At 41.0% G+C, this 129590-nt stretch overlaps 1 protein-coding gene across 1 annotated transcript; it reads right to left on the bottom strand.

Moving 5' to 3' along the window:
* Positions 1-20238: 20238 nt before the first annotated feature.
* Positions 20239-68716, bottom strand: LOC135238183 (complement C1q-like protein 4). Its single transcript, XM_064305898.1, has 2 exons — positions 68094-68716; positions 20239-25043 (listed from the first exon to the last, which is right to left on the bottom strand). The coding sequence occupies exons 1-2, from the start codon at positions 68637-68639 to the stop codon at positions 24864-24866; spliced, it is 726 nt and encodes a 241-aa protein (XP_064161968.1). The 5' UTR covers positions 68640-68716; the 3' UTR covers positions 20239-24863.
* Positions 68717-129590: the final 60874 nt, after the last annotated feature.

The raw sequence follows: 129590 nt of genomic DNA, 5'->3' as shown, positions 1-129590 counted from the left end.
ATGTTGGTCCTCAATGACAAATGCCAATAACAGACTCCAAAGGCAGTCAAAAGCCTAGAATCAAGACTAGATACTAAATGCTTTCTTATACCTGAACTAAGGAACCTATTGAACACAACTGACTAATTATAAACACTTGTGAAGACATTTGTCCCAAATATTATGGTGCCCTGAAATTGGGGGGGGGGGGGGGGCTATGTATAAAAAGTCCTGTAAGTTATACATGGTGAAAGCAAAATGTATAAAAATACCCTTTAATAAAAGCTATGAATCTTTACTTTAACCACATGTGAGTTGTGTGATTGCAAATATAAGATTGTGGAGCATAGAGCCAAATCAAGAAAAAATATGACTTTGTCCTAAACATTATGGAGCTCACTGTACCATGTGCCATTGGAGTTTTGAATAAATGTATTCCACATTAAACTGACTCGTATAATAAAACACTTAACCATATCATTAACCATATGATGAATAAAGAAATGTTCAGTTAGCAGGAGCGGCACAGTTACTATGGTTCTTAATCCTGGCCTGGACCCTTCTGTGTGGTGTTTGCATGTTTGTGGGTTTCCTCTGGGTACTCTGGTTTCTTCCCACAGTCCAAAGACATACAGGCTAATTGGAGAGTCTAAATGCCCCTAGGTATGTTTGTGTGTAAGTGAATGGGGTGTGTGCGATAGACTGGCAACCTGTCCAGGGTATGTTCCTGCCTTTCGCCCAGTGCATGCTGGGATAGGCTCCAGCACCCCTGACCAGGAATAAACAGGTAAGATGATGGATGCATGTTTAGTCGGCTCGTAATGTCTTCTGAAGTAATTACTTCCAAGTCCTAAAATAAATTACATGAAATATTAAAATAAAGTATGAAAATCGCTGTGACAAATGCAATTCATTATCATTTGACAAGTGTTTTATTCAATAGTACTACTCAACAAGGATTTGTTTTGCTTATGCTAAAAACTGAATTTTGTTTTTTTCTATCAACGTGTAATTTTCATCATATTTGGTATTGTAAATTTTGAAACATCAAGAAGGAACATAACATCTTGGAAGGTACATTTCGGAACGTACTATGAAATGCATTAGACTAATTCTGTTATTCTGTTACATGGATTGGAATTAACATAGTTACATAAAACTACATGGTTGTATTTGTATTTTTTGTTTCCATAGCAAAGCTGTTTTTACACACCTTGAACACTAGGAGGCATTATTGTATAGTAAATGTTCATAATCAAATAATTTTCAGACTTAAGTGGAATACAGTTCTCATATCTGGCTGAGTATTTGGGGGTCGCTGGGGTGTGCCAGGAGTGGAATTTGGAACACCAGCATTTACTGTATATTTAGCTGTTATTATGACACGGTTAACCACAGATTGTCTTTACTAACCAGATGACATCTACACCGAATACAGTACCCTACAAAATTATTCACACCCTTGATAAAGATGTGCAAGATGTCCATACAAAATAAACAATACGGAAGTTGAGCTATATTGTGAGCTCAAATAAATAGGAAATTACAAAAATCCAATTGCTCAGATAAAAATACATAAGAAGTAGTGTTTGATTTTCCAGAAGGATATTCATTTACATCCTTTACATGCATAAATTAGAGTTAGGAATACCTGTATACCTGCCATATGTGGATGTGCCCCCTTGTAACCATGCCTACCATGACTGCCATCTTTCTATATAGAAAGTTCCCTGCTTTGCTGTGATTTCAGCCCAGCTCTGCCCATATACCTGAACACACGAGGCCACCTGCTTTGACCTTAGCAGGGGTTTTATCCTTACAGTCAGACCTCTGTTAAAACTGGAATAGCTGTTCCTGTTCTCAAAGATTAGAACAGCCATCTCAGTTCAATGATTGTCTGTAAAGGTCATTGCAATTAGTCCACAATGCATACAATTCTTCAATAATTTGCCACAATTTGTGAACACCAGGTTCTATAAATATATTCTGTCATACAAGAATGTTTCTAATCACAGGTTAAATGTTATGGTTGAATGAAGAAAAACAAAATGCTAGCTAACATATATAAATAAATTTCAGATGCCCTTTACAACAAGCCTGAAGGAATGACTTTATTTTGCTGTCTACAAGCACAATTAATTAAAAACTAATTTAATTTCTTTTACATAATTTTTTTAATTCATTAAAGGTTTTTGACCAAGCAGTGCCTTCAGTGATTAATATCATAATTTTGTAAAAATGCTCACAATATCCCACATGACATTTTTTTTCATCAAATGCCTTTTCATTGGGTTGTATTTATGATCCGCAGCTAAATATTAATGCCACACTATTGCTATTATGGCCAGAAATTAGATCATCACATCATATACATTTAAAAAAAAAAAAATCTATCCATTTAATTAATTACAGCTTTACATGATGGTTAAATACTATTTATAAGGACTTCTGAGTGCTGGATGCTTTATTACTGGTCTATGGTGTAGTGATTCCCAAACCGGATTGAAACGTGTCAGAGCAAAGTGTGCCCCACAGCCAGGGTCTGGCACTGTTATTACCCAGGTATGGCACTGTAATTACCCAGGTATGGCACTGTTATTACCCAGGTATGGCACTGTTATAACCCTGGTCTGACACTGTTATTACCCTGGTCTGGTACTGTTATAACCCAGGTCTGGCACTGTTATAACCCTGGTCTGGCACTGCTATTACCCTGGTCTGGTACTGTTATAACCCAGGTCTGGCACTGCTATTACCCTGGTCTGGTACTGTTATAACCCTGGTCTGGCACTGTTATTACCCAGGTCTGGCACTGTTATTACCCAGGTCTGGCACTGTAATTACCCAGGTCTGGCACTGTTATTACCCTGGTCTGGCACTGTTATTACCCTGGTCTGGCACTGTTATTACCCAGGTCTGGCACTGTTATAACACAGGTCTGACACTGTTATTAGCCTGGTCTGGTGCTGTGATTCCAGTCAAATTTTTTAAACATTTGCACACTTGGGTTGAAGTTACTATAACAGCAATGGATTGGAGGTAATGTTCATAATTTGAAATTTTTGCATTTGTAACTGTAAAAAATATCTTTGTTCTATTGTGTCATAATGGCATGATTAGCTCACTTAATAATAGAAGCAATGTGATGTTCATCAGGTTATATTTTATTAGAGGGTAATTTAAGAAATGTTTTTTTTTTTTTTTTAACTATTACTGTATTATTTTCCTTGCTGCAATGGCAAAAATACAGACATTTTATTGGCCTTTTCAAAATGCCCCCCTTTTTTTTGTTCAAATCCAGCCTGAGATTCAGCGTAAAGAAAACACAAACTAGAAAAGTAAAATAGTAGAAATTACTCAGTCCGTGAGGCGTGACAGAGGTCTAGCCAGCTAGTAACTTGCATCGAAACTGCAAATTGTTACATACAATCTACAAGGTCTAATGCAGACAGAAGACCCACCTCTTCTTGGATTCAAGAATTTATCTTGGAACTACATCTCCCTGTTCCCATTTCTCAGCTTCTTGGCACCGTGCTTACATACGAAACTGGAAATGGAAATTATGGAAATTCTCCTGTTTCTAAACGAGCTCTGAAAGCTGTAGAAATACTTTGTGCGTTCTTCTCAACCGTATGCTTTTAATAAACGTGATTCCGGTGAACCAACCTCAGAAACAGTGAGTGAAGACTTTTCTTCCATACTTGAGTAGCTAATTCAGGATTGCTAAACTATGCTTCATGGGTTAATCTATCTTAAATGATGCTTGTTACCTATACAACTCCATGATTTGTTTTATGTATAATCACGTTTTGGATTTGTATTGCATTTTGTGTTGTTATTTTTATGAGTCCAAGCAGTGAAGCCGCTGGAACTGTTGTTTATGTTCTGATTCTCCCCAATTTGCACGCAGACTCTATAAATCATTGGATATTGAACATTGTCCAGCGTCCACCTCTACTGTGTTACTCTCGTTACATGCGGTGCTGCAGCTGTCTCCCTTATGCTACACTACTTCAACGCTAAAACCACACTAAGGTTTTTCACCTCAGTTAAGTTTTTGAGTTGGGTGAGGCTAAAGATATAACTAAATTGATCCAGCAATCATAAGCATTTATTTTTCATAAAATGCTTGAAATCCAATTCCTTCATTTTTGGGTATGCTAACCTAAAGGTTGAAGACATCATTCTTGTTTGTAGAAGGACCATGCAGCCGGATATGGAATCAGAAGTGTGCAGGAACCTCAAAGAGTGGCAGGCAACATGTGGACGATGGCGTTTCATTGTACTCCAGCAGCTCCGGCTAGTTAACTGGGCCGCCCACTGGTTCACACTGCTGAGCTGCTCATGAAGAGTCTTCCTCCACCACATGTCTGTGCGAGCGTGATTCACACTGCTGAGCTGCTCATGAAGAGTCTTCCTCCTCCACATGTCAGTGCGAGCGTGATTCACACTGCTGAGCTGCTCATGAAGAGTCTTCCTCCACCACATGTCTGTGCGAGCGTGATTTACACTGCTGAGCTGCTCATGGAGAGTCTTCCTCCACCACATGTCTGTGAAAGCGTGATTCACACTGCTGAGCTGCTCATGAAGAGTCTTCCTCCTCCACATGTCTGTGCGAGCGTGATTCACACTGCTGAGCTGCTCATGAAGAGTCTTCCTCCACCACATGTCTGTGCGAGCGTGATTTACACTGCTGAGCTGCTCATGGAGAGTCTTCCTCCACCACATGTCTGTGCAAGCGTGATTTATGAACCATGGCATGATAGGAATAGGTGACTGACAGCATATGCCTCAGAGGAAAGCACATGCTTGTCTGTACTCTCCCAAATCTATACTTGAGGTTACAACAGTGAGAGCTGATAAATGCTTTTCCAAAATTTGGTGAAAAAATAAATAAATAAAAAATAACTGCCCCATCAACTTTTGTTTTACAGTATTATAATAAAACAATATCGCTATAATTTAATCTACTTTGACAATATATTTTGTAATCCAATCTAACTTAAAATCATAGAAGGGATCGTTGTGATTAACAATGGTAATGTTAAACAATCTATGTAAGCTACAATCATTAGTGGCCACAGAGAATAGGACTATTTCTATAATCCCCAAAGGATATGATACAAGAGTTTTAAATTTGAAGAACTGTCATTTATCCTTTGTGGCATATCTGCTCAGATTGGTGTGTGTCTGTGTGTCTGTGTGTGCCTTTGGGGCATGTCTGCTCAGATTGGTGTGTGTGTGTGTGTGTGTGTGTGTGTGTTTGTGCCTTTGTGGCATGTCTGCTCAGATTGGTGTGTGTGTGTGTGTGTGTACTTGTGTGAATGTGTTCAAATTGGGGTGTATATGCACTGTTTACTTGAATGCATGTGTGTGGAAGGGTTGGTATGATTGTGTGCATTGCCTGAACATTACTAAAGAAAATCCCATGCTCTGTGTGCCAGGACTAGCATTCAATATCACTCTGACCTTTAACTTACCCTTCTCTGTAGTCACTCAGAATTATTTGACCTCATTAGGCACTGGAGCCATATATGTATGTGTTTGTGTGTGTGTGTGTGTGTGTAGGTGTGTGTGTGTTAGTGTGTTTGTGTGTGTGTCTGCACGTGTGTGTGTGTGTGTATGTACGTATGTGTATGTTCTGTGTGTGTGTTTGTGTGTGTACTCTGTGTGTGTGCGTGTTTTGTGTGTGTGTGTGTGCATGTGAATGTATGTATGTGTTTGTATGTGTGTGTTTCTGTGTGTGTGTGTGTGCTTGTGTGTGTATGTGTGTGTGTGTGTATGAGTGCATGTGCAGGCGTATGTGTTTTTGTGTGTGTACTATGTGTGTATGTGTGTAAGTGGTTGTGTATGTCTGTGTGTGTGTGCAAGTGTGTGTGCAGGCATGTGTGTGCTTGTGTGTGTACTGTGTGTGTGTGTGTGTGTGGGTGTTTTGTGTGTGTGTGTGTGTGTGTGCGTGTGCGCACCTGTGTGTGTGTGTGTGTGTGCATGGGTGGGTGGGTGTTGTGTGTGTGTGTGTGTGCGTGCCTGTATGTGTGTGTGTGTGTGGGTGTTTTGTGTGTGTGTGTGCGTGTACGTGTCTGTGCATGCGTGTGTGCGCGCGTGTGCACGCCTGTGTGTGTGTATGTGTGTGTGTGTGTGTGTGCACGCCTGTGTGTGTGTGTGTGTGCGCATGTGCACGCCTGTGTGTGTGTATGTGTGTGTGCATGCCTGTGTGTGTGTGTATGTGTGTGTGTGGGTGTTTTGTGTGTGTGTGCATGTGCATGCTTGTGTATGTACGTATGTGTATGTTCTGTGTGTGTGTTTGTGTGTGTACTCTGTGTGTGTGCGTGTTTTGTGTGTGTGTGTGTGCATGTGAATGTATGTATGTGTTTGTATGTGTGTGTTTCTGTGTGTGTGTGTGTGTATGTGTGTGTGTGTGTATGAGTGCATGTGCAGGCGTATGTGTTTTTGTGTGTGTACTATGTGTGTATGTGTGTAAGTGGTTGTGTATGTCTGTGTGTGTGTGCAAGTGTGTGTGCAGGCATGTGTGTGCTTGTGTGTGTACTGTGTGTGTGTGTGTGTGTGGGTGTTTTGTGTGTGTGTGTGTGTGTGCGTGTGCGCACCTGTGTGTGTGTGTGTGTGTGCATGGGTGGGTGGGTGTTGTGTGTGTGTGTGTGTGCGTGCCTGTATGTGTGTGTGTGTGTGGGTGTTTTGTGTGTGTGTGTGCGTGTACGTGTCTGTGCATGTGTGTGTGCGCGCGTGTGCACGCCTGTGTGTGTGTGTATGTGTGTGTGTGTGTGTGTGCACGCCTGTGTGTGTGTGTGTGTGCGCATGTGCACGCCTGTGTGTGTGCATGCCTGTGTGTGTGTGTATGTGTGTGTGTGGGTGTTTTGTGTGTGTGTGCATGTGCATGCTTGTGTGTGTGTGTGGGTGGGTGTTTTGTTTGTGTGTGTGTGTGTGCGCATGTGCACGCCTGTGTGTGTGTGTGTGTGTGTGCATGCCTGTGTGTGTGTGTATGTGTGTGTGGGTGTTTTGTGTGTGTGTGCATGTGCATGCTTGTGTGTGTGTGTGTGGGTGTTTTGTGTGTGTGCGCATGTGCACGCCTGTGTGTGTGTGTTTGTGTGTGCATGCCTGTGTGTGTGTGTATGTGTGTGTGTGGGTGTTTTGTGTGTGTGTGCATGTGCATGCTTGTGTGTGTGTGTGTGGGTGTTTTGTGTGTGTGTGCGTGTGCATGCCTGTGTGTGTGTGTGTTTTCAGCAGTAAGTGAAGCCTATTGATTATTTTAATCTGCCTATTTGTGAGTCTGTGATCCTTGTGGCTCAGTGTTCGACGGGGAATCACTAATGGGCCTCAACGGTTCCTGCCTCAGACCCTGCCTCTCCCTGTCCAATTAGCTTTCAGCTGGAATCTGCCAGGAGAGAGCCGGGGTGGGGAGTGAAAATGGAGAGGGGGTGGGGGTGGGGGGGGAGAGGGGGTTTATGTGGAGACCTCCCACTATCTCCCACAGGCAACAAATTCAGCAAAGCTTGTAAGGCCAGAATGCCATTAACTTTCACTCTAATTAAAAATTTGTCTTTTTTTCTAATGACTCTGATATTATTCAGCCCACCCTTCAAAATCTGAGACTGTTTTGGCATGCGTGGGGGCTGGTCAGTCTTCCTGATGTATGCAATTGCAAAACATACTTATGCAGTGAGAATTAACAACCACGTTCATACCTAAACTAAGTCACGTCATTGAAAAATCGGTTACCTTTGTGTCCATTAGAATGAGTAGTGGATCTGATGACATCATTTGGATGTTTTTAGTCAAACTAATCACCTGTACACTATACAAATTAATGAATCTTTTTCCTCCAACAATGTGTTTTTTACGTAAATAGTTTTGATATATATTTGGTTCGTTGCCATACTGAAGTGGTTTACCTTTGTCATGGCACAGGTGCATCATTTGATGGTATTTCAGTACAAAGACCGTGGCAATGCAGACTCACTCACAAAGTGACTGTGCCTAGCAACAAGAGGGGGTATATGGCATATTGGCGGTGTGATTTCAGGCTCCTGAGATGTTCTTGTATGCTGATTTAGCTTGAAAAAAAAATTCCTGGGAAACTCTCGTTTAGATCTCTGCAGGGCATTCATGTTGCAGACAGCCGTTTGGGCTGAGAATTAGCATGACCGTTATTGCTGTTCCAGTGATAGAGGACAGATGAGTGATTGGATTACTACTGCTGGACCATCATGAATGGTCTTGAAAAGTGTAAAGACACGCACTTTGTAACAATTATTGCTATTTATCCTGGCTTGCTTTATCTAGTAAGTTAACTTTGATTGTAAATACAGTCATGTCTACAACGCAGTGTGACAGACGGCAGGGAGTGTCAGTACTCCCTCATGGACTTTGTGTTTTTGTCTCCCCCTATCTGTCAGTGTGTATTGTCACATGTGGTTTGGTTTGTTTTCTTCCATGTGCTCTGGACTCCGCCCCCCACCTGTTACCCCTTATCCCACTCACCTGTTCCTTGTTCCCTCATTACCCTCTGCCTATTTAAGACTGCATGCCTCACTTTAGTTTGTCAGTTTGTCTCAGACTGCTCCTGTGTGTTTTCCCAGCCTGTTTGTATGATAGTGTTTTTCGTGTATGACTCCTGCCTGATTGTTCTGACCTTGTTTTTGCCTTACGGACTTTTGGATTGTTTGCCGGCCTGATTTGTCTTTACCCGTGCTTGATCTCTGCCTGTCCCTGGATTTTGTCTTTGCCTGCTGTTTTGGAACTGCACCTGAATAAACTGTTTGGAACAGTATTCTGCCTTGGTCTGCTATTGAGTCCCTACCCGTATCGTGACAGGGAGAGGTGAGGGGAGTGGTAATTGAGGCCAGATATGTTGCAGCCCACTGGCTCCACCCCCAAGCCTTATATGGACTTCTGTCCCAACGAGGCAAGCCTGGGCTTCATTAAGCCATTAAGTGCATGGGGATAAAAGGGGAAGCGGTTTGCACCAACAGTGCAAAGTACCGAGAGGGAAACGCATGTTGGTGAGAGTGAGAGTGAGAGTGAGAGTGAGAGTGAGAGTGAGAGTGAGAGTGAGAGTGAGAGTGAGAGTGAGAGAGAGCGCTGAGAAATATCTGTGTGATTACCTGTTGTGACCTGGACTGTTTGACTAACTCCGCTGTGTACCGAACTGTTCTGGCTGAGGACCTGGTTTTTTTTTTTTATTACCCCTGGAATATGGAGAAAGGACAACGAGAACAGATTGTGGACTGTGAATTGGTTGCTGAATTTACCCCTTTCCCTCCGTTTGTAAATTTCCCTAATAAATCCCCCAATTGCACTCTAGATGTGTTTCGTGTGCGTGTTTAGTTATTGAATTGGTGACGTGGAAACCCCACGCCCGTGAGCCTGCCACAGCAGGAATTCCAGGAGGTGACCGTCTGAACTGCCTTTTGCAGAGGGAAACCTTGTGCAGTTACAGACTGAAGGTTCAGTTGAATTAAATTGTATTTGTATAGCACTTTTTACAAAGAGCATTGTCACAAGGTAGCTTTACAGAGATCTGTGCATGAACCCCTACCCCACCCACCCCAAGAGCGCGCTTAAGGGGATGTCAGGGATTTTACCCTATTTTTGTAAAGTGCTATAAAGGATACCAGCTTGTCCAGGTCAGGGCTGTCCAACCCTGTCTCTTAAGATCTACCCTCCTGTAAGTTTTCATTACAACCCTAATTTGGCAAACCTAATTCTACTAATTAGCAGCTCAATGAGATATCTAACTGTTGAATGAGGGTGTTAGGGTTGGAGTGAAAACATACAAGACAGTATATCTCCAGGAACAGGGTTGGGCAGCCCTGCTCTAGCTGTTGAATGAGATGTGCTTTGTTAGGGTTGGAGTGAAACCTACAGGATGGTAGATCTCTAGTTGTGGAATGAAACCTACAGGATGGTTGATCTCTAGCTGTTGAATGAGGTGTTTTTTTTTAGGGTTGGAGTGAAACCTACAGGATGGTAGATCTCCAGGAACAGGGGTGGGCAGCCCTGCTCTAGCTGTTGAATGGGGTGTTCTTTGTTAGGGTTGTAAAGTAAACCTGCTGGATGGTAGATCTCCAGGAGCAGGGTTGGGCAGCCCTGCTCTTACTGTTGAATGGGGTGTGCTTTGTTAGGTTTGGAGTGAAAGCCTGCAGGACGGTAGTTCTCCAGGAGTAGGGTTGGGCAGTCCTACTCTTGATGTTGAATGGGGTGTTCTTTGTTAGGATTGGAGTGAAACCTGCAGGATGGTAGATTTCCAGGAGCAGGGGTTTTGGCAGTCCAGTTTTAAAGCATTGTTCCCAACCTCGGTCCTGGGCCCCCCTGTGTATGCTGGTTTTAGTTTTGGTGCTTTTCACATTAGAGGGATTATTTACTCTCGTAAACTGCATGTTAGAAATGGGTATGCATGTCATGAAGAATAAAAGCCCTGCAGTATGTTCACATTGTGTTTATTGGTGCTATTGCACACGATTGCATAAAGACAGGTAACAGGTTATTGACTGATAAAATCAGTCATCCCTCAATAAAAGGTCGACAGAACCTCCTTGTCAGTCAGTTCACATAGCCCCTCCCCCTAGGACTGATAGTGATGTCCCCCCAGTGTCACGTGCTGCTTTTAGTGCATAGAACCCCAGACATGCTCCATACAGTTTCATACTGCTGGGCAATAAAAAAAAAATTCTAAGCAATGGGAAGTAGACATTAAAAAATGTCTACTTCCCATTGCCTTCATGCACAAAAAAGTTTAAATTGTTAAATAAGACTAAACTTAATAATGAATAGCAATAAATAGTCTACAGTGGTGTTGGCCTAAAGGTTTTACCGTCTGTGAAATATTTGTGGCAAGTTTCTTGTCTCTGTCACAGAACTGCTAGTCAGAGCCTTGTTTGTATGCCAATAATGTGTAATCAATTATTTCACAAGTCTGGTACAGAGATCCTGGGATCCAACAGTAGTGCTGTCTAGTTACACAGTCCAACCTTGCTCTGGTGCACTCCTTAGCAACACTGTGCAGAGCCACGTTCAGCTTTGACTTCTGCATGAAAAGCCTTCTAGCTACTCCCATGGACTGGTAGCATTGTCACATGACAAGGCAACGTTACATGTTAATTAAACTGCATTTGGCATCCAGCCTTTGAGGTTTTCTCTGTATGATTTCAACATGCAACTTGCATTTTCAGAGACAAATACTGTTAAATTGTAATACTCAACCTCAAAGTTCAATAGGCACCAGTAGATGCTATCTGCGAATGAGCTATAACTTACGGCATCAAGGTACACAGCATCAGCAAGAAATCAATTTAAATCTGATGTCATCGATGTGCAGAACTTAATTAAGTCATCTGTTGAGTAATCTGTGACTTGAGAGTCAGCGTTCTGTAGCACATACTTTGCTGTTTCTGGGAATATCCCCACCACAGAGACACGTTTCATTGCAAATCAGCCCAGGGTTTAAAAGTGTGGTTCTTTTCACAGTAGGCCTCTGAGACCAGGAGTGAGTAAGTGGATTCCATCCATCCATTATCTATACCTGCTTATTCCAGGTCAGGGTCGCGGGATGCGCTGGAGCCTATCCCAGCATGCATTGGGTGAGAGGCAGGAATACACCCTGGACACCATTCACACGCTCATACCTAGGGGCAATTTAGACTCTCCACTTAACTTGCTTGTCTTTGAACTGTGGGAGGAAACTGGAGAACCCAGTGCTACCCACTGCACCACCATCCCGCCCATGTAGTAATACATTTGAAATTTAATTTATAGTTTCTTTCTCAATGAAGGAACGTTGACAGTAAGATGAAGTGTTTTGTGATTCCTGTAGCAGGAATATTAAAGGGGCCTCCTTTTCAAAGTGCCACCCAAAGCCACATGCAGCCGCAGTAGGCTAATGATCCTCCTGGAGATGGTGATAACATGGCGTAGACTTCACACATACAGCAGGGATAGGAAAGCCTGACCCCGGAATGCCAGAGATGCACATTTTTCTAATTTATTTGAATTAATAGTTGAATTGGTGTTGGAGGTTTTCTGCATTCCACCACTCAGACATAATAACTGATCAAACTCTGCAATCAAGCTCAGACTGAACAATCTTTACAACTATGTTTTCACTTTGGAGATCCAAATATTGGACATACAGTAGCACAATTTTAAGTGAGCTGAAAAAGTTCAGGATGTTTACCAAGCTGCTAATTACTCACTCTAAGAGTCTCCAACTGTTTCTGATAGGCCGGCACAGACTTGGTAATCATCCCGGGGGGCCTAGTGACAGGGACACTGATAATCAGTGTTCTGGGATTATGTAAGAATTTCTGGAACAAATTTCTAATGGAAGACAGGTATTCCCAAAAGTTTCAGCGTCGTCTCAAACACCTGCGAGCGTTTTGGCTCAGAACATCTGCTGATGTTCAGACTCCCAAGCACTTCAAGAGCCTTCACCCAGCCGCACAGTTTAAAGAGCCTTCACCCAGACGCACAGTTTAAAGAGGCTTCACCCAGCCGCACAGTTTAAAGAGCCTTCACCCAGGCGCACAGTTTAAAGAGGCTTCACCCAGGCGCACAGTTTAAAGAGGCTTCACCCAGCCGCACAGTTTAAAGAGGCTTCACCCAGACGCACAGTTTAAAGAGGCTTCACCCAGCCGCACAGTTTAAAGAGGCTTCACCCAGACGCACAGTTTAAACAGGTGCAGGCGCTTTAAGGCTACCCAGGCGCACAGTTTAAAGAGGCTTCACCCAGCCGCACAGTTTAAAGAGGCTTCACCCAGCGCACAGTTTAAAGAGGCTTCACCCAGGCGCACAGTAAGAGCTTCACCGCGCCCATTTCAAAAGGCTTCACCCAGCACACAGTTTAGAGCTTCACCCAGAGCCAGTTTAAAGGTGTTCACCAGAGCACGTTAAAGACTTTCCAGCCGCACAGTTAAAGAGGCTTCACCCCGAGCACGTTAAAGTAGTTACCGGACAGTTGATAGAGGCTTACAGCCGACGTTTAAGAGGTTCACCCAGCGCACAGTTAAGAGTTCACCAGACGCATCAGTTTAAGGACTTCATAGCCGCCGTTTAAAGAGTCTTCAACCAGCCGCACAGTTTAAGAGCTTCACTCAGAGACAGTTTTAAAGAGGCTTCACCAGACCTAGTTTAAGAGGCTTCCCAGCCGACAGTTTACAGAGGCTTCACCAGCGCACAGTTAAGATGCATGTACACAGACGCACAGTTTTAAGAGGTTTCACCAGACGCACAGTTTAAGGGGCTTCACAGGGCACGCTTTAAGATGGCTTCACCCACCACAGCTTCTATAGAGGTTTACCCAGGCACAGTTTAAACGGCTTCATCCCAGGGACAGTTAAAAGGAGCTCACCCAGAGCACAGTTAAAGAGTTCACACTCACAGTTAAAGAGGCTTCAACACAGGCTGCAGTTAAAGAGGCTTGCACCGACGCACAGTTTAAAGAGCCTCACCAGCCAGCCAGTTTAAAGAGGCTTTCGGCGCACAGTTTAAGAGGCTTCACCAGGCACAGTTCAAAGGCTTCACCAGCGCAAGTTAAGCAGGCTTCACCAGACGCACAGTTAAGAGGCTTCACCCAGACGCACAGTTAAAGAGGCTTCACCAGGCCCAGTTTAAGGAGGCTTACCAGCGCACAGTTTAGCAGCCTTCACCCAATGCACGTTAAAGGGCTTCACCAGCCCAAGTTAAAGCCTCACCCAGGCGCACAGTTAAGAGGCTTCACCCAGCGCACAGTTTAAGAGGCTTCACCCAGCCGCACAGTTTAAAGAGGCTTCACCCAGACGCACAGTTTAAAGAGGCTTCACCCAGCCGCACAGTTTAAAGAGGCTTCACCCAGACGCACAGTTTAAACAGGCTTCGCCCAGGCGCACAGTTTAAAGAGCCTTCACCCAGGCGCACAGTTTAAAGAGGCTTCACCCAGCCGCACAGTTTAAAGAGGCTTCACCCAGCCGCACAGTTTAAAGAGGCTTCACCCAGACGCACAGTTTAAAGAGGCTTCACCCAGACGCACAGTTTAAAGAGGCTTCACCCAGGCACACAGTTTAAAGAGGCTTCACCCAGACGCACAGTTTAAAGAGGCTTCACCCAGACGCACAGTTTAAAGAGGCTTCACCCAGCCGCACAGTTTAAAGAGGCTTCACCCAGACGACAGTTTAAAGAGGCTTCACCCAGACGCACAGTTTAAAGAGGCTTCACCCAGCCGCACAGTTTAAAGAGGCTTCACCCAGCCGCACAGTTTAAAGAGGCTTCACCCAGACGCACAGTTTAAAGAGGCTTCACCCAGCCGCACAGTTTAAAGAGGCTTCACCCAGACGCACAGTTTAAAGAGGCTTCACCCAGCCGCACAGTTTAAAGAGGCTTCACCCAGACGCACAGTTTAAAGAGGCTTCACCCAGACGCACAGTTTAAAGAGGCTTCACCCAGACGCACAGTTTAAAGAGGCTTCACCCAGCCGCACAGTTTAAAGAGGCTTCACCCAGCCGCACAGTTTAAAGAGCCTTCACCCAGACGCACAGTTTAAAGAGGCTTCACCCAGACGCACAGTTTAAAGAGGCTTCACCCAGGCGCACAGTTTAAAGAGGCTTCACCCAGACGCACAGTTTAAAGAGGCTTCACCCAGACGCACAGTTTAAAGAGGCTTCACCCAGGCGCACAGTTTAAAGAGGCTTCACCCAGACGCACAGTTTAAAGAGGCTTCACCCAGCCGCACAGTTTAAAGAGGCTTCACCCAGGCGCACAGTTTAAAGAGGCTTCACCCAGACGCACAGTTTAAAGAGCCTTCACCCAGCCGCACAGTTTAAAGAGGCTTCACCCAGGCGCACAGTTTAAAGAGGCTTCACCCAGACGCACAGTTTAAAGAGCCTTCACCCAGACGCACAGTTTAAAGAGGCTTCACCCAGACGCACAGTTTAAAGAGGCTTCACCCAGACGCACAGTTTAAAGAGGCTTCACCCAGACGCACAGTTTAAAGAGGCTTCACCCAGGCGCACAGTTTAAAGAGGCTTCACCCAGCCGCACAGTTTAAAGAGCCTTCACCCAGACGCACAGTTTAAAGAGGCTTCACCCAGACGCACAGTTTAAAGAGGCTTCACCCAGGCGCACAGTTTAAAGAGGCTTCACCCAGCCGCACAGTTTAAAGAGCCTTCACCCAGACGCACAGTTTAAAGAGGCTTCACCCAGACGCACAGTTTAAAGAGGCTTCACCCAGGCGCACAGTTTAAAGAGGCTTCACCCAGGCGCACAGTTTAAAGAGGCTTCACCCAGCCGCACAGTTTAAAGAGCCTTCACCCAGACGCACAGTTTAAAGAGGCTTCACCCAGACGCACAGTTTAAAGAGCCTTCACCCAGACGCACAGTTTAAAGAGGCTTCACCCAGACGCACAGTTTAAAGAGGCTTCACCCAGGCGCACAGTTTAAAGAGCCTTCACCCAGACGCACAGTTTAAAGAGGCTTCACCCAGACGCACAGTTTAAAGAGCCTTCACCCAGGCGCACAGTGGAGAACATTGCTCCTGCTTGCCCTTTGCATAATGGATTCAAACAACATTTGTCTTTAGCTGTGGCGTATAAATAAATGGTGTGTTGAAGATGCATCCTGAAAACCTTCTTTGCATCCACGTAGAATACCATCATCCAGATGCAGCGTTAGCTTAGTATCGTTACGTTGGATAACTTGCCAGCTGTCTGGTGTTCCCAGGCTCTATGATTACCATTCACTAATGCATTCAGTGTGCACTGTGGCATATCCCCTGTTCTGTTCTTAACACCTGACACAGACTTATTCAGGAGAGTTTTGAACATAAACTTTAATTACTCGTTAGTTTGCTTGCTTGTCCTCACCTCATGGTGTTCATCGTTCCACCGTGCTTCCTTATGAATGCATGTACAAATTACTTGTCATTAGTCATTGTCTAAGTTTGTTGTCACAGCACCCACATGATTGGGTGCATGTGATTGCCTGCTTCTTGATTTATCTACCCTCCCTACCTTCCTTTCCACGTGTTAATTCCAGTGACAAATGTTACAACCCGGCTCAGTGGCAGGAATAAGAAGGGAGACCCCAGAAACGAAAAGATTCAAATCTCAAGAAAATATTCTTGATAAAAAAAGATTGTCAGTAAATGAGGTGGTGCAGTGGGTAGCACTGTCGCCTCACAGCACGAAGGTCCTAGGTTTGAATCCGTCTTTGTGGAGTCGTGTGGGCTTCCTCTGGGTACTCCGGTTTCCCACTCAGTCCAAAGACATGCAGGCTAACTGGAGACTCTAAATTACCCGTGTGGGTGAGGGAATGGTGAGTGAACAGTGTATGTGCCCTACTTGTGGTAGCCTGTCCAGGGTGTATTGCTGCCTCTTGCCCAATGCACGCTGGGCTCCAGCTCCAATGCCCCTGCGACCCTGCCCTAGCGACTATCCCACAATTCATTGGGAGAGAGTCTACCAACATAACAGACAAAACAGGGAGAAAACCACTCAGACACCCCGCAGGCGGAGACAGGGAACATCACACAAAGGGTTACCTACCTATTGCGGGTTTGTTGTGACCTTTGTATTCCCATTAACTGCTACTTGGATGTTGGAGATTTATAGAATTTAAGAATCTAGGTCTTTTCCTTGTGCACTATTTTAAAGTCATTCTGGATAAGAGCTTGTGCTAAATGCCTAAAATATAAATGTAATGTACAATGCAATCTTATGCTTAAAAACATATTCAGAGGGTGCAGAGTAAAATGTCTAGTGCTAATTCCACTCTTAATAGTAATGTTAGCAAAGTAATCGGTTAACAGTTGAATTAAGACTGTTAGAGTTGAGGTAAAATGGGCCATTTTACTGTGTACTGAACAGACAGATCCTCATTTGCTTGACTTTTTTCCCTATATAACACTCACTCTTTCATAATTCTGGGAGTTAAATGTGGTTTACGTTCATTTCCTGATTGTGAATGATATGCGCTATTCTCTGTATGGACATACAGGACCCATTATTGTTTTATTAAACTGCATCATTATTGCACACAATTTTCTGTGCTTGTTGCGGCTTTTAGTGAAGTTTTTGTTTTCTCTCTTGGACAATGACAATGTATTTTTTAAAGCGATTGTTTGTTTAAAATGCCTCCAAGTATTTGCAGGGCTTTATTCACTAACTTGTAGAACCTTACACAAGTGTTAAGTATTTGCTATGCAAATGATATACATTATATATTCAGAGATACGAGATATTCAGAGTGCAATATGGCATGTGACATGACAAAAATCAGATGAACCTTGACCATGTCTTTGTGACACTTTTTCAGTAGGCCTACTTCTTGGATAGATCAAAAGAATGAGTATAGCAAGACTGTATGTACTGGAGACAAATATGTATTGAAACTAATTATTTCCAACATTATTTTATTGAACTGATTTATCCATTTCAACCAAACCTTAGACCTGAGCAACACAGTTGTCACAACAACTGCCATTACCTGGGATGTAAACGACTGAAAATAAATTAAGTCTTAAACAACTCAAAAGTTAATTTTCCATAGTGTCATCAGGAATCAGTGCAATTTACCAGGAAGTCACTGAATCTGAGAAATTAGTGCTGTTGAAGAGGAGAATTCAATTCAATGAAAATACTTTATCAATTAATAAATTAAAAAGTAGGTATATCACAGTATAAGTAAAATAAAATAAAAACACAACATGACAACATATTGTGGACACATCATATGCATAAGTAAAAAAGGTGAATGCAAATGTTGACTTAGTGCCACAGTGCTGTATTTCAGTCATATGACTGCATTTCTGCTTCAGAGGTCAGTTCCAGGGTGATGTGATTTACCCAAGTAGGACATGGTCCTGGATTAGCACCCCATGTTGCTCCTGGAACAGCATTTCTATTAATCAATCACTGCCCTATGATGTCATCAGTACTGTAGCAAACAACCTCCCACTCCTGTGCCATTTCAAAATACCCTCCAAAACATAGAGGTAAGCTATTTTGTGTACCATAGCTCTGAATTTCATTCTGGGGATGTGCAAGTCAGTGCATTTGTAGTGCCGGTCCCAATCCGGTTAAATGAGGGGGTTGCGTCAGGAAGGGCATCCTCGTTAGATTCTCCAGCATTGATCTAGGATGATCATGGCATTGTTGATAATGTTATCACAGACGGAACTGCACTAGCTCAGCCAGCAAGCCAGCTAAAATGACTGAAAGTGCAGCGAAAATATTTTCAGTAAATCAAGGATTTTGATCTTCATGTTATGAATTGGAATGGAGAGCTACACAACAGCTTATATCTCTGGAAGGCAGGGTATTCAGGTGAATTTTGAAATGGCTTGGGGGAGGCTGTTTGGCACATGCTGATGACATCAGAGGGCAATGATTGGTTAATAGGAATGTTGTTCCAGAAGCAGCAATAGTGATGTTGATGCAGGAGCACAGCTACTTACCATAATTCACATCATGCATCAGTTGCACCAGCTGTGTGAAGAGTCAAACATGGCCTATTTATAACACAAGCGTTTACTAAATTCAGTTTACACGAGTGAATCAGACCTGGGATTGAGTGACTTTTTCCCCCATTTCCTCTCACTTTACCTGCTCAGGACTACCTAATAAATTCTGATTGGTCAACATCTGCAGCATCTCTCCAATGACTAGACGTATCTCTGCCTCAGTAATGATTTACTGATTGATTATTTAAGAAAAAAAGGTTTAAGTCATAGTTTTCTGTGAATGTGAAATTGCACATTGTAATTTAATATGGATTTGTTTAACTGGACTATCTATAATCACAATGTATCTTATGTACACACTGTGTATGGATCAACTATGTGGTTATGTCCCTGCGGCAGCCTAATTGATTGATTTACTGTTACTGTTTAATGTTGGCAATGTATTTCTTTGTTTTGCAACCACAGACTTACAGTTATAATGTTGTGTGACAACGATCTCCACCTGCATGCATTATTTTCCAGTTGGAATTTCAAGGGTTTCATCATCCAGATGAAAGACAAAGGTGCCTGCTCACTTCAGCAGTTGAAGGTTTTTTTTGTGCGTTGGGGCTAGGTGGATCAGCTTTCAATTCTCATTTTTAAGCAAAGGCACATAAACTGGGTAGCTGCAGTGTTGGAGTCACATCCATTTTACTTCTGTTAATTTAGGAGATGAAATGAAATTGAATTCATTGAAAAGAATCCCCATGGAAAATAGTGGGGATTCATGAATTACATTTGAGCTCCTTTCCTGTACTGACTGAATTTAAAAGGAACAGACCCCAACTGTGGGCAGCAGCTCATACTGTTTGCTGTTCAGAACTTTCAAAATAAATAATGATTGTCAAAAGTCGACAGCTGCAGATTCTGACAGTCCTGACATTAGTTTGGTTGTAAAGTTAATATGAAGGAATGATTCTGTAATCTTTGCAGACACATATTTAATTGATTCACAATTCATTCCTCCTATGTTACCACCAGAAGATACCGGTTGTTGTCAAGTGGAGCTGCATTTTTTGATCCACATTTTACATTGAAGCGTGAGCAGAAAAGAAAATATACAGGCTGAGAAACAGTGGTAGATATATGTACATGAAAGAGAGAGAGATAAAGGTCCTGGATCATCTTGTTTGTGAGAAAATGAAAGTCAGGCTTGCAGTTATTCCTGAGACACGGGGACTTGCATGTGTGCAGTTTAATGACTGGACATTCTTCAGGAAGGGAGCAGAGCTTTTCAGGCGTTTTATTCATTTTATTTTATCTGCTAAGATAGATACAACCTATCGTACATGGCACAGGGACAACAATCATATCCATATTAATAATATACATCACCTCTAAATAGTCACTGAACACCTTTAGTGCTGATAAAGACATTTGTATGTAATGTGCTACACAGGTGACAAGTCACATATGCACACAGACATAATAGTGAATATTATATCATTATTATTATGTAACTGGAAGAAAAAGAGGTTACCTGTAAAATACACTCAAATGTTTACAGTTATCAGGGCATTTGTGTTTTAGGTAGTGTTTACTTGTGCCTGCCAGGTTATGGTCTGTACTGAAGTAGACTGAAAAGGCCATGTCAACTGCACGAGCATGAATATACGAATAATAAAGCTCAGTAATGCTAGTGTGTGTGATAATGAGTTATTCTTATGTGTCTGTAAATATTGGTAAATATTGTGGTGAACTACAACTAAATACACAACCAAAACTACCTGTTGTGCATTCTCAACTAGGTATGAAATTGTAGGAATATGTGAATATGTTTTCCTGCAGAAAAGTTATTTTTCCCCACAAATAAAGAGAATTTAGAAATATTACTTGGATGAGTTAGCAGTATATATGCATAATTGGTACAGTTAGTTACAGCATTTTCCACAGTAATGTTTACACTGATGTGGAAATGATAATTGTTGCATCACATTTTATGAATGTATATGCTGTTCCTTATCTTCAGTGTAGTAGGAAGTAGTGAGGCATTACATTTTCAAGTGGACAATAAATAAGCTGATATTGTTTTCTGGCCCCCTAATCAACCCTAATCTCCTACAAACCCCACAATGCACTGGGTGCTTATTGTGCACACTGGGGTGGTGGGGCCAGGGAGATACAGAGAGTCGCAGATTAAATGCTTGCTGTCTGTTACACTGATGTACTCTTTTCCCCTGCTCCATAGCAGAGATATTATCAGTATACATGTAAACAACATGTATGCATTTCATATGAATTTTCACAAAGTAAAAATGCTGGTAAAAAAAAGAGCATGCGGCTTATTTAGTGCAGGACAGCCACCGTTCCCTTGTTCTTTATATTGAGAATGTAAAGACTTTTCTAATTCACCAGCAGGGCAATGTAGTTCGGTCATCCGGTCCTGTGATCATGTGAAAATTGAGAAATGGGAAGGTGAGGTCTCTGCCAAAGAGATGGATTTCACGTGAATCCTACATTAATTGTAAGATTTAGTTTTGCTTTAAATTTGAATTGGCAATAATTTCCAGTAGAATTCAAGTCCAAACGCATTAGGAGCTCAATATGCTTTGCCTTTAGTTAAAAAAACCAAGCCATGTTTCCCCTTCTGATTCCTTCAGTATTATGCTTTCAGTGATCACAGGGATTAACATAAACTGCACCCAGAAAATACAAGATATTGTTAGTTTTGTTATGTCATGGAAAAATAATGCAGTGCATGCTTAAGAGGTTAAATGTGAGCCTCAGTGATGGAGCTGCATTACTGCTGTTCTCAGGGTTAATGGCTTGCCTTCACATAAATTGAGCTATTCCCTGTGATGCATGTAAATCAGCCATTACACCAATTCCAGTGACCTCACATATCACCTGTGGCATTAATCAACAAAGCAGTCAGCATCAGTGTGCCGTATGACATGGTTATTCAGCTACTGGCCCTAACTGTCAAATGTAGCCCATTATAGAAATACAGTGCTCATGGCCCCTTGGTCATGGGGAAAAATAACTCCAAAGATAACTATCCTGATGCACTAAAAGACGTGACCGTCCTGGTCTGCTTCTCCAGTGTCAGTATAGCAACAGAATAATAAGTAATAGCTGTGCATGTTATACTTTGTTCATGAACAATAAATCTTATCCATACATTGTTCTCTGAATAGTAGCTTATGTAGATAATATCTGGCCTGTAGGCACTGTTTTAAGGAAATGAAGCCCCAGGAATAACCTGTTGGAGCGGACATCTTCAGCACATCTGGTCTGGTTGGTTAAAACCTGTACTCTGTAGCACGAGTGATGCTGCTGTCTTCGTTTTCTGCTCTAGTTATAAAGTTACGTTGTGCTTCTCATGGCATTCGCTTGGAAAATTTTACACAGAGCCTTAACAAGACCTTCTACCTTAAAATCAGAGAGACTGATCGTCCTTCAACTGTTCCTGCTGTGCTCTGATGTGATGTACATAGATGAAAAAAGTACTGAATTATTTTAATAACTTGTATATTGCTGAAGCATGTGTGTGCTACTGCTGACATCGGTGGCATGGATGACATGTGCCCAGTAATACTGCTGGCAGATACAGTACTCGACCCCCAGCTGAGCCTGATAAAGGTCAGGGCTGGACAACTCTAATTAGATAAAGGTCCTCCTTCATGGTCACCCTGTGGTCTAAGATACTATGATTACAAGAGGGATTAACAGTTTGCATCTGAATTACTTTTCTTAGCCATAAGCAGTTTAACATATGCTAATGAGAATTAAAACCCTGGCACTTTTTGCTTTAAGTTCCTTGTGTAATTACAGTCTGTCTCATCTGCCACCAATTAAGGACTACTCTGATATCATTTCATAAAGGACTGCTCTGATATCATTTCATTAAGGACGACTCTGATATCATTTCATCAAGGACTACTCTGATATCGCTTCATTAAGGACTACTCTGATATTGTTTCATTGAGGACTACTCTTATATCAGTTCATTGAGGACTACTCTGATATCATTTCATTAAGGACTAGTCTGATATCGTTTCATTGAGGACTACTCTTATATCATTTCATTAAGGACTACTCTGATAATGTTTCATTGAAAACTCTCTACTGACACACAGTCCCTGTTCAGACTTGGGCACATATTAAATTAGACCAACAGTTCAATTTGCCAAAGGAATTAAATTCTACATGGGTAGATGAAAACTAAAATTAGCATATGTGACAGATGTCTTCACCATGTCTTAAGCTCTGTATCTCTATAACCACAACATGTAGATATTTTAAATCCTAATTTTGCATATTGCATGCACTGGAATTCACACACACAGACATACAGACAGACACACACACACACACACACATACATGTGCTCACACACATACAGAGATGCACACACACATAAATTAGTTCACACATTCATATAAACATATTGCATAATCCTCTACACACTGACATTTTTGAACAAATATCTACTGCACTGTACAAAATTAACAAGACAGTAGTTTGTGGGGGATTGCAGCACAATTTTTGAATTGTTGTACAACTTTTCAGTCAGGGATGAAACTGAACACTCACAGCGCGCAGGCATACACTGTACAATAGCAAGTACATTGGCTTATCTTAAATTCCCACAGCAATGGTAATGATTTTAAACAAACCCCAATTAAGACATTCTTAAGCAGACTCATGATGTCAAATGCCCTCTATAAAGAAGACTGGACTGAATGCTGAAAAATGGATTGTCATTAAATTTGAGCAATGGAATGATTTGCTAGAAGTCATTAGTGTATGACAGTAAAGTATGCCTTTATGTGGTCAGATTAAAGCAGCACAGCCCAGGTGGGGCACTGTGCATTGCTGTAGCTCAATGTGCTAATTAGCTGAACATGGCAACGCCAGTTCAGGGGTTACACAACAGCAAAATGGCATTGTCGTCTGCCGTCCATGAGCTGATTAAGAAATGAAACATGCATAACAGATTATGTAAATCATTTGACTGCTTAAATGAACAGAAACTGGCATGTAATTTGGAACGAGAGCCAGCCAATCCGCTGATGACGAATCTCGATGAATGTTTCTCCATGTGAATAGTCAACCCTTTTGCCTTAAACACATCTGCTACGTCGTTCATATGACCAAAACATCAGATGTTTCAGATTTTTAAAAAACTTAGAAAAAAAGAAGAAAAAAGGAAATTCAGATTGGTTGTAACTGCAGTGTGTTATCCTCTCAGATGGATATGTTTTCAGACACACTTGTGAGGTGGCTGTGGCATGTTGGAAATCCATGGTGGTTGGAGCATTGAGGCAGAAAGGCATTGTGGGTATCATGGCTTTCAATCACACCGCAACTGCCTCCCCCAACCATACCACATTCTTAGACCTGTGAAAAGGTGAGCTGCTTCAGTGTGTGGGGGAGGGGGGGTTAAATTAATTTAAATTTCCTTCCTGTAGTGGTCCAGTGATGCAGTTCCATACATTTTAAAACATTTTTTCCATCTCGAGATTCCATCTTGCATTATTCCTGTCCATTGCTTCCAACATCCAGTGAACACTGACATAAATAAGCAAGCAAATTCTTGAGTACTACTGCACTACATGAGTCATCGGTATATAGCATTTAAGCAGCAAGTCTTGTACACACTTCAACTGGGTTTATGAAATTAATGGGTTTTGGTGACTATAATAACATGCCACACCGGTGACAGGCTCAAGGGCTAACCAGGCCCTTTGTGTTCTTGGCATGAGTCCCCTGTAACGTGTCTTTTCACAACAGCAGCAGTATTTTTTAAAACAGTTTTTTTAGTGATTTTTGTTGATGTATGCAGTGGTGCGAGGCTGGTCAGAGAAGCTCCAGTGTCTGAGCAATGACAGTTGTGGGACATGGGGAGGTGGGGGAGTGTGAGGGGGGGGGGGGTGTCTTGGTTGGTGAACAAGCTGAAGAAAGTGCTGTATTTATGGTGGTGTTAGCCTGCAGGCCAAAGACAGACTGATAGACAGAGAGAGAGAGAGAGAGAGTGCATGCATGTGCATATGTGTGTTAGCATGAGCATGTGTGTGTGTATGTATATATGTGTATATGTCTTTGCATGTGCATGTGTCAGTGTGCCTGTATGCACGTCTGTGCCTGTGTGCCTGTATGTGCGTGTATCTGTGTCTGTGCGTGTGTGTGTCTGTACGTGCATGTGCGTGTGTCTGTACGGGTGTGTGTCTGTACGTGCGTGTGTCTGTACATGCGTGTGCATGTGTGTCTGTACGTGCGTGTGTCTGTACGTATATGTGCGTGTGTGTCTGTACCAGCGTGTGTGCGTGTGTGTGTGTTTGTACATGCGTGTGTGTGTGTCTGTACGTGCATGTGCGTGAGTGAGAAGGTGGCCAGGATCAGTCTGGGTAGATGAGGAAGCCGGAGAAGGTTGTGTGCATGAGTGAGAAGGTGGCCAGGATCAGTCCGGGTAGATGAGGAAGCCGGAGAAGGTGCTGTATTTGTTGGTGTTGCCCCCGTGCACTTTCCCCCCGTCCAGCTGCACACACACCTCATCCCCCACATCCAGGTGCAAGATCACACTGTTGGAGGCGTAGTCATAGTTCTGATCAGCATCCTGCGCGATGGCACTGGCCCTCACCTGAGACAGAGAGAGAGAGAGAGATGGGGGTGTTGGGAAAGAGACAGAGGGGAGGAGAGGAAGAGAGTGAAACGGGGGATAGGAAAGAGACAGAGGGGAGGAGAGGAAGATGGGTAGATGAAAAGGGTGGGAGTCAGAGACATTGGTTGCACAGCTCAGCTGGTCAAAAGAAAACACACACCTTTCTAGAGAGGTATGCAGGTGTGAGGGGTCAACGAGACATTTCCTTTATCAACCAGAATGTCACAGTAAATCTACAGGTACGTTATTTCTATGTAAAGACCATTACACCATAAGACAAGTAAATACAACAAGCCTAGTTTAGCCAGACTCTGAGTTCTACCAGGGGGAACTATCTCTCACAGAAACTTTTGGCCCATAAATGCATTATGGTTTTCCATGTATTTCTTTGCCCTTTGCAGCCTTCTTTTCTTGCAGATACCGGAAGCAAATTCCTCCCCATTGAGTCAATTAGACTTAGAGCTAAATTGGGTGATCAGTTCTGTCAAATATAACTTTTCTAAAATAAGAACTCATGGCCCCAAATGTAGCTTCAGTTATGCCAAATGTCTGTGCTTGCCCTGATTTAAACACAGCTTGTATTGGTCCACACACCTGTGACCAGCAGATCGAATGTTTTCACCGTACTCATTTTTATTTTTTACTGAGCCCCCTCACATTTTCAATCACATGGAGCCTCATTTATAAAGATTTGCAAAGGTTCTACATGAAAAGGTTATGTACACACAAAAAAAGAATAATATCCTGAAAATAATATCCAAAAATATCTGGATTTATGAAACCATCTGCACGCAACTTAAAATTTTGCAGCTGTTGATCTGCAAAGCATGGTCAAAATAACCCTTTCCACACCTTGTGAAAAATTCCTAAATTCTAACTTGCTGGCTGAAATTAGCTTGTAATTTGCTGTAATTCATTTCACGGTATGTTCAATAACAATTACAATACTGAAATTATTACTGTAATAATGGGTTTCACAGTGTACTTTCTGTAAATACAATTGCAGTACCTATTATTACAGTAATAATGTCAGAACTGCAATTGTTAAAATAAACATACTGTGAAATGTATGCAACTCACAGGTGACATTTTTCACAATAAGATACAATAATATTTTATAGTCTGACTACAGAGAAAGTTTTCTTGCATCTTAAAGCAGCACAATTCCACATAGTTACAAGCATGAAAGACAGATATATTCATACAAAATTCATTACATCCACAGAAATAAATCCTTGATTAAACCCCTCAACAATAAATTGAAATCACATTATTGATCTCGTGTTCAGCATTCAAATGTATTCTGGGATGGAAGAGCACTTCACTCTCAGAACAACACATACTGTAACATCATTTTTTACACACCTCCATGACTAGGTGAGGACAACATATTTTGAGTTACTTTCAACACAGTCTGTTTGAAAAAGTGTTGTTTGTGACATGTAAATTGTATATTTGTAACACAAAACTAGTAAATGAGACATAAATCTTGTTGGATATTAACACATCCTTCTTGAGTCTGTTGAATCGCATGCATTTGTACAGTAGTGCTCTAATCTGCCTCCCCAATGGCATGATATGAAACTGTGACTGTAACACACGGAGGTGACACCGGCAAAATAATTGTTTTCCGGTCAGTCTGGATGCTTAAATATGTACTTTCAGAACCCTAAAAAGACAGAAACTACTCAGGCCTGGATGCTCCTCTGACATGGGACATGGTGATTAGACGGCTGTGGGACGGCTGTGTACTTTCATATGAAGTGAGAGGAATCGAGTGAACCGGGCCGGCGGGACATTGACCTGCATTTCACTACTTGGCCATCAGAGTCGCCACTTCCCACGGTCTCCAGAATATCTTAACGCACGGGTCGTAGTTTGTGTAAATGTCCATGTTTTGATGTCAAGTTTGTTTTTATAAATCTCAAATCTGTGGGGAAAGTGGCATACACATCTTTTTTGAGTGTATTCACCTTTTATAAATGAAGCCCCAGTTAGCTACTTTTCAACTAGACTAAAATGACATCCTTTCACACAACTGAAGAGAGGCTAGTTCTCCTGAGGGAACAAAACCCATATCATCCAAATGATTTTCTAATGAGAACAACTGAATGAACACCATTCAAGAGATACCGGAAAAGATTGGGACTACTGGTAGGCTAAGTGTATGAAGCCAGCACTGCTACTTGTAACCGTGTTTTGGTTTGTAATTGGAATAACGTTGGCTAGCTAGCTGAAAATGTGTGCAACGTAATAAGACTTTAAAAGGTGTGAAACAGAAGGATGTTGGCTTCACAGCTGAAAGATGTAGCAAATTGTATATGGCAACGTTTACTCCACTTGTTTAACATTAACTTGATTCCTAGCATAATATCAGTAATGTAGATACATATTTTTGCCTGGACTATAGCTTTTTCGGAGGCATTTGGTGTTTTGTTTTCAAATTTTCCTTTTTGATTTTCAGGGCAGTTGATCTTGCACACAATAAGAGTAGTCTTCTTGTATTTAATGGCAGTCCGCACAGCAGTTCACTCCACCACCTACTGGTCTGGAGTGTACTAACCAGGCATTCGCGTTTCCACAATAGGGACTTACTCAGTCAGTCAGTCACTCACTCACTCAAAGTCCATTAAATAAATAAATATAAATACTAATAAATAAAATAGCATTGTATACACATAAATGGCACAAATAAAGGGCATAATGTTTTCTAAAAAGCTGAACATAAATACTAAAACCCGAAATGCATATTCCTATAGTACAGCCATACAGCAGAGTACAAACAAGACTGTGTCAATCAGACACCATTTGGTGTATGAGCAGCACAATGGCTTTGTCAGGTGAAAGTAGTTCAAACTCCTTGGTTTGATTTAAAGTTTGTTGTGAGGGTGTCATTCTTTGAAAGCTCTACTGTGTTTTTGGAAAGTCGATGCTTAACTGCTTTTTCTCGTCTCCACCCCAGCCCACCCCCACCGTCTCTCGATCAGTCTCTATAAAACTGACATTTCTCATGTCTCATGAATCATCAATCACACAGCAAACCGGTTAGCTAGATTAAACTAGATTATGGTCAATTAAATGTTAATTGCAGGGGTGGGAGGGGGGAGGTAGGGAGTGAAAAGGTTTATGGCGTATTTGTGTGACATTTCACAACTTTGCTAGCAGCGACTAGGCCACCTTCCTCTGTCCCTCACACACTGTCCTGTGATCTGACTGCATACTGTAAATTACTGCCCTAATAGCCTCTTTTCTTTTGATCTGATCAAATCACCATGGAAGGTCATTTTGACCCTGAAAAACATGGGTGGTGAGTCTCAAACACCACTATGACTACACCCTGCTTTCATTTCTGTTCATTTGGATCAATGGAGACCGATCGCCAATCAATCATCTGCCTCTCCACTCCATCGTTTGTGTTGATGAACCACATCACTGGCACCGGAATTGGGTTTGGGGGGTAGATAAGACATTTATTTTATGATCTTATAAACCTTAATGTAACAGAATGCCCAGACAAGATTTGCATTTTACAGTTTTTTACGATTGCTTTGACTCATTTTGCACAGCAGAATTTCAGTGTACAAAATTCAAAATGCAAAGTGCCAAACTGACTTTCAAAATTCATACTCTAAGACACTACATCCTATGCTGACATACAAAGTGTGAAACTGTTAACGCAAACAACAACAGGTGTTTGTATTCATGTCTCAGTACTTCCAACAACCTTGCCCAGGTGAGTAGCATTGCAACACAATTGATAATCTCTTCACCACTACATAAAAGGCTGCTTAGAAACCTGAATGGCAGTTTCTGACAGCATGGAGCAGGTCGATGAGGTTGAGGTTGGTAACGAAGGACCAGGTCGTGGACGGGGTCGTGGTCGTAGACTGGGTCGCGGTTGTGGCCAAGGAGGCAGAAGAGCAGTTGTGTCCACCTTACTCCCCCTTTCTGAACTCCACCTCGGCATGGAGGTGGAAGGTATACGATAGGCAGCCATATGAGCAGGCAACGCTCCTTCAGGCCATGGATGAGGCATGCGATGACATTACAGCCCAGCAGTGTCAGGGGTGGATAAGGCACTCTAAAAGATTTTACCAGCGCTGTCTTGACAACGATGACATCAGATGCAACGTCGAGGCAAAATGTTGCTTTAGCACCGAAAAGCAGCTTTTTTTACTTTACAGTAAAGTTTGTTGTTACTGTAACTGTTTTTGCTTTAACTGTTGTTTTTGTTTTTACTGTACAATGCAGTTGAGTTTACAGTACTGCATTACTGTATGATTTTTCTTTAATGATTAAACTTCATATAATCTAATCTAATATTTTGTTTGTCTTTCATGAAAACACAAGCGCTATACTGCAGTCTATCACAGGGGATGCTTGCTGTACATAATTTCAAGTACTTATGAGGAAATTACCATTGCATAGTCTTTTTTGCTAACAAGTATTTTGTGTTTTACTGCATTATTTGATAATGACCATTGTATTTGAAAATGCACCAATAATTAAACTTCAGCAATGAACATGTCCACTGTTCTGACACTATGATAAACTTTTGCATGAAATACAATCTAATTTGGTTCAGTTGCTTCTATTGTGCATGCTATATAGGATTTTGAGCCCAAGATTAGGAGTATAGCATTTTGCGTTATGACCAAAGAACACTTTCAAACTCTTTTTTGATCAGAAGGATTTTGTGTTTGGCAGCATTATTTGATGATGACTGCTGCATATTGAAAATGCAGCAATGATTTAACTTCATTGTTTGAAATATCTAATGTTCTGGGCCCAGGAGTTCAAAACTTTTTTATCTCAATCAGATCCGATCAGATTTTTAAATCCCATATTTTGTGATCCAGGATCAGGCAGCTCTGCCAGATTTTGTCCTGGTATTTCAAAGCAATTCAGGATAGGATCACGCTGATCCAGACTCAGACTGTTCAAGATTACTAGATCCTGATTATCAATGCTTTAAAGCACTGGAACATTACTGAGAAAGATTACGATTTTCTAACCTTCAAATTATATATTATATTCGGGGGGCTTTCAAGGTTTGTTTGTAAACATTAAAGCAAAACAGGCTTGTATTTTGATAAACTTATTATTTGGTTGAATGCACTGCTCTGAGAGGTAGGCTAGAGGCCCCAGTAAATGTGACAGAAAAAAGTAAATAAAAATGTTGCAACCATTGAGCCTACAAACAATGTTTAATTTACAAACTCTACCATCTTTTTTAAATTGAAATGTATTTTGAATTAATTGTATACTATATTTTTTTCTGGTAATCCACTCTAAATTCACCCTTCTACTGGGATCAAGGTAATCCAGATTTTTTGGATCAAAATGATTCCAATCCTATGTTAAAGTTTTGAACTACGCATTTTGAAGATTTGATCCAGATTAAAGCTAGGATTCGATTACCTGATCTAATCGGATTCCAAAGTGATCCCAATCCTGTTTTTTGGTTTTGAACTACCCATGGATTTAATCAATTTAATTGATAGTCAAAATCTGATCAGATCACTTTTGAACTCCTGGGCCCTGGTGCTGTGATAAACGTTTGCATATAATATTCTCTGATTTGACACTGGTATTTTTATTTTGCATGCTATATTACATTTAGCATTCTGTGTTAAGAGTTTTGCACATTGAAACTCTGTTGTGCAAAATGAGTCAAAGCAATCGTAAAAAAACTGTAATCCAGCCAAAGACAGGTACAGTGCCCTTCCAAAGCATGGTAACAGTAGAGTGAAATGAGTTATTTTCTCTATACGTTTAAGGCATTTGGATTTGAGATCAAAAGATGAATATGGTTTGTTAGGAGGAGACTGATAATGTATGCTAATTATTTTAGCAGTGACAGTTAATTGTGTTGGGCTAATATTTTTGTGACCTATTTTCACACCATGCAACCTAAAGCCCATGAAGTTGGTTGTTTCCCAATCTAAAATTTCCCCAGTTTCAGTATGAACAAATAAAGGAAAAGAATGCAAGACATGATCACTAATTTAACTGGAATGTGGAGCATGTCCTGATTGTCCAGTGCATGATCACAACTTCCATGTGTTGTTGCATAATTGAAATACCGAAATCTAACAGGACAAAGACACTAGCGCTCACACTAGTATGGCATCATGGAATGTTGTACATAGGAAGCAAAATTCATGACATTTTCATGCTGCAATCTATATTTCTGGCCTGGTTGAAATGATTTAGCGATCTTTTGAACTCTGCCCCTTTTGCAGTTAATTACATGCTGTGGATTGAATCACTGCTTTCCTCTGCAAGGGTGGCTGTAGCAAGGACTTCCATTTGAATGGGAAAATTTTAAACGGCCGCAGGAGATGAGGCGAAATGCTCTTCACTTTCTCCGCCCTCCCTCCTCCCTCCTTTTCCTCTCTTTCTCTGTGGCACGTGTGCAGCCTTGATGATTTGCTCTCCCCACTCTGGGGCCGTGGCTTAATGTCATCGGTATTGAAGATGGCCTGTCTGACAGGCCCCCCCCCCCGGCATTGTGGGAAATGGATGAGCCGGGTGCGGACCTCCCTGACCCGGGCCTCCATTGAGAAGGCATCCCCACTCGCCTGTATTGACCACAGGGGAGCTGGCCAATGTTCTACAGCCCCAACCTGTGGAACGAGCTTGGGTGGGGGGTGGATGGGAGCCAAACATGTGCAAGGAATTGTGACACATTGGCATGTGCGTGTGTGTGTGTGCACGTATCTGTGTGTGTGTGAGTGTGTGTGTGCATGCACGTATCTGTGTGTGTGAGTGGGGGGGGAGTGATTGTATCTGTGTGCGTGTGTGTGTGTGTGGAGGAGGTGTGCATCTGTGTGTGTGTATGCGCGTATCTGTGTGTATGTGCGTATCTGTGTGTGTGCGTGTGCATGCGTATCTGTGTGTGTGCGCATCAGAGTGTGCGTGTACGCCTATCTGTGTGTGTGTGTTATGTGTGTGTGTGTGTGTGGGGGGGGTGCGTATCTGTGTGTGTGTGTGCAAGTGTGTGTGTCTACATGTTGTATGTCTGTGCATGTGCGTGTGTGTGCATATGTCTCTTTGTGTGTGTGTGTGTGTGTGTGTCTGGGTGTAGTGCTGTAGAAGGAGTGTGGACATTGGTATCGACCTGTTGCATATATTCCTGAGGAGAAAATCATTAGCATAATATTGACTGACTGGCTCTGCTCTAGTGAGAGAGAGTGGTCACATCTACGTGCTGTGTATGAGTTGCACTGTATTGACCTGTAACTGCAGATCTGTGTTTGATTATTTGTACAGTGTATCATATTATTTCTGTAGTGCTGCACTTACACACAGGTTCAGTATTGTGCTAAGTGATAGCACTGACATAGTGCTTTAATGCACACTGGTTCAGTATTGTGCTAAGTCATTGCACTGATTTAATGCCTTCATATTGTTTCTTTTACATATGCTACTACAATTACTGCAACTGTTACTGTAACTTCAGCAACTCTCACTATGAAGATCTGTGCTCAAATAGCAAATAACAAAGTCCCTTTTGGCATGGCATGATCTGACTACTGTTGCTTTAATAAAGCAATTCTACTGTATAGCTTTAGTGAGAGAGACCGGTCACATCTATGCACTGCACATGACTTGCACTGTACTGACCTCTAACTATTTTAACTATTTAAATTATATTTCTCAGAACACCAACATGAAAGCGCACCAAACCTAAAGCCATAGTTAACTTTCAAAAATATTTAGTTTTAAGCATTAAAAAACACTGTGCCAGTGGCATCACAGAGTGCAAAGCTGAATATGGGTGCAATAAATCCTATCTCATTCCTCTAAACAACTGGGCATTCTACTATAATTACTATATCTGCGTGTATGTCTTCAGCTGCCTCTACAATACCTAGTCCTACTGCTGTGAGTGGCAATGTAAGTACATGCACTTCTGTCATAGGCTGCTCTTGCTGTGGCTATGGCAAACACAAGCAGGAATGACATTTTAACACAAATACAAATAAACTATGTTAAGTATTTAAATTATTTTCCTCAAAACTCTTAATGCCTAACCAAACACAATTATCTCTGGCATGAAAGCACAACAAACTCTAAGGTTTGAGCCAAACCTTGTGACATTTGTGGCAACCTAAAGTTCACTGTGAAAAATATTTGATTTTAAGCATAAACCCTTGACATTTTAAAAAAGCAAACACCATGTAAACTTCTCATTTTTAAATTATGATTTTAACATAATGAGGAAGACAAAATTATAAATAGTGATTTTGATAACACATTTACCAAAATATACAGTATAACTGAATCCTGTCTTTAATTAATAAAATAAAAAATGACTATTGTATAATGTTTAAAATAGAACTTATGGGCCATCTGGGTAGTGTAGAGGTAAAGGCACTCGCCTACCACCGCAGAGACCCAGATTCAATCCCCGGCAGCGGTACTTCTGGCTTGGTCAGACATTCCTATGAACACAGTTGGCAGTGTGAGTATGAGTCCTGATCGTTGGCGCATTAGCGACTCCTACTGGTTGGTTGGGGCACCTGTCCAGCAGGGAGGGGATCTGGGGGAGACAGCGTGAACCTCAGTGCGCATTACGCTCTCCCAGTGAAACTCCTCACTTTCAGGTGAAACAGAAGCAGCTTGCGACTCCACATGTATCGGAGGAGGCATGTGGTAGTCTATACCCTCCCCAGACCAACAGAAGGATAGTGCATTGACCAGGACCGTGATACACATGAGGAATTGGTATAACGACTAAATTGGGGAGGAAATGGGAGCAAAATGGCTTAAAAAAAAAAAAAAAATAGAACTTATACCTGTTCTTCCAGTTCTAAATACATTGAACGGAATGCAAAGAGAAGACCGAATGATCAAAAAGCAGGGCCACTTTTACCGCCTTTGCTATCTTTACCGTTACCATTACCAGCAATAACCAAAACAGCACCGGATGCATGTGATCATAAATATTGCGATACATGGAGTGCCTAAAATGGACAGACAATGTACTTTGGAAAACAGACAGACAGACTGTCTCCTCATTCACTGCGTAACCACGGCAGCGTCACTCAGTCACTGTCACTGGTCCCAGACGTACCAGCCCAGCTTCAGCTAACCCCACCAAACGTGAGCTGCAGCTAAACCTAATAGCTGAACTAAATAAGCCACTGCCCGTTTATTATATTTCCCGCTCCTGAAAATACTGTGCTCTTTACGTATTTTTGACATGGGTCTAAAGTTTATTTTAAAATTTTTATACAGTCCATTCTCTGTACATATCCTATATCCTCCGCCGCACGCAACCAACATCTCACAAATCTCGCGGTGCGAATATCCGTCTCTGTTTCCCTCTACACAACCCCCCTACATTCCCCACACCCCTTCCCTCCCCTCCCAGTCTGGACCTATCTATCCATCTTGCCTGAAATGAGATGCGGGTCACGAATGTTTCTTGGCTGTGAAGCGTGTCGGGGAGCTGCAGTTAAGCGTGTCCCTGTCCAGTTTAAATGGGATTGATTAACAGCCGCGAGGTGGCCCGTCTCCGGGGACTCCCAGTTTCCCCACTGCTCCAGCAACAGGGTTCGGTAATTGCTAACCGCACAGCCAGAGCTGCAAACCTAATAGCTCGTGGCTTTTTTTATAACAATACAATTGCGATAAATGGGGGCGGCAAGAAATTTTGTGGTCAAACAATGGACAGTTGAACTGGGAAACAAATAACAGTATAGGCCAGCACAGTGGATGATCACCACAACACTCCTAAAATATATCCAAGCTGCCTTCATTTTTAGTAAAACACTGATATAGTATGAATATGTTTAATTAAAATCACTGACTAAAGAAATTGGTGGCTAACTAACTGCCTTGGTACATTATTTATTTCTGAGCAGGTTAAGGCAATTTCATGAGAGAGGAGCACAACACCATTGTGCCACCAAGGTGAAGATGACAGAATTATGTGGATAACTATGAAAAAGTGTGTGTGTGTGTGTGTGTGTGTGTGTGTGACATGCAGTGGCTATATAGTATCAACTTTTGTACATAAAATGCCATAAGATGTGAGCAGCCTACAACACAGATCATGAAAATGACAGTAAGGTGTTGTAGAATTCTTAACGGTGCACTTGTTATAAAATCTGGTTCAGTTATACGAAAAATGTTTTAACTATAACAGAAGAAAATGCTGATGCTTGGTCTTATCACAAACTGTGTGTTGTATCGGTCCAAACCCATGTTTGGCTCAAAGGAGACAGTGAAAAAACTGCAGAAACTATTACAGACAAAACAGCCAACGTGTTGACACACTCAGTATGCAGTCAGAATGCTTCATCAGGACGAATGCCACAATTCAGTTCTTATTTAGTGTAGCTAGCATGCCTGTGAAACATGCCAAGAATCGTTCTTCCTCTTCCCTTTTTTACCTTTTTCTGTAAACGCATGTAGTCCAACGCATGTAGTTTTTATACTACCCATTCAAAATGCAGACAAATGCATACCATGATTTCATATGTGTAGCATAAAAACTGTAATAACTAGAAATACCGCCTTGCGGTTGTATGCCTCTGCCAACCAGTAGCCAGTGCTCTGTTTTTCACTGTGATGTGCTGGGGTGCCTATGAATTCTTGAGTTATGGCCAAAAACATGTTTTGTGAGATCACAGTGACCTTGACCTTTGACCACCAAAATCTAATCAGTTCATCCTTGAGTCCAAGTGGACGTTTGTGCCAAATGTGAAGAAATTCCCTCAAGGCGTTCCTGAGATATCATGTTCACAAGAGAATGGGATGGACGTGAGGTCACAGTGACCTTGACCTTTGACCACCAAAATGTAATCAGGTCATCCTTGAGTCCAAGTGGACGTTTGTGCCAAATTTGAAGAAATTCCCTCAAGGCGTTCCTGAGTTATCGCGTTCACGAGAATCAGGACGGACGGACGGAAGGACGGACAGACAACCCGAAAACATAATGCCTCCGGCCATGGCTGTGCCGTCGCGGAGGCATACAAATATTATTTCAGTTACATGTATGGTGACACACAACTAGCTAGACTTGTAGCCGCCTTCAAACAAATACCCCATCCGATCTATCAATCTAACCAAAGCGCAAAATCTCTGGTCCAACATTTGGAAATGCGCTAAGCTACAATTTACAGTTAGCACTCACAAAGTGAGTACTTTGACTTAAACCAATGTAATGTTAGCTTTATCACACGTCCAGTCAGCTAGTGTGGATGCAAGACAGAGATAACCAGACAGGCAATACAATATTATTCAGTTATATAAAATTACTAACAGGATGTTGGTGGTAGTTGTTCCATTTTCAGCCTCTGTTTAATCCTTACTATACATGGGTCTAACAAATATATTATTGTATGCCAACTATTAATTCTTATTCTTCTGTATCATTAATATTATTTTAATTAGTGCTATATCATAACAACATTTAAGTTGGAGCCCTGCGATAGATTGGCGGCCTGTCCAGGGTGTATTCCTGCCTCTCACACAATGCACACTGGGATAGGCTCCAGCACCTTCCGTGACCCTGCGGGTATAAATAATGGATAGATTGATGGATTTAAGTTGGAACCTGAAAAGTGTTTTATTAATTTATTGTACAATTATAATTCTAATTACAATTATTACATAACATATCATAATGAAAAAACAGGCCATTCAGCTCAACAATGCTCACCATTTTCCTGAAGAACATGATGAAAAATAATCATAAATCAAAAAATATGTAAAAATAACAGAACATTAATAATACCATAAATACTACTACTACTACCAATAATAATAATAAGAATAAGAATAAAAATAATGATTAAATAATGATAAACCTTTCTATGATTTATGCTACTTACTCATGATATAGCTTGCCAACTAAATTAACCCATGCAGTACTTACAGATCACCATGGTCATCATAGTGACCTGTAAGCCGTTTGTTGTTCAGCAGGGAAGGCCTGTTCTGTGCCTTTTCATACAGTACCACACCTATGACAATGCGCACACATACATCTCATTACACAGTGAAAAGTGCAATCACATGCAAACTGAACTTCTTCTGAAACTTCAAATCTAGTTATACCTGTCCTTCAGTTATTACTTTATCACATTACACTGCCTGTATTTCTACAAACATTGACTGATGTGTGGGTGCTGTAAATTTTGATATTATAGCTCTTAGTATGATATTAAAGCTCTTTTCATTATGTGACATGCAGATTTGTGATCCAGTTCTCCTAGTTTATATATTGCATAAGGAATACTATGGGGCTGCTCCACTAGGTGATATATAACTTCTGTCATACACACAGGTCTGAGCTTAGCTGACTATTTGTGCCTAATATGGAGGAATGGTCAGCTTATTACTGTTATGAACATAAATATAAAATACACAAGCATTAATCTAATGTGATTACATGATTCTCATGTGAATTGTAAATGATCATTTCAAATACTGGACACAATGGTATGATAAACAAACCATTCAGACATGTTCTATGAGGGTAGATTTCATGATATTACCCTTTCAGTTGTTCAATTTTTATCAGTGGCATTGGATTGGTAATCATTTCTTACAGTAGAATATGCCTTATATACTGTTCACCAATACAGATTCATGATTCCACTTTTAATCCTGCCCCACCTCTCAGGCTCATAATTGTACAGTACTGTAAATATGACCAGACTGACACGCTGATGTGAGATAAATCTGCCCAATTCTTGGGAGTGTGTTTTGCTAATAAACCAATGGTCAGTTACGGTACTTCTGACAAAGAATGACCATATGCAGACAGGGCCAGAGCAGCGATTAAACCCAACTCAACCAATCACCAAGAATGTAACATGTTATAGCCAATCAGATTGCAGGAAACTAATATTAAGACTTCTCAGATGCTCTGCAAACATTGTGTCCGAATTCAAGACTATTGTTAAACTGATTACTGGTTTTGACCTGTTTTGCTTTATTTTGATTGATGAACAAGAGTGGCATTACTTTTTCACATTACATTATATAATATAAATTATAAAAGATTGAATTTAGTTAAATCAATGGCAAAGACTACTCATGTTCCTATAACTTAAATTCTTTTAAACCTATATTTCACAAAAGTTGGGGTGCAATAAAGCCTGGCTGACAAACTTTAAGTCATTGAACATTTTGATCCTTTTTCATGAGAATTTAAACTGCTGATATGCATAAATGTATTTTTACTTGATCAGTATTACTTGTATTTGGACATGGAGAACAAAACAAAGTGTATTTACCCACAGGTTTAAATAATCACTATAGTGTAACAGATATAGCCTAATTGTACAATGATATGGTGTAATAGAAAACAATTATCACAAAATAGAGTTGGGAATATCCATCTACAGTATATTGATTGATTCATTGCTTGATTTATTGCCAACAGTGTGGGTTGCCATTTGACTTGACGCCATTACACTTGCACCATTACTCCCATGTACAGCATGTGTGTTTGTCACTGAAATTTATCTCTTTAACAGATCTCCTTTAGGTCATCATGCCCTCCTAAAAGGGCACAGGTCACTCCTAAATAGCCAGTTACAGAGCTTACAACCACATGAGTGACATCACAGATCATTTCCTATTGGTCAAAATCTACTAAGGCAGACTTAACCTCAAGGCCCATATAGGGATGTGTTCTGCTGTCATTTAGCACAATACACTAAATGTAAACCTTTCGTGAGTAACAAGATGCTTCATATTGACGTGCCATTGGTAGGCAAGGGTCCCTCTGGACATGCCCACTCCAGGCATCCATAGGCTACCAGAAGTCATGGATTAACTGTGTTAGTTCTCCTGTAGTACCATGAGGGCTGAAGAGTGTATAAGTAAGCAATATACTGATATACTATATATATATATATATATATATATATATATATTGCTCTACTCAAACCCTGAAATCAGCTGGCACTGCCCCCTCACACTATCAGTTTCTTTCTTTTTGTTTTTGCATTGTCAGGAAAATGAATGGCTTATCAGTTTGCAAATTGGGCTGCCTGCCTAATGCTAATTTGCAAGTGGAGACCCACGGCTGTATCCCCTGACACATTCACCACAGAACTGTCTTCACGAACCAGATCTCTGTCAGCGCAGGGAGACCACTCTGTTTTGACAAATCCCGCCGCCTGTCACACAGCGTCCAGACTTGAGCAGGCATCGGATCAGACGCCTGCGGAATTGAGCACCGTATTAAAGAACTGCGCTTCGATCGAGAGGCATTCCTTCGGAGGAGAGCGAATGAAGGTTATCGGCACTGTCTGTCAGTGATGTCTAGCCCGCTCTCAATAAAATAAAGGCTGTGTTAACTGATCAAAGGGTATGTCAAGCTGTTGATAGCACGGTAGTATACAGTATCCTGTTTTAAAAATGTACTTTGTGGGAATGAGTCACCAAAGTCCCCCTTGATATTTTTATCTTGGTCTTTGTGTTGACAGGATTTTGACAGGACTACTCATACAACTACTGGAAGCTCCTAAAGGCATTCAGTGTTATTGTGTCCTAATGTGGACAACTGCAACCTGGTGTTCATGGTTTCACTCAATTAGATTTTACAAACAGCTCCCCTTATCTCCATTCCTAGTTTGGCCAACCCAGAACACAAACAAGTTCATGTCAGCTGTGTTAAATGACATAGTGTGTGTCCTCATTGTAATAGATACAGGAAATGAAATAAATATGAAACCAATAAATAAAACACAGCGGACAGGGGTCCAAGTCATTGCAGTATGTTGACACATCATTAACAGCATTTTAATCATTGATAAACTGTTATCAAAAGATATCAATTTATACAGTATGTGTACCTGAAAATAATTAACACTGAACCATATATGGGATGTCTCAGAACAGCAGAAACCCTGCCCATCTTCCACTGCAGTCAGAACAGTAGAAACCCTGCCTATCTTCCACTGCAGTCAGAACAGTAGAAACCCTGCCCATCTTCCACTGCAGTCAGAACAGCAGAAACTCTGCCTATCTTCCACTGCAGTCAGAACAGCAGAAACCCTGCCCATCTTCCACTGCAGTCAAAACAGTAGAAAACCCAGCCCAGCTTCTGATATATGCAGAAGACTAACCTCTTCAGATCGCACCATTGCTCCCCTTACCCCCTTTAAATATGCTTTCTGTTTTCTCTTTCTTTCCTTGAATTTCCTTCTGGATAATGCTAGGTAGAGCTCTGTAAGATAGGTTATCTAATTTTACTTTGTTTTGTTACAATAGTAATGTTTATTGTTTAGATTTACATTACATTTTGTTTGGTTTACGATACATATATTGAATATAAATGGGCCTCTGTGCCTTCTTTGTCACAATATGTTTTTATTCCTGATGTTCTCCACTACTGTTCCTCTCTCTGGATAAGATTATGAAGGTAGGAGGGGCCAGGCATTGAAGCCTAGGAAGTAACAGGAAACAGCCTCTGTTGCGCATACTTGAGGGCAAAACCTTGATGCCCACTGAAGTCAATGTAGAAATCCAAGGTTATTTAACAACCAAAGAAAGGCCAAACTATTACATGATGTGAGGAAATGCTTTTAGCATTGTATTTTTGTTATTTGAAAGTTCATACAGTAAATGTTGCATACTAACAGTTTGCGGTTCAAAGGTATTGTGTGTCACCTAATGAAAGGACACACGCTCTTTATTACTTTTATCTTTAAAAATGTTTCTTTTGTGAATATGAATCAATGAATATGATGATATGACTCATGAAACGGCTACATAGCTATGACTGAAAGTGATATTAAAAAGGAAAAAGGTGACAAGATGCGTGGCGCAGTCCATTAGCTCTTGGCCAGAGATCAGGGCTGCCCACACTTTTTAGGCTTGTGATCTTCTGTTCCAAAGGCCAGCACAATGTGATCAAGGAGTCCTGGACAAGCAAATTCATTCATTATGAACTACTGGTAAATTTCTCCCATCAATTACTCAGACTGGACATCACAAGCCCATAGCTTGCTAACTAAACTTACATAGATAAATAAAAAACTGGGCTTAGCTTTTCATGTCATATCTACACTCAAAAAATACACCGTTGGACAGTGGATGCATGACAAACTGTAAACCAATCAAGCTGAAGATGTCACATAAGCTACTTAACCACTGCTCATAACTTAACTCAAGTAATTAATGTGCACCTGATTGTGTTGCCACTTCTACTCTACTCCGCGTTTCAGATAAGCTTATCTTTACTTGATTTGTTTCTGCTGTTGCTAGTTAGAAAACATAGTTGGGTGCTAATTTATATGATCTCTTTAATTTGTCTCAGCTAGTTTGCGAACATAGTTGTGCGTTAGTTCAGATAATCTCTCCAATTTACTCTCTGTTGTTAGTTAAAGAACATAATTACGTGTTAGTTAAACTGTGTATGCAGTCACGTGTTGCTGTTAAATTGCCCGGTATTCTTTAGCTAATTTCGAGTAGCTTCACCTGGTGCTTATCTGCCCTAATGACGTCAATGCAATTACGTAATTGCCACCCCGTATTTATAGCTCCAGCGGAGGCTGTCTCATCATCAGTTTGTCATGTTTTTAACCCCAATTCCCTTGTGCGCATTGCCTCGCCCCAGATGGACCATCCACCACAGGCGCAACATATGTAACGTGGCCTACCCACCCCTGTCCACACCTCAGGAACTCACTGTCGTGGGTGGCCTATGGAACTGCCAGTCAGCTGTCCAGAAAGCTGACTTCATTACTACCTTTGCCATGACGAAGTCTCTTGACTTCCTGGCTCTCACAGAAACCTGGATCACTCCCGATAACACCGCCACCCCAGCTACACTGTCTGCGGGATACTCCTTCTTGCACACCCCCAGGGCCTCTGGCTGAGGCAGGGTCACTGGTTTGCTCATTTCCTTGTCCTGGAAGTTCTGTGTCCTCCCCAGTCCTAACCTTATTCCCTCCTCCTTTGAATTCCATGCCATTACTGTAACTCATCCCTGAAAACTTCACATTATTGTTCTGTACCGTCCTCCAGGTCCACTCGGCTCTTTCCTGGATGAGCTGGACGCTCTCCTGAGCTCCCTCCCTGAGGATGGCACTCCTGCTATTCTACTGGGAGACTTCAACCTCCCACCAGAGGAGTGAGGGTTGCCTCACTCCTCCAGTCTTTTGCCCTATCCCAGTTTTCTTCTCCCCCCACACACAAGGCTGGTAACCAACTAGACCTTGTATTCACCAGAAGCTGCTCCATTCCCCAACTCATGGTGATGCTCCTCCATGTCTCAGACCACTTCTTTCTTTCTCCCTCTCCTACTTACTCCCCCACAATTCATTTAACAGCTTACCCACAGTAACTTTCAGGAGAAACCTCTCTACTCTGTCAAAATCCTCCCTCATCTCCACTGCTCCCTCTACTCTTCCCCCTCCTGCTTCTTTCTCTAACCTGCCAGTTGACCTTGCTACCTCCACCTTCAACTCCTGCCTCTGCCAGTCCCTCGACTCACTTTGTCCTCTTGTCTCCAAGCCAGAACCCTCTTCACCCCCCTGCCCATGGCTGACTGAGTCACTACACTCCAGCAGAACATCACTGCGGGCTGCAGAGAGGAAGTGGAGGAAATCCCGATCCTCTGATCACCTGACCGCATATCACACCCTGCTGGCAACTTTCACATCTGCCCTCACATCAGCTAAAGCCTCATTTTTCCAATCTAAGATCAGTGCATGTGTCTCTCTGTGTCTCTAACCCACGCAAACTATTCTCCACCTTCTCTTCCCTCCTCATTCCTCCCCCACCCCCATCTCCTTCTTCCCTTTCTGCAGATGACTTTCTGGCCGCCTTTGAAGGAAAGGGACTACAATCCAGAACTCCTTTGCCCATCCAGTGAACCCCCCAACCCCCCGGGACAAACCCACAGCCACACTGACCTCCTTCGAGATGCTGGAGGACTCCGATGTACTGCAACTCATCACTTCTCATTGGGCAACCACTTGTCCACTTGACCCCACCCCATCTACAGTCCTCCAATCCATTTCCAGCGAGATCCTTCCCTACCTGTCCTCCATTGTTAATTCCTCTCTTGCCTCTGGTCATGTTCCTTCTGATTTCAAGATGGCTTGTGTTACCCCACTCCTCAAGAAACCCACCTCGACCCCTCTGATGTGATGAATTATCAACCTGTATCACTTCTAACTTTCCTGTCCAAAATGGTCTTGGCTCACTTCCTATCTTGCAGATAGGTCCTACCAGGTCACCTGGATGGGGTCTGGCTCTGCTTCTCATCCCCTTGTTACGGGAGTACCGCAGGGATCTGTACCGGGTCCTCTGCTGTTCTCCATATACACCAAATCTCTTGGTTCAGTTATTAATTCTCATCATTGTTATGCAGATGACACGCAACTCTTCTGTTCTTTCCCCCCCTCTGCCTCACAGGTCAATGATAAGAGATCTTCCTGCCTGGCTGACATTTCTACCTGGATGGCCAGCCACCATCTGAAGCTCAACCTCAACAAAACTGAGCTGCTGTTCTTCCCATACAAGACCTCCCCACAACTTGAGCTCTCAATCACGGTTGATGGCACCACAGTGACTGCCTCTCACTCTGCAAAGAGCCTGGGGGTAGTCCTGGATGACCAGCTGGACTTCAAGGAGCATATCAAGGCAACACTACAGTCCTGCAGATTCCTTCTGTACAACATCAGAAGGATTTGACCATACCTGATTACGCACTCTACCCAGCTGCTTGTCCAGGCTACGGTGACCTCCCACCTCGATTACTGCAACTCTCTCCTTGCAAACCTGCCAGCTTGTGCCATACAACCATGATTCAAATGCCGCTGCCCGACTCATCTACAACCTTCCCAAATTCTCCCATGTCACTCCTCCGCTACGATCACTCCACTGGCTACCGGTCGTTGCCAGAATCAGGTTCAAAGTCCTGACCCTCGCCTACACTGTAGCCAACAGAATGGCCCCTATCAATTTGCAGGACATGATTAGATTTTATACACCTGCTCAACCACTTCGCTCTGCAGCAGCAGGGCGCCTTGTACCCCATCCCACCCAAGTAAAGGGATCACGGAGCTTCTCCACCCTAGCTCCCCAGTGCTGGAACAAACTCCCTGTCCCTCTCCGAACCTTTCCCTCACTACCCATCTTCTGCTATGGTCTGAAGACTCATCTCTTCAGACTATACCTGGACTAACTACCACCACTCTGTATATTTCACTTAAAATCCCCCCCCCCCTTCATGACACTCATTACATGTACCCCCATTCCAGCACTTTTTGGTAATTTGTATTTGTCCTAATATTGTAGCTTGTTCTTCTGCCTAGTTGGCTTGGCAGAGGTTAGGTCAGAATAGTGTTCACTGTGTGAACTAAACTGTGTTCTCGGCTAGAAATAGCTGTACAAAATATGTATTGTATCTTACTGAACCTGTGTTTTGTAGTTGTCCATGACCATGAAATGCACTTTTGTACGTCACTTTGGATAAAAGAGTCTGCTAAATAAATGTAATGTAAGTAAATCTAACCATTTTTAAAAATATAAAGTAGGTCCAACGATTTCATTTGAGTCAATTTAATAACATTGTGACCAACCACTATCTAACATTTTTTTCAGTGTAGTGTTCTATATATGTATTGTTGGGCAGAGCTATGAGCTTAATTACACTTTCCAAGTGCCTAATGTGTGACTTTAACTATTTCCAAAATTAAGCAGAATTGTACCTGTATTGGCATGACCGTAAAATCACAAGACCAGTATCATATCAGGACAAAGAAAAATCCCGGCTTTAGATTTAAAACACCATTATCCATTGAATATTGAAAGTGAAATTGCCCGGTGCCATATAAAATGTATTGGCAAAGTTTGACACCATCATGTAAAATACAAGCCAAATTGTATAGAAACCAGTATTTGCATAAAAATGAGGCCATTAAAGTAGTAGGCTATCATAGCTGGACAGAATCCCAGCTTCAGATTTATAGCATTACCTATCAGATATATTTTTTTTAATTCCCTGCCTAAAATGGACCAGAAACTGCTGGAACACAATAGTTTTTGTTCAGTTTGATTATAATAATAATAATTATTATTATTATTATGATTATTATTGTTGGTGTTATTATTATTATTATTATCCACTAAAACAGAATGGGGAGTAAAAACCGTTTATTGCAGAGCTGCAAAACTTACGTTCCTATGCCCTCAAAATACTGAAATTATCACAGAGGCACTTATTAACCTGATGGTAGCGCTGTAACACAACCATTTTAATATTTTTGATAACTCCTGTACCGTATGGTCTAAAAATAAAATTTTGAATTTTTTCAAAACCTTCTTTTTCTACAAAGTTTATCCAATTTTCACCAGATCTGACACAGAGCATTCCTAGAATAACACAGACAAAAAGTTTGACCTTTTTTGATCCTACAAACTGCCCATTACGTGTAAACCAATTATTATTGCTGTGGCCATTTTTACTAAAATAGCTGTAACTCGTGAACACCATGTCCAATCCTCAACAAATTTGGTATACGAGTGCAGTATTTGATTCTGGGAAAGCATGAAAATATTAATGCCTCTCTACCAATGGGTGGTGCTATAATAAGCAGATAACGCCTATAAATGCCTATAACTCTTCAACTGTTTGACCAGGTTGGTTGAAATTTGATATTGTACATCTCTATGCACGTCCTTACAGTGGGTTAAAAGATCAGATGATATCTTTAAAAACATGGCCATCATCAGCCAGACTGATGTCAGCAGCAATTTGACAGGTTAAGCAATGGCTGATCATCATGTAACTTGGTGAGTATGTTGACCTATTGACTTGGTACTACCAAGTAATATTTGGAATATGTCAGCCTTTAATGGGTGATATAACAAATATGCAAATTTTCAAAGAGTGTATCTTTGACTGTGGTTAATGGAAAATCATATTATTTATCAATAGATCCTACTCCTTCAGCTGACAACTTTGCCTCAAGAAACAACATCGGCAACCATTTTGATTTTCCACCATTTTGAATTTTACAAAAACATATTTTTTTGCTTCTTCTTCTACAAAGTACATCTATTCTTCACCAAAAAAGGTGACACAGCATGCCTAGTGTAACCCAGAATGTATCACTTTTTTTGATGTGCAAACGGTTTGTCCATGATGTCACTAAATTGTTATAGGTGTGGTTATTTTTGCTGTAACAAGTGAACACTATGGACTCTATTTTAACAATCTAAGCGCACGGTTTAAAGCACATGGCGCAAGTGTATTTAGGGCGTGTCCAAATCCACTTTTGCTAGTTTAACGGCGGATAATCTGTGAAAACGCGAGCAGACCATCTATCTATGGCAACAGCAGGATTCCACCAAATGTTATATTATGTTAATATATATCACATAATATTAATATTATAGTATCAATATTATGACTAACCATTATGACATGTATTTTTTTAAAATATCGCACGTTGTGCACCCGCCTATGTAGGCACATATTACTGTCTTAATAATGCGCCCTTAAAATAACAGTAAAATACTGTGCCATTGACTTAAGACTAGGTTTTTGTTGGTCAATCACGTAATCGCTTTTCGCTGCCTCAAGATAGCAATGCGCCAACAATGCGCCTGACCACACCTCATTTTAAGACCAATGGGCGCTCAGATGGGCGCAAGTACATTTGCTATTTAAACAACGTGGCCGCTGGACGAGAAAATGACAACTGCATCGGTCTGAAACTAGCAAAGATACTTGCGTTGCGCTTGGCGCTACTTTGAACCGGGTATAAGATAGAGCCCTATGTCTGATCTTCACCAAACATGTGTAGACCTTGATTCTGAGGATGCACACAAATTTAAACACCTCTTGGCTAATAGGTGGTGCTATAACAAGCAGATAAGTTTATATGGCAATAACTCTTCAAACGTTTCACTAATCAGGTTGAAATTTGGTATTGTACATTTCTGTACAAGTCCCCAAATGGGCATCCAAATATCAACAGATAATTTTAAAAAACATGGCTGCCATCAGCCAATCATATAGCAGCAGCCATTACACGTTCCACTTAATTACAAGAATTGAAAACATATGAAAAATTATGACAGGTGATTTTTTTCTAATTAGAATATTTGCGTGCAGCTACAGCTACAGTATGTAGCTGTATTCCTTAGTTTTTCATTAACAAATGGCATACCAACCACAAAATATTACATACTAAGCTTCATCATAATGCTGTACATCTGTCTCACTACAAATAAAAGGTACAGAACTAAAAATTCATGTTTTCAATATTTTAAGATCAATCAGTAATCTTGTTCCACTGGGCTGTTGGGAGGTTTGCCCTGTTAAGGCAATGTACCAGGGCATGGATGGGAACCACAGTCAGGTATTGCCTGCTCTGCTTGGCCGGCATCGATGCAGGGAGACAGACAACTGTCTCTAGTGTCGCCCAGGGATGAGAATGTTTCAGTCATCCGGGATGATAGGGCCTGGTTGCACACCAGTGACCTCCCCGCTTGCTAATTAAATGTCCGCAAATCCACCTGTCAAGCTGAACATTAGGAATTTCAAAATTGAGAGAGAAAAATAATTGAAAAAATAATAATCCTACACTCAAAGCTTTGTTATGTGCAACTTCAAGCTGTTTTGAATACTTACAAAGAGCTGAAACTTCACCATTCCAACTCATTAAATGTATTCTCTTCACTGGTAACCAGACATCATCAATACCAACGACCACGGTGGCAATACCTGAAAGTAGTACAGTGAGAAACTGCAACACATACATAATATTAGCATCCCAAAATGTGTATGGGAATCCTATTTAGCTTGAATGTATATGTTGTCAATTTTTAAGTTGCCGATTAAGGGCAAGAATAAATCTAACCACAATGTATTCTGTTCCATGCATGTTAACAAGTGTTCATTTTTCCACAGAATGTTTTTATAATTGTAACAGGACTCTATGCCAGATTTGTGGGGTGGATGGCGGCTCGGATCCATCCTGCTTTAGCTGGACACCCAAACAGGGAGCTCATTATTTTAGTAACGCTGGGAAAAAATAGCTTTTTTTCCTAGATACATCAACAAATAAGCAGCACTTGTCACAAGCTCAGAGGTTTGAAAATATTCACAATTACCAGCTATTTAAAATTAGGATGTATGTATTACTCATTTATTTCTTGCCTTCTACAAAATCTTTCTTCATAACATGTCATTTAAAAGCTAAATTGTGTTTGCATGGCAATTGACTTAGCTTCCTACTGTCCTTTGGGTATAAAATGAAACCTGACAGGAATGCAAATCTTTCTTTTCCCAGTTGCTGCTCTTTCACACATACTGCACACAAAGACACCTTTCTGGGTCTTTGAGGGATTATTCTTGTGTGAGGCTGACAGACAGGCCAAACTGTGCCTACATTATTTTTAGTATTTTTATTTTGTATTCTTTCTGTAAATATCAATGAAACATAACTTTTCTTTGAGAAAGGGGGAAGAGAGGGGTATCTGGATCACTGTCAGCTCTAAAGGAGATGGAAATTGATTTGGGAGTTGGTCTCTGTCTGGGGTGGGGGGCAGCAGGACCTCTGTTAGTCCTGTTCTGTCTCTGAATTTCATTAGATGGCCGTGTTAAATACCAGTGAGAGAGGGGGCAGCTGTCGGCCATTTTTATAGTATACTGGTAGTATATATGGCAAGAGGCAGACAAGGGAGAAAGGGGACAACTGAAGGTTTTTTTTTTGGTGGGGTGGGGGGGGGGGGGGGGCTGTTGAAGGCAATAAAAGAACTGACCAAGCAGTGATCCCAGAGTCATGTGATTTTGTTTGTTTACTTTCAAGTTGACCTGCTCCACTGGTAATAACACTGACACAATTAATTTACTGCAGTATAATGACCCCTCAGAGTGTAGATGATTGTAAAGTAGCTCTTAAACTCACCCATGGGACTATGTGCTTCGTGAGCAGGCAAGTGAGAGCAGGAAAAACTGTTGTATTTTTATTTTATAGTATTTTTATAAAATAGCTTTTCCTCCTCTTAAGGGGATTAGTGTACAGTACAGAAGCCCATGGCACAACTCCACCTCGGCCAGGACTCAGCAATAAATGTCATGCCAAAAGCCTTAGGGTGGTTAAACAGTATCTTAATTAGAATTCCCAAATCGGCATACAGTTCAATCCATCTTAAAAGGGTTGTACTTTTTGATTAGTTAATATGGCTTTTTGTTTTTAATTTCACCTTGATATGAACAAGCATAGCTCAGTATGAAGCTTGTTGTCACGTTGTGCTTCTTTCACTGTTGTTCTCCAATGTGGTTGAATGAGAAGCGCATTTATAAAAAGTCCCTTATTGATGAGCACAGCTACAAATTTTGACTGATGATAAAGAATTTTTTTACCAGGAGGGTTAAAAGATGTATTCGGCCTATTGTACATGAAAACATGGGAAAACTGTAGTTATCAGTAATTACCCAACAGAGCAGATCACTTTCATTTTGATTACATCTTTTGATTGTTTGTCTGCTTTGATTTGAATCTTTCACAACATAGGCCCACTTTTCAAGGTGTGAAATTATAAAGTATTTAGTTCTTCCCCATAAAGGTTCATTTTAGTGCATTTGAACAGCGGGCACATCGCCCCCCAAAGCAGACACATATTACCATGGATGACCGTCTCTATCAGTTGACATTTTTAATACTCCTGTGTGAAAGAACCTGACCTTTATGTGATCTATTAAAAGAGCGAATGACGTTTGAGGGAGAGAGAAGAAAAAAACACGCACAAGAAAAAGACAAAAGAAAGTAAAGGAGATGGCGTATGTTAGTTCTGGGGATGGAATAACAGATTCCTGCAATTATTTTAAAATTTGAATATTCAGAGTGGTGACAAGAGGAAGGGGAGATTGGGGCTGCCAGGGAAAATATGCCAGAAATCAAGCAAAAAAAATCCCCATTATCACTTTGGCTTAATTTATTACCTCAACACTCAACCCTTCGAAAGATATACAGATATTGTAAATACATTAATAAAAACATGCTTTTCTTGCCTCGCTTAAGGAGAACTGGTGCCTGTCTCATTTCTGCTTTCCCTATCTACAACCCTGTGTTTGCATAGCTGTAATTTACATTTAACCCAACAGTTGTATATTTTATCCATTGTAATCCCTATCTGTAGCTTCCTTGAGAAGACAGCACGAAAAAAGCTGGTTTCTGGTTGTGTACAAAAGCAAAACACCAGGAGTAAGGTATTCTGTCAGAGTAAAAGGAAACTAGGCCCTTGATAAATTATCTGTCACTGTGATATTTAAGTGCCTGATTGTACGTTCACCTCTCAGTTTAGCAGTTTTCTAAATTCATTCAAAATTGACTAATTATATAAAATCGACCAGTCCCAGGCTGAGTTACTATCAAACATTCCAAACGCTACTTAATAAAAAGGGTCAGGTCGACGAGCGAGCGGTGAAACTGAGGGTGCATTTTTGCCGCTGCTGTCTGATTTCAGCTGCGCCCACATTATTAGCGTATTAGTGTCGACTGATGGGGAGAAATGAAAAAGTGGTCATTAATTCAGGAGTAACAGACAGTAGCTCGCAGCACCTGCTAACACCTTCCTCTCAAACACTCGGTAATTAGTACCTTCTAATCCTGACGAGCCCTGTATTATGCTGCTACACGAGAAGTGAACAGTAAGTGCCATTCTATCAATTGCTTCCGAAAAATGAGCTGATTTAATTAATTACGGTGGAGGCATGAGTCATGTGGAAGAGACTGATGAGCCTGTTTGCATATTGTTCTCTTTCTCTGCTCTTTACCCACACGTTCAGCATAGCGTATGGCAGATTGCATGATGGGAGTCATTTTCTTCTGACTGTTAAGGAATGTTACTTAATATTGTATGTTAATAATAAGGCACACTGCTTTGTATATCAGATCCTTGAGGTCTTGAGATAAAAAAGGATTAAAAATAATCAGTAGGTCACTCTACAATTATATAATTACTTACAAATGTACTGTTAGTAGTTAGTTCTTGACGTTGAACTCATACAGCACATACAGTACATATGCCTGAATTCAATAATTATTTTTCCTCAGTTTTGGCCAAATTCAAATCAGCAGTTCTCCTTAACTTTGATTCATAATTATTTTATGTTATTTTATTTTAGGTTATTTTTTTAAATAAAATTCAATGGTTACATCTTTTGTATTCTCAAAAGCAATTTGAATTCTTTAGCAAACCCTAGACTGAACATGCCAAACCATATTTTTGAAGAAAAAATAAATATATCAAATATTTAGTAGGGTAATGTTGATTAAACCCCTAGTCGACAGGGTAACTGAATTACTTGAGTTCCCAGACTCCCAAATTTACTTATTCGTGTTTCACATTTAAAATCTCTGTTTTTGTTTCAGCTTGGAATACAGCTGAGAGCAATGAGAGCCATGTATACACAGTAAAATGACCAGTTTTAATTCAACTCTAACAGTGTTAAACCAATTCTAACAGTGTTGATTCAACTCTAACAGTGTTAATTCAACTCTAACAGTGTTAAACCAACTCCAACAGTATTAAACCAACTCCAGCAGTGTTAAACCAACTCAAACAGTGTTAATAGCTGGCGACATAGCTCAGGAGGTAAGACCGATTGTCTGGCAGTCGGAGGGTTGCCAGTTCAAACCCCGCCCTGGGCGTGTCGAAGTGTCCTTGAGCAAGACACCTAACCCCTAACCCCTAACTGCTCTGGCGAATGAGAGGCATCAATTGTAAAGCGCTTTGGATAAAAGCGCTATATAAATGCAGTCCATTTACCATTTACCAATTCAACTCTAACAGTGTTAAATCAACTCTAACAGTGTTAATTCAACTCTAACAGTGTTACACCAACTCTAACAGTGTTAATTCAACTCTTACAGTGTTGAACCATCTCTAACAGTGTTAATTCAACTCTAACAGTGTTGAACCAACTCTAACAGATAACATTTGGTCCCACTCTAGATGGGACATGCCACATACTGTACATATATGCTGCATAATAATTACCAAAGGATTAATGCTACTGCTTACACAGACACTAACACAGAGGTTTGGTCCCTACCTATCAAGTTAGCAAACAGATATCTATGCTGCTCTTCTAGTTGTGGTTATAAGCGCACTAGCTAAATTCCGTACAGTTTTTACTATATTTGCAGGGGTTTCAAAGCTGTATATTACAGGTAGTTGTCTCAAGTGGTTGACAGGAAGGCATACATCATCATTCGCTGGATAGCTACCAAGCTGTTAACTAGGCCAGTCAGAGGCCATTGAGTTGTTTTTATAAACATTATCCAGATTTTCAGTGATTATTGTTAGTTGACTTATTGTTAGGACGTTAGCTATCTACTGCTTGTTAATTCATCTCCGTGGACACAGCAAGTTAGCCAGTCACATTTCCATGTGTTCCTTCTATAGCCTACTGAATATAGCCTACTAATGCTAAAGATCAAATGAAAAATCTCACTTCAAATTTGCATTATTATATGAATTAATGTTATACAATTCAAGTCACATCTGTCCAATTTTAAATAACCTACAGCTGGCTAAAGGTTAACTCACAGCTCTCTAGGTGTCATTATCTGTGAGACCCACACATTAATGTTGGCCAAAAGACGGCAAAGTTAACCCCATATTTATATTTATACATACAGACACACACACACACACACAAGCACACACGCATGCACATGCACAGACACACACATACACACACAGACACACAAGCACTCACTCACACACACCCGCACACACACACAAACACACAGCACCTTGGTCCAAACGTCTCTGAAAGTTGAAGATGAAGATGTAGATGTCATATTACTGAATGAATGCAGACATCTGTCTGCCCACAGAGCTTAAAAGTGAGGATTTAGTGTTGGGAGAAATGGCCTCCTCATCAGCAGAAACAGCTCGTGTCAAAATTGCATGTTCATTTCAGTAACGCTAAGATGGATTACAAGATAAACACTAGATTGTTTACATCATACACATGACATATTCACATGGATAAGTTATGATTGCATGTTATGATTACACTACCAATTTCCATAAGGGCTATGTATGTTTATTAATCACCACTGGCTGCCTTCTCCACTTTACCACTGCGGGCCAGTTTAGGCGATGGATCACACATGACATGACTGTATGGTGCTTTACATGCCCCTCCTGGCCTGTAGGTGTAACATAGCAGCATGCAGCAGAGGCAGCGATGAGAGCTACTGCACGCATGGGTACAGCCAGCAGGGGGCAGTGATGAGAGCTACTCCATGCACGGGTGAAGCCAGCTGGAGGCAGCAATGAGAGCTACTGCACGCATGGGTACAGCCAGCAGGGGGCAGCGATGAGAGCTACTGCAAGCATGGGTGGAGCCAGCAGGGGGCAGCGATGAGAGCTATATAGCACATGTGGGTACAGCCAGCAGGGGGCAGCGTTGAGAGCTATATAGCACATGTGTGTACAGCCAGCAGGGGGCAGCGTTGAGAGCTACTGCAAGCATGGGTGGAGCCAGCAGAGGGCAGTGATGAGAGCTATATAGCACATGTGGGTACAGCCAGCAGGGGGCAGCGATGAGAACTACTGCATGCATTGGTGGAGCCAGCAGGGGGCAGCGATGAGAGCTACAGCATGCATGTGTGGAGCCAGCAGGGGGCAGCGATGAGAGCTACAGCATGCATGTGTGGAGCCAGCAGGGGGCAGTGATGAGAGCTACTGCATGCATGGGTGGAGCCAGCAGGGGGCAGCGATGAGAGCTATATAGCACACGTGGGTAGTGCTCCTGCTTTATTGAGCTTTTGGCAGCAAAGTTGGTTGCATGTAGCACATGTAACAGATCCACGTCACTTGTAACCAGGGGCGTATCTACGGGTGGTCCAGGCTGGGCCTAGGCCCGCCCACTTCTTGCCTAGGCCCATCCTAGTGTGCAACTCGCATCTCGTCTTTTAGCTATAACAGCAAAAAAATAAAAAAGACATGCAGACTTGTCACCGTCGTTACTTTGAGAGCGTAATTTCCCAGCTGATACGATACCCCTCCCCCTACTTAGCCTAATGAAAGAATTTTCATCTATTCAACATCTATTCAATCGAGCTCATCCAAATTCAGTCCGCAGATTCCACGAATACAGTACTAGGGAATGAAGCCGAAAGACTAAGTGAAAGGGATGAAAATACCAACGAGCTTTGATTGATTCTCATGGCTTTAAACGTTCTTTTATTTGATCCAAGAAAAAAAACGAACTTTCAGGTAAGGAATTCTCCACAATATTCCATGTCCCATGATGCCTTGCGCGGAACATGTGCAGAACTTCATGTTTGGCGTAAAAAAAAAAAACGTTATGTTAAATGCTATGGTAATGTCTTAAAATGGCAGAAATTTGGGAACATACAAAGACAACACTAAAACTCTGTACTCTCGTATGTTTTCTTGTATGGCGATGAGATGACATGAAAACAATTTTCAACCGTCCACCACGTTTTGGCAATGTTCCAGCTCTCACGTCATCACTGTTGCATGCTTCACGAAACTATTACATTACTAACTAACGCTTACATTACAGTGTGAAATATCCACATTATATAATACCATTAACCTATTTAAAGACACTCAATAAAAAAAAAAACGTATATAACCGAAATATTTTGAGCAGTAATAGCCTACTTACATAGAAATGATGAAATCTATGTTCAGTGGATGGAGACAGAGACAGTAAATCAACGATACAGTTCAATCGGCTTCAGCTAGGTCTATCAGCAAACATATGGCTTAGCTATGCCCAGAAGTCCTCAATAATAATAGTTTTTTCCAAGAAATTATGAAAAATCTTTGACCACGTTTCGTTAGGTGCAGCGTCTTTTACTGCTACCACAGAGTGAATGTGTAACTGAATGCGATGATAAGAAAATCTTATCTGACTTAAAAAACGCTATTCCAAAAGCAAAATTAGACATGTTATACATCGTTAGAAAGCTTAGACTCTCACCTACTGAATAAATGAATTGTCAATCAAGCCAGACTGTACTAAAAAGGGCAACAACGCCGTAAACAACACGTGTGGTATTACGCACAGCTATTTTGGAAGGTACCTAGGCATCACAAATGCGCATATATTTCACAAACGGATTGTCCAAGACAATATATGACCACTCTCAAAAGGGACATCTCTACGCGTAAAACCAACGGTAAGGTTGTATATTTATTCAATATTTAGTCCCAGATATTGACTGTAGACATGGTATCATTTTAAAAAACCTTTTCTCGTTTATTTTGTTATGTGAGCAGCGTTTTCACTGCTGTATTGGCATATCTTAGGGCTATTGTCGGGTTCACCTTGTTGCTATGACGGAATACGATCTTTTAGTGGTGAAAGAATATTTTTATGAATGCCAAGATAGACAATATTGTCCATTATGTAATGGGTGGGGGGTGTAGTTGTAGATGAGACTGCAGGGAGGGGGCGCGTGTTAAATGAATGACCAGAGCGACTTTCAGTTAGCAACATGTACTTTTATATTTCGACTCAAATTTTCATTCATTTTCAGCAGCTGATTTATGAGACTTTCTCGAGCCGATATGTTTTGAGGACATCGATTAGTTTACGTTACCTGTAATGTTAGTTGTTTAACACAATATTTAAGTCTAATAGTAATGAAAAATCAGTATTACTGCAAATAAACCTCCACATAAGTAGGCAAAACCAAAAAGATCAACAAGAGCAGTGTAACACAGCAGGCCATGGCATAGCAGAACACTTTCGCACTTGTAATATACTGTAAATGCTATTGAGCTATTTATGGAATTAATTGTGTGGCCCACCCACTTTTATTCAAGCCCACCTGCAATTTAATTTCCGGCTACACCACTGCTTGTAACACTGCAATGCAGAAAGCTTAGCTAGCTGTCATGCCCAAAACTACAGCTAGCTAAGACAGACAATAAGCTATATAGCTTGCTTATGTTGTCAGTTCAATCACTCTCTCTCATTAAAGGTGGGCAGGGATAATTTTACCTTAACCAGTCAGCAAATAAACCATAAAGATCCATTCTTTAAATTAATTTTGACTTGGCCTGGTCATATGCATAAACACCACATTAAAATATAAATATCTATATATTTCAAGAAACACGGGCCCACTAGCTCAAAAGTTCTTCAGTGAAGCATTTATTTTGAATGTGGCGTGTTCAGTTTATGTGAAAAGTATTGGTGACAGATTAGTTACGATTTGATATCACTTTTATATACACAAATGGTACACTATGTTTTAGGAACTGTGTATATGTGTGTATGTACTTGTGATTGTACTACACTCCAATCCCAAGACTTTTAAGAAAGGAGTTTAGAAATTTCCAGGCTTTATGGCAATTCAAATTAAATAAATAAAAGTCTGCTGACTGAGACTACCATGGCATAATTTCTTTATAAATCATTCAATTCAATTATGTGCTGTATTTTGGTCTTCATTCAGGTGAGTCCATAGACCGACAGGACACAACTACAGCTGGAAAATGCTGCTATATGTGCATATAAGTGCATCAGAATAAGAACAGAATTTAAATTTGTCAGGATCAGTTTTGCCGCTGAAATGATACTTAAATACAACACTAGCCAATCAGGATTATTTCCTCTGGATAACATATTGAGGGAATGGTCCAATCATGAAGTGAGCAGTTGCCCCAAATAATGATATTGGCCCACTCTATCCAACCAGTGTGCACATGCTGAAAAAGCAAGGAAGAAAACAACAACATCAGCACAAACTTAATCTCGTGCCCATTTACCCTTCTGTGCTGTTTGAAAATATCAGTGCACACTTGTACTGGCCTTTCTGCATCATCAAAACAGGAACTTGTGTGTTTTATCATTGGTCATAAAGCCTTGCATTTGCTTATGAATGTTTTATAAATGACTGATGTGTTTATAAAGGGGGTAGTGTGATTTATCTGTTGTGCTGTGTTATGTATATGTTATGTAAGGGAGTTACACATGCTTCATTAAGACTTTAGGAATACATAATGATTTGTACTTTTTCATATTTTATTCAATGTACATTTCATTACATATTTATTTAATGTAATGGCCTGCAAGGCTGCCAGCGAATATTTACATTTATGAAATTGCGTATTACTGCGGCAGTATACATTTTATGGATTGTTCTGTACTCACAATAACAACTAGTTGCTAATATGCACAACTTGCATATGAAAAGGCGACAACGTGTAGTAGATTCAAAAATACTCAGTTCACAGTTCACTTTTAAAAACCTTTAATCCTGAGGAAAAGATCCACCTACGAATTTGTTCATGCGACACAAGTCAAACAGTTAGAAAAACAAAATCATAATTTTTTTTTTTTACATCTTTATACAGTTCATTTCCACAGGGCCACCGGGCTCCATGAGCAAGTAAAATGTGTCAGCAATGTGTTAGAGCCCATTTACGGCAGTCCGGTTTCAAATGCAAGCAACAAGAGGAACACTGGGTGGTTTGCTGTATCCCCTAATCACGTTATGCTATTATATATTGTAGTTTATTGTGCTGTGTCTTTGTTGCCTTCTGAAATCGTCTTTGAGCCCAGAGGCAAATGCCCAGTTTTAAACAAAATGGTCAATAAAGGTATTGAATTGAACATACGTTTTTGGGGAAATCTCTGTTTAGGAAAAACGCACGAGCTGAGGCCACTGTCTCCTGAAAGGGAGACACAGACTTAGTCCAAACGGATTAGTTTCTGATGAGCGCAGAAACCGTATTCTGCTCATTATCTGGAAGACGGTGGGAGCATGCCTGTGGAGAAGCAAGGCTGCTGCCAGGCCCGTATGTTAATGCAGAAACGCACCATGCAGCGCAGCCAGGTCACATAATGAAGAGCACTGCTCCGGGGGAAAGGGGAAGTATTATTCTGAAATTTCAGTGCTAGCGGGCCTCTGCTAAGTCTTACGACTGCGTAATGAGTTCTGAGTTTTGTTCAATCTGAGGGAAGCTGTCACATCTCCATGCTAAGAATTCTTCTAGAATATTCTAAATCAAGTGCGTAACTCCATCAGAGAATAGGTGAATGAAAAAAAAAAAGATTACATTTTTTATCATTTAGCCAATGCTGAATAAATGGCATGTACTGCATTAAATATCACTATACTACGAACCAGTGCCCACACTGTAAATAGCTATTCATATTTTTAATTATTTAACTAAATGTACAACACTAATAATGTTAATAGTGTACAGCACTATGTAAAAATTTATTAATGTTTATGTAAATATATTTCATCAAGCAGCATAACGTTAATGTAAAGATATTTCATGTCACTTCCCTCGACATTCCCATTGTCCCCCTGGTGGACGTCCACATGGAATTCAAAACTGTGGTGTTGGTGTGCAAGGCTGCTAAAGGAGCTGCACCCCTATATCTTCAGGCCACGGTCCGGTCCTGCACCCCAACCTGTACTCGGCTACCCCAGGCACCTGGCTCTCCCCTCCCTGTGATGGCCTGGTCATCACTCCTCCTGGCCTCCCCAATGGAGGAACACCCTGCCCCCCTCAGTCCTACTGACCCCCCAATGTAGGAGCGACCTGCCCCCCTCAGTCCTACTGACTCCCCAATGGAGGAACACCCTGCCCCCCTCAGTCCTACTGACTCCCCAATGCAGGAGCGACCTCCCCCCCTCAGTCCTACTGACTCCCCAATGCAGGAGCGACCTGCCCCCCTCAGTCCTACTGACTCCCCAATGCAGGAGCGACCTGCCCCCTCAGTCCTACTGACTCCCCAATGAGGAGCGACCTGCCCCCCTCAGTCCCACTGACTCCCAATGAGGACACCCTGCCCCTCAGTCCTACTGACTCCCCAATGCAGGAGCGACCTGCCCCCCTCAGTCCTACTGACTCCCCAATGCAGGAGCGACCTGCCCCCCTCAGTCAGGACAGCAGAGTCCCTCCCTGCTGTAAACGGAAGACCCATCTATTCAAGCACTAGCTCTCCTCCCACCCTTCTCTTCCCTGATTCCCATATTCCTCTTCCTAGTCTTTTCCTATCTATATTTCTCTTCCAAAAGGCCCCTTTCTACCTCCACTTCCACATGTTAATTCTTGTGACAAAGAATTACCTATGACTGTTGTGTTGTGGCCTGACCATTGCACTCTCATTAATTGCTACTTGGAAGGTTGGCAATTTACAAGTCTAGGCCTTTTCTTAAATGAATGAATGAATACTAAATGTTCACTAAATTAATACTGGATCCTGTGTACTAATCCAGATTAGATCATCAGCAAAATGCCTAACATATTAAAATTATAAAATGTAATATTATACTTAATTAATTTGAGGCATTTCAATTTCTAATTTTCTTTAATCAACTACGCATAGGTTTTAAAGGTGCAGTCTGTGATATTGCTGCATTTTCTTGAGTATATCAATTATGGTTATATTATCCTATATTCTTGAAGAGAAGGAAAATGTGCTACCTGTTACTGTAACCTGCCCAAGCCAATTTATCGTTTCATAGCTCCCTCGTTACAAGTCTGTTACCATTCATTCTATCGTAACCATTACACCTGTCCAACCAGCAGAGAATTGACCCCCCTCCAGGGTTCAGCAGGTTTCCTCCTGAAATTTACTCCCATTGGGGAGTTTTTTTCTTGCCACTGTTTACGTGTTTCTCTCCCCATTGGGGAATTTCTTTGTACCTCAATTGCTTGCTTTTGGGGGGTTCAGGCCTTGGTTTCTTTGGTTCAGGCCCAATTCTCTTCTGTATTTCCACTGTAAAATGTCCTTGACAGTGAGACAGTGTCTCTGTAAAAGGAGCTATATAAATAAAAACTGAATTGAGTATTTCTGTAGCATTTTGAGTTTGTCAGTAATTGTTATATTATCCTATATTCTTGAAATCCTAACCATGGCAATCACAGATAATTGGTATAGTGGTGCTGGTTATAAACTTCAACCCAGGATTTCCCACTCAAGCTATCTGTGCATTCAAATATCACAGATATTTGCCAATCACAAAGGAGCGAGTCATTCTCATGTCAAAAGATGACGAGTAAAGAAGTGTCATCAATCAAAACTGCATCACAGCTGCTGCTGCCAAGGAGGGGACTGCTGGAAGCAAACTGCAGACAGTGTCAGTGCGTAAGCATGGTGCTTAGCTCTGATCCATCCCTCCAGTATGACAACAGTATTTTTCCTTCGGTCTTATTAACATAGGTTGCATTATCCTGATGCAGTATATCATCAAAAACAATTTATGGGCGAAGCAATAATTCTCTCCATCCTTCTAGCTGCAACCCCTGTGGTGCTAGGTCTTGGCTGCAGGTCAGGACTGAATACAAGAACATAAAACAAAATGGTAAATGGCTTAAAAGCTTCATTGTCCGCTTCACAATAAAAAATGAAATTTTGGCATGGCTTCATGACAAATGCCAGCAACCGTGGTACAATAAAGTAACCTAAATCTCTTCACAAATGTGCTTTTCTGTATTAGTCCCCAGTTTGTGGCTTCACTGGGTGCACTGAAGCAGCTATAGTGCTCTATAGGATCTTTTAGTTCAGGTTTTCCCTGTCAGTGGGACTTTGAACCTGTGGCCTAGAGGCAGTAAGTTCAAAGATGCTGAGCAGTGAATGAGTCTTGTCTTTTAATGTATGACTCAATGACGACTGTTAAGGGACATAGAAAGTACATTAGTCAAATTTGCAGATGATACAAAACTGGGAGGCCCAGCTAATAGTTTGGAAGCTACTGAAGTAATCCAAGAAGATTTAAATAAAATCCAGAAGTGGGTGCAAACCTGGCAACTGAAATTTTATATAGCCAAATGTAAAGTTCTGCATGTGGGAAATACAAACATTAGACAGGCTTACTTTATGGGAGGAAAAAATTGGAATGTCCTCAGTTTGAAAAAGACCTGGGAGTAATGGTTGATGCAAGCCTTTCTGGTTCTAGGCAGTAAGAAAGGCCAACAGGATGCTGGGATATATAGCCAAAAGAATTGAGTATAAATCCAAGGAAGTTATACTTATCTTAAATAATATATTTGTTAGACCACACTTGGAGTATTCTATGCAGTTCTGGGGACTGTACTACAAGAAAGATATAGAGGCTCTGGAAAAAGTTCAAAGAAGAGCAACAAAATTGATTCCTGATATGAAAGATAAAAGCTATGAGGAAAGACTTAAGATGCTTAACCTCTTCAAGCTTAGTAAAAGGAGAGTCAGGGGTGATTTGATTGAGGCTTTTAAATTCATAAAGGGGATCAACAAAGTGAACTACAAGGGATTCTTCAGGTTGAGTTCTGTTAGTAGAACATAAATGGGAATTTAAAAAAGGTAGATTCCATACAGATATTAGTAAGAATTGTTTCACACAGAGAGTAGTCAATGTGTGGAATAGCCTGCCAGGTCACATAGTAGAGGCAGAAACTCTGGGGATTTTCAAGACTGGGCTTGATACAGCGTTAGATACTATCTAGTCTGTAGATAATCAGAGCACTAATTTAGTTAGGAAAATGGTGAGCATTGTTGGGCTGAATGGCCTGTTCTCGTCATTATATTACGTTATGTTATGTTATGTTATGTTATGTTATGTTATGTTATGTTATGTTATGTTATGTTATGTTTGTTATGTTTGTTATGTTATGTTATGTTAAGGCAACTAGCTGTGGCTAGTTGCCTTAACATAACATAACATAACTGACTGCTTTTCAAGTCAACAATATGTTTCATAATATTCTACATCATTTTTAAAATTTGAATTTGTTCTTTGGTATATTGAAAATCTAGTCACTTTTCATTATTGTTCAAAAGTTTGAAAGTGCTAATCAAGGTGCTGCTATTGAAGCAGCCGTCAGGGGAAGGGAAGGTGGCCTGCATCTGGGGAGGCTTTGTGCTGCTGTGTGCTGCCAGAATGTTCTCATTTGTTACTTGCTGTTCAGCAATGGCTGGTAACAGTTTTGGACATTTAAACATTTTCTTATTCAGTAACTTGGCTCTTACTGACGTGAAATGGCTGACTCTGATGCTTGTGGGTCCTGGATTTATGCCCTTTACTTTGGAAAGGGTACCTTCATCGATTAACGAGCAGGACAGAAATCATTTCTTGAATCTCAGCGACACACACACACACGCAAGCTGGCATTCCCTGGTCTCAAAGCTCTCGTAAACCATCGCTCACTGTGTTGCTTTTGGGCTCAGAGCAGCGCTCGCTCACAGTTTTCCAAAAAATCGTAAATGTGTAAACCAAGCTCAAGTCTCCTCATCTGTCTTATTTGTCTTGATCATGTCCAGCCCCTCATTTTGGCCTCCCCAAAGCTCCATCTCTCAGCTTACTGTCTTCTCTCCACTATTAAGTAATCTATCTTCCTCTCTTCCCTTGATCTCTCCCGTCAGCTCACTTGTCTGTTTCTGCCATACTTTTTTCAGTCATTTTTTTCCATCTGCCATATCTTCATGTTCTTTCCCCCATTTGATGTCCACTGCTAAATTGAACTTGTTTGACAGCGTTCAAAATCCAAGACTTTTGAGTTTTTGACCAGCTCGTACAGCCCATACGCTCAGCCGAACCTTTATGACACTGCGATGTTAGCGAAGCGATTTGGCCTTCTATTTTCAATAGGAGCTCTGTCAGATCTACTTCATGGACAAATATTCTACTTCTCACAAAGGAATCCACTCATTCACTATATCCTCGCCATTTCCCCCAATAACACACAAACATGTCTGAGAGACCCCTCACCATCCCCTGAATCAATTAACACCTCACTCTGCTCAGCCTTTTGTTCCTTCCACCCAGTTGTATCATGATGGGAAAATTGCAATGTAAACATTACAAGATTATTGGTCAGAAAGGTTTTGCTTGTTGATGATTAGATATCCAGAAATAATCACCTTGAGGTGAATGGTAAAACCAGAATGGTGTGTTGGATAGAGGGTAAAGCAGGCCAGCAACACCTGGTGTGATCACTGTCCAAGAAACCACCTGCACTGTCCAAGAAACTACCTGCACTATCCAAGAGACTATCTGCACTATCCAAGAAACCACCTGCACTGTCCAAGAGACCACCTGCACTGTCCAAGGAACTACCTGCACTGTCCAAGAGACCACCTGCACTGTCCAAGAAACTACCTGCACCGTCCAAGGAGCCACCTGCACTGTCAAATAAACCACCTGTGCTGTCCAAGGAGCCACCTGCACTGTCCAATAAACCACCTGCGCTGTCCAAGGAGCCACCTGCACTGTTCAAGGAGCCACCTGCACTCTTCAAAGAACCACCTGCACTGTCCAAGAGACTATCTGCACTATCCAAGAAACTACCTGCACTATCCAAGAGACCACCTGCACTGTTCAAGGAACTACCTGCACTGTCCAAGAGACCACCTTCACTGTCCAATAAACCACCTGCACTGTCCAAGAGACCACCTTCACTGTCCAATGAACCACCTGCGCTGTCCAAGGAGCCACCTGCACTGTTCAAGGAACTACCTGCACTGTCCAAGGAACCAGCTGCACATTCTTAAGATTTTTGTGAAAATAATACTGAGGAGGACCACATCAGTTAAATAAACAAGAAAATGATTATTTGGATGAGGGGGGGAAATTGGTGGAATTGTGCCACATTTCAATGAGAAATTTTCCAGGCTGGACTCACTTGACGGGCTCACATCATTATGATTCTACGAGGCTGACCATGTCAACACTGATCACTGTCTGTGAATCACTGACCTTAGAATGAATCACTACAGTCCAGTGAGGTGATTCAGGCCAACTTAACAACTGGCCTGCAGCAAAACACTGGCAGAACTAGACTGCAGGAAGCTAATATCACAAACTGTAACTTGCTTTGAGTTTTAGTAGTGCTCCATTCTCCTGAATGATGTGTGTGCTTGTGTTCCATTCTCCTGAATGATGTGTGTGCCTGTGTTCCATTCTCCTGAATGATGAGCGTGATTGTGTTCCATTCTCCTGAATGATGTGGGTGGTCGTGTTCCATTCTCGTGAATGATGTGTGTGCTCGTGTTCCATTCTCCTGAATGATGAGCGTGATTATGTTCCATTCTCCTGAATGATGTGTGTGGTCGTGTTCCATTCTCGTGAATGATGTGTGTGCTCGTGTTCCATTCTCCTGAATGATGAGCGTGCTTGTGTTCCATTCTCCTGAAGGTGTGTGCTTGTGTTCCATTCTCCTGAATGATGAGCGTGCTTGTGTTCCATTCTCCTGAATGATGTGTGTGGTCGTGTTCCATTCTCGTGAATGATGTGTGTGCTCGTGTTCCATTCTCCTGAATGATGAGCGTGCTTGTGTTCCATTCTCCTGAAGGTGTGTGCTTGTGTTCCATTCTCCTGAATGATGTGTGTGCTTGTGTTCCATTCTCCTGAATGATGTGTGTGGTCGTGTTCCATTCTCGTGAATGATGTGTGTGCTCGTGTTCCATTCTCCTGAATGATGAGCGTGCTTGTGTTCCATTCTCCTGAAGGTGTGTGCTTGTGTTCCATTCTCCTGAATGATGTGTGTGCTTGTGTTCCATTCTCCTGAATGATGTGTGTGGTCGTGTTCCATTCTCGTGAATGATGTGTGTGCTCGTGTTCCATTCTCCTGAATGATGAGCGTGCTTGTGTTCCATTCTCCTGAAGGTGTGTGCTTGTGTTCCATTCTCCTGAATGATGTGTGTGCTTGTGTTCCATTCTCCTGAATGATGTGTGTGCTTGTGTTCCATTCTCCTGTATGATGTGTGCTCATGTTCCATGATTTTTGGAAACAAACATGTTTGTTGGAAACAAAGAGTAAATGGGAGTTGAAAAAACACAAAAATCTGTGTAATTAGAGATGTCTTGTGCTCATTCAAAATCATTAACACAGGTGGTTAAATCATTTCAAAATCACACATTTTTGGCAACATGCGGTACAGTAATTGGAATTGGAACAGTCTGAAGATCCAAAGGGAGAGGAAGTTACTCAACCCTACAAACAGTGCACACATTTTGTAAATATTGCATGTTGACACTGATATTCCTTCAGGTGCACGGTGGTGCCTTTGGTGTTATATGAGTTTATCTCGAGGGAAGATTTCTCTCAATGCTGGAAATTGCGTCAGTGTTTTCTTGACCGATTTTAAAATAATGCACCGACTCAATCTAGAGCACCTGTTTACTAATCTGTGCGTCTGCTTTTTTTCATTTTTACCCATCAGAACTGAAAAGTTTGTCGGGTTCAGAAGGACCTGAAATGGGTTAAATAATTTAGTTGACTGAAAAGATAATTAATGGGGAATCAATGGACAAGCAAAGCAGAGTGGGGGTGCCGGTGGAGAAAAGGGAATCTCATCTAGAGGCTATGAATGATTTAACAGAAGGAGAGGACAGGAATGACAATACATGACTGTATATGTGTATGTGGTAACCCCACACCCATATAAAACCCTCTCCATTTCTGGCTCTGTTTCTGTGTGTTTTCACACACACACACACACACACACTTTTAAGGTGTACAATATTAGTCAATCGATTATCATTACCTTGTTCAGTTTAGATTAAGAACAGTACAAAGAAGCATTCTGATTTTACAGCATTCTGTTATTCGGCAACATGACTTCCTCGTTCCCCTCCTCAAAGCTAAACGTATTTATAAGACAATAAAATGTTAAGTCTCTTCAATTTTCTTTTTTCAAAATCAAGTCATTTCTCTAGTCTTATGCTTATTTTCCTTCCCCGCTCCCCCTTTCTCTGTTAATTAGTGTCCAGGGAGTGAAAATTCTACATACTGTTGCATATTTCACTTGATTTCACAATCTTGTTTACTTATGTGATGTGCAAATAAGTATTTTCTATGAGGTATGAAAGTGACAGGCACATCTCTTGAGATATGTATTGCCCTGTATTGTATTGTATCTATATGTATTGACTGTGAGAATATGTAAGGCAGTAAGATCATTCATAATCAAACAATAATGTCGTGTTCCGAATCTTCTGACATTTGGTTTATAGAAAGGGCAACTTAAACACTTGGTTTTTTTGTGTCTATTGTGCCACGTCTTCATATTGTAACGCATCGTTCAATGATCTGTGTTTTGTGCAAGCATACCTGAAAAAATGATCATGATTATTGTGTAATGGATCACTTTCAGTTCAGTTAGCAGTGCCTGGGCACCCATGCCTGGTGTTGAATATGCCAGGAGGTACATGTCTGGATAAATTACCATTAGAGTAAACCTTAAGCTCCACAGCTGTGTTCCAATGCACCTGACGAACATACTCTTATTAGAAAATTGTACATACCGCCCATACATTGAGCAAAAATATAAATGGTCTTGCTCAGAAATGATACTGCATCATTTCACAATAGATGGACAAATAAATATGGGAATTATGGCTTCATCCAGATACAATACATTTTTAAATGGACTGCTTTTTTTAAATGGACAACCTGTTGCAGAATTTAAGCTTGGTCTCTTGGTATTAAGCAGTGGATAACTGGAGCAAAGAGATGCAGGCATAGTCCAATGATGCAGGCATGGGAACCGGGATTCAGTCAAGGTTTCTAAAGGTTTAGTTTCTTTCTAAATTTGTCCCACTATTAAATCCTATGTGTTTACTACTTAAATGCTATTTTGTTTCCACAAATACAGATCAGTGAGTTCAGCTTTCACCAGAATTAACTCATTTTTATCTGAAAGTTTCTGTTAATAGAACCTAAGGGACTGCATACCAAGTAACATCACCGAAGTAACTATTTCATACTATGCAGAAACGAACTTTGCAATCGCAGTTGTGTGATGTTTTGAACTGACTATAATCCACCACTCAACAGTCGAATTCCCCAACTTGTCATTTAGCAACAGATGGAAAGTTTTGCTATTTTGCTCATTCCATCCTTGTTATTTATTTGTTTTAAGGCTGTAAATCTCGCAGGATGCCTGCCCAGCTGTTGTGTTCCGCCACGCTCACACGCACTCACTGTGATTCGGGATCGTTAGACTCGTTGTCACCAGTCTGTCACTTGCATGCATTCTACTATCTAATTCCTCAGGAAAAATGGTCTTAGAATGCTGGCCTGAAGATGCTCTTTTTCCTATCCGAAGGGCTGCGTTTTGTTACTCTACCCCCCCCCCCCCCCCCCACCGCCCCCCTCTAGGTGTCAAACAGGATGTTGGTCTCAGTCATCCCTAGTTCTATATTCCTTTCTTTCTCCACATACTCCTGCTTTTTTATCTTTCACCCTTCCTTTTCATTCTTTTTTTCTGTATTTTCTCTTCCCATCTCTAATATTTAGAGTTACTCAGGATTATTCAAGTTTTTTCAGTTTCATTGTAAATGCTGAAAGTTTGAGAGCTGAACTGTTTACAGAGTGGGCAAATAACTATTGTCCTTTGACCTTTCATGTGTAGCCATCCCTTCAACACATACCCAGCATTAACTTCAGTCACAGGCTACGGCCATCTTACCTTCACTAAGTACATGTTCACTAAGCCAATTTTTCCGGTCAACAGTGCTGTGAGTTTTATATAAGAGTCTCAACAACAGGTGCATTATAGTCTCAGGTTATTTTGAAAACAGACAGGTGAAAAGAGGCAGTGGGTATGTTCACAGAAGAGAGATTACGGAGGGGGAGGGGGAAAGTGAGAGAGCCTGCCAGAAAAGCACGCTTTGCTCACAAAGACTCACATATACATAGGAAAAGCAAACAGAAGTGAAGGGGAAGGGAAGGAGGATATATTGAGAGCACAGAGAACTATAATAGCAAACCCAAAAAACACAGTGACACAGTGCAGCTAGCTAAATGATAGCTAATTCCCTTTAGTTTAGGTTGAGGTTCTCAAACACATCACTAGTATGTTTTCCTTTGGAAGTAGGCATATTAGTGTGATATGTACCTATTTACAATGTAGGTGGGAAAGTTTTGGCCACATGTAGAAAAAATAAAAAGTTGGAATAACTTTTCTGCCACATTGTTATTCCCTGCAGCCTTACTGAAAGGCTTTGTGCAAGCTGGGAGGGAGCCAGTGCCTCGGAACAAGGGCATAAGGACATGCAAAAACAGATTCATCGTCTCGGCTCTGACCTGCCCATTCTTCTTCAGGTCCGCCCACATGCTGGTGCCATCCCCCCCCTTCATCAGTACGTGGTAGGTGAAGTAGTAGATGCCTGGCAGCGGGCAGGTGAACTTGCCGGTGGTGGGCTCGTAGTAGTTGCCCACGTTGGTGACCACGTCGTCAAACTTGAGCACCTCGCTGCCCTCATGCTGCTTGCGGAGGCCAGCGTAAAAGGCGATTTTGGGGCTGTAGAGGGAAGGTACGTATCCTCCAGGTCCCGGCCCAGGGGGGCCCGGGGGGCCCGGCTTACCCGGCTCTCCGGGGGGACCGCGAGGTCCAGGGGGTCCTGGCAGACCAGGGCTCCCGCGGAATCCGGACTTCCCCCTACGTCCCGTGAAGTCCGGGGGTGGCGGGGAGACGACGGCCAGCTCGTGGCCACTCTGCGGGGGCGTGAAGGGGTCGCAGACCATCCGGCAGCTGCCCAGCATTTCGTAGTGGGTGTCCCCGCCTCTGGCGCTACCCGCTTTCGTGCTGTGGACCAATAACGGGATGGCGACCAGCAGCACCAACACCATGGCCACGCCCACCGCCGCTCCGATGACACGCTTCCTGCGGCTCAGCCGGGAGGCGGCCAGCGTGAGGAAGTCCTCCTCCCTTTTGGTTGGAATGGTGCCAGCCAGGTTGGACTGGGAGGGTGGGGGTGGGGGCTGGGGGTGGATCAGGAAACAGGGGAGAAAGGCCACGAATGGGGACAGGGAGACCAATGAAGCAGAACAGTGGGCAATACAGGATAAACAATGGTGAAAATATGGAAGCCAAGGAGAGAAAGACTAGCAAGAGGATGATGGAAAAATATCAGGTTCAAAAATAAGGGTGTAGGGTCTGTAAAATTACACAGAGTGGTCCGTAAAAAAAAAAAGACAGAGTGAACTGTAAAATAAGAGAGAGTGGTCTGTAAAATATGATAGAGAGACCTGTAAAATAAAACAGAGAGGTCTGTAAAATAAGAGACAGAGGTCCGTAAAATAAAACAGAGAGGTCTGTAAAATAAGATACAGAGAGGTCTGTAAAATAAGAGAGATCAGTAAAATAAAACAGAGAGGTCTGTAAAATAAGAGACAGAGGTCTGTAAAATAAAACAGAGAGGAGTCGTATCTTAGGGAGGGGAAGGAAGTTGATGGTGGTCAGGAAGCAGGAGGGCTGAGGGGGAGTGAAATGAACACAAAAGGCAAAGGAAATGTGAAATTAAGGAAATATGAGATCAAAAACAAAAAACTCAAGACTGCAGTAAGAAGGAAAGTGTCTGGATTCAAATGGCTTACTGTAGGGTGATCAATGAAAAGTTGCTCCCTCTTCCGTTTCCTTAAAAACTGGCCATTGGGTCACTTTTCCTTGTTAGTCAGATTTTTTTTTCTTTAATTTCCTGTAAAAATTTCCCCCTGCCCACACACAAAAATCTCAAGCACACACGCACTGCTCAGCGAAGCCACAAAGTAATTCAAAGATCTGAGGTAAAGCAGCCTGGCGAATGTGAGCCCAAATAAAATATGGCCGCACTGGGTGCACTGAGCATCAGCTGGAAAGGCAAAATGTTTTTTAGTGGACAGGCTAACAGTAGAGAAACACTGAACCGCTTCTCCTCAGTGGCTGGACCAGACACACAAAGATGCCTCTTTTATCACTCCTAGGCAGGTAAGAAAATGGGAGATTCCACGTCTTCCTAGGTTTGGAAATGATGGCCAGAGAATTGTGCCAAAAAAGCGTGGGTATATCTCACACAGATGGGAAGTGGTCTTGTTTTTTGGAGACTAGTCCCTCCGGAGACAGTCTCATTCCTTACATGCAGACATTACTCCAGTGCTCCAAGGATTGGCAGAGGGGACATTCAATTCTTCAATCTTTGGGAAAAAATAAAATGAATAAATAATATTTAAATAAACAGCCTGATGATGCATTTTTATCCTTCTAATTCCATTTTTCTTCCCTATGGTGGCACTACAGAAAAATTTCCCATGACATAGGTTGAGGGAAACAATGGAACACAACATTAATCAAACAACAGAATACTGAAATAATGTTCCCCCTGAGTCTCATCTATAGTGTAGAAACTACAGGATTTATCTTGCAATTCTGTGGAGGATCCCAAATGTCAAGTGTTTATTGGGGCTGGGAGGGATGATTTTACTGCTTTAGGTTTTCTAAACATTATCAGTACACACAACAAAACAGCGTCAATCTCAAATATCTACTGTGAGGTTTCATTCACACCACACCTGCAGACCTGTTCAGACAATTTCTGCCCATTTCCTTTAGCAAATTCATGCAATTACACTTTAGAGCTTAAATATTTGACTCAAAGACATCTCCCTAAAAATAAGGTCTTTATTCCACAATAGCTTATTGATTAGGTAATGTATAATTATACATAAGAATGTATATAGTAGCCTTTATAATCTAACAAAATATTAACACTTAGATGTTAATTTGTGCCAAATAAACACTTGAATGTTTTTTTTTAAGTTTATAAATACACAATGCTAATGATTGTAAAATTTTGCGCAGTTTATTTAAATTAATAGTCATCATCATCATCGTCAGGGTCGCCTTTAGAAAAAGCCCATGACATACATAGTTCAAGCCTTAAAATTGATCTTAAGACCTAGCTCATCATCAGCTTGTTTACATAACAAAGATATGGTAATAAAAATCGAAATACTAGCCAACTGATTTCTGAAAATGGTTCAATTAACAAGGTCTTTTTAATTTGAAATGTCGGCCTTTTCTAACGGAGCTGTACCATTGCTGTGATTCCGTGTTCTGGACGTACAGTAAACACATTTTCAAATAGGGTTCAGTACTCGGCAAGTATTGTTTGGCATTTTTAATTATTTAATGCATGATGCTTATTCTATTCTTTTCTTAATCAGGCGCTATGTTGGCATTCTCCGCAACTTTATACAACAAGCATCTGTCACTCAATGAATGAAAACACTGACGGAAAAAAAATAGTTTTCAAACGAACTTAAATGCGCTACCAGCGACTTAATAGGCTAGCGCCTTCGGAATAGTTACATAGCCTTTACCATGTGTAATAAAAAAAATAATTTACATGCATGTGCAGTTTTTTGAAGGAAAAAAACGGTTGTAAGCAACAGTCTTACCTTTTCTCCCCCGCTGTCTTTCTGGTGAATAGTGTGCGATTCTCCACTCTAATCTTCGCGGTGCCGCGTAACCCGAGGATGAACGCGTTCCAGTCCTCCACACTGACTGACCCAGAACTCGGGAGAAAATGTTTTTTTTTACAGTTTGCAAATGTCTTCCCTTCGAGACGACCTCTGCGCAAAATATCTTTGGTCTATGGATAAGCAATAGACTGCAAAATGTCCAAACTAATATTCCGAACAAAAAAGGCGCAATAGAACTCTTTAAACTATATTTTCAGTAGCCTATAATGTCAAGATTGCTACACTTGAACCAGAGCGTGAGTCATTTTTTCATCAATCAATGCGCGACAAATGATTTTGTCAAGCAATAAACACGAAACAAATGCATAAAATAAAACTGCCGTCATTATTGTAGCTACAAGTAGATTTTGTCGTATTTAAGTCATGTTTACATATGCCAAATCTTAATTCGAGATTTTTTTCAGGGATATTTTTTCAGTCCCTAATGATCTTCTTCCACAGAGCAACAGTTTTCTCACTTCCTCGACACCTGTGAGATTTCTGTTGGCGCTTCTCTCCTCGTGCTGGGCTGGCGCTCCCCCTCCCTCTCACAGACTCTTACTGTTCTCTTCCTGCCTCGACAGATTAAAAAAGTTTTGTTTTTTTTTTTGTTATTAAGCGTAGGCACCTGTAACTAAATTATGTATAATGTGAGATTAATTATGTATCTCACATTCAACTTTCTACTCCTGCTTTATCTTTGTTTTGCATTTCTTCGATTCTACCCTCATAGCACACTGCTCAAAACATTTATTATATTTTAATCACTTGTTAATTTTTGCTGCGCGATTTGAAAACGTACCGTTTGTATTGTTAAAAAAACAAAAAAAAAAAAAAACAGGGAAATTAACACGGGTAAAAAGTTGGGCGTGGCCAGGTTGCATCTGTCCAAATCATCATTGAGTCTTCCCGGCGGTGTCCAGGGGCGATGCGTGCTATGTAACAATCGGATTACGTGGTCATAAACGGAAAAAAATAGTTTTTCTTCAGTAGTACTTGACTGTCAGATAGGAAAAAGTGGGTAGCCGAGCTTTTCAACAACGGCACCGCTTATCAAGAAAAATAACAAAATAACCATTTCAATAAGCAGAATGACCCATTGCTATTTTGTTTTTATGTTGAAAAAATTGAGCATAGAGTGCTTTCTTTGCATTTACATATTGCGTCTAATTATTAAATTCCATGTAATTGTCACTCACAAGTTTGGGGGCAGCTGACAGGGAGAGAAGAAGGGAAACTGAATGAAAATCTGTGTAAGACAGGGTGAGGAAGGGAGGTAGGGAGAGACAGAGAGAGAGAGAGAGAGAGAGTGTATGTGTGTGTTCTCCTGGCTGTATGTGTGCCAGTGTCTCCATCTCACTTTCTCCTGCTTTCAGACCTCATTAGCAGTGATAGACACATTGATACTGACAACCTTGCCCCCCTCCATCTCTCCATCTCTCATTCTCCCTCTCTCTTGCTCACTCAGATCGTTTTTCCCTTTCGTTCTTAACAACTGTCTCCCGATAGTATTTTCCCTTCCCTCCTTCCTTTCTTCCTATTTATGTATTCACCCTCCTCTTTCTCGCTCCCCCTCCTGCTCTTGACCCCTCTCTGATTCTCTCCCTGTGTCACACTGGCAGAGTTTCTATAGGGAGATTTTTCTAGAGTTACTTAGCAGACAAGATCTGAGCATCATCCTCCATGACACCATGATAGACCTCTCAACATGGCCTTTGGCACTTTACTCGGTTAAAATGGGATTTGAATATTTAACAGTTATTCGCACCACTTATCTCTCTGTGTAAATTTTGAGAGAAACAATCTGCATACAAAATTTAAAGGAAGACAATTTAAGATTTAGGCCTGGATTTAATCAACTTTTCCTGTTCTTTAAATGCTGATTGGATCAAACCTTAGTTTTCTCACAGACAAGCCAACTGGACCAAATTACAAGCCGTTTTTAATAATTCAAAAATTCAGGGTAGAGTGCAAACAGTTTTTTGCGCACATAGTGGGATTTTGGTTACATACACACATACGTAAACTGCCATTTATATTTAAGTGGAGGTTTTGATCCTTAGTGCTGCCACCGAGTGGGAGTATTGGTAGTCTGGAATATGGTAATCGGTAGGTTTTTTGGGCCTGTTGTACGACACAAAAGCACACGGCAGCAGTATTTAAATGGTTTTACTTATCAACCACCAGAAACTTGACCTTAATATAAGGTAATGGTTCTACACTGATCAAGTTCAAAAGTGATACATATATACTGTAGATGTTTATGCAGGTCAGGTATTTTAAAACAGTCCACATTTTATAAAGAATGCATGAGCCCATGGCAAGAAAAATGTCAATTTGAAGGACTGTATTGAATTCAGAAGCAAATAAAAAACATGTTTACCATATACAGCGCCATGAATAAGAAAAGAAAATTTTAAATTATTATTTCATTTATTTAATGAAAAACATTATCAAACACCCATATCACCCATGTGAAAAAGTAATTGCCCCCTTAAACTTAATAACTTAATTGCACTACCTTTAGGTAGTAATAACTGCAACCACATACTTCCTATAATTTGATATTGATCAAGCACATCACTTTGACGAAGCCACTCCAAAGATTTAATTTAGTTCTTTTTCAGCCTGTCAGATGTGGACTTGCTTTTGTGTTTTGGATCATTGTCTTGCTGCATAACCCAGTTAGGTCTCTTGTGGAATGTCCTTTGATCATGGCATATGTACTTGCAGAAACGTTGTGGTGATTACTTCACACTGATGGTAAGGTTCAATTTGGATTGTAAGGTTTGGATTCAACAGGGCTGGCTGCAATCAAGCCTGGCTGTGTTCAATCAGCTGAATATAATTATCAATTAAATTTGGTTAATTGGTTGATTGAGTAACTAAACCTTTTTTTTTGTTTGATTACTTTTTTCATTAAATAAATTAAATAATAATTTTTAAAATGTGTTTTGTGTTTACTCAGTTTCCCATAGTCTAATATTACATTTTGTCTAAAGATCTGAAACCATTCACTAACAAATATGCAATAATAGTGGAAATCAGAAAGGGGGCAAATGCACATGTAATAGTGCAGTAATGCATGTTGGGGAGGGTGGCGTTTCTAGCAAGAGACTGTAGTCACGTACTCCATCTGGCCAAGTGATATTGCTGTGTCATGGAATGGAAAGCAAGAGTGCAGTTCCCACCTCTGGCAAGCAAGTTCTCCATATCCTATAAACCCTACCACTCCACCTAAAACGGGCTGTCAGGCCCTCAGATCATGAGCTGGTTGTTTTTTCCCATTTACTCAATCAATCAGTATATTAGTTAAATGTATTATTATTATTATTATTATTATTATTATTATTATTATTATTATTATTATTATTATTAGCCAGCAGCCATACCTCCATGCACTCTGCTCCTGCCAAATGGCTGCTGCTAAGCAGATGTGGGCTTGGTTAGTACTTGGATGGGAGACCACCAGGGAATACTGAGTTGCTGCTGGAAGTGGTGTTGGGTGGGCCAGCAGGGGGTAACCTTCCCTCTGGTTGAATAAACCCTCAATACCCCAGTGAGGTGGACTCTATGCTGTTGGAGATGCCATCTTCTGAATGATACATTAAACCGAGCCGCTGACTCACTGCAGTCATTAAAGATCCCATGACACTTGTCGCAAAGAGTAGGGGATTCCCTGGTGCCTGGCTAAATTCCCAACCTGGCTCTCCAAACTTGTCACCTAATCATCCCCTGGTTTAATTGGCTATAAATGTTCTCTCTCTACACCTTAGCTAATGTGTGGAGAGTGTTCTATTACAAAATAGCTGCTGTGCATAACCTGGGTGGGTGCAGTTCCCACTCATCACTGTAAGGCACTTTGGGCATTTGGAAAAGTGCTATACAAATCCAATGATTCATTCATGCATTCATTCACACAGGCATGTATGTGCAGTGAAATCCATAATGCTTGGGACAAAGACTTATTTTTTCTTGATTTGGCTGTGTTCTCCACAATTTTAGGTTTGTAATTAAACAATTCACATGTGGTTAGTGTAAGTGTAGATTTTCAGCTTCTATTAAAGGGTACTTTATATACATTTTAGTTTCACCATATAGAAATTACAGAATTTTTTATACATAGTCCCCCGAATTCAGGGCACCATAACATTTTGGACAAATGGCTTCACGGGTATTTCTGATTCATCAGATATGTTCAATAGTGCAGGTATAAGAGAGCTTTCAGTATCTAGTCTTCATTCTCTTTTGATTGCCTTTTGAGTCTTTTATTAGCGTCTGTGAACATGAAGATCAGAGTTGTGCCAATGAAGCCATTATTAGCCTGAGAAATAAGAAAGAAACAGAGACACGGAGAAAACCTTAGGCTTACCAAAATCAACTATTTGGAACATCATTAAGAAGAAAAAGAGCAGTGGTAAGCTCAGTAATTGAAAAGGGCCTGGTAGACCAAGAAAAACCTCTATAGTTGATGACCGAAGAATTCTCACCATAATGAAGAGAAACTTCCAAACAGCTGTCCGACAGATCAGAAACACTCTTCAGGATGTAGGCGTGGATGCATCAGTGACGGTCCGCTGAAGTCTTCACAAGTTCATGAACATAACTACAGAGACTATACTGCAAAATCCAAATCAGTAGTTAGCCACAAAAACAGGTCGGCCATGTTACAGTTACTAATACAGTTACATGCTAATAAGTACCTAATAGAGCCTGCAGAGTTCTGAAGAAAGGTCTTGTGGACAGATTAGACAAAGATTCACTTGCATTAGAGTGATGGCAAGAGAAAAGTGTGGAGGCCAAAGCGAACTACCCAAGATCGAAAGAACCCCCAAATCAAGAAAAAATGTCTTTGTCCCAAACATGATGGAGCTCACTGTCTATATGTCTATAAAAAGGTGGTCTTAACTGTTAAGTTAGTCATAGCTAAGTCCATCGCTGTGTTCTGTATTCACACCTGTTGCATCTTAAACTGTGACTAGGTGTAGCTAAGTCCAGCATAGACAATGTGTGTTCATGTTGATACATTCTATGGTGTGAATGTTGTTAGGCTCTTACTACAATACTACTACTGATTGATTTGTTGACATTAATCATATTAATCTTACTAAAAGTATTCTGAAAAGCACCACGGCCATAAACTCTTATTGCTATTAGCTGGCAACTGCAATGCCTTAGAGAGCACACAGCTCTGGTCAGAGACCTGCTCTAATTGAGCTGCGAGCTCGTCGATTAATTCAAACCGCTCAACCCAGCTGAAACAAAAGCATTCAATCAACTCCCTATCCACATATATAGGGAGAGGATTCGTTCAGTCATTGGTTGTGCACAACTGAATATTGCATGTTGGTTGTGCAATCCATAAAGTAGACGTGCCATATTCCAAAGTTTTTTTTTTTTTTTACAATATGTTTATTGTCATTTTCTTATTTTATGACATCACATCAACATACAGTAACAATACAACAGTTTAAGACCAAAACGTACATTGCACATACACACACACACCCACATACACACACTCAACTTGCACCTACATCGGATAGAATATAAATAAAGCAAAATATTTCTCTACATTGTTTACAATTCCTTTTCTGGTAAAGCCTACATTTCCACCGTCCATGATGTTCCCAGAGCTGCACAGTCTTTCCACTTGCCTTTAGCAATGTAAGTTAGTCTTTCCAGACCGATGCAATCCGCTAGCTCCCGTATCCACATTCTCAATGATGGAGCGTCCATGCTCGTCCAACATAGTGCTATAGCTCTCCTGGCTTGAAGTCCAGAATCCATAAGTTTAGTCTGTTTCGATGTTTGCATAAAGTCCTTCGGATATATTCCAAGCACACAGAGTTTGACATTCAAAGGAACTTTGGTATTAAACATCTTTGACAAACATTTTATAACATCTTTCCAGAAGTTTTGGATCTTCGGTCATTCCCATAGATAGTGAATTAAAGTACCTTTCTCATCTAAACATTTAGTACAAACATCTGGAATATTAGCAGACATATGATGAAGTTTGACAGGAGTTATGTACATACTCATTAACCATTTATATTGAAGTAATTTAAACCTTGTATTTATTGTATCTGTTTGCGCTTTTAAACAAGCATAATTCCGATCCGCTTCGTCAATGTCTTCTTGTATTTCAGTTTTCCAAGCATTTAATTTATCTAGTGTTGATTCAGTACTATATGCAACCAATATGCTGTAATATTTAGATATGTGGCCCTTCCCTTCTAAATTTACAAGTGTTATTTCCGCAAGTTTTGATAAAGGTGGTATACATGTTATCTGTTTATATTTTGATGACATGTAGCTTTTTAACTGTAAATATTTAAAGAAACATAGCTCAGGCGGTAAGACCGATTGTCTGGCAGTCGGAGGGTTGCCGGTTCAAACCCCGCCCTGGGCATGTCGAAGTGTCCTTGAGCAAAACACCTAACCCCTAACTGCTCTGGCGAATGAGAGGCATCAATTGTAAAGCGCTTTGGATAAAAGCGCTATATAAATGCAGTCCATTTACCATTCAAATGTTTTTTAGGGATTTGATATCTCTGACATAATTTACCAAACAAAGCGAAATTCCGTCTGCATAAAGATCCATCATTTTCCGAATACCTTTTGTATTCCATGACCTAAATCCTCCATCTTTTTTATCAGGTGTAAACTGTTTATTACCCCAGATAGGAGTAAATTGAGACAATACAGGCATATCACCTATATGTTTGTGTGCAGCATGCCAAACTGTCCCAGAGTTGTTTTTAATTTGCAAAGAGCTTTACCTAGAATAGTCAGAAAAGTTTTTCTTACACCTACCCCTTAGTAGATGGAGAATTTACACCCAGAAGTAGCACTATGCCCAGTTGGTGCAATGTATATTCTTTATGTCTGACCTTGCTTCTACATTTGGACCTAGCCATTAGACCAGGCATATGTTCAGCTAAAGAAACCGACCCCCTGGTAGGCAAAGGACAATCTCTACAGTTGGCAACAAAAGAATATTCATCATTCTCATCATAATGAAGAAGAAACCCCCAAACATCTGTCCGACAGATCAGAAGCACTCTTCAGGAGGCAGGCGAGGATGCGTCAGTGACTACTGTCCACAGAAGACTTCGCAAACACAGAACTACAGAGGCTACATTGCAATTTTCAAACCACTAGTTAGCCTAAAAAAAGAACGGACATGTTTCATTTTGCTGAAAAATATGTAAACGAGCTGGCAGAATTCTGGAAAAAGCACTTGTGGACAGATGAGACCAGGATTCACTTTGTAGAAGGGAGCCAAACTGGGACCCAGAAAAGGCTGGCATTTGAACGAGCCGGCACGCTGGGACTCATCCTATACTTCAAAGAACCCGAGAGCCGTGTGGTAAAACAATAAGTTACTCGGACTTCCTATGGATGAGCAGGCCATTTGGCTCTCTGGAATGTTGCCATCTGGACACAACTAAGATAAGGGGAACTGGTCTCTTTGTCTATGGTTGTGGGTGTGTGTGTGTTGGGGCCATCAAGAGTAAAAAGATCTTCAGGCCTCTGGCAAAATGGTGGGGCAACTACGCTTGACAGTACCACAGTGCCCTTATGTGGGCCCCTCTGTCATTACACTTTTTATTTATTTTATTTCTTTACTCTCAAAAAGTGAAAACCCTGCCTTCTGGTCATATTGGCAGGCTCAATTACACCAGGCTCAGTTATATATATATATATATATATATATATATATATATATATACTGTAAATGTATACATGTAATGGAACACATTCATGAATTGCTGTTTCTCACAGTTACTCAGTCATTCTTTTTTTGGAGAGATATTTTGGGGGAGCCTCTGGTAATTCCATTAATAATGTCTGAATATGGGATCAGAGTTTATCCAGGGAGAATTGTCTGTAAATCTAACCCTTCTCTCACCACCAAGTTTAATCACAGATCTGCATGTTTAAACTTTAATGGGAAAGGTGGGAGCAAGGGGAATAAATATTGATGGCTCTCTTTTCATCAATCTCCAGTCTACTCTACCTCCACATTCAAATAGTACTAGACAAAGCGGGAGACTGGGGGAGAGGGATATTGCGTAAATAATGCGGGGGTGGGGGATAAATAATGCTTGGGAGCTTTGAAACGTTTAAAGCAGGGATCAGCAACTCACAGTCCTCGAGGGCAGAGACCTGCTGGTTTTCCACCCACCCTTTACCTGGGAGTCAGGTGTGAAGACAGTCTAGCCAATCAGTAGCACTAATTACCCAGGAGAAAAGAAAACCAGGGCTGGATTTGGATTCGAGGGCCACAGATGATGATCCCTGGTTTAAAGGAAGTTAGTCAAATTTGTTTTGGCACACAGTGAACAGTTTTGCCAGCTCCCAGTCTTGGGCTGGTCAGTGGAATATGGTTAATATTTCCGTGTGAATATGGTTCATATTTCTGTGTGAATATGCTTACTATTTCTGTGTGAATATGGTTAATATTTCCGTGTGAATATGGTTCATATTTCTGTGTGAATATGCTTAATATTTCTGTGTGAATATGGTTCATATTTCCATGTAAATATGGTTCATATTTCCATGCGAATATGGCTCATATTTCCATGTGAATATGGTTCATATGTCCATGTGAATATGTTTCATATTTCCGTGTGAAAATGGTTCATATGTCCATGTGAATATGGTTCATATTTCTGTGTGAATATGGTTCATATTTCTGTGTGAATATGGTTCATATTTCCGTGTGAATATGGTTCAAATTTTTATGTGAATATAGTTCATATTTCTGCGTGAATATGGTTCATATTTCCATGTGAATATAGTTCATATTTCTGCGTGAATATGGTTCATATTTCCATGTGAATATGGTTCATATTTTTATGTGAATATAGTTCATATATCTGCATGAATATGTTTCATATTTCTATGTGAATATGGTTCATATTTCCATGGGAATGTGGTTCATATTTCCATGTGAATGTGGTTCATATTTCTATGTGAATGTGGTTCATATTTTTATGTGAATGTAGTTCATATTTCTGCATGAATATGGTTCATATTTCTGCATGAATATGGTTCATATTTCTATGTGAATATGGTTCATATTTCTATGTGAATATGGTTCATATTTCCATGAGAATGTGGTTCATATTTCCATGTGAATGTGGTTCATATTTCCATGAGAATGTGGTTCATATTTCCATGTGAATGTGGCTCATATTTCCATGTGAATATGGTTCATATTTCCATGTGAATATGGTTCATATGTCCATGTGAATATGGTTCGTATTTCCATGTGAATATGGTTCGTATGTCCATGTGAATATGGTTCGTATTTCCATGTGAATATGGTTCATATTTCCATGTGTATATGGTTCATATGTCCATGTGAATATGGTTCATATTTCTATGTGAATATGGTTCATATGTCCATGTGAATATGGTTCATATTTCTATGTGAATATGGTTCATATGTCCATGTGAATATGGTTCATATTTCTATGTGAATATGGTTCATATTTCCATGTGAATATGGTTCATATGTCCATGTGAATATGGTTCATATTTCTATGTGAATATGGTTAATATTTCTATATGAATATGGTTAATATTTCTGCGTGAATATGGTTCATATTTCTATATGAATATGGTTGATATTTCTATGTGAATATGGTTCATATTTCCATGTGAATATGGTTCATATTTCTATTTGAATATGGTTCATATTTCCATGTGAATATGGTTCATATTTCTATATGAATATGGTTTATATTTCTATATGAATATGGTTCATATTTCCATGTGACTGGCGGCACTGTGGCATTGGGTCTAATCACCGCCGGGAGTCAGAGACAGTTTTCAGAGAATTGGATTTTTAGCGCCTCTTAAAATATTGCTGAGCTGATTAATATTGAAAATGTCCACATGTCTTCAAGCCTTCTAATTTTTATAGTTCACCTTCATTTTTATCTAAATTGCCCCTCCTTTCTTCAGATGCAGAGGGGATGGGCCTCTCTGTTCTTCTGTATGCACAGCGGGCCTTTGTGTCAGGAACAGCTACATCTACGCACCACTGAAAAAGACATCATTGTCCAAGCTGTGGAAATAATGCACATTGGTCATGTTTACATATTTTATTTGACTGACTGAACATTAAAAAGAAAACATATTTACAATAAGTTGTTGAATGTGGAGGTGACAGGCAGGGAGACGGAGGATTAGTTGCCACTGAGGTGAAAGGTGAGAAGGGTTCACATGTAACTCAGACTGGAGGCAAGTAAAGAAGTGAAGGAGAAGCAACACAGAATGGCCGGAAGGTCAGATCTTTATTAACTGAGTGAGACAGAGAGAGCGATGGGGGGGGGGGGGGGGGGGGGCTCTCTAAGCTAAATTACAAGTAATAGAAAGACATGACCTGACCCCAGCACCCCAAAGCACCAAGGTTCAGGGGTCCGACATGGATGTGATGTCACTCTGAGCCAGAGCTCCTGACAGTCTGTCTGTGACGCTCTGTCACCCTCCACAGGGGAGAGAGAGGGGTAAGGACCAAAGAGAGGGACCAGGGAGCAGAATGGGTGAGGGAGATGTGGTGCAAAGGAAGGGTGGGAGAATGAGAAGAATGGAAATGGGAGAGATTATGTTCATATTGTAATATTGCGTTTGTTTCAAGTAATTGTTTAGAACATGTATTTGTCATGGCATGTGTTGCTTTCAGGGTGGAAATAAAAATTTCAAATAATTTTTTTAATTATATTTGAGAAGGCCTTATCATTTTTCATTACATATGAAAAACCCAAGTGTGTGTGTGCTACTGTGTGTTTAAGCCAATAACCTTTTCTCTCACCTTCTTTCCTTATATGGTGCTGTGGGGGTGTGGCCTCAGTGCTGGAAGGTGTGTGGGCAGAGGTCATGTTTGTAAGTGCAGGGTGCACGCAGCTTGGATAGAGGGCCGACTTGAGTCCCATACACTGATTTAGGCTTAGCTATGTTTGTGCTAACATGTCAGAGAACAAACTGTAAATCCAAATCTCTCCATTTTTACTCCTCCATTCCGTCCTGCACAGTACAGTAATTCCACTGTACTGACTATGACTAAGATCAGCCCAAGCTTATTAAACCTCCAGTGTATTTGTTCGCATTTTAGACTTTATTGTTTCATTAACACACCGGTGGGGCGCATTTGGTGTGAGTGTGCACAGACGTTAATGGCGAGATTTGCACGTGCGTTGGTGGCATGAGTGTGCACACGTGTTGGTGCCGTGAGTGTGCAGATGCGTTGGTGGCGTAAGTGTGCAGACGCGTTTACGGGAAGATTGTGCACACGCGTTGGTGGCGTGAGTGTGCACACGCGTTGGTGGCGTGAGTGTGCACATGCGTTGGTGGCGTGAGTGTGCACACGCGTTGGTGGCATGAGTATGCACACGCGTTGGTGGCGTGAGTGTGCACACGCGTTGGTGGCATGAGTATGCACACGCGTTGGTGGCGTGAGTGTAGACATGCGTTGATGGGGAGACTGAGCACACGCGTTGGTGGAATAAGTGTGCAGACGCGTTTACGGGGAGATTGTGCACACGCGTTGGTGGCGTGAGTGTGCACATGCGTTGGTGGTGTGAGTGTGCAGACGTGTTGGTGGCGTGAGTGTGCAGATGCGTTGGTGGCATGAGTGTAAACACGCGTTGGTGGCGTGAGTGTGCAGACGTGTTGGTGTCATGAGTGTGCAAATCCGTTGGCGGCATGAGTGTGCACATGCGTTGGTGGCGTGAGTGTGCACACACGTTGGTCGCATGAGTGTGCACACGTGTTGGTGGTATGAGTGTGCACACGCGTTGGTCGCGTGAGTGTGCACACGCGTTGGTGGCGTGAGTGTGCAGATGCGTTGGTGGCGTGAGTGTGCACACGCGTTGGTGGCGTGAGTGTGCACACGCGTTGGTGGCGTGAGTGTGCAGATGCGTTGGTGGCGTGAGTGTGCAGATGCGTTGGTGGCGTGAGTGTGCACACGCGTTGGTGGCGTGCCAGGCCATTTCATTAGGGCCTGATTATGGGGCCTCGTTCAGAGTGACAGAGCACAGATTGAGTCGCACAACCATTCTGATTCTCACAATTAATAACCCGTGCTCCACACTGTCGCCTCGGACAACATTTATTTATCACAATTTGTCATCTACCCAATGCTCCCCCTCACCTCCCTCCTCTCTTTCTCACTGTCTATTTATCTCCTGCTTTCCCCTCTCTGGCTTAGAGATGTGGTTGTGAATACAGAGAAGTCTCCTTTCCTCTCTCTCTCCAATTCTCTCACCATATCCTTTCCTCTCTCTCCATCTCTCTCACTCTCTCCTTTCCTCTCACAGCCTCTATCTCTATCACATCTCCTTTCTTCTCTCTCCCTCAATCTCTCACTCTCTCCTTTCCTCTCTCTCCCTCCATCTCTTTCACTCTCTTCTTTCCTATCTCTCCCTCATCTCTCTCTCACGCTCTCTTTTCCTCTCTTCTTCCATCTGTCTCATTGGCTCAGATTTCACATTCAGATTCCACGGACACTCCAAGGTTAAGCAAAACATCTGACCCAAGCACCCACACCTTTCATTTCAAATCAGTTATTGACTGATTCCTGAGCGCGACGGTCGTTAACAAGCAAAATAATACTCTGAAGTTCTATGGTGTGGAATCCCTGTGAGACCCGAGGATGCGCCTCCCTTACCGAGCCATGTCTGAGTTTACTGTAGCAGATCATTTTGATTGTTGAATACTTTCCTTCTCGTCCCTTTATATCGCTGTAAATTTCGCCCCAGTACTTCCCCCACCCCAAAACCATTCTGGTAACCAACTCGCTGTTATTTTCAGTGAAGTGTGAAAATTTTATCTACAGGTACAGCATTTTATTCAGTCCTGGAAATTAAATCTCTGTTCCCGTCTGGTTTTATTTTTTGTCTTTTGCGTCTATTTTATTTTCCAGCCTCCTGGTTTCCTTCTCTTTTCCCTTGCCTCTGTCATTCCATTGATATTACACCCTTTTTCTTTTTCTATCCATCCTGTTTTTATAATCCACTTTCATCCAAAAGCATGCACCCTCACTGAATCAGCCCTGCTACGGTGAAAAGTGGTTGGGTACCCCTCCCCCCGTCAAACAAAATTAAATGTATTTTTTCCCCCGCAATTATTGTTTTGAGGAAGTAGAAAAACGATGGTTGTGCTAGTGTATTTTTAAGGGTTTTCCATAAACTGTGACTACACTTCTAGCTAAATATATATATATATAGCGCACTATAGCTCAGCACAGATATGCTTCAACTTTAAAGGCTTATCTTTCAAATTCTCTTATTTTTCCCCAAAAATATTTTCATTTTGTTGTACTGGAGGGTACTGGGTAGATGGTAGGGGGTGGGGGGGGGGGGGGGGGGGGGCGATACCTGCATTTCTTGAATGGCATATTGGCCTATAACGCATTTAAAATTTCAGATATCTAGAAAGAGTTGATACCTTAACCTGCACTACTGCCAGCCTCGTGCTAGCATCAGACTCTGACCAATCATAGCAGAGCAGATTAAGCAAGGGGCGTCTTTTGGATGGAAGCGGGTGCAACACAAAAACAAAAAAACACATCCATTCATCTCATTTTTCATGTTAGCTCTTCTCACTCTTTCAGTTCCTGCTCATCCCCTATACTCCAGTATACTCCCTCCCTCTGACATGCCAATATTCCTACATTTGCTGCACTGGATTGACAAGTATCTGTATTGGAGGGTGTGACCGCAGTGGAAAAGATCTCACGACTCATGCAGTTGCCTCCACTCCAGCATTCCGATCAGGTGTGAAGTACACACACAGGCACAGACTCACTCTCATTCACACAGACACACTCACACACACGCACACACAACTACACACACACACACACACACACACACACACACACACACACACAGTGGGCTCCATAATGTTTGTGACAAAGATTTTTTTTTAATTGATTTGGCTCTGTATACCAGAGTTTTAGATTTGCAACCAATCAATTCACATGTGGTTAAAGTGTACATTCTCAGCTTTTTTATACTGTAACATTTTTATGCATTTTGGTTTTACAATGTAGAAATTGTTTGAATGAATGAATTGTTAAATTATGAATTTGCAGAATACAGAGCCAAATCAAGAAACAAATATGTCTGTCCCAAACATTATGGAGCTCACTGTAAATAGTATTGCATCATTCATGAATTTCTCTCAATATTTCTTATTTGACTCTTATTCTATTATTCTCAGGCGAGACCAGGCGAGATGTACACTTTTAGCTGTCACACAAGCCAGGTTAAGATCGGAGCTGATATGTATTTATTCACCAAGGCAACCCCTCCTCACCACAAAATGCCTTGTTTCAGCACAATAAGTATATTGAGAATTGATGATGTAGCAAATATGCACAGCGCTCAGGCACTCACCACAATAATAATCATGATTTTTTTGTGTGTGATATCGATATAAAAGCACAACTACACAGAAAGAATATTTAGGATTGATTGCAAGTTACGTTCACAACTGAGCTTACATTCATGACATCTATGACTATCGCCCTGTCCAGACGGGATTCATTTCACTTGGGGAGGTCAGGTGATGCAATTTTTACCAGCGTAATTCAGTAATTTTATTCACGTCTGGAACAACCATGTCAGCGATTGGGCACGAAAATAATAATTCCAGCTGAAAAAACCTACTGTTTTCCATCAAATAATTATAGTACCATGTGGATCAACGCGTCAGTATTTGCTGCAAATTTTCATCAAATTTTAATATTTGTGTATTTCTGAGAGATTTGTTTACATGTTTCTGTTAGTTGTATAAAGTTACAAATGTGCTGTGTTGTGTTTCTTGTTCCCCCCCCCCCCCTTCCGGTAGGCAGGGATGTGTGATGAATACGCTCGGGAACCCTCAGTAATTCTGGGGAGCGATAACACATGAGCCAGCCTTCGGTTCTCAACCTCAAAGCACCGGATGTAATGTCGCCCCCTGCTGATATTTATGATTTTTGCGCAAAAAGCCAGCTTCCCCATTATAGGCCCCATTCATTGTTCATGGCAAAATAAAAATACTTACACTCATATATTTATGCTACCTGTGCGCATTATATATTTAAAAATATATAAAAAAATATATCAGGTGTGTTTATGGAAGAAAGGTATCGGAGCATGTACAGGCATAGCTGATATGCCATCGAGATGAAAGATATATACACTGAAATTAAACAACATTTGGACATGTTTGAATTGCATCATTTGTTTATAGCAATGCTTAAACAACTAACCTCTTTTCTCCATCAGAACGACCTGATAGACCCTCACCAGTCTGGCTTCCGATCCGGGCACCCAACAGAGACTGCGCTCCTGACTGTGACGGAGGCACTCGCCACTGCAAGAGCCTCTCGCCTCTCCTCTGTCCTGATCCTTCTTGACCTGTCTGCAGCTTTTGACACGGTCAACCACAAAATACTCCTCTCCACCTTGGCTGGGATGGGCATCGCTGGGACTGCCCTGTCTTGGGTCACTTCCTATCTCGCAGGTCCTACCAGGTCACCTGGATGGGGTCTGCCTCTGCTTCTCATCCCCTTGTAACGGGAGTACCGCAGGGATCTGTACTGGGTCCTCTGCTGTTCTCCATAAACACCAAATCTCTTGGTTCAGTTATTAATTCACACGGCTTCTCCTATCATTGTTATGCAGATGACACGTAACTCTTCTTTTCTTTCCCCCCTCGGCCTCACAGGTCGATGATAAGATATCTTCCTGCCTGGCTGACATCTCTACCTGGATGGCCAGCCACCACCTGAAGCTCAACCTCAACAAAACTGAGCTGCTGTTCTTCCCATACAAGACCTCCCTACTACGTGAGCTCTCAATCACGGTTGATGGCACCACAGTGACTAAGTGTCCTGGGATCTTTAATGACCCCAGAGAGTCAGGACCTCGGTTTAACGTCTCATCCGAAAGACGGCATCTCCTACAGCACAGTGTCCCCGTCACTGCACTGGGGCATTGGGGTTTATTTGTACCAGAGGGAAGATTGCCCCCTGTTGGCCCACCCAACACCACTTCCAGCAGCAACTCAGTATTCCCTGGTGGTCTCCCATCCAAGTACTAACCAAGCCCACACCTGCTTAGATTCAGCCATTCGGCAGGAGCAGAGTGCATGGAGGTATGGCACCCGAGTAAAGGGATCACGGAGCTTCTCCACCCTAGCTCCCCAGTGGCAGAACGAACTCCCTGTCCCTCTCCGAACCTCTCCCTCACTACCCATCTTCCACCGTGGTCTGAAGGCTCATCTCTTCAGACTATACCTGGACTAACTACCACCAATGTGTATATCATTTCACTTTAAATCCCCCCCTTTCATGACACTCGGTACATGTACCCCCATTCCAGCATTGTTCTTGGTAATTTGTATTTGTCCTAATATTGTAACTTGTTCTTCTGCCTAGTTGGCTTGGCAGAAGTTAGGTTAGTTAGGTTCACAGTGTGAACAAAACTGTGTTCTTGGCTAGAAATAGCTGTACGAAATAGGTATTGTATCTTACTGAACCTGTGTTTTGTAGTTCATGACCATGAAATGTACTTTTGTACGTCGCTTTGGATAAAAGCGTCTGCCAAATAAATGTAATGTAATGTAATGTAAGACAGATTCATTCCATTTAATTAATGTCCACAAATACATTAAAATGATGATGATGATAAAGCTGAAGATGGTGGAATATTCCAGTGATCCTTGATAATGAAGATTAAAATTAGGCAGAAAGAAAAAACTGCATTAGCCCAATTGCCTTTCTTATGTTGTTTGCCACCATAATTACAGTGCTGCCAGAGGTTGCCAATAATGATTGAATGAACAAATCAATTAATTAAGTTTAAATGAATTAATCAAATTAATTAGTCCTGCCAGCTCCCCTTCCATGATTATGAAACCTAGCATGCTAAGCTGAAACGTGTAGGTTCCTTTCTCGTTTCCCCATCGCATTCCACAATATTAATTAGTCATTTTAAAATTTAATAAGAAATATAAATACAAATAAAACAACTGCCCGTTTAGTGTTTATTGTACTGTTGTCAAATACAATTAAATTATTCAAAATCCTGATTGGTTAAGAACATGGCGGTATGTCAGCTAACCTTAATCATAGGTATTTCATTAACATTTTTCAGTGTTGGTACATTTGCAATCTGAATAAAAACGTTTTCAATGCCCAAAAATGGCAAGTTGCTCACAAAGACACTGTCTATAAGTCATATAAATAACACAGCTGATTTGTAGATTAGTTCCACTATAAATTATTGGCATTTGACTCTTTGATCGCACACATACAGATGAGACCAAAAGTTTACATACACTTAGGCTAAAGACATTCAATCTCAATTTTTCACAACTCCACATATTTCAAGTTACCATACATTTCCTGTGTTAAGTCAATTAGGGTATTTATTTTATTTCCATAAGAGGTAATTTCAAAATCATAGCTAAGAGACAGATTTATTTCAGCTTTTATGTACTATATCAGGTCAAAAGTTCACATACATTTGTTATTATTTGGTGCCATTGCCTTTTAATTGCTTAACTAGAATCAAACACTTGGAGTGGCCTTCCACAAGCTTCTCACAATACTTTACCAGAATGTTTGCACATTCCTCCTGACAAACAGTCAGGTTTGTGGGTCTCCTTGCTCAGGCACCCCTTTTCAGTTCAGTCCACAATTTTTCTATGGGATTCAGGTCAGGGCTTTGTGATGGCCGCTCCAATACTTTCACTTTGTTGTCTTTAAGCCATTTTGTTACAACTTTGGAGTTATGCTTAGGATCATTGTCCTGCTGGAAGAACCAGTTGCGACCAAGTTTTAATTTTCCAGCTGATGTCTTGAGGTGTTGATTCAGTATTTCTAGATAATCCAATTCTCATGATTCCATCTATTTTCTAAAGTGCACCAGTCCCTTTTCCAGCAAAACACCCCCACAACATGATGCTGCCTTCAAAATTGGGATGGTGTTTGTGAGGGAGTCCGGCAGCAGTTGGAGCAGCAAAAGAGTGGCAGGAGACAAAAACTTCTGTTCACCCAGGTTTATTTACAGGAGATGTGCTTCAAACCCAGAACTGGTGCAAAATATGTACAGGTGACGACACAACAAAATATAGGCTATATACAACAAATACCACGAACAAAACAAAAACAAGTAAACAAAATAACAGTAGGCTATGCCTAGTAGGCCCTACTCATTTGAATAAGCTGCGTGGCTAGCATGACCACTTAGCACACACAGAACATAATCACCCCAGGAGGACTTTTCCTCTGGCTTAGCTATATAGCCCAAGCCCCTCCCCCGGCAATTCTATTACAAAAAAATAAAGTTTCTTCCCTTTATCATTATTTCTTATTTTACCTATCCATTTCAAGAACAAACAATAAATAAATAGTATCCATAATCAAAGGAATGATAATAATGACTTCTGGGCATTTTTCTTTTAGACCTATCTTTAGCACATGCGTAAAATTAATATCATTACATTACATTACAGGCATTTAGCACACGCTCTTATCCAGAGCGACTTACACAACTTTTACATAGCATTTTACATTGTATCCATTTATACAGCTGGATATGTACTGAAGCAATTCAGGTTAAGTACGTTGCTCAAGGGTACAACGGCAGCATCCTACCCAGGAATCGAACTTATGACCTTTTGGTTACAAACCCAGTTCCTTACTCACTGTGCTACACTGCCGCCCCAATATCAAAACTGCGTCAAGTGGCAGAATTAAATGCGCTGTGGTGCAGTTCCATTTGCAAAGCAGAACGGAAGAAAAACAAAAAACAAAATGGACAAGTTTTTAATAGGGCCAAAAAGAAGAACAGAAGGAAACAACACAACACCACCAACAAGTTGAAAGAAGCGACGAAACCAAAAATGAGAAAATATGACGATTCATACCTGGCTTTTGGGTTCACATGCACCGTAGTAGGGGGAGAGGAGAGGCCTGTGTGTGTACTATGCTTAAAAACTCTGGCAGCAGACAGTTTAAAACCAAACAAAATGAGACGACATTTAGAAACTAAACACGATGATAATGTCTGGAATTTTTCACCAAAAAACTGCAAGAGTATCGTAGTCAGCAAAGTCGTTTTATGAAAATCGCTTCAATTCCGTTCAAAGCCTTGTTAGCTTCCTACCAGGTTGCGTACCGTGTAGCTAGGTGTAAGAAGCCACACACCATCGCAGAGGAATTCATTCTTCCAGCTGCTGTTGACATGGTCTCCACTATGCTTGGTGAAGCGAGCGCCAAACAATTGAAAACGATCCCTTTATCGAATAACACAATTGCTCGACGCATGGGTTCTCTGCCGTTGCTTCAATAAAATCAAAGAACAGGGTGCAGTTGTATATTGAACGAGAACTAAGAGTGGCCATCTCAAAAATGCAGCCTCGTATTGAGAAGCTATGCCAGAGGAATCAGGCCCACCCAAGTCACTTAAAAACACGAGAAAGGTAAGCCCTGTGTCTCATGCATCGTATGTTCCACGTATAGTGATTTAAGTTAGGGATGCACCGATACCGGTATCGGGTCCAATACTGTGCTCATGTATTCGTACTCGTAAAATCGTTACACCATTTGTCTTACATTACATTACACCAAACCCGAGACCAACATCATAACGTTAGATTGAGTGACTCACGAAACACTAACAAGTACAATTCATGCTGATTCGTGCTGAGAAATAAACATATTATTGTAACATTATGTTAGCAAGCGAATCAGTTGTGACTAGAAACTTTCTAACTGTAGCCTAATTGTGCATGCGTGCTCGACAACGTCACATCGTGCTCAACAACGTCACGCCCTCTTCACTAGAAATTAACGAAAATGTCGGCTTTGGAGACACTTTCAGGTAAACGAAGCAGACAAAAGTACAGCAGAATGCAAGCTCTGCTCAGCCAAAATATCAAGAGATGGCACAAAAGCGAATTCATTCAATACTAGTAACTTGATAAAACATCTTGAAAAATCAACACGAGGTGGAGTACAAGGAGTTTGCTGGTTGTAGCAGTGGCAGACAGCAACAACCAACTTTACTGAAAACACTACAGAGGCAAGAGAAAATGTCAAGAGACAACCCGAAGGCAGTAAAAATAACAGAGGCTCTTACCCAATACATTGCCCTTGATGACCAACCGTTGTCGGTTGTGTATAACGCGGGATTCCGACAGTTTCTAAAGTTTTGGAGCCCAGGTATGTTATTCCCAGTCGTCGTCATATCACAGAGACCATGTTGCCGAAGATGCACGACTTTGTGAAAAAGCACATCAACAGCTTGTTGTGCGACATGACAGCCATTAGCTTCACCACTGATATTTGGAGCAGTAGCGCCAGTCCAATGTCTCTCATCAGCCTAACTGAGCAGTGGATAGATAAGGATTTTACTCTTCAGCAAGTCAGTATTAATTGATTAGGCAACACATTGTTAAAAAATCAATACCTTATGTAGCATACTGTTTAAAAAAGAAAAAAAGTATTCTTTCCCTCTGAACCGTCACTTGTTATTATTATAATTTTATTGTTGCTTACTAAAAATGCTTCCAAGTAGTTAAATGTTGCCAATGATTTGACATAAAAGCTTAGCATGTATATTGTCAGCTAAACTGTTCCATTCTCTCTTTTGTAGATATAAGGATCAGTTTTTCTCAAACACCAACACAGCAAGGGAGGCCAAAGTGATGGTGATACAGGAGCTGCACAAAATGTATGGCAGGGATGCAGACCAATAGGAAGAACACGAGATGCCAACTATCAGAAGGCCACGGAGGGACCAGCCCAGCAGCAGTCTGGACAGTGTGTTGAAATTGCAGATGAGCATGCATCACTGAACAGTACTCCAGTGGCTGCTGCCATCCAGTTGGAGACATACCTTGCAGAGGCCACAGTTTCTCGTGAAGACAAACCACTCCAGGACTGGGTGGTTAGCAAAAGTGCGATTTCCCACTCTGGCCACCATGTAGTATTGTGGAAAGTGAACAGCTTTTTCGCTGAGTGTCACATATTCTTGATGAAAACAGAAATGGGCTCACGGCTGAAAATGGAGAGAGGCTTCTTTTCATGAAAAAGAACCTGCCACTTACCTTTTCAAAACAGACCTAGGCTGCGTTTCCCAGAGTCTCCTTAGCGCTACGTGCGTCGTAAGGTATCCCTTAAGGCTTAAGCTCTTCCTTCAGCTCTCGAGCTGTTTCCCAGCGTCTCCTTAGCTAAGGTATACCTTAATTAAGGTATACCTTTAAAAGGGTGGTCTGAGGCACTCGTAAGCTGTCCCTTAGCGATGCGCTCCGCGGTTTCAGCCTTATTATGCCAACATTTTGCTTCTCAGATCGACAGTTGTACTACAGTGCGCATCTAGTAGCACATCGGCATGCGAAAATGAGTTTAATATTTACTTTACGAAAAGTAATTATCCAATCAACGTGTCTGTGCATAGCACGTCGTGAGAATGTTGTCGTTTTACCTGTCTATCCCCATCATGATGGTAATTATATATAGGGCCTATCCATGATAATAATCCAATTTGTGAAAAGAAAAAAAAAGTTTTTTTTTAATTTATACGTAGTGGCGCTAACTTAGGATATGGCTTTTCTGACTGCATTCCCTGTAGAAATTAGTTCGTTTGTGTGTGAGTCAATGATCACACTGACTTGGAACAAACCGCCGGTTTATTAAGAATATAAAACCTGTGTGTGCAAAAACAACGTTGGGTGAGTCTACTTGCATGACCGAACTAGAACACGTTGATTGGCTAACCATAAACACACATACAGGTACAGTGGCTCATAATGGACAAACATAGCCAAATGATCTACATCCCCTTCCTTTAGCTCACACCTCCTATATAAAACAAAATAGCACTGGGTAAATATCAACATTACGGAACATTTTTCTTACCATGTTGTTTTACGATTTTCGGTAAACAACCCAATAATGATATTCTTGGTTAAATTTAAGATTATCCAACAACAAATTAAGGTGGATGAACAAATCACTTTAACAGGTAGACATAAGGCACCCGGTATATAATTCATCATGATCAATTTCCACAGAGGCGCTTTTGCCTTTCATCTACGATCATTTTTGTATTGCAGAGAAAAGTTCGCGGGAATCAGTGCAGTGCAGTGATTACATTACATTACATTACATTCATTTAGCAGACGCTTTTATCCAAAGCGACGTACAAAAGTGCATTTTCATGATCGTAGACAACTGCTGAACACGGGTTCAGTAAGGTACAATTACTTATTTTGTAAAGCTATTTCTAGCCGAGAACAAAGAACACTATCCTGGTCTAACATCTGCAAAGCCGAACTAGGCAGAAGAATAAGCTAGAGTATTAGGACAAATACAATTTACCAAGAAGTGCAGGGATGGGGCAACATGTAACAAGTGACAGGAAAAAAGGGTTTTTTTTTTTTTTTTTTTTTTTTTTTTTTTTTTTTTTTTTAATATATATATATATATATATATACACAGCGTGGTGGTGGTTATTCTAGGTATAGTCTGAAGAGATGAGTCTTCAGGCCACGGCGGAAGATGGATAGTGAGGGGGAGGTTCGGAGAGGGACGGGGAGTTCGTTCCACCACTGGGGAGCTAGGGTGGAGAAGCTCTGTGATCCCTTTGGGCGGGTGGGAGGGGTTGCAAGACGCCCTGCTGCCGCAGAGCGGAGTGGTCGAGCAGGCACATAGAATTGAGTCATGTCCTGCAAGTAGATAGGGGCTGTCCTGTTGGCGGCAGTGTAGGCAAGGGTCAGGGCTTTGAATCGGATCCTGGCAGCGACCGGTAGCCAGTGAAGTGATCGCAGCAGGGGAGTGACGTGGGAGAATTTGGGGAGGTTGTAGATGAGTCGGGCAGCGGCATTCTGAATCATCTGTAGTGGCTGTATGGCACAAGCTGGCAGGTTTGCAAGGAGAGAGTTGCAATAATCAAGGCGAGAGGTCACCGTAGCCTGGACGAGCAGCTGGGTGGAGTGCGTCGTCAGGTATGGTCGAATCCTCCTGATGTTGTATAGGAGGAATCTGCAGGACCGTGATGTTGCCTTGATGTGCTCCTTGAGGTCCAGCTGGTCATCCAGGACCACCCCCAGGCTCTTTGCAGAGTGAGAGGCAGTCACTGTGGTGCCATCAACCGTGATTGAGAGTTCACGAAGCAAGGAGGTCTTGTACGGGAAGAAGAGCAGCTCAGTTTTGTTGAGGTTGAGCTTCAGATGGTGGCTGGCCATCCAAGTGGAGATGTCAGCCAGGCAGGAAGAGATCTTATCATTGATCTGTGTGGCCGAGGGGGGGAAAGAAAAGTAGAGTTGTGTGTCATCTGCATAACAATGATAGGAAAAACCATGTGAATTAATGACTGAACCAAGAGATCTGGTGTATAAGGAGAACAGCAGAGGACCCAGTACAGATCCCTGCGGCACTCCCGTGACAAGTGGATGAGAGGCAGAGGCAGACCCCTTCCAGGTGACCTGGTAGGTCCTATCTGCAAGATAGGAAGAGAACCAAGACAGGGCAGTCCCGGTAATTCCCATCCCAGCCAAGGTGGAGAGGAGTATTTTATGGTTGACCGTGTCAAAAGCTGCAGACAGGTCAAGAAGGATCAGGACAGAGGAGAGGCGTGAGGCTCTTGCAGTGGCAAGTGCCTCCGTCACAGCTAGTAGTGCAGTCTCTGTTGAGTGCCCGGATCGGAAGCCAGACTGGTGAGGGTCTAGCAGGTTGTTCTGATGGAGAAAAGAGGTTAATTGTTTAAGAACTGCTCGTTCGAGGGTTTTGGACAGAAAGGGTAGAAGGGATACGGGTCGATAATTTGTTACATCGGAGGGGTCTAAGGTGGGTTTTTTGAGTAGTGGGGTAACATGAGCCGTCTTAAAAACAGAGGGAACATGACCAGAGGAGAGAGAGGAATTAACAATGGAAGACAGATAGGGAAGGAGCTCGCTGGAGATAGATTGGAGAACTTTTGATGGGATGGGGTCAAGTGGACAGGTGGTTGCGCGATGAGAGGTGATGAGTTGTAATACATCAGAGTCCTCCAGCATTTCAGGTTGCTACAGGGTGATATGCTGCTACAGTTGCCTATATATTGTGTGACAGAAACAAATTAACATTAGACCTTTGTTTCAATAAAAACAAAATAATTCACCCATATGTAGCCTATATCCTTTTCCCTGGGCTTCCACAAAGTCCCAGACTATGGCTTATATGTCCCGATTGATGCTTTTTTTATTTTATCCTTTGTAGCCTATATGTACGTATTTATTGAAACAATCATAACGTCTCGTTTTAACGGATTCTTAAAGAAATTAGCAGATGGTCTCTAGTAGGCATTGCTTCCTCTTCTGCAATATTAGATTGATGTAAAATGATTATGACAACAGTTGTTATATTAAAACGTTATTCACAAGCCTTTACAAGTGAGACAATCGATTCGCTTGGCATCGATTGATAAACTTTTCAGCACCTCAGTGAAGGCCAGCTCCAACTTACGATGTACCTTTAAGTTGTACCTTAAGAGTTGCCTTAAGGTATAGTCTGGGAAACACTCGTAAAAAAGCGGTTTCCTTTAAGAAGGTATACCTTAAGAACCTTCGTAAAACGTTAAGGTACATCGAAACTCAGAAACGCAGCCCTAGTCTTTAGACAGCACGCAGACTGTTCCATGTCAGTTAGCCAATAATATATGTTTTGTCATACTAAAACTCAGTGAGAGTTACAAGTTACAATTTCATGTTTTATTTTTATTGGACCTTAGTTGATTTAAAATCAGTAAATTGGCTGCTCCATCAACAGTGTTATGAATACATCAAAAAAACACAGTATCTTCAAAATTAGCAGTCTCATTATTGTGGTAATTGAAAATTGCAGTATTATTAAAAGTACTCATATCAGTACTCGGTACTCGACAAGGTCTGAAAAAAAATGGTATCATCCCAACCCTAATTTAAATGAATTATTAGGCCTTTATTCATAATAATAGAAATAGTAATAATAATAATAATAATACAGGGGGGGGGGGTGACTCGACGCCCCCTTTGCTTTGGGGGGGGGGGGGCTTATGATAAAATAGTGGGAAATAATAGGAGATGATTTCAATGCTGTGGTGAACGGTGAGATCGATAAATCTTCTGGAGAGGCCTCGCCTTCCCCCAGTTCAGTTGCCCTTAGAATATTTAGATGCCGAAAAAGCTTTTGATCGTGTAGATTGGAACTTTATCTGGACGGTATTAAGGAAATTTGGGTTTGGTCCATTATTTATTCAAATGATTTGTACCCTCTATAACAACCCTACAGCTTCAGTTCAATCTGGTTTGTGCAGATCTGCGCCCTTCTCTCTGGGAAGAGGTACACGACAAGGCTGTCCCTTATCCTCATTGCTTTTTTCCCTCTCATTGGTGCCCTTAGCACAGGCAGTAAGGCAATGCTCAAATATTAGTCGCATTACAATCAATAATTCTAAGAATTTGGTTTCTTTGTATGCAGATGATATACTATCCAAATCAATTCCCGCTGCGTTGCAGACCTTTGAAGAATATAGTCAAATCTCAGGTTTTAAAGTGAATTGGGAGAAGTCTGTTTTAATGCCGCTGAACACAAATGCTATGACTACTAACCTCCCACCTGAACCTCCTCTCGAAAGAAAGCCCAATGGTTTTACTTATTTAGGCATTAAAATCCACCCATCCTTCAACCAGATTATAGAGGCCAATTTTGAAGAAATTCTGAAAACGATAGAAGATGATTTGGGGAGGTGGTCACCATTGTATTTAATTGTGCAGGGGAGAGTCATTAAAATGAATGTTTTGCCGCGTATTACTTTTCTTTTTTCAATTATTCCACTGTCTCCACCTGAAAATTACTTTTAAAAGTTGGATTGCATGGTTTCCCAGTTTATTTGGGGAGGCAAAAGACCACGTATTCGTATGGCCACCTTACAACGACCTAAAGATCATGGAAGATTGGCCAAATTTTAGGCTTTATTATTGGGCTTTTCAGCTGAGGCCTCTACAGGTCTGGTTGGAACCAAATTCTTTAGTCCCCTGGAGGAAAGTGGAAGCCTCATTAGTATCACCTTTGAGATTGCAGGATATTATATTTTCGCCACAGAAACTCACATCCTGTGCTTTAAGATTCGGCCCCATATACGTTAAAGGTATGGAACGCTGTAGAAAATTAATTAATTAAACAATCTCTATTGTTTGGAGGACAGCCTTTGAAATACCCTTTATGGAAAGAAAAAGGGATCTTCATTTTGGGCGATATTTTCAATGAGCAAGCTGCACTTTCCATGACATGGAGGAAATCTTCTCTATTCCCTGTCACTTATATTTATTTTATTTGCAGCTTCGATCTAGCTAATAAAGTGCCAATAGATTTAGCGCTACCCACCTATCCTGTTGTAGACTGGCTGTCTGACAGTAGTGGTGTGGTATCTAGCCTTTATAATAATTTCATCAGATTTTTTTCTGACAACCTGACAGTATCTCTGGTATGGGACAGGGAGATGGGCATATTTGATGAGACACCAGAATGGGATAGAGTGTGGGACAATACTTTTTCTTCTTCAAGAAACTTGTCACACCAAATTATCCATTACAAACCCATTCACAGAGCTTATACCACTCCACTCAAGCGGTACCAGATGAAACTATCCAAGGATGCTATATGTATGATTTGCATGCAAGGTAACATTGGTACCACCTTACACATGTTTTGGGAATGCCTGGTAATTTTCAAATTCTGGTCAGAAGTTGTAGAATAAATGTCTCAATTTATTGGGATTTCAGTTCCCCTGTTGCCCTCACTCTGTCTTTTAAATTATGACAAAAGCTTGTGCTTATATGTTCATAACCGTAGACTTCTATTGGCAGTGTTCACTGCAGCTAAGAAGACCATCCTCCGGGCATGGTTTTCTCCAGATATTTCATATATAAACATCTGGTTGTCATACCTCCAAACCATTGCGACTTTTGAAAGATCCTCATGGAGCTTCTTTGAAGACAGTTAACTTATGGACCAAAATTATGGGATCCATTCGAGAGCTGCTAGTGTAACAATTTATTTATGGTTTTGTGTACATGTAGTAGGGATGTATCCGAATCCGAATACTGTATTCGGGAAAGCACGAATAATGCGATGGAAACAGATATTTCTTCTACCCGAAATTGCTCGTTATTATTCGGATTCGGGAAGAAAAAAAAAGTCAGCTCCATGTTGAGTTCACATAGTGCGTAATTGGGGCGGCCTCACCAGTTACGCACGGCTGCTAGCTGTATCTGGAACTCCGCCACATAGCAGCTTCCTCTCTCACTAACTCACACACACACACACAAACTTTGAGCCACTGCTCTGCAAAATGTTTAATAAGTAAGTTATGTGCATCAGCCATTATGTTTCTTCAGATCGATTCATATCATTGTGGATGGCCACAAGATAAAAATGCCCATTCTGTTTGCAACATAGGACTTTGATGTCACTAACTAGTCGTTTCATTTGCTACACATTATTGAAAAGTGATCGCTATATTCTGTAGTCGCCCCCACTGAGTCAGCGCACAGCAGGAAGCGGGCTGAGAGCTGACCGTTCCCGGCTATCACTCAGGGAAACTCTCGCATCGAGGAGGAGGAGGCGTCAGGTGCGGGAGCTAGCGAGACAAAAGCCTGGTGTGGCAGCTGCATTTCTTTCAAACCCCCGCAACCTATACATCAAAATGAAGCTTAGAACCTGTAGATTTTAGCTGTATGTGTTAATTGCCTCCATTTAAAGAAAGCAGTCGAAATATTGAAAAAGAAAACTTTTACCTTGTATTTCAGTCAATATGCATCCATTTAAGATGTAACATGCTGTATCAGCCATAGGTCTTGGCTATCAAATGAACACGAAATGCAGTCCAGATTTTCATGGTAACAGTTGCCACCAAGGGAAAATATGAGGACATCAGATGGTTTACAGTCTATCCAAACTTAGTTCTGTTGGGGGAAAAATTTAAATAAAACAGGCAAAAATTTAATGTATAACTGTTATGTAATTACTGTTATAAAGTAGTAATTCACGCTTCCCTAGCGAACTGCAGTAATGTTAACACATCAAGAAACGAGAATGCAGCATCATTGGAATTTAATATTATCCCTTCAACTTAAGGATATTTTTCTATATATCTTTACTGTACATAGTTTCTATTTCCAATGCAAAACAGAATATTTCGATTTATAAAACATTTTTTTCAGTTTCTGATTGTTCAATGTCCCCTTTTAACAGAGGGTGGCGGTGGGGTTCAGGCAGTTCATAAAACTTAGTTTAGTTAAAAATAAAAAGAGAGAGAGAGGTGAAAAGTACAGTATGATGATGTGGAAATATATTTCATAATTAATTATATGCCAATATTAAACCAATTTGATGATTTGAAGGCACAACAATTGCATTGCTAATGAATATTAGGTTAGAAAATACAACATTTGCCCGATTTAGCGTGACTTCCGGTATAAACCACGCCCACGTTCGGTCTTCTATCCGAATACAGATACGGGGACAAATAATTTTGTTGGTTGAACAGATACAGATAATGGCGTCTCTGCACACCCCTAACGTGTAGGTTATGATTTAGAGTGCTTTTGCTTTTGTTCATGTATGTATGTATGTATATATTGAATTATGTTGAGCTGCATTCCCAGTCTTTGTCATGGTCCTGTTTTCCTGTCTGTGTTTCCCCTGTTGGGCCGCCAGATGGCGGCACTTCTGTTTTGTGTCCTGCTCCCCCTCTGTTAATTGTATGATTGTTTCATTGTCTCGTTATCCCATCATTGTTCCCACCTGTGTCTTATCCCCTCCTTCTGGTTTGATTGTTTTTTGAGTTCACCTGTGTCTTGTTACCCCTGTCTATTTAAGTTTCCCCCTCCCTTGACTCAGGTGCTGGTTCCTTGTGGTTATGTCAGATTTTTGTGCTCTGCCTTTCCGTGTTCTGCCCTGTCCATGTTCTGCCCTGCCCGTGTTTGTGAGTTCGACTTGTTTTCTGTTCATGTGTTCCTGTTCTTGGCTTTCTAGTGTTTTTTGGAGTTTCTGCATTTCCTTTGTTCCTGTGTTTGTTCCCAACTTGCGTATGTTTTAGATCCTTTGTACCTGCCTGTGTTTGTGACCTGTTTGTGTTTGTTCCACTTGTACTCTGTCCTGCCTGTGTTTTTGAGTTCCTGTTTCATTAGATATTGTTTGTGTTTGTTCCCGACATCTGTTTGTTTTCACCATATCTACCTGCCTGTGTTTTGTTTTACCTTTCCTTGTGCTCTGCCTTCCCGTGTTCTGCCCTGTCCGTGTTCTGCCCTGCCCTGCCCGTGTTTGTGAGTTCGACTTGTTTTCTGTTTTATTTCGATATTTTTTGAGTTTGTTTTGGCCTTCATGCCCTTGTCTTTTCCCTGGTTGTTTGCACTTTTTGTTAGTAAAATCTTTGTTAATTTTCCCTTTTGAGTTCGTGTTTTTTTCCCCTCTGCGTTTGGGTCCCCTCTACCCGTACCGTGACAGTCTTGTTGTTCCCTTTCTATTTTTGTATTGTCTTTTGTTTTGCAATAAAATATTGTTCACAAAAAAATGAATGAGAATAATGAACTGCCCAAAAAACAGAAAACAAAAGCAAATGCATACATCCTCCCCATTTTTGTATTTCACACATGATGTATCCCAAACAACCCCATGAAAAAGCCCTATGGTGTGGCCCAGGCTTCCTTGGAAGGCTTCCAGCAAAACCGGCTGCAGGTTTGGTTGGCGTTTGCTAGCTTTTAATATAATACAAAATAAAACTATGTTTAATATGAATGTCACCTTTTACCTTGAATAATTTCACTTTTGTCCGCAAATTACTACAAACAATTGTACTGGGGCGACATAGCTCAGGAGGTAAGACCGAGAGGGTTGCCGGTTCAAACCCCGCCCTGGGCGTGTCGAAGTGTCCTTGAGCAAGACACCTAACCCCCAACTGCTCTGGCGAATGAGAGGCATCAATTGTAAAGCGCTTTGGATAAAAGCGCTATATAAATGCAGTCCATTTACCATTTACCATTTACTGCTACCAATTTCATTTCACAGAAATTGTGGCCCTTTTTTTAAAAAGTATTTTAAATTTGCGGTAAAACGAAGCTCATTTCCTGGTCTTGTTGTTCCTGGTTGCTCACTAGCGCCACTGGGGTTGGCTCCAGTATAGGTGTTTTCATATCCAGTTTCCATGTAAGTCTACGGTACAAATGTGGTCAAAATACAAAGTCAATCATTTTTTCTCACAAGAACAAATAGTTACAATATGTGTATTTTATTTGTCTTGACTGTCCATGGGTCGATTTCATGATTTATTGTGTTATTTGGGCACTGTTATAATATTTGTTGTGGACCAATGAGGTACAGTTTGTGTCACTTCCTTATTACTGTGCAGGACTAAGCTACAGTAGGGGCTACAGTCTATGGTCACTGGGGTGGGAGGTGGCGCCTCTTGGCCTTGACATTGCGGCTCCGACTCATCGTCCACTGTCCACCTGTGCGAAGTAAGAAAATGCAGGCATCCCACTTCATAGTTATTTCATTATGTGTGCTATTTACAGTTGCACTAGACGACCATAAAATAATCCTCCTCTGAAGTTTTTCGGTAGCCAAGTCATTTTTACTATTTCCTTTAGCCTACTTAACCAAATAATTAGTTGGCAGAAAGCGTAATCAGCTAATGCTTATTTGCTATATTTGGTAGTCCAGTAGCCTATGCTAAAACAGTTCGCACCTTCGGCTACCAAGCCATTTGACTAGCTAGCTAACCCTAACTGGCAAATATTCAATCTGTCAAACGTGTTTGACGGCTTGTCAGTCGTGTACATTCCGTAAATGTCTACCTGGGCCATGCTTTACGGATGTGACAAAGCTACTATAATCCCGATTTTCGGATAAACACTGCTAAACTTTCAGTTTCACAAAGCGAAATAAGAGTCTTAAGGTTTATTTGCTGGATAACATACAACACACGATGGAATTACACACACAGAACTTAACTTCTGTTTACTTAACCAAATTAATCATCATTGTAAGACTGGAATTTAGAAATGAACGGTCAGAATCGGTCCTAGGGGCTCCTTGCGTATATTGGCTTTTCTCCATTGGTTTTGATGATCTACAAGAAAATAATAATAATAATAATTAGAAATTCAATGTACATTATTTTTGTCTTCATGCACCAGGTGGAAAATTTGCTCTACAAAGTGCGTTGTCATATTTACATGCCTGCAGATCAGTTATTAAAATACTTGGTAGATTTGTTAATCACCGCTGAGTGTTAATTTTTATTCGTTAAGTGACTTGCGAACGATTGGTCAGCTAGCGTCACCCAGCAAGTGAACACCACAAACGGCGATGGAGTAGCAGTTACTGGCTCATTAACTGACTGTGGCGAAAACCTACGGTGATAACTTGCTCAGTTAACAGCACGTCTACCAGACAGTTATATGAAAATTAGCCTAGTCAAAAATCACCAGTATAGCAATCACGTGGTTCATATTGCTAATGCGTGAGCTAGCCACGGATAGTCTACCTAGCTCACTGGCAAGCTATGCTAGCTAAGCATATTCATTTTGCTGAGAAACATAAATTGAAGATAACTGAACATAATTTTATTATTAATGTCATGCATATAACGTGATTACATGACACAGTACAGTCACGGATGGAAATTAAACGCAGTAAACATTTGATAATATATTTTAAAACATAACAGCAGACAGTCAGCTAGCCTCGAGTTCGTTCTGCAATCGTTCGTTCAGGTTGATGGGCTTTTCCGCACCGGACTGTCAATCACATTGTAAAAATTACGACACTACGACAATTTTTATCTGGGCTGCAAAAATGATCCTGGTGAGGTAATGACATTCTAAAACAGTTGTTATACCCATTGTGATGTAGTTAACGTTTTGTTACAGTGTCCGTTGCTATGCCGACGCTGCCAGCCTTGATACATTCTGTTGCGATAAAGATTCTAAGACAACTCAGCAATTTCTCTGGTTTAACGGGTTATTTTCCAGCCTGAAATGCAATCGTATTAGTAAATGGCTACACATAGCCAACTACTTGTAAGTTAGATGATATCTCCCTGGATATGAATTAAATGTTTTTAACAGAAACTAATAATAATAAATGCGATTTTATCCACAGAAATGGCTATACAAAAAGGCAAAATAAATGTTGTGGTCGCGATCGCACACAGCACTCATACGGTGGTATGCACTTATAGCTAGCTAGCCACCGCTGCAGTATTTTCAGGAATATGGGAGTGTGCAGCTGAAATCCTCTACGGAAAGCAACCTCACAGCGATCTCATCTACGATCAGTAGGCAGTGTTGTGCTTCGCACACAGCACTCATACGGTGGTAATACGATGATAACAGGCTTTCTGCTGTTTGGAGCTGGCAGCATCCTGATTTATCGCAAAATGCCGAAGGCGTTGGCAGCACTAATTGGGAAGCTGCCCGCCATTGAGGGAATGGGCAGGGCTGTCAACACTCAGACTCAAGCGATTTGTGAGCTCAATCGCAAACTGGATGCGATTGGATCGCAAATTCACATGACGGATACCAACTTGGAGAAGTTGTCGGTTCGGCTCACTGAAATGGGCCACTAATTCGGATGATTGGAACAACGCTGAGAGAACCACAGGACTAAAGGTAGACGAAAAATGCAGAAGCCTGCCTGAACCCAAAACAATCCTTATCCTCATTGGCTCCCCCACATCGGCCTTGGAAGGCTGATATCTCTCCACTCTCCTGGATTGTTATGCAGACAGATGCTCGGCCCTACCCCCACCTCCCTGCTCCTATGGAACTTTGTCTCTGGATCAGGACTCTTCGAGGTCATCTCCACGGCAACGGCCGTGTCCTCGTCATCAGTATCAGACGGCAGAGACAATGTTGAGACTGTGGTGGAGATGAAGTCCATGGACTTACACACACACGCACATGAAGATAACACACACACCACCTCCTACTCAACGCCTTCTTGGCTCCCACCCCCCTCCCTCCCCCGTTACAGTGCAGTCTGCTGAGGGTTGATGCGATGCGCCTGAGCGGCTGCGCGCTCCCCCAGTGTCTGTGCTGCGACACTTCCCTCCCGACACCCTACCCCCTACCACATGTGCAAGTCTTCGAGTTTTTGTTGTAATGTTTGTAATGTTTGTAATGTTTTTATGATGTTGCTATGTGCTGAGGTTTTTCTTTGTTTCAATGAAACGAGTGCCCTCTCGTTTCATTGAAAGGACTGTTTTTTTTCCTCCTCCTTCCTCCTGTTCTCTCATTTTTCATCTAATACGTTGGCACCGCAGATGGCTGCCTCGGTGTGTTGACCAAAGCAAATTCCTCGTATGTGTAAATGTACTTGGCAATAAATTCGATTCTGATTCTGATTCTGATTCTGATTCTGATTCTTCACTTTGGGGGCTTATTCCACTTCCAGCCCAAACCAAACCAAACCTTTGATTGGCCTACTGAAATTTGATCTCCTTGTTGCCGGCCTCGGCACTAAATTGCGCACGGCCTGTCAATCTTTTTTGTTTTTGCACACAGACACTAGTGACTTTGTTTATAAACAAACATAATATTATGTTAATCACGTTGTCATATTGCTTATTACTAATACAATACTAGTTGGATTTAGCGCACAGGTTGCTGATGTAGGCTACTTTTTAATTTTCCAGAACGTCTCATAATGACAAATGCTGGTTACATTACATTACATTTATTTGGCAGATGCTTTTATCCAAAGCGACGTACAAAAAGTGGTTCGTCGGTTCGCATAAAATCAAACCGGTTTAAGCTCGTACACTGGACCAGACCAGCAAAACCAGAAACCAACCCAACCTTAAAATATATATATATATATATATATGATGTCACTATATTTATCATGCCTTTTTTCAAGACAAATCTCCCAGGTATGCCAAACACAGCTCTCTTCAATGCCTTTATGAGTAAATGGATTAATGTTTAGAATGTATTGCAAGAGCTTTAAATTAAATTATCTGTGCTACTTTTTTAATAGTATTGTCTTACTGTCTGATATGGGGAAACATCAGACAAACACACACTGACACTAATAATTGGTTCTTATATTTTTATGTTGATATTTTGTGGTCATTCATCTTCATTTCAGGAAAAGTATGCTTTCTAGTCTAATTTTTAGTGACCAGTAACTTATGAAACCCATTTTCTATGGTGAATTGAACCTAAATCGCCGGTATTTAGTCTAGCTAAAATAGTGTAAATAGAAAAGCCATGATGCACATCCTCCTCAACTATGGAATTCCTGAACGGATTGTCAATGCCATTGCCATTATGTATGAAAACCCCATTTGTTTCATCCAGAGCCTCAATGGTCCTACCATTACATTACATTACATTACAGGCATTTGGCAGACGCTCTTATCCAGAGCGACGTGCAACAAAGTGTATAACCATAACCAGGAACAAGTATGACGAAACCCCTAGAGAGAAGTACCGGTCCAAGTACAGGGAACAACCGCATAGTTCAACTTGGACCCTGATGGTTGAACTGATTAACACTAACAACGAGAACGGCAACAACGCAATCTATGGAAAAATAAAAATAAATAAAAATACAAGTAGTCGTTAAGACAGTTGATGCGCCTAAGTCACCTATGAAACAGCTGCCTAGTTACAACCCTAAGTCATTTTTTTAGTCATTTACAGGGGGGAAGGGAGGGATGGGGAGAGGTGCAGCCTGAAGAGGTGGGTCTTCAGTCGTCGTTTGAAATGGGTCACAGTCTCAGCTGTTCTGACCTCCACAGGGAGGTCATTCCACCATCGTGGGGCCAGAACAGACAGGAGACGTGTTCTGGAAGTGCAGGTGCGGAGAGGGGGAGGTGCTAGGCGTCCTGAGGTAGCAGAACGGAGGGATCTGGCTGGCATGTAGGGTTTGAATATCTTGTGGAGGTATGCTGGGGCTGATCCCTTGACTGCCTGGTATGCTAGGACCAATGTTTTAAATTTGATGCGAGCTATAACAGGCAGCCAGTGGAGGGTAGTGAGCAGGGGAGTTACGTGGGAGTGTCTGGGGAGGTTGAAGACCAGACGAGCCACAGCATTCTGAATGACCTGCAGGGGTCTGGTGGCAGATGCCGGTAGTCCAGCCAGAAGAGAGTTGCAGTAGTCCAGTAATACCAAAGAATTACCTACTACAGCTGGAATTCTTCAAGGTGACACGCTTGCGTCTTTTCTTTTCGTCATCGTGGTGGATTATGTCCTACGACAATCAGTCGATGAAATCAGTGACAAAGGCCTTACTGTCGGAAGAAGATCTGGTTGTCAGAGTCAGAAACATTTAACTGACCTTGACTATGCAGATGATGTTGCCTTAATCGCGGAGCTTATAACATCTGCTCAGCAACTTCTCACCTCACTTGAAGAATCTGCTGTTAAACTAGGACTTAGGACTTAAATGCAAAGAAAACTGAATGCATGATCATCAACGAGGACCCTGCCCATCCATATATTAAATCAATGAATGGGACAAACATCAAGGAAGTTGATTACTTCAAATATCTTGGTTCCTTTGTTGCCGACAGCAGAAAGGATTTTCTTTCCAGAAAGGGACAAGCATGGAATGCCTGTAACATACTCCTCCGAATCTGGCAGTCTGATATCTCTACTGCAACCAAGATCTCTTTCTTCAGGGCCTGTGTCGTAAGCATCCTGTTATGGACTATGAAGAAGGAGCTACAAGACCGTCTGGACGGCACATACACAAGGCTCCTTATGCGTGTTAAGAACATCTCCTGGAAAAATCATCCAACAAAAGAACAGATCTACAGTGAACTGCCTCCAATAACAATTATTGTAGCACGTCGAAGAGCAATCTTCGATGGTCACTGCTATCATGCAAAGGATCAAATAATATCTGATGTCCTTCTATGGCGGCTTCCCCAATCAAGCAGAGGAAACAGGCCTCATACATTTCCTGACACAATCTCCAGGGACACAGGACTTATGTCAAAGAACTGGGAGCAGCAATGACCGATAAGATCTGGTGGAAAATCGTGGCATCTGAGATCTCGACGGCAGTCGAAGGATGATGGATGATGATGATATTCTAGCTACAGTTTTCTATAGTGCTATAGAAGTGACTTTAGTGGTTCCTCTGCTTTCATTCAGCAAATGATAGAAGTGTAAAAAAACATAATTTGTGGTATCTTCTCCCTAAATGCCTTTTAGCCCACAGGGTGAACTAATCTGTTGGCTATCAGCCTGAACAGCCTGAACATATTGCTACCATTAACATACATTTCAGGGAGTTCCCTGAATGTCCCCCGAACAACCTGAACATACTGCCACCATTAACAGACATTTCAGGGAATTCCCTGAATGTTCCCCGAACAGCTTGAACATACTGCTACCATTAACAGACATTTCAGGGAGTTCCCTGAATGTCCCCTGGGAGTTCTGAACATAACGTTATGTCATAACCAACCACAGACCTTACTTGGATGTCTGTGAAAGTCGCCTGAAAGTTATAATTAAATGTCATCTTGAATAATGACCTACAGACCTACTAGCAAGTGTTTTGCTGAGAGAAGCCGGGTTCTCAGCTTTTTGTTCATGAGGAGTTCAGCTGGAGTTTGTCCACACTCAAGAGGTGATGCTCTGTAATTTAGCAGGGCTCAATAGGGATCTCCTCCAGTCTCTGCTGCTTTCTTTAACAGTCGTTTTATCTGCACTCCTTTTTCGGCCAAGCTGTTTGACTGTGGAAACAGTGGGCTTGATGTTACTTGCTCAAATCCATATGTCTCTGACTCCTGGCTGCTGTACTGTGGTGCATTACCACTCACCACAGTCACCGGGATTCCATGTCTCGCAAAGATGGCTATAGTGTGTTTTATCACTTGTTTCCCTGTTGTATCAGACAGCAAAGCAAACTCTGGATAGTTTGACTGGTAGTCCATGATGACAAGGTAGTCTCTCCCTGCCAGCTGGAACAAGTCTGTTCGCACTTTTCTCCATAGTCCCACAGGTTTACTGTGGGCCATATGAGGCTCCTTTGGTTGCTGGTACTTGTGCCGTTGACATGTCTCGCAGCGCTGCACAAGTATCTCAATGTCTCTGTTCATATGTGACCAAAACATCCGAGCTCTTGCATGTCTCTTGCATTTTTCAATGCCTAAATGTCCCTCGTGTGTGAGTTTTGCCATTTGTGGTAGGTATGACAATCCGTTTACCTTTCATGAGAACTCCACTGACCACTGACAGTTCCTCTTTGAAGTTCTGGTATGGATTGGTCAGCCTCTGGTCTCCTGGTAGGTGAATTTTCTCCATCACGACCTCACGGTCGTTTGCTGTTGCTTCAGAAATCTGTCTCCAATTCTCCTCAGACACAGGCAGGTACTTTTGTATGCAGTCCACATGTATCTGTACATCATGTTCAATAATACTTGGGCCTGTGTTGCCCAAGGATGCTCTGCTGAGAGCGTCTGCAATTACCAGGTGCTTTCCTGGTGTAAACGCGAATGTCAGACTGTACTTCTGGAGACGGAGCATTAAGCGTTGAATGGGTGGTGCATCTCCAAGTGCCTTTGTTGAGATCGCAATCAGTGGTTTGTGGTCAGTCTCTAATCTACTCTTCTATAGATGTATTCATGGAACTTCTTGCTTCCAAAGACTGCTCCCAATGTCTCCTTCTCAATTTGTGCATAGTTACGTTCCGCCTCGGTCATCGTCCGGGATGCGTAGGCCACTGGGAACCATGCAGAGTCATGTTGTTGAAGCGTCGGTGGACACTTTTACTGGATGTGCTGGGTCATAGAATTTCAATACTGGGTCTTTAACCAGACTGTTCTTGAGCATTTCCCATTCCGTCACGTGTTCATGCTCCCACTGCCATTCAGTTCCACTTTCCAGCAAGCTGCGCCTCGCTCTTGTGTTAGCCGATAGGTTGTGAACGAATCTTCCCACGTAGTTAACTAAGCCTAGCGCACGTTGTAGCTCAGTTTTGTCTATGGGTGATGGCATGTCTTTTATTGCTTTTATCTTTTCAGGGTCTGGCTCTATCCCTGCTGTGGATAGTTTGTCGCCCAGGTAAGTAATTCCACTCACCCCAAACTGACACTTCTGTTTGTTCAGCTTCAGTCCATATTTTTGTGCTTGTGCCATCTTCTTTCTCAGTCTCACATAATGCTCTGTCCTTGTAGTTGCCCAAACGACCACATCATCCAGAAAAACTCTCACACCTTCCATGCCATCGAACAGTTGCTGGACTGTCCTATGAAAAACATCAGGAGCTGAGGCAATTCCAAAAGGTATATGAAGAAAGTTGAATGTGCACAGTTTTGCACTTTCCTCGTCCAGCTCAATTTGGTAAAACCCTGACGATGCATCCAGTTTGGAAAAGAAGCATGCTCCTGCCACTGCGTTTGTGATGTCTGACTTTGTTGGCAGTCAGATCTCTCGGTGCATAATCTCAGATCTTCATTCTTTTTCTCTATGACAAGGGAATTGACCCAGTCTGTAGGTTCCTCCACTTTTATCACTATCCCTTTGTCTATCAGAGATTTCAGTTATTTTCTCAGTCTGTCGTTCAGAGCCACTGGCACCTTTCTTGCTGCGTGTATGACTGGCTCAGCATTTCAACTGTATTTTGTACTGGTTTGGTAAGTGGCTAACACCCTGGAACACATCCTTGTACTCTTTCACTATCTCAGCGGTGGATCCTGTACCTGTGTCCATATGTTTTTTAGTAGTGCCCCTAGGGCTCACTACAGCGCTGTCAACGACATGGACTCTCTTTATAAGCCCTAGCCTTTTGCTTGCTCTTAGACCTAAAGTAGGCAGTATACTTCATAAAAAGTAGAACTTTTTGAGCAAAATGAAGAAATGAGAACAACTGAAGAACAAAAAGATGCGGTGTTGTGTGTTCGTACGGTGCAGTGTGCGACGGCCTCCAGGGAGAACTTTTGGAAAACTTATTTCTTGTTCTCCGACCTCCCCCTCTCAGCTATTGGTCCAAATATCACATGGTTGGTTACGTCATGGTTGAGAGTTCAGAGGTCAGACTTCACATGCTAATGTATGGAGAGTCAACGCCAATCTCTCTACTGTAGAGATGGGAATTCTGTGAGTTCCTGCATGTTTGATGAATGGTGCTACTTGTTTCAGCAAGTAATCAAAATGCCTGGCACACATTTGGAAATAAGAGAAAGTGGACCCCCTCATCTAAACTCTGCATTTGCAGAATGTACAGACAAAACTATCCATTCTCCTACTCTGATTTAGAGGGAGAACGTACCATCTCCTTCGGCTTTTTTTCTTCTTTTGCATAGCTAGATAAACTAAAGCCACTTTAAACTTTTTGTTTTGTGTTGTGATGTTGTGTAGCCCTTCTCTTTATACATCTATGGCGTAGCCGCGAGACGGAGGTCTGGGTGAGATTCCAGCCCCCATTAATAGCTGCCTCTTAATTATTCACGCCCCAGCGGCGTGGAGTGACTTTAAATGGTGCGGTGTTCTCACTGAGTATACCGACAACGGTGTTCGTGGCCATGTTCACCGGTGGTTCTCAATCCTGAAATTCTTTCTTCTTACTGAGTATACTGCCATCTTTAGTAGGCAGTCTATCCTCCTCAACTTGGACAAACAGTGCGCTAAAGGAGCATCCTTCTCCTGAAAGAGTGGCTCTGAACACACCCTTTGATGGGATTGGTTGGTTGTTAAACGCTCTTAAGTTCATTTTCTTAGGTCGCACCTTGGGCTTTATGCTCAGTTTCATTGAAGTATTTCATTGGCAGGACATTTACCTGTGCACCAGGGTCAATTTTCATTGGGACTGTTACATCATTGACACTCAAGTGTGCTATCCATTCATCCTCATTGCCGTCCATATCAGTCTGTGTCACTGCCTCTATGTACAGTGGTTCATCATCCTCACTGTCACTTGCCTCTTTTGCCTGCCCCACAACATGCACCTTTTTCTTTGTGAAACAAAAAAGCTTGGCACTTGTTTGGAGCATGTTTACTCCCACATCTCTCACAGTCTTTGCCCTGTTGTTTCCATTTGGGTTTCTGTGACTACCATTTATCAGCCCTTTTCATGTGTATTCGCACTGCATCAACAGCGACTGGTTCACTGTCATTGTCAAAGGACTTGAGCTGTATCTTTGTGCTTTCAGATGCCTGGCAAATTCTAATGGCTTTTTCCAAGGTAGGTTCTGTTTCTTTTAGTAAAAGCAACCTTACTCTTTTGTCCTGCACTCCTATTACTATCTGATCCCTTATCATGGAATCGCACAGGGTGCCAAAGTTACAGGATTGACTCTTGAGATGCAGGTCTGTCACATACAGCTCTACTGATTCAGTCTCTTTTTGCATTCTGTTCCTGAAGACATACCGTTCATATGTTTCCTTTTATCTTGGCGTACAATGGTCCTCAAACTTGCCCAGTACTGCAGAAAAATCATCTTTTTCATCCTCCGAAAAGACGAACGTGTTGTACACATCCACCTCGGCGTGGCAGCCACAGTTAGCAACAGAGCTATCTTCCGACGATCGTTTCTTTCATCCAGTCCGATCGCCAACAAATAAAGCTCTAAACTTAGCCTGAAGGCTTTCCAGTTCTCATGGACATTGCCCATTAATTTTAACTCATCAGATGGACAAATGTTATTCATCGTTACACTAATTTTTGGGATTTACTCCTGGTACCATGTATTGACTGCACCGTACATTCAGAATGCCATTCTCCAGAACGCATCTTTATTGCGTCACATCCGCACATACAATGTAATGCAATGTAATGTAACATCGCCATCTGTAGGCTGTATCTGTAAAATTACCACTTGAAAATGAGGCAGTGAGTGAGTTTCTTCAGTAACAGTTGATTTGTAGTGAAATACGTGAATTTGTTGTGATTTAGGGCAATGCATAATTTAGACATTTTGGGTAGATTTGGAGACGCTGGGTACACTGCTTAGTTTTTGCTTCATAGATCTTTAGTAGTTCTACATATTTTCCTTTAGATTTTATGAACTTGTGGTCAAGACATTTTTGATCCAGGACATGTATACTTTAACCTGCGGTATATATGCAATCTCCCAGTATTTCATTGTGAACTAAAAAAGAGCAATTTCATTTTAGATTTTTTGCCTAGACAATTGCATTTGTGGCACTTTATTTCTTCCAAAATAATTAATATAAAGTAATCTAAGCTAGTATTGTAAATGGTACACATGTCTTGCTTCATTTAAGCCATTTTTCAAGTATCTGTGGTGTTTACGTCTGGAGTTATAAAGCTTTAAATAGGGTACCCCCTTAATGGGCAAGGATTGGCCAGATTTGGCATGTGCGCTAAGGGGTTAAAGTATAAACTCGAACTCAGCAACAGAAATCTGACATCGAACGAGCTAGTTACCTCGAAAATCAGTTTTCTTGCTAACAATTGTAATGTTAAGTCATCACAGGCCAGAGTACAATGAACACAACCATGTTGTTGCATTCATTCAGGAACTATCTGGAACTTCTTCTCTCAGTCTTTACCATCTAGCAGTGTATGATAATTTTTTTTAAATGTAATGCAATTTTTTTGATTGAAAAAATGAAACAAATCTAAAACAGAAGAAATGGGCTGTTAAAGATGTTTTCAATAAATTTGTTTACCTTAAATTACATACTGCAAGAATCAAATGTCTACCTTGCTAACAATCAATTTAAAGCAAAAGAATGGAAGCTTTGCTAAAAGGCCTGACTGATTTGTTAGCTGAACTGTCAGTCTTAAAATATTTCAAATGAAATACATTTTGAAGTAGCCACAAAAAAGGTTTTACGTGCATTCTTCTTGAAAAAGTTTAATGTTCCTTCAACAACAAATTTTTCTTCTTAGAAAAATATCACTCAATTCATTGGTTTAATTTTCCCAGGAAAAACAGTTACTGTAACTGGATTCACAGCAGGTTCACACTCGGCTAGCAAGCCGGTTAGTATATTTGGCATACTTGAGGTAAGGTTTTTTTGGGGGGATTGTTTCGCCCTCTTGGAAGCAAATCCTAGCTGCCTCCAGTGTTAGCTAAGTGCTAACGTTAACTGTAGTATTATAAACTAAGCGCTTTACGTTAGAAAGTTAAAAGGGGCTTTTCTCCTCTCCGGTTTCTACCGTTAGCTGTCCAGAGCCATCTCTTGTGTTTTTAAGTTGCAGGTTGGTGTTTTTGTCTCTGTAACATATCGTAAGCTAAATAGTTTGCCTCCGTTGTTAAGTACTAACACTAATATAGTAATGAGTGTAGTACTATAAACTGATTCCAGATAAATTTTGAGTGTATTTTAGCCAGTGACAATATATTGCCTAGCTAGCTAAGTACAAGGGTTTCTTTTCTTTGAGTTACTGACATTTAGCAAAAGCTAAGTTAGCTGATTAAAAATCAGATTGATTCCACAGCTGGTCGTTCTTTTGTGTATAAATTAAACGCTTAGCTAACATTACCTGAGGAAGTTAGCTAAAAGAGGGTTTTTTCCTCTCCAGTTTCTACTGCTTGCTGTCCGGAGCCACCTAGCGTGTTTTTAAGTGTGGTGTTGCTGGCTCCGTCTCGGCAGTAACTTTATCATAATTTAGGGAGAGATAGGGAGATAGTTAGGGGTTAAAATGTGCCCAAAACTATGTGAGGGGTGTAGAATGATCGCTCTGCTGGAAAGCGATTTCCTTGGGCTGTTCGTCTGTCACCGTTGTCAGCTTATTGAGCACCTTGAGATCAAGATTCATGTTCTCGAGAGCCAACTGGCTGAATCTTCGCATAGTTCACAATTGGAAGAGTTCCCAGAACTAAATCGTACGTCCTTTAAAGACCTGGTGTGCACGCTTAGAGGGGGTAAGTCTTCAGAGCATGCAGGGAGAGACAGTTGGGTGACAGTAGGGCCTAAGCGCAGGAAAGGGCTTGTACACCACATAGGGGCGGCATCTCCAGAGGGTGTGGGGTCCAGCCCTTGCAGGAATTGGACCTGGCCCTTGACCTGGAGAGTGGGAAGACTGATGAGCCTCAGGGCACCCAGATAGCCACATCCTCGAGATAAAGGGAGTTATTGATAGTGGGGGACTCAATTATTAGAGGGGTAGACAGCATAGTCTGTTCGTGTGACAAGGAGTCTTGCACGGTGTGTTGCCTGCCTGGTGCCCAGGTAGGAGATCTCCTTGAGCGCGTGGACAAGCTCCTGGCCAGAGAAGAAAGGGATCCAGTTGTCATGGTCCACGTAGGGACCAATGACATAAGCAAGGGCAGGTTTGAGGTCCTGCAGGACAAATTTGTAGAATTAGCAGAGAAGATTAGGAGAAAACCTCCATGGTAGTCTTCTCTGGAATTCTACCTGTACCATGTGCAAGCCGAGGGAAGCAGAACTTTATCTGGAGGTTTAACACATGGCTACAATCCATTTGTAGGAAAGAGGGGTACAGGGTTATGGGGCACTGGGATTCATTTTGGGACAGGAGTGAGCTGTACACACATGATGAACTGTACCTGAACCGGAGGGGTACCTTTGCACTGGGCCAGCTCAGGGTAGCACAGGATTATTTAAACTAGGGACTTGGGGGGCAGGGAGGATAGAGATTGAAATGTGTAGGGAGGCACAGACTGCCCAGATAGAAGCTGTCAAGGCTACCTATAATAGTGAAAACATTAATAAAGTCTTCTTAAAGCAAAATTTTAGTAATGGTGGCTTGGGACGGCGGAGAGTGAGGGAACAGGAGAGGATGTGTAGAAGCAATTGTCTGAAATGTCTTTGTTTAAATGCTAGAAGTATCAAAAACAAATTTTGGAAATTGAGGTTGATATTAATAGTAAGGGCTATGACATAGTAGCGATTACAGAGACATGGCTGGGGGAAGAGGAAGGGGATGAATATAATATAGAAGGGTATAAATGTATTAGGAAGGATAGATCCAGTAAGAGAGGTAGGGGTGTGGCTCTATATGTAAAAGATAATCTTAATGTACAAGAAATTCCAGAAATTGACCAGCTCATGCCTAGCGAGGATATTTGGATTAAGCTCACAGGGAAACATGAGAAGGGGCTTAACATAGGAGTGTGTTACCGACCGCCAGCTTCAGACAGTAGTGTGAATACAATGCTCTTTGAAAATATAAAACAAGCTTGCAGAGGAGGTAAGACTATTATCATGGTCGACTTCAATTACTCCAGTATTAATTGGGAATTGGTGACAGGACAAGGAAAAAGGGAGGAAGAATTTTTATATGTTATAAATGACCTGTTTTTAGCACAGTATGTCAGACAGCCTACAAGAGGGAAATCAATTCTAGATCTGGTGTTTTGTAATGACTCTGACAGAATTTCTAGTATAGAGGCAATGGAACCACTTGGGACAAGTGATCATTCCACAATTAGGTTTGATGTATTTTGGCAACCTAAGAGGACCCCATCTAACTCCAGGATTTTAAATTTTAGGCGTGCCAACTTTAAAAAGATGTGATCAGAATTAAACAAAGTAGACTGGGTGCAACTTCTTGATTGCAGGACTGTGAATGAAAAGTGGGGCAGGTTCAAAAGGGTTATACTTGATGCACAATGTAAATTCATTCCAAAGGTGCGGAAAAGTAAGTTGAAAAAGCAGTCTCCACAGTGGATGAATAAAGCTATACAGAAGAGTTTGAGGAAAAAGAATAAACTGTTTAAGATATATAAAAATGACAGTACTGAGAGTATAAGGCTGAATATAGTAGTCGCGGGCCGGCGGCCAAGTGTCTTTTTTGACGGGGGCCTGGCGCGGGCCAGCGACAGACTGATGGCGACATTAAGGTAGGCCCCTATAGTTTCTGTGATAACAGAATCACGGACGGAATAGCGAAATTGAGAATTTAAAAAAGCTATAACACAGATTCCATAGGGCCCTACATTAAGTCAATGCTAAAAGCTGACTGGAGATTTGAAAATACGACTACGTAATGTGAATGTTGTTACACACACATTTTTAAAAAATCAACAACTATTTACAGCATAGCAAAGTCTTACAAAGAATCTGACAACAATGTACAGTCTTAGAATGCTGTGTTTTCAACAACAGCAAAAGAAATTAAATTAAAATAAATAATATCAAAGTTTTTGCTCCCTACAAAAAACTTGAAAAAAGTCCTGATTGGCTACAGATTCTTACAGCCTTGGAATGCTGGGCACATTTCAACAACAACAAAATAAATAATATCCCCGTGAAATGCCCCTGTTTTTAACTGTGCATTAAAAACAGACGGCAAGGTGAAATAATATTTTATGTGGCAAGAAAGACCAAGCAGCAGAGCCTACCGGTTGACGTGTCAATCGCATTGTGCTTGTTTTGGCCAACAGAGGGGGCTGCTCGCTATAGCAGCTTCATATCACTCTTCTTCTTCTACTAACCACTTGCTCGTGCTAGTTTTACAGAAAACTGCTGTGAAAAACTCGGCCAGAAGCTAGCAAGTGTCAAGTGAATCCACAACATCACCAAAAACGTCTTTTCAAGACCATAGTTTATTACAGTACAACAGTTACCATGGTCAAAATACATGACACCGGAATTGTCCCCCTTTTTTATTTCATAGATAATAACATTGGATATTTTAATGATATATTGACCGCCGAACTGGACATGTACCCGGTTTTCATTTCAGAAATCTGGTCACCTTACAAGTCCTAGGAAAAAATCGGCACTTGGTGCATTCCATTTGCTTTTTTGTGTCCTCTCCTTCATGAGCACTGCAGTCAAAGAGAGACTGGGTAGGTGAAAGCAAGCAAAATAGTATCGCTACCATGTTGCATTAAACTATCCACTCTTTTCAGATCAGTGCTCATGAAGAAGAGGACATAAGCTAATTTGTTTCTGACTGTTTGGCTAGCTAGCTAAGTTAGCTAAATGACCATGTTGTCATGCACATCAATGTCATCAAGCTAACATTATTAATAAACAAGTGAAGTCGTTATTTTGATGGCGATTAATAAATCATGTAATGTTATGATGTATCGAACATTACATTCATTCTACTAGTTTAACATTACCACACTGCTTAAGTTAATATAAAAAGAATGTACTTACCGACGAAATGAAGTGATAATGCAGTTTGTAACGAAATAAAGAAATGGTGGCTTGCTAGGTAACTTTAGCTTGTGATAGTTTGAAGCGTCAAGTGTTGAACGTCACTCTACGCACAATGAGGGTAAGAACACTGATATCAGACCTGCTGGTGAGCTTTCCAACCGAGTCGCCCCACTGTAACTGTAGTTTAAAAAACATCTTAAAAATACATTAAAAAAATAAAATAAAATTCCCCGATGCTTAGGCCCGGCGGGGGGTCAACTTAGGCCCGGCAGGCCGCCGGGCTTGCAATACACTGCCGGAAACCGTGTGCGCTAAGGTTAAAAAATAACTAAGGGTAGCCAAAAGGCTCTATGAAAGGCAAATTGCAGAAGATGCTAAAAGTAATCCTAAACGTTTCGTTCAATTCTGTAACAGGAAAAGGAAAGTCAAAGAGGAAGTCAAGGGCATTAAAAATAATAACGGAGCATTGCTTTATAAGAATAAGGATATTGCTGATGCCCTAAATGGCTTTACTTTATAGTTTTACAAGAGAAGAGGTTACTAATAGGCCGGAAGGCATATTCAATACTCTTGGCAGATATTGAGATAGGGGATATACTGTAGAAGTATTAGATAAATTACATTAACTAAAGACAAATAAAGCAGCAGGCCCTAATGGCATATACCCAAGGGTACTAATGGAGTTAAGTGAGATCATTTTTAAACCACTAGCAAGTATTTTTAGACAATCTTTAAAACTGGATAAATACCGAATGACTGGAAACAGGGTATTGTAATACCAATATATAAGAAAGGGGACCGTACTGATCCAGGAAACTACAGGCCTGTCAGTTTAACTTGCATCCCATGTAAAATACTTGAATCTATAATTAGAGACAAACTAGAACTATTTCTTGAAAATAATAACATCCTAAGGGATAGCCAACATGTTTTTTGCAAGGGAAGGTCATGCCTGACAAAACTTTTGACATTCTTTGAGGAAGCTACCAAGTGTCTGGATGGGAGCAGGGCTTATGATATTATATACTTAGATTTCCAAAAAACATTTGATAAGGTACCACATGACAAACTCATTATCAAAATGAGGACAGTAGGAATTACAGGAGGCATTTCAGAGTGGGTTCGGAACTGGTTACGGGATAGAACCAAGCGGCCAAAACCAGACTTCGTTTTTGAAGCTCATTTCCTGGTGTTGTAGTTCCTGGTTGCTCACTAGCGCTACTACGGATGGCTCCAGTATAGGTGTTTTCATATCCGGTTTCCATGTAAGTCTACGGTACAAATGCGATCAAAATACAAAGTCAATAATTTTTTCTCACAAGAACAAATAGTCATAATAGGTGTATTTTATTCGTCTTATGACTGTCCATGGGTCGATTTCATGATTTATTGCGTCATTTGGGCACAGTGCCAATATTTGTTCTGGACCAATGAGGTACAGTTTGCGTCACTTCCGGATTACTGCGGAGGACTGAGCTACAGTAGGGGCTACAGTCTGTGGTCACTGGGGTGGGCGGTGGCGCCTCTTGGCCTTGACATTGCGGCTCCGGCCACGGTCCGCCTGTGCTAAGTCTGAAAATGCAGGCATCCCATTTCGTGGTGATTTCATTATGGCGTGTGCTATTTACAGCTGCACTAGACGACCATAAAATAATCCTCCTCTTAAGTTTTTCGGTAGCCGAGTCATTTTGACTATTTCCTTTAGCCTACTTAACCAAATAATTACTTGGCAGAAAGCGTAATCAGCTTGCTATATTTGGTAGTCCAGTAGTAGCCTATGCTAAAACAGTTCGCAACTTCGGCTACCAAGCCATTTGACTAGCTAGCTAACCTTAACCGGCAAACATTCAATCTGTCAGACGTGTTTGACGGCTTGTCAGTCGTGTACATTCCGTAAATGTCTACCTGGGCCATGCTTCACGCATGTGACAAAGCTACTATAATCCCGATTTTGGGATAAACACTTTTTCAGTTTCACGAAGCGAATTAAGAGTCTCAAGGTTCACTTGCTGAATATACAACACACGATGAAATCACACATACAGAATTTAACGAAATTAACCATCTTGGCATTTAGAAAGGAACATGTTTTTAGCATTTAAGAGACCGACAAGCTAGGCATTTAAGACAGTGGTTCTCAGAATCGGTTCTGGGGGCTCCTTTGCGTATATTGGCTTTTCTCCATTGGTTTTGATGATTTACAAGAAAAAAATAATAGCCTAATAATAATTACAAATTCAATGTAGGCTACATTATTTTTGTCTTCATGCACCAGGTGGAAAACTTGCTGTACAAAGTGCGTTGTCATATTTACACACCTGCAGATCAGTTATTAAAATACTTGGTAGATTTGTTAATCACCACTGACAGTGTTTTTATTCGGTAGAAAGTGATTTGCGAACGATCGGTCAGCTAGCGTCACCCAGCAAGTGAACACCACAAACGGCGATGGAGTAGCTAGTAGCAGTTACTGGCTCATTAACTGACTGTGGCGAAAACCTATGACGATAACTTGCTCGGTTAACAGCAGATCTACCAGACAGTTATACGAAAATGAGCCTAGTCATATCACCAGTAGCCTACACATCTCTGATTGATTGACCATCAGGGTAGTCAATGTTCTTCCCCAGTGGTTCATATTGCTAATGCGTGAGCTAACCACGGATAGCCTACCTAGCTCACTGGCAAGCTGATATGCTAGCTAAGCATATTCGTTTTGCTGAGAAACATAAATTGAAGATAACTGAACATAGCCTAATTGTATTTTTAATGTCATACATATAACGTGATTACATGACACAGTACAGTCACGGATGGAAATTAAACTCCGTAAACATCTGGTAATATATTTTAAAACATAACGGCAGACAGTCAGCTAGTCTCGTTCAGGTTGATGGGCTTTTCCGCACCGGACTGTCAATCAAATTTTAAAAATCACAAGACCGCTTAACTCTATGGTTTTGGCTCCAAATCGAGAAAATGGCCGCGCTCGCCATTGAGCTTCAAAACGTGTTTTAGAGACCCACGGAGAGTCAATGTGTGACGTCACAGTAGCTTTGTCCATATTTTTTACAGTCTCTGGATAGAACACAAAGGGTAGTAGTTAGAGGGATCTTATCTGAGCAGGGTATTGTGGGAAGTGGAGTTCCACAGGGATCAGTGCTGGGTCCACTGCTCTTCCTCATTTACATAAATGAACTTGTCACGGACGTTGAAATTAGCCAACAGTTTGCAATCTACTAAAGTAATCCAAGAAGATTTAAACATAATCCGGAAGTGGGCAGAAACCTGGCAAACGAAATTCAATATAACTAAATGTAAAGTTCCACATGTGGGGAATAAAAATACAGGGCAGGATTACTTTATGGGTGATACAAAATTAGGTTGTACACATGTAGAAAAAGACTTGGGAGTAATAGTTGATCTAAGCCTATCAGGGTCTGGTCAATGTGCTGTAAAAAAAAAAAAAAAGGCAACAGGATGCTGGGATACATAGCCAGGAGTATTGAGTATAAATCTAAGGAAATCATACTCACCATATACAATACCCTTGTCAGACCACACTTAGAGTATTGTGTGCAGTTCTGGGGACCGTACTACAAGAAAGATACAGAGGCGCTGGAAAAGGTCCAAAGACGTGCTACCAGATTGATTCCGGGTATAAAAGATAAGTGTTATGAGGAAAGGCTTGAGATGCTTGGACTTTTCAAGCTTAGTAAAAGGAAACTTAGGGGAGATTTGATCGAGGCTTTTAAATTTATTAAAGGGATTAACCAAGTGAACTACAGGAAATTATCCAAGTTGAGTTTTGTTAGCAGAACGAGGGAGCATAAATGGAAACTGGCAAAGGGTAAATTTCACACTGACATTAGGAAATATTTTTTCACAGAGAGAGTGGTCAATGTGTGGAATAGCTTACCTGGACATGTAGTGGAGGCAGAAACACTGCAGATATTTAAGGCCCGGCTTGATACTGTGTTAGATACTATCTAGTTTTTAGATAAACTAAGCATTAAGTAGTAGTAGTAATATTTTTTATTCAGTCATCACACACAGTACAATAAATATAAACAGTCTAGACAGTATAAACAAGTCAACAATCTATGTATTAGGTAGTGACTGAAAAGGCACAGGCAGAAGCATAATGCTTATATATGCCTATCCTACATTCGTATCAATTTAAGCTACCCTCTAAAAATAAAACTTAATAATAAAATAAAAATCATTCACAATTTTAACCCTCAAAAATAGCTTTATAAACCATTCTTTTGAAAACCAAAAGCGAGTTACACATTCTTACATTTATATTAGCATTATTCCATAATTTAACCCCAACAATAGAAATACATCTCCTTTTAATCCCTTTTTCAGCTTTTTGTACAGTAAACTTACAAACATCTCTCAAATCATATTTGCACTCCTGTATTGAAAAAAACCTTTGTACACAGTCTGGGAGTGACTTTGTTTTAGCTCTAAACATAATTTGCATTATTTTATAATATACCAAATCATAAAATTTCATAACATGGGATTTTATAAACATTGGATTAGTGTGATCATACTAACCAGCCTTATTAATAATACGTATAGCTCGTTTTTGTAGTATGACTATTGAATTTATAGTAAAGGTCATCCCCCACAATTCCACACAATAAGATATATAAGGAAGTATAAGTGAGCAATAAATTATATACAAGGCCTTATAATTTAATATATCCCTAGATTTATACAGGATTGCTATTGAATTTGAAATCTTTCCTTTAATATAGTCAATATGTTGTTTCCATGTTAATTTATGATCAATCACAACCCCTAAGAATTTTGTCTCAAAAACTCTTTCAATTTCAACATCACAGATTTTTAATTCAATATCCCCATCAATTTCTTTTTGATTACCTAAAACCATAAATTTAGTTTTCTTAATATTGAGAGACAATTTATTAACATCAAACCAAGTTTTGAGAATTTCCAGCTCCCTTTCAATAGCATACAAAAGTTCCTTAAAATTTTTCCCAGAGCAAAATAGATTTGTATCATCTGCAAAAATGACAAATTTTAACATTTCAGTAACATTGCAAACATCATTAATATAAAGTAAAAAAAGTTTTGGACCAATCACCGATCCCTGGGGTACCCCACAGGTGACCTTCCTAAATCCTGACACAGTCTCATTAATTTGCACCCATTTTCCAAGTAGCTTTCCAGCCAAGAGCAAGCTCTTATTCCATACTTCTCCAGTTTTTTTTAAATAATTGGCTGTGATCTATAGTATCAAAAGCCTTCTGTAGGTCAATATAAATACCAATAGAACACTCATCATTTTCAACTGCCTTTGTTATTTCTTCTACCATCTCCATTACTGCATATGTAGTAGTTCTATTTTCCCTAAATCCATACTGGTGTTCACTCAATAATTCATATTTACCAATGAAGAGATCCAATTGTTTCACAAATAATTTCTCTAATATTTTTGAAAATTGAGGAAGAAGGGACACCAGTCTATAATTATCCATGTAGTGCTTATCTCCATTTTTAAATATTGGTATTACCTTTGCTGATTTCATATTATTAGGAAAAACACCTCTTTGAAAAGACAGATTACATATATAGGTCAGACAGGTCTATACAGATATAGATAGGTCTTACAATAAAATCAATTACTTCTTTAATAATTACCATGTCAATGGAATTTATATCAGTTGATGTTTTGTGTACAGTACAGTTTAGTGGTAGTTATAGACGAGCAGTGTTGGGCTGAATGGCCTGTTCTCGTCTTACGTTACGCTATGTTATGTTATGTTATAATACAGTAATCCTCCACAAAATCCACTAGATATTTTCCCACAGTGCACTGTGATCTACAATTACCTACATTTAACCCCTTCTTCTGTAATTTCCTCTTCAAATGAATGTTAAATACTGGGCCAGAAGGGCTGGTTTCAGTTGGCAGCGGTTATTCAGCTGTCTGAGGTCAGATTCTGCCTGTGCGGGCTGCGAGATCACTGACAGAAAAGAAGCAATGGTTGACTGCATGTGTTTGGCAGGCACCCGTGCTAGTGTTCGCCCTTCCAAGTGCAAAAGCTTGGCAGTGATGGGACTTGCCTGTGCAATCAAAATCATCGCTAAGATTTTGACTGCAGTTTGCTATCCATCATTAGTTCTAAAGTGAATGGAAAACTTTATTAGTTTATGCAGTTTTACCACAGGTTTTCAGTGCAGCATAAGAAAACAATCCACATTTCAACTTTTCAGATGTGAATGAACAGCTGGTTTCTGATGTGAATGAACAGCTGTTTTTAGATCTGAATGAAAAGCTGGTTTTGTCTAAACCAGGGGTGCACAACTCCGGTCCTGGAGGGCCGGTCCACATGCTGGTTTTTGTTCCAACCAGTCACCTCAGTTTTAGTTCTGACAGCTCTATAAACTGCGCTGATTCGCTCCTGTACTTGAGCTCAGTGAAATCTTTAGGACACACTTGCAGTCTGTGGCTGTAGCTGGTGCTTGTACAAATCACAGATAAAGACATGACTGGGCTAATTAAATAATTAAGAGCTGAGGTTGGCACAAAATCCTGAAATGGATCGGCCCTTGTTGTGCACCCCTGGTCTAAACACAGTCGATGTGTATTGAACAGAGACTCCTTGTTAGTAGTCTCTTATGGTTATGGAAAGAAAATATCTGCAGCATAAACTGCATGACCATATTCTTTACTGTGTGCGTGTGTGAGTGTTTGTGTGTGGACATGTATTACTATCTTTGTGAGAACTAAATGTCCCCACAAGGATAGAAAGATGAGGAAAATTACGCAAGGTGGGGAACTTTTTCTGGTCCCCACAAGTTCAAGAGGCTGTTTTAGGGTTAGGACTTAGGGTTAGGGTTAGGGTTACAAGGTTAGGTTAAGGTTAGGGTTAAGGTCAGGCATGCAGTGGTTGGGGTTAGGGTTAGAGGTTACGGAATGAATGTAGTCAATGGGAAGTCCTCACTAGTATAGCAATAAATTCTTTTGTGTGTGTGTGTGTGTGTGTGTGTGTGTGTGTGAAGATGCAAAAGTCAAGTAATATTTTACCCGCTATTAATCAAAAGCATCCATTGAATCCAACCACTACAATTTTACATTAGACCTTTTAGTGCCTCCTTCCCCACTGTGAACTTTAATTAAGAGTCCTGTCTCACCCAATGCTCCTCATTCTTTAACATTTATGCATTCTTAAGAATGAAACCAATTTGTTATATTAAGAGACAGATCCGGAGGGGGGATGTTCTTAATATTTCAGGTACTATAAAACTGCCATTTTCTCTCTCTGATGGGTAGCTGTGACATATCTGTACTGGCTGCTGCCTCTTTCAAAGACAGTTGAGCTGCACTACATTGCTACTTAAGCAACACACACCTGAATCCCTCATTTCTTATTTACAGCTTAACTAGAATCATCCCACTCTAGCTCAAAATATAAACTAGTCCTGGGTCCAAGAAGAATTCTAAGGCGAATTAAGGCTCAACAATATTTTTTAATTAACTTCAAATTAAGATTTGACTACACCTGATATGCAAAACAACTTTCATAGGTAATACATAACAGCATTGGGGTAAATTCAATTTCACGAACTTCAGGAAATTAATACACATTGAAATAAGTGAAAAATTGTCCTCAAATATTATGCCCATTTTTAATTGAATGGGATTCCCCTGTATCGACTGGCTTGAAATGGATCTGATCCCAGCTCTGATACACAAATTCAAAAATCAGCACTGGTGCCAGGTGAGAACTGAAAGATAAAAGAAAATATATCTGTAGAGCCAATGAATGGAACTTTGGAGCAATAAACGGTGTTACGTATACAGTGCACACCATAAGTACAGTGAGCTCCATAATATTTGGGTCAAAGACATTTTTTTCTTGATTTGGCTCAGTACTCCACAATAATAGGGGGACCATGGAGGAACCATATGTGTAAAAAGTATGCATAAAAATGGATTAAAAATACACTTTAATAAAAGCTGAGAATCAACACTTTAACCACATGTGAATTCTTCCATGACAAATTTGAAATTGTGGCGTACAGTATGTGTTTTTGTCCCATTATGGAGCTCATTGTATTTGAAGAGCGCAGTGTTAATTTTGGCAGCTATTTTAGATTTAGTCTTAGTCTTTAGACGAAAATGCACATTAGTTTTAGTCACATTTAGTAATTTTTATCCTTCTTAGTTTTAGTCTAGTTTTAGTCAACGAAAACTCAAAACATTTTAGTCTAGTTTTAGTCGATGAAAACTCGTTGCAGGGACTCCCCTCATATTTGATGTTTTCTACTCAGATTAATTCAACTAGGTTAATACAGGTATTGGAAATTGGATGCATCAAGTATGCTGGAATTTCAACAGATGTAATATAGTGAGTGGCTGTTGCAACTCTTAAAGCAACATTTCACTCTTGTTAACACTTTTATTTGTGTAATATCCTTATCTTAGCTGGATATTTGTACCCTAGCCTCTCTCTCCCATCGATGTGATGCTGCTGAGCTGTCTTTGCTACTACTAAGCTAAGGATATTACACAGATAGAAGTGTGGAATGTTGCTTTACTCAAAATCAAGAAACGAAACATTCTTTCTTTGACTATTGTGGTTATATTTACTTTCTTCACATAAAACCAAAAGAGGTATGTATTTCTCTCTCATAATAAAACCAACTCAGGTAGTGTTTTACCAGACACTTGCTTTACAGTTTACAATGTCATTAACTATCATACACTTTTAACAGATGTTCAAGTTTGATTTACACTGTGTTGATTTGGTTTAAGTCATTGTGTAAATGAAAAACAAAAAGTGGTAAAGCAGAGTGCTTTAACAATCAGAGTCTCATCAACGAGTATGATATCAGCAGCAGCAGCATTAACCACCTCAAGTAGGCAGAATTAGGCTACTACTGATCTCCATTCCGTTTGAGGAAAGTGCTTTTCTCTAAAATGAGCCTTGCTCTATTTCGACGACCGTGAGTGAGGTCACCGTGTAAATGAAAAAAAAAAGTGTGCTAGTTAGTGTATATAGTTAATAGAGTGCTTTAACAACCAGAAGGGGCACAGTCTCAAAGCAAGTAACAGATACAGTATGACATCAGTAGCAGCATTAACCACCTCGAGTCAGCAGAATTAAATTAGGGGGATTAAATCATAAATTAAATTTATCCGTTAAAAATCTGTTTTAATCACCAAGTAGTCTACACTTAACAAACAAGATACACCAGTCTGTTATCTACCATGTTAGCTGTCAGAATAACCAGCAAAAACAAATCCTGCACTTCAAGATTGTTTACAATCTATGCATTGTAGATATTTGCCATGAATACAAGTGCAGAGAAAGAAGTGCATGTATCTGCAAATAATGTTGATTAAAAATGTACACGATTTTGTACTGCAAATGAAAATAAATGTAGGCTATAAGGCCTAGGCTGCTCGCTAAAACTGCCTATTTGGGGAGACCTGGCTATATATGATAGTATTGAGTAGCCCATTTTGTGGATTAATTGTATTGATACTCAAGGAAAATCAGGGGAAGTTTCCGCCACTGCTTAGTGATTATAACGGATTTTTCTAAATCGCATTTATCATTTAATCTCCCTAACACAATGCGAAGAAGCTGTGTGTTACTTTCCAATTGATTAGTCAGATGTTTGCATGCTTGTTAATCACTGAAAATTAATTAAAACAGTTTGAGATCAATGATTAGTTTGAAGGAAAGTTTTGCACCCCACCAATTTCCAGCTCACCGGTCGCCGCTGCAAACTATTATATGCCTACCTGGCCTTAGAGCTATGAAATCAAACACAAATATCTTCCATATGAATTGCTGTGCAATCTTTGAACCAACAGATTGCAATTTAGCTAGACGGCTAGTTTTGCCAATGGAAAGCGGTGCCAATCCAGCTGATTACATGACTTCCTATCCAATGCTATTAGGGAAACTGGACTGAGGTAAGTTAGCTAATGAAGCTAACGTTAACTAGCCCAGCCAAGTTGGCTTGCTAGCAAGGTTGCTAATTTGCATATAGCGATAATTAGTGATAATTATTAGCTAGGTAACGTTAGCTAAGTTGATATTAAAGTTGGCTTAATGTTAGCTAACTTATGTACTAACTAGTTAAAGTAACAATCTCGAAGATCTCTGTTTCGTTGTCATTGGCGGCATCTATGGCGATACGCGGTAACTGCAGGTGTGTTTTTGGACCTCACTTCCCAACTTCCAAACAGTGTGACATCAGGCGTCAGTTGGAACCGGGGCGACGGTAACTATAATACTTACTATTTACTGAATAAAAAATGGTTGTTATAAAAGTAACGTTATGTACATACTCATTCGTTGTCTAACATTAGGCTAACTTAAGCTGTCTTTACACTGCCGAGCCGGGTTAAAATGCTGTAGCAGGCATGGGGTAGAATTAGTGATGATCAATTTCCACAGATGTTCTTTATCCACCTTTTGCACATCTTTACACTGCAGAGAAGAATCTGCGGGATTTGCCGTGGCTCATGCAATTATGTATCTTGTGCACATTAAACATTGTCTTTCTCGTGAATTATTGTTATGTGATATTTTTTAAACAACTGCCTTGCGAAATGTTACCCCTGGTGTTTCTGGTTTTGCTAGCTAAACTGTTCAAGAATAAAGCTGAGCTGGGTGTTAAATTAGCAATCAGAACAAGAAGAATAAAACAAAAACAAAGGAGATTTCATCAAGGCAACAAGTGACTTGAAACCTCTCCTCTCCACCACAGAGAAAGGCTCAAGATCAGTGCAGATCATTTTACCTATTATCTCTTTTTTTTGACCGAGGGTGGTTTGCTGGGAAGTGCTGCTTGGCTGCAAATGCAGTGAGTATTGGTGAAGAGGAAGAGGAAGGTGAGCCCTTAGCACCCACCTGAACACCAGTGCCCTGAGAAGGAGTGCTGCCGGAAGAGGTGGAGGGGGTGCCTGATCCAGTGGGCTTTCTCATGTGATGGACATATAACAGATGATTATGTAATGTACAGTACTGTGCAAAAGTCTTATATAGTATATATTTGGTCTTAGATGTTTATTTTTTGTTTTCTGCATTAGTGTGTCAGTAGAAAAGAGCAAATATGAGATTTTCATACATGAATTTTCCAAAAAATGAAATTTTACAGATACATTTTTGTATTTTGTTAAGTAAAGTAATATTTTAAGTAATAGATGACTTTTCAGATAAAAACCTGATCAAGGGTCTCTGGGATTACCTGGAGAGCCAGAAGCAAGCAAAACAACCAAAATCTGCAGAAGAACTGTGGCAAGTTCTCCCAAATGCTTGGAACAACTGCCGGACAGTGTACCTAAGAGAATTGATGTAGTTTTAAAGGTGAAGGGTGGTCACACCAAACATTGATTTTATTTAGTTAACTATTTACTGCTCTTTATATTACTTTTTCAATATTTATAACCTTTCATTTCATTATTTTTGAAAGCATCTTAGCTGTACAGCATTTTTTTCACAGGTGCCTAAGACTTTTGCACAGTACTGTCTGTTGAGCAAACCCTGACTGCTGGTTCAGTGTCAATCAAAGTACACTCTGTATCACTCATTGTATAATCACTGATCGTATAAGTGTTTCAAATAAAATAGCATGAAAATGCAAGAGAGAGAGTGTGTGCGTGTGGGTGGTGGTCAAAGAAGTAGTTATGTGCTATAGGTAGTACACAAGATTCAGCCTGTTATTTATTTGCAGCCTAGATTGTTACTCTGGTTTTATTATTTTTTAAATAAACTGACGGTGTGAAGACAGTAGTAGACAGAGTGCGCCAGGTTACAGTTGGCTAACCACGATGTACTGTATGTCTTGTGATTTCAGGTGAGCGATGACGTCTAAATGTGCACAAAAGTGATATTTCATTAGTACAGTGGATGTTTAAGAATGCTAGGATGTCAATGATGCTATTAGAGTGTGTGTATGAGATCACTAAATGTTAGGAAATACAAGTACATGCTTATATCATGTAGTCGCTAGCTAACTGCCTAGTTAGCCCCACTGTAGCAACTAGTTAACTGGCCAGTTAGCCCCACTGTAGCAAGCTAGAAGCTAGAAATGTCCGTTTGCAATCAGTAATATGTGCTTACATGTGAATGTCCAGTAAATGTGTGTTTAGCTATGGTGAGATAATGTGTTGAGCCGAATCTGAGAAGTGCA

The sequence above is a fragment of the Anguilla rostrata genome, chromosome 13, assembly GCF_018555375.3.
Source record: "Anguilla rostrata isolate EN2019 chromosome 13, ASM1855537v3, whole genome shotgun sequence".
Classification (NCBI taxonomy): Eukaryota; Metazoa; Chordata; class Actinopteri; order Anguilliformes; family Anguillidae; genus Anguilla; species Anguilla rostrata.
This window is presented reverse-complemented; position numbering and strand designations above follow the sequence as displayed.

Excerpts from the sequence above, each read along its gene's own strand:
- LOC135238183 (XM_064305898.1), bottom strand. The coding sequence starts at position 68,639 with ATGGTGTTGGTGCTGCTGGTCGCCATCCCGTTATTGGTCCACAGCACG. Across the intron at positions 25,044-68,093 it reads ACCTGAAGAAGAATGGGCAG|GTGAGGGCCAGTGCCATCGC; the intron begins GTCAGAGCCGAG and ends TCTCTGTCTCAG.